The sequence below is a fragment of the Schistocerca nitens genome, chromosome 1 (assembly GCF_023898315.1).
Source record: "Schistocerca nitens isolate TAMUIC-IGC-003100 chromosome 1, iqSchNite1.1, whole genome shotgun sequence".
NCBI classification, from domain to species: domain Eukaryota; kingdom Metazoa; phylum Arthropoda; class Insecta; order Orthoptera; family Acrididae; genus Schistocerca; species Schistocerca nitens.
The window spans coordinates 203,362,936-203,507,114 of NC_064614.1; positions in this window are offsets into that span (position 1 = coordinate 203,362,936).

Sequence of the window (144,179 nt, forward strand, 5' to 3'; positions counted from 1 at the left end):
CGCCTAATGGAGATGCTCCATATTTCCGCATTGGTCGACTTAAACGAAACGTCACTCTCCCATTTAAAAGAGCAACGCTGATTGGCCGAATATTTCTGACACAAAGAGCCAGAGGAGTGAGGGAAGACAGCAAATGATATACCCTTGAAATTTTTCTAGAAAAAAGGGGCTGTTCCGTTGTCGCTCTTGGAGCGGGAACACGTAACGAGTGCGAGTGCACTCTTACGTGTTAAGCAAAGAGCAAGGAACAAAGTCTATCCTCAGTACTCAGTAGGAGAGCACCTCTGTCTTTAGCGAATCGGAGTGATACTCTATACTGCCACCCCCCATGAACCATGGACCTTGCCGTTGGTGGGTAGGCTTGGGTGCCTCAGCGATACAGATAGCCGTACCGTAGGTGCAACCACAACGGAGAGGTATCTGTTGAGAGGCCAGACAAACGCATGGTTCCTGAAGTGGGGCAGCAGCCTTTTCAGTAGTTGCAAGGGCAACAGTCTGGATGATTGACTGATCTGGCCTTGTAACACTAACCAAAACGGCCTTGCTGTGCTGGTACTGCGAACGGCTGAAAGCTAGGGAAAACTACGGCCGTAATTTTTCCCGAGGGCATGCAGCTTTACTGTATGATTAAATGATCATGGCGTCCTCTTGGGCAAAATATTCTGGAGGTAAAATAGTCCTCCATTCGGATCTCCGGGCGGGGACTACTCAAGAGGATGTCGTTATCAGGAGAAAGAAAAAAAAATGGTTCAAATGGCTCTGAGCACTATGGGACTTAACATCTGTGGTCATCAGTCCCCAAGAACTTAGAACTACTTAAACCTCACTAACCTAAGGACATCACACACATCCATGCCCGAGGCAGGATTCGAACCTGCGACCGTAGCGGCCACGCGGTTCCAAACTGAAGCGCTTAGAACCGCAGGGCACACCGGCCGGCAGAGAAAGAAAACTGGCGTTCTACGGATCGGAGTGTGGAATGTCAGATCCCTTAATCGGGCAGGTAGGTTAGAAAATTTAAAAGGGGTAATGGATAGGTTAAAGTTAGATATGGTGGGAATTAGTGAAGTTCGGTGGCAGGAAGAACAAGACTTTTGGTCAGTTGAATACAGGGTTATAAACACAAAATCAAATAGCGGTAATGCAGGAGTAGGTTTAATAATGAATAGGGAAATAGGAATGCGGGTAAGCTACTACAAATAGCATAGTGAATGCATTATTGTGGCCAAGATAGATACGAAGCCCACGCCTACTACAGTAGTACAAGCGAGAACCGATAGAGGTACTCAGGGTACCCTCCGCCACACATCGTCAGGTGGCTTGCGGAGTATGGATGTAGATGTAGATGTAGATGTAGAAGTTTATATGCCAACTACCTCTGCAGATGACGAAGAAATTGAAGAAATGTATGATCAAATAAAAGAAATTATTCAGATAGTAAAAATCTGGAATGAAGAGAAATTACCAGAAAATTGGACTACTGCTATAATACATCCATTACATAAGAAAGGAGAAAAATCAAATCCAGACAACTATAGAGGAATTTCCCTTTTGGACTGCACGTATAAGATCATGTCAAGAATACTATACAACCGCTGTAAAGATCAACTAGAACTGGAACTGGGAGAATATCAAGGAGGATTTAGATCCTGGAGAAGCTGCCCAGAACAGATAATCACCCTGAAGTTAGTTATGGATGTCTACAAAAGAAGGCAAAAACAACTAGTCATAACCTTTATAGATTTCAAAAAGGCGTATGATTGCATCCATAGATCTTCAATGATGAAAATATTAAGGAATTTTGGACTTCATCCTAAATTAATAAAAATGATACAGTTAACCTTAACAAACACCAAATCCAAAGTAAAATTTAGAGGAGAAATATCTGAACCATTTACGATTAAAACAGGGTTGAGACAGGGAGACTGTTTATCACCATTGCTATTCAATTGTGCTCTTGAATATGTAATGAGAGAATGGTACAAGGAAAATCCTATGAATATTAAAATTGGGACTAAGAAAGATAAAATAAACCTAAATTGCTTGGGATTTGCTGATGACCTAGCATTACTAGCTAATAATATTCAGGAAGCCACGAAACAAATAACAAGCTTACAAAACATAGCACAAAAATTAGGACTCCAAATATCATTTGAAAAGACTGAAATAATGGTAACGGATCCACTTGTAATAGATCACATCACTGTGAATAATAGGGAAATTAAAATAGTGAAACAATTTAAATACCTGGGTGAAATTATAACACATAAATTGGACGAGAAACCTGCATGGCGAGCAAGAACTAATAAAATGATAAAAGCTCAAAAACTAACGTGGTCTACGTACAATAAAAAATGTCTATCAATTAAAACAAAATTAAAACATTACAAGACGGTGGTTCAACTAGAGGTTACATGCGGAAGTGAAACTCTTTTTAAAGTCACCCAGAAAAACAGAATTGACAAAATTTTAAAAGTAGAGAGAAGAATTGCTAGAACATGCATAAATAAGAAATATCAAAAAGCTGGGCAATGGCGGATAGTTCCAAATGAAGTGGTATACAGAGAACTGGAGCCCATCACTGATACTATACGAAAGAAAAGGATCTCTTTTTGTGGTCACATTCTGAGGACACCAGAAACCAGATTATCAAGGAAAATTATTGAGAAACTCTGGAAGTTGAAACAACAAGGAGGATGGCTTAAGGAAATAAGAGAGGATATGGAAGAACTGGAAATAACCCTGGATGATTTGCAGAACAAAACGCCAAATTTAAAGAAGTTGAGGGACACAGAAATAAGATTTAAACCAAAAATTGACAAACGACATACAATGAAAAGGGTATTTACAGATGAGGAACGACGAAAAGCATCGGAACGAATGAAGAGATACTGGGCCACTCGGAAGGGGAAAATACCAAAGAAGAGGACCAGAAATGATTGACTGAAGTGGTCCAATGAGGCCGTAAAAGCAGAAGAAGAAGGAGGGTAACGAAAATTTAATAGTCATGGGTGACTGGAATTCGGTAGTAGGAAAAGGGAGAGAAGGAAACGTAGTAGGTGAATATGGATTGGGGCTAAGAAACGAAAGAGGAGGCCGCGTGGTAGAATTTTGCACAGAGCACAACTTAATCATAGCTAACACTTGGTTCAAGAATCATAAAAGAAGGCTGAATACATGGAAGAAGCCTGGAGATACTGACAGGTTTCAGATAGATTATATAATGGTAAGACAGAGATTTAGGAACCAGGTTTTAAATTGTAACACATTTCCGGGGGCAGATGTGGACTCTGACCACAATCTATTGGTTATGACCTGTAGATTAAAACTGAAGAAACTGCAAAAAGGTGGGAATTTAAGGAGATGGGACCTGGATAAACTGAAAGAACCAGAGGTTGTACAGAGTTTCAGAGAGAGCATAAGGGAACAATTGACAGGAATGGGGGAAAGATATACAGTAGAATAAGAATGGGTGGCTTTGAGGGATGAAGTAGTGAAGGCAGCAGAGGATCAAGTAGGTGAAAAGACGAGGGCTAGTAGAAATCCTTGGGTAACAGAAGACATATTGAATTTAATTGATGAAAGGAGGAAATATAAAAATGCAGTAAATTAAGCAGGCAAAAAGGAATACAAAGTCTCAAAAATGAGATCGACAGGAAGTGCAAAATGGGTAAGTAGGCATGGCTAGAGGACAAATGTAAGGATGTAGATGCTTATCTCACTAGGGGTAAGATAGATACTGCCTACAGGAAAATTAAAGAGACCTTTGGAGATTAGAGAACCACTTGCATGAACATCAAGAGCTCAGATGGAAACCCAGTTCTAAGCAAAGAAGGGAAGGCAGAAAGGTGGAAGGAGTATATAGACTTTCTATGCAAGGACGATGTTCTTGAGGACAGTATTATAGAAATGGAAGAGAATGTAGATGAAGATGAAATGGGAGATGTGATACTGCGTGAAGAGTCTGACAGAGCTCTGAAAGATCCAAGTCGAAACAAGGACCCGGGAGTAGACAGCATTCCATTAGAACTACTGACGGCCTTGGGAGAGCAAGTCCTGACAAAACTCTACCATCTGGTGAGCAAGATGTATGAGACAGGCGAAATACCCTCAGACTTCAAGAAGAATAGAATAATTCCAATCCCAAAGAAAGCAGGTGTTGACAGATGTGAAAATTACCAAACTATCAGTTTAATAAGTCACGGCTGCTGAATGTTAACACGAATTCTTAACAGGCGAATGGAAAAACTGGTAGAAGCCGACCTCGGGGAAGATCAGTTTGGATTCCGTAGAAATGTTGGAACAAGTGAGGCAATAATGACCCTACGACTTATCGAGAAAATAGATGAAGGAAAGGCTAACATACGTTTTTAGCATTTGTAGACTCAGAGGAAGCTTATGACACTGTTGACTGGAATGTTCTCTTTCAAATTCTGAAGGTGGCAGGGGTAAAATACAGGGAGCAAAAGGCTATTTGCAATTTGTACAGAAAGCAGATGGCAGTTATAAGAGTCGAGGGACATGAAAGGGAAGCAGTGGCTGGGAAGGGAGTGAGACAGGGTTGTAGCCTCTCCCCGATCTTATTCAATCTGTATATTGAGCAAGCAGTAAAGGAAATAAAAGAAAAATTCGGAGTAGGTATTAAAAACCATGGAGAAGAAAAAAAACTTTGAGGTTCGCCGATGACATTGTAATTCTGTCAGAGACAGCAAAGCCCGCATCTCGTGGTCGTGCGGTAGCGTTCTCGCTTCCCACGCCCGGGTTCCCGGGTTCGATTCCCGGCGGGGTCAGGGATTTTCTCTGCCTCGTGATGGCTGGGTGTTGTGTGCTGTCCTTAGGTTAGTTAGGTTTAAGTAGTTCTAAGTTCTAGGGGACTTATGACCACAGCAGTTGAGTCCCATAGTGCTCAGAGCCATTTTTTTAGAGACAGCAAAGGACTTGGAAGAGCAGTTGAACGGAATGGATAGTGTCTTGAAAGGAGGATATAAGATGAACATCAACAAAAGCAAAACGAGGATAATGGAATGTAGCCGAATTAAGTCGAGTGATTCTGAGGGAATTAGATTAGGAAACGAGACACTTAAAGTAGTAAAGGAGTTTTGCTATTTGGGGAGCAAAATAACTGATGATGGTCGAAGTAGATAGGATATGAAATGTAGACTGGCAATGGCAAGGAAAGCGTTTGTGAAGAAGAAAAATTTCTTAACATCGAGTATAGATTTATTTTTCAGGAAGTCATTTCTGAAAGTATTTGTATGGAGTGTAGCCATGTATGGATGTGAAACGTGGACGATAAATAGTTTAGACAGAAAGAGAATAGAAATTTTTGAAATGCGGCGCTACAGACGAATGCTGAAGAGTAGATGGGTAGATCACGTAACTAATGAGGAGGCATTGAATAGAATTGGGAAGAAGAGAAATTTGTGGCACAACTTGACTAGAAGACGGGATCGGTTGGTAGGACATGTTCTGAGGCATCAAGGGATCACCAATTTAGTATTGGAGGGCAGTGTGGAGGGTAAAAATCGTAGAGAGGGACCAAGAGATGAATACAATAAGCAAATTCATAAGGATGTAGGTTGCAGTAGGTACTGGGAGATGAAGAAGCTTGCGCAGGATAGAGTAGCATGGAGAGCTGCATCAAACCAGTCTCAGGACTGAAGACCACAACAACAACAACACTCTATACTGAGTTGCTCGCGATTAAGCGTTGTTCACTGTGTTGGCCGCCTCACTTATTGTGCTGTGTGAACACGGACAGAGTACCACTTAAATGCCTGCAAGCGAACATTGAGTGGCATCGCAGTGGACTGGTTATCTGACCAGTGTACCATGCCAATAGTTAGACTAGGGGCGGATAGGAGACCTTGACTTCATCAAGGCGTAGGGAGAGTTTGATTGGCGAAGGTCACTTCAGATAGAAAGAGAGAGTTGTGTTATTTGTCAGCAGCGAGTGACGCAGGTTGCAGTCATCGCAGGTCACGGTATTGTGCGCTACAGCGTAAGCGAGCCCCATCTGTCCTCCATAACAGTACACTGCATTACATTTCTAACACGACAGCCTTGACCGTACCTAGAAAAGTTATTCAAGTTGTGTAGGCACTGCTCTCAGCCATTCTGCCGAGTAAATAACATTCTTAAATAAAAGTGAGAAAAGAACCTTTCCATACTTTGTAAAATAATAGCATTCCTATCCATAAGAGGCAATCTACTGTTCCGAAAAGAACACGGAAATTTATTAATTTATAAGAAAAAGTTTCACTTGATTTCTCAGAATTTTTTTGCAGTACATAACATTTTTCGTTCGTTTAATGTTTTTCTTACATTAAGTAGCAATTCTCCAGTACCCAAATATTTCACTAGTTACGTAAGAATATAGAATATTTTTGTGTCTTTTCCTTAAAGCGGACGACTCCAGAAGACATTTGTTGCTGAAGGTTTTTCAAGCAGTTCTTGTTGGTACATTAGGAGCGTCTGTCTGACTTCTGTAGTAGTGTCAGGTGGAAATTGTTTCTTGCAGGTACCAAAGGGTACTTGTTGGATCAATCCATTGCACAACTTGACAAAATGAAACCCAAACACTCACATTACAATTAGGGAGATGGCTAATGAACTTAATTTAAGTTACAATGCAGTTCAGTCAATTTTAACTTAAGATCTGAACATGCATCGAGTGTCCGCAAAAATCATTTCAAAAGTGTTGGCAAGTGACCAGAGACAATACCAGCTTGAAGTGTTCAAGCACTAAGTAATCGGACTAAAAATGACCTAGATTTGATAAACAGGGTAATTTCAGGTGACGAATCGTGGGTATATGGATGTGTTGTTGTTGTGGTCTTCAGTCCTGAGACTGGTTTGATGCAGCTCTCCATGCTACTCTATCCTGTGCAAGCTTCTTCATCTCCCAGTACCTACTGCAACCTACATCCTTCTGAATCTGCTTAGTGTATTCATCTCTTGGTCTCCCTCTACGATTTTTACCCTCCACGCTGCCCTCCAATGCTAAATTTGTGATCCCTTGATGCCTCAAAACATGTCCTACCAACCGATCCCTTCTCCTAGTCAAGTTGTGCCACAAACTTCTCTTCTCCCCAATCCTATTCAATACCTCCTCATTAGTTACGTGATCTACCCACCTTATCTTCAGCATTCTTCTGTAGCACCACATTTCGAAAGCTTCTATTCTCTTCTTGTCCAAACTATTTGTCGTCCATGTTTCACTTCCATACATGGCTACACTCCATACAAAGACTTTCAGAAACGACTTCCTGACACTTAAATCTATACTCGATGATAACAAATTTCTCTTCTTCATAAACGATTTCCTTGCCATTGCCAGTCTACATTTTATATCCTCTCTACTTCGACCATCATCGGTTATTTTACTCCCTAAATAGCAAAACTCCTTTACTACTTTAAGTGTCTCATTTCCTAATCTAATCCCCTCAGCATCACCCGATTTAATTTGACTACATTCCATTATCCTCGTTTTGCTTTTGTTGATGTTCATCTTATATCCTCCCTTCAAGACACCATCCATTCCGTTCAACTGCTCTTCCAAGTCCTTTGCTGTCTCTGACAGAATTACAATGTCATCGGCGAACCTCAAAGTTTTTACTTCTTCTCCATGAATTTTAATACCTACTCCGAATTTTTCTTTTGTTTCCTTTACTGCTTGCTCAATATACAGATTGAATAAGATCGGGGAGAGGCTACAACCCTGTCTCACTCCTTTCCCAACCACTGCTTCCCTTTCATGCCCCTCGACTCTTATAACTGCCATCTGGTTTCTGTACAAATTGTAAATAGCCTTTCGCTCCTTGTATTTTACCCCTGCCACCTTCAGAATTTGAAAGAGAGTATTCCAGTTAACGTTGTCAAAAGCTTTCTCTAAGTCTACAAATGCTAGAAACGTAGGTTTGCCTTTTCTTAATCTTTCTTCTAAGATAAGTCGTAAGGTTAGTATTGCCTCACGTGTTCCAACATTTCTACGGAATCCAAACTGATCTTCCCTGAGGTCCGCTTCTACCAGTTTTTCCATTCGTCTGTAAAGAATTTGCGTTAGTATTTTGCAGCTGTGACTTATTAAACTGATAGTTCGGTAATTTTCACATCTGTCAACACCTGCTTTCTTTGGGATTGGAATTATTATATTCTTCTTCAAGTCTGTGGGTATTTCGCCTGTCTCATACATCTTGCTCACCAGATGGTAGAGTTTTGTCATGACTGACTCGCCCAAGGCCATGAGTAGTTCTAATGGAATGTTGTCTACTCCCGGGGCTTTGTTTCGACTCAGGTCTTTCAGTGATCTGTCAAACTCTTCACGCAGTATCTTATCTCCCATTTCATCTTCATCTACATCCTCTTTCATTTCCATAATATTGTCCTCAAGTACATCGCCCTTGTATAAACCCTCTATATACTCCTTCCACCTTTCTGCCTTCCCTTCTTTGCTTAGAACTGGGTTGCCATCTGAGCTCTTGATATTCATACAAGTGGTTCTCTTCTCTCCAAAGGTCTCTTTAATTTTCCTGTAGGCAGTATCTATCTTACCCCTAGTGAGACAAGCCTCTACATCTTTACATTTGTCCTCTAGCCATCCCTGCTTAGCCATTTTGCACTTCCTGTCGATCTCATTTTTGAGACGTTTGTATTCCTTTTTGCCTGCTTCATTTACTGCATTTTTATATTTTCTCCTTTCATCAATTAAATTCAATATTTCTTCTGTTACCAAAGGATTTCTGTTAGCCCTCGTCTTTTTACCTACTTGATCCTCTGCTGCCTTCACTACTTCATCCCTCAGAGCTACCCATTCTTCTTCTACTGTATTTCTTTCCCCCATTCCTGTCAATTGTTCCCTTATGCTCTCCCTGAAACTCTCTACAACCTCTGGTTCTTTCAGTTTATCCAGGTCCCTTCTCCTTAAATTCCCACCTTTTTGCAGTTTCTTCAGTTTCAATCTGCAGTTCATAACCAATAGATTGTGGTCAGAATCCACATCTGCCCCTGGAAATGTGTTACAATTTAAAACCTGGTTCCTAAATCTCTGTCTTACCATTATATAATCTATCTGATACCTTTTAGTATCTCCAGGATTCTTCCAGGTATACAACCTTCTTTTATGATTCTTGAACCAAGTGTTAGCTATGATTAAGTTATGCTCTGTGCAAAATTCTACAAGGCAGCTTCCTCTTTCATTTCTTCCCCCCAATCCATATTCACCTACTATGTTTCCTTCTCTCCCTTTGCCTACTGACGAATTCCAGTCACCCATGACTATTAAAATTTTCGTCTCCCTTCACTACCTGAATAATTTCTTTTATCTCGTCATACATTTCATCAATTGCTTCATCATCTGCAGAGCTAGTTGGCATATAAACTTGTACTACTGTAGTAGGCATGGGCTTTGTGTCTATCTTGACCACAATAATGCGTTCACTATGCTGTTTGTAGTAGCTAACCCGCACTCCTATTTTTTTATTCATTATTAAACCTACTCCTGCATTACCCCTATTTGATTTTGTATTTATAACCCTGTAATCACCTGACCAAAAGTCTTGTTCCTCCTGCCACCGAACTTCACTAATTCCCACTATATCTAACTTTAACCTATCCATTTCCCTTTTTAAATTTTCTAACCTACCTGCCCGATTAAGGGATCTGACATTCCACACTCCGATCCGTAGAATGCCAGTTTTCTTTCTCCTGATAACGACGTCCTCTTGAGTAGTCCCCGCCCGGAGATCCGAATGGGGGACTATTTTACCTCCGGAATATTTTACCCAAGAGGACGCCATCATTATTTAATCATAAAGTAAAGCTGCATTACGGCTGTAGTTTCCCCTTGCTTTCAGCCGTTCGCAGTACCAGCACAGCAAGGCCGTTTTGGTTAATGTTGCAAGGCCAGATGAGTCAATCATCCAGACGGATACGATGCTGAAAACAAAGTGCAGTCTTCGCAGTGGAAGACTCCAGGTTCACCACGGCAAAGTCGATCGCAATTGAAGATAATTTTGGTGATTTTTTTCGATTCTACCGGTATTGTGCATAATGAATTTACCCCTGGAGGACAGATAATTAGCCAGGAATACTAAAAATGTGTCCTTGAGCGTTTGCGCGAAAAGGTGCACAAGAAAAGGCCTGCATTGTGGAAAGACAGGAGTTGGGTGCTACACCGTGACAATGCTCCGGCTCATCGTGCCCACTCCATCGTTGAATTTTTGACCAAATTCAAAATTGCTGTGCTTCCACAACAGCCATATTCCCCTGAATTGGCCCCTGCGGACTTCTGTCTGTTTCCTAAACTGAAATTTTCACTGAAAGGGAAGCGATTTGACTCGATTGAAGACATTCAGGCAAATACGGAGAGCGTCCTTAACACACTTCAGGAAAAAAAATTTACAGGAATGTTTCCAAAAGTGGGAACACCGTTGGAGTCGGTGTGTTCAGTTAGAAGGGGACTATTTTGAAGGAGATGCATCACAGTAGCGTGTAAGTACCGCCATTGTGTACAATGGATGTAGGTCCATTCTAAAAACTTTCCAATCACACCTCGTATATATACATACGTTCTTCTGATCAAAAGGCGATTCTGATACCTGGAGTCCAACGTTTTTGTTAGTCATGTCTTTTACGTTCTTGTGGTGATATTTCCGTAGAAACTTTCATCCAACAACACTTATTTCTTTATATCTACCTTGGGAGTGAAATACCAGTTTCCATAGATACAGCTTTAAAAATTTACAGCGTAACGGAATATTTTCCTAAAAATTTTCATCCCCTATTTCAACTCCTTGGGGGCTGAATTCCCAAAAACTGTGAAACACATATTTATTTTATTTCTAACAGAGAAGCTAAATACAAATTTTCATAGATGTAGCTTTGAAAACGCATTCATAATGAAATAATTTCATAAAACTTTTAATCCCCTCGTTCACTCCCTTACGGGGTTGAATATCCAAAAAGACTGAAACATGTATCTTTTTTTATTTCTAACAGAGAAATCAAATAACAGTTTTCATAGTTTTACTTTAAAAACGCTTCACAAGCTCTTTAGTAAGGATTTATTTTCAAAAAAATCCCTTACTGATTGAATTTCCAAAAATTCTGAAACACGTATTTTTTACTTCTGACTGCGAAACCAAGTACAAATTTTTGTAGCTCTAGCTTTAACATTGCCTTGGTAGTGACATATTTTCAAAAAGCCTTTTCATCCTCTACCTCACCCTATTAGGAGCGGCATTTCGAACAATCCGTTTTGTGAACGATGCTTACAGTAAAAGATCCTCACCATCTTCAAATTTCAAGTTCCAATCTTTAGCAGTTTGGGCTTGGATATGATGAGTCAGTGAAACAGTGTGGCCCTATTTCATTCCCGTAGGGACTGAATTTCCAAAAACAGTGAAACACGTATGTTTTCATTTGTAACTGAGAAGCCGAATACCAATTTTTATAGATTTAGCTACAAAAATGCTTTCACAATAAAATATTTTCATAAAATATTTCGCCCCCTATTTCACTCCCTTAGGGGCTGAATTTCCAAAAGCACTGAAACATGTTTGTTTTTAATTTGCAACCGAGAGGCCAAATACCAATTTTCATAGACGTAGCTTTAAAAATACTTCAGTGGTTCCCTAATAAAGATTTTTTCAAAAAAATTTTCGCCAACTGTTTCACCCCCGTAGAGTATAAATTTACAAAAATGGTGAAACACGGATTTATTTGTCTTCGATCGAGAAACCAAATACCTATTTTCGTAGGTCTAGCTTCAAAATTGCCTTAATAGCGACAGATTAAAAAAAAAAACATTCCATCCTCTATCTCATTCCATTAGGGGTGGAATTTCGAAAAATAACTTCTTAAACGGTGCCTAGAGCATAAGATAAACACCTTCTCCAAATTTCAAGTTTCTGTCCTTAGCGGTTTGGCCTGGGCGATGATGTGTTTGTCAGTACAATGGGGTGTAGCCGGGATAAGTGCAGTTATTTTTATATGTGATCCCTTAACATGAACACACATCAGTGAATTGGTTGTTTTTCTTTGTGCCAATCAGTCTTTCCACAGACACGTCACAAACTCTAAGACGCGATGTTTTCTGCATGGTCGTAAGTGCACCACTAACGTAAGTGGACAACGCCCATCAGTATAGACTAACCGTTCAACACCTGACCTGCTGCTCCTAATAGCTGTAATTATTAGTCTGCAAATGAAGTAAATACTTACGTAATGTCGTTCAGTACACCATCTTCAGTCACCAGTAGAAATATCTGCACTTATACCCATTACACCATGTATGATGTGCCTTCTAATTTGACAGGTGACTAAAATATTTCTGGCGAAAGAGTTCACGGGTGAACAGCCGGGTTTTAGAATCGGCACGGGCACAATATTTCGGCAAGTGACCACGTTGCCATCATCAGGTGCGCCGACGAACTGACCACCGAGGTGCCGATGCTGGGCTTTTATCTCCGCCCCCCCCCCCCTCACCAGCAAGTGTTCCGAACTAGGTCCGCCCCCAGGCGTGGAGTATCCAGCATCCGTTCCGTTCTCGGTCCGCGCCTAGGGGCGTGTGCTAGCGGCGTCTTCTTAGTACATTTGCCTGTTCTCGAAGTTAGTTCGTGGTGGTTCGTCTTGTTTCTTCTTTTAATCAGATTCAAAGCCGGTTCCCAGGCCTTACTAAGGATGTAACTGCTCTCTATATTGATCGGCGGTTCCCGTACTCGAATCTCGATAGATTCTTTAATAACACAGTCCCATTATGGGACGTCTGTGTCAGAACCCTGGTCTGGTAGGAATTCTGTCTGTGTAATTCCGAGAGGCAATGTTCAGCAACAGTCGACTTGTTAGGCCGCTGCAGTCTGGTGTGCCGTTGATCTTCTTGGCAACCATCTTCGATAGTACGCACCGTTCGATCTATGAAGTCATGCCACATTCGCAGGGGATCTGGTAGCCTCCGGATCTCCGTAGTACTCGATCGTCCTTGACATTATCTAGCAGTACCTGTGTCTTAACTGATGGGCGGAAGACAGTTTTGACTTGATGTTTTTGAAGAATTCGACCCGTCTTTCCCGATAAATCGTCATATATAAAGTGTTGACATAATTTTACACAAAAGAACACATATAAAAGCATCACTGCACGGAATAAATGCTATGCCCCCATCCTGCTGAGGTTCCTCTTCTGTTTACTCCGGTTATACAACCGATGTGGGACGTAGAGCTCTCCGTATTTGCTTCTCTGTGTAGCCATTTTTTCAAAAAACCTATCTCAGATGATCTAGGTTAAGGCTGTCATTGTCATGCAGGGTACGGGCCCTGTGAATTAATGTTTTGAGGACGTTGTTCCTCTGCACTGGATGTTGGCAGCTGATTGCATGTAAGTAAAGGTCTGTGTGGGTCTCCTTACGGTACACGCTGTGACCCAATGTGCTGTCTGCTCTTCTTTCAGCCAGGACATCCAGAAAGGGGATGAAGTGAAACGAGACTCGTCCGACCAGGCAACATGTTTCCAGTTATCAACAGTCCAATGGTGATGGCCCAGCATAGAAATCTGCAGCAATTTGCGGAATTGGTGCATTTCTGTCACATTGAAACATTCTCTTCAGTCGTCTTGCAGGGTCTTTTTCCGGCCGCAGTGATGTCGGAGATTTGATGTTTTACCAGATTCCTGATATTCACGGCACACTCTTGAAATTGTAGTACAGGGAAATCCCCACTTCATCGCCACCTCGGAGATGCTGTGTCCCATCGCTCCTGCGCCGACTATAACACCACCTTCAGACCCACTTAAATCTTGATAGCCTCCCATGGTAGCAGCAGTAACCGATCTGACAACTGCGCCAGACACTTGTCTTATATAGGCGCTACCGACCGCAACGCCATGTACTGCCTGTTTACATATCTCTGTATTTCTTTGACGCTCCAGTGTATGACTTTTACGCACAAATGGGCGGAGGAGATTCACTACTGTTCAATTACACTATTGATGACACATCACTGGATACAGTAATTACCGTAAAATGCGCAGGAGTATCCGTCTGGAGCCACCCAAAGTGGAATGATCACGCGACATTAGTTCTGGGAAAAGCAGACGCTAGCCTGAGATTCGATGGGGAAAATCTAAGGGTACTGTAAATCATCCACGAAATAATTGGTCTACAAAGCATTTTGTCCACCGATTCTTGAATACTGTTCCTCAGTCTTGGGCCCTTACCTAGTAGGATTTATAGAAGAGCGACGCGTCTCGTCACGCAAATGTTTTAATCGGAGCGAGATCGTTACGGAGATTCTCAACAAACTCCAGTGGCTAGATCTAAGGAGAGGCGTTGTGTATCACAGAGAGATTTACGAGTGAAATTCCGAGAGAGTATGTTCCTGCAATAGTTTGGCAGCATATTCCTTCCTCCCTCTTACGTTTCGGGAAACGACCACGGAGAGAAAATCAGAGAAACTGGATCTCGTACGAACGCTTCCCGAAAATCACTCGCTTATGGAACAAGGAAGGGCTGAAAATACTGTATAGTGATATCAAAAGCTCCCTTCGCCTCACACCGTTAAGTGGCTTGTGTTGATAAGTGATATACCTGAGGACAGTACGTTTGGGGAACCGTTGTAACTAGTCACCTGAGCCCCTCCATGTTATTTCCACACTTTGTCCGTTGTGACGTAAACGACCTAATTTTAATGTGTCCTCGTAAAATCCAATCGTACCTGTACGTATACCTTATTCAAAAAGAATAGATAATGAATAAACACTGTCGTATATAGCATACGGTAAAGAAATCACTTGGTTTGGAATGCATTTTAATTGGGAATTTAAAAACTGAAAAAAATGATAAATTGTTCAAACGATCGGCTACTTTCGTACCCACACTGATTATAACAATAGCATCATTTGTTGAAGGAAGTAAAGACCATTAGATATTTAGAAAACTGTTCCATATTACAGATGAATTTTATCCCATGTGAATAAATAATTACTTTTCCACTGGCGTCATGTACGAGAAGAACAGGATGACGATATATGCGAAGATAGACGCAATTCCCACAAATAAATGCATATGGATGTGATGAATTTATTGATGAATGATCTATTCCTTCTTCCTATTTTCACATATTCTAAGATGATCTCAGTTAATAGTTGCAAATCCGATTTCAGATCAGTGACTGTTGATGTCACGGCAAATGGGAAAGTTTGAGTATCTCAATGTACTGCTGTCCATATTTCTCTCATGTGTGCTTATGGCAGCATATTTTATAGGTGCTGAAGCTAACTGGCCATGTTCTACAAATTTCTAAACAGCAACTTCAGGTCGACAGTAGAAAACCAAACAAAAGTGTTCCTTATGTAAAGATCATATCTTCGAAACTGGATAAACTAGAGCCTTGTATAGCACCCGTCGACTTCGACCTATGACTTCATCATAACCCACGAAACGCAACACAAACAAGAACTCAAACTGGTGACCATGATTTCAAAGTCACGCCTTCTCTGGACGCGAAAATGTAAACATTAATTACGGAATCCAATAATTTTTTAAGAATGATTATTGAACCTAACGGGATAGCGATGGAGAATAATAAAATACTAAAATATAAAAATCAAAACTAAAATATTAAAATATACAAATAGCAAAACAACCAGAAAAACACGATACGACGGTTGGTATCCAAGATGCAAAAACATTCTAAAATAATTGGTATCGAAAACATCATTGGATATACAGGGTGTTTCAAAAATGACCGGTATATTTGAAACGGTAATAGAAACTAAACGAGCAGCGATAGAAATACACCGTTTGTTGCAATATGCTTGGGACAACAGTACATTTTCAGGCGGACAAACTTTCGAAATTACAGTAGTTACAATTTTCAACAACATATGGCGCTGCAAGTGATGTGAAAGATATAGAAGACAATGCAGTCTGTGGGTGCGCCATTCTGTACGTCGTCTTTCTGCTGTAAGCGTGTGCTGTTCACAACGTGCAAGTGTGCTGTAGACAACATGGTTTATTCCTTAGAACAGAGGATTTTTCTGGTGTTGGAATTCCACCGCTTAGAACACAGTGTTGTTGCAACAAGACGAAGTTTTCAACGGAGGTTTAATGTAACCAAAGGACCGAAAAGCGATACAATAAAGGATCTGTTTGAAAAATTTCAACGGACTGGGAACGTGACGGATGAACGTGCTGGAAAGGTAGGGCGACCACGTACGGCAACCACAGAGGGCAACGCGCAGCTAGTGCAGCAGGTGATCCAACAGCGGCCTCGGGTTTCCGTTCGCCGTGTTGCAGCTGCGGTCCAAATGACGCCAACGTCCACGTATCGTCTCATGCGCCAGAGTTTACACCTCTATCCATACAAAATTCAAACGCGGCAACCCCTCAGCGCCGCTACCATTGCTGCACGAGAGACATTCGCTAACGATATAGTGCACAGGATTGATGACGGCGATATGCATGTGGGCAGCATTTGGTTTACTGACGAAGCTTATTTTTACCTGGACGGCTTCGTCAATAAACAGAACTGGCGCATATGGGGAACCGAAAAGCCCCCTGTTGCAGTCCCATCGTCCCCGCATCCTCAAAAAGTACTGGTCTGGGCCGCCATTTCTTCCAAAGGAATCATTGGCCCATTTTTCAGATCCGAAACGATTACTGCATCACGCTATCTGGACATTCTTCGTGAATTTGTGGCGGTACAAACTGCCTTAGACGACACTGCGAACACCTCGTGGTTTATGCAAGATGGTGCCCGGCCACATCGCACGGCCGACGTCTTTAATTTCCTGCATGAATATTTCGATGATCGTGTGATTGCTTTGGGCTATCCGAAACATACAGGAGGCGGCGTGGATTGGCCTCCCTATTCGCCAGACATGAACCCCTGTGACTTCTTTCTGTGGGGACACTTGAAAGACCAGGTGTACCGCCAGAATCCAGAAACAATTGAACAGCTGAAGCAGTACATCTCATCTGCATGTGAAGCCATTCCACCAGACACGTTGTCAAAGGTTTCGGGTAATGTCATTCAGAGACTACGCCATATTATTGCTACGCATGGTGGATATGTGGAAAATATCGTACTATAGAGTTTCCCAGACCGCAGCGCCATCTGTTGTTGAAAATTGTAACTACTGTAATTTCGAAAGTTTGTCTGCCTGAAAATGTACTGTTGTCCCAAGCATATTGCAACAAACGGTGTATTTCTATCGCTGCTCGTTTAGTTTTTATTGCCGTTACAAATATACCGGTCATTTTTGAAACACCCTGTAGCTCAGCTGAAAGGATCAGTAACAAGCTGAACCAATACAGCAACCAGCGGCAGGCAAGACACAAAACTTTTATTCATAAGTCATCATAACCGCATTCGGATTTAAAATTCGCATACCGATTGTTGCTCAAGGCTTTTTTGTTTCGGGTCCTGATGTGTGGTCTCTCAAATGACGTAGGATCGAAGATTCCAAGGACATTGACAGAATTATTGTTTCTTGTGTGAAGCTGGAGCAGGTGTTGTATAAGCACCCGTAATTAGCGTGTGGTCTCACAGAAAGTAGAATGGTAGGTATTATATCATTGTTACGTAAACTTCACATCTACAAATTATGTGCACGTATATTATATACACTACTGGTCATTAAAATTGCTACACCACGAAGAAGACTTGCTACAGACGCGAAATTTAACCGACAGGAAGAAGATGCTGTTATATGCAAATGATTAGCTTTTCAGAACATTCACACAAGGTTGGCGCCGGTGGCGACGCCTACAATGTGCTGACATGAGGAAAGTTTCCAACCGATTTCTCATACACAAACAGCAGTTGACCGGCGTAGCCTGGTGAAACGTTGTCGTGATGCCTCGTGTAAGGAGGAGAAATGCGTACCATCACGTTTCCGACTTTGAGAAACGTCGGATTGTAGCCTATCGCGATTGCGGTTTATCGTATCGCGACACTGCTGCTCGCGTTGGTCGAGATCCAGTGACTGTTAGCAGAATATGGAATCGGTGGGTTCAGGAGGGTAATATGGAACGCCGTGCTGGATCCCAACGGCCTCGTATCACTAGCAGTCGACATGACAGGCATCTTATCCGCATGGCTGTAACGGATCGTGCAGCCACGTCTCGATCCCTGAGTCAACAGATGGGGACGTTTGCAAGACAACAACCATCTGCACGAACAGTTCGACGACGTTTGCAGCAGCATGGACTATCAGCTCGGAGACGATTGCTGAGGATACCCTTGACGCTGCATCACAGAGAGGAGCGCCTGCGATGGTGTACTCAACGACGAACCTGGGTGCACGAATGGCAAAACGTCATTTTTTCGGATGAATCCAGGTTCTGTTTACAGCATCATGATGGTTGCATCCGTGTTTGGCGACATCGCGGAGAACGCACATTAGAAGCGTGTATTCGTCATCGCCATACTGGCGTATCACCAAGCGTGATGGTATGGGGTGCCATTGGTTACACGTCTCGGTCACCTCTTGTTCGCATTGACGCCACTTTGAACAGTGGACGTTACATTTCAGATGTGTTACGACCCGTGGCTCTAACCTTCATTCGATCCCTGCGAAACCCTACATTTCAGCAGGATAATGCACGAGCGCATGTTGCAGGTCCTGTACAGGCCTTTCTGGATACAGAAAATGTTCGACTGCTGCCCTGGCCAGCACATTCTCCAGATCTCTCACCAACTGAAAACGTCTGGTCAATGGTGGCCGAGCAACTGGCTCGTCACAATACGCCAGTCACTACTGTTGATGAACTGTGGTATCGTGTTGAAGCTGGGTGGGCAGCTGTACCTGTACATGCCATCCAAGCCCTGTTTGAGTCAATGCCCAGGCGTATCAAGGCAATTATTACGGCCAGAGGTGATTGTTCTGGGTACTGGTTTCTCAGGATCTATGCACCCAAATTGCGTGCAAATGTAATCACACGTCAGTTCTAGTGTAATATATTTGTCCAATGAATACCCGTTTATCATCTGCATTTCTTCTTGGTGTAGCAATTTTAATGGCCAGTAGTATACTAACTAAACATGACTTCGATACGCGCCGGTGGTACCATCTCTCGGACTTTGCACGGACTTTTCAAACGCCCCTCGTAGCTCAGCTGAAAGGATCAGTAACAAGCTGAACCAATACAGCAGCCACCGGCACGCAAGACACAAAACTTTTATTCATAAGTCATCATAACGGCTTTCAGATTTAAAATTCGCATACCGATTGTTGCTCAAGGCTTTTTTGTTTGAAGTCCTTCCTTATGTGTGGTCTCTCAAATGATGCAGGACCGTAGATTCCAAGGACATTCACAGGATTATTGTTTCTCATATGAAGTTGGAGCACATGTTGTATAGGCTTCCGTAATTAGCGTGTGGTCTCACAGAAAGTAGAATGGTATTATATCATTGTTACGTGAACGTCACATATACAAATTACGTGCACGTGTATCGTATATTCTAGAAAGCCACATTCGGATTATACGAAGACTGTGTAAGTTATAATCCTTGCACTAATATTATGACCCTTTTCTCAATTTGTCTATTACTGGCAACATAGTATTAAATGTAGTATGCCTTTTTTTGGAAACACTTCACAGTTCCTGGAATGTGTCTTCCATGTTGTCATAGGATCTCTCTCTAGACGGCCACTCGATACGTAAGGTCACTTTCTGCTTCCTTTCCTGATATAGCAGAGCCTGATATTTCATCGCAATTCGCGGAAAGGCCATTACCTAGCGAAGGACATGTTTGCGAAATCTGTAATGTAATACTGCACGTCATGGGCGGAACCCTTAGCGCCTACGAACCGCGTGCAAGTGCTGCAACGGTCTCGTTCGCTCGCAGATACATCGTAATAGCTAAAGTCAATTGCTGCTCTGATCTCTTCACATTTAAAAGGAGTGTTCTATAAATATCGCCATATTTAAGGCAGTACACTCCGCTTTAAACTATGCTAATGCTGTCTGAAATAAAGTTGTTAAAAATTGTGGCTATCATTTTTACATCGATACGCCTCACGAAAATTAGCCACATTTCCTTTTATGTTGTATATTCCATTAATCGGTCTCAAGTTGTTCTGTTTCGTCCCAGCATAGCTTGCGTCTTTAACGAAAGAATGTACGATCTAGAAAATAAAAGAAACATTAAAACGCTGCTGCACAAAGGAGATGGCATAGTGTTCATCTGAAATCTTAAGACTCTATCACGTTGATGATCAACCAGTGTTGCTACAGAAATTAGACAAAATAACTGACGTGGAACATTTGTTTCTGAAAAAAAATCGAATGATGATCTAATGTCGAAATATTCTTCCTCTTTGTGTGTATAAAAATTACAACAACCGTAGAGTGATAATGAAACGAAGAGTTCAAGAACTATCTTCAAGGAAACTGAGGTGGTGATATCTACAGTGCAAAACTGACAAAATACCCAGGAGCAAAATGTTAATCACATATTTGGAGAAGGTTGTTTGAAGATATCAGAATTAGTTGGACCTATTGCTGATTGAGTACGTGTTAAAATAACATTAGACAATACATACATGCAACCAATTAGTACGTCTTTCGCTTTCTCGATCGTTTATTTCCGTTATTTACTGTTACTCGATAGGCTACGAACAACGATAACGAACAGCAGCACGTAACGGAAGAGCCGCAGACGTCGTAAATACACTTTAGCCAATTGTTTCTTATTGCTTATAAAGATCTGAAGACTGGATAAAAGGTTATTATATAGTAAAAAATCTTCCGTGGTTGCATTCTCTGTTTCTTCTCTCTATCTCGACAACCAACATGTGCATCATAGTTATGCTTTAAATAGCCAACTATTTTACTTCTGTGTAAGTCCGCCCCTGTTCTAGGTAGTGTATAAAACTGCTTATTGGCTTGTTGCGGCAATTTTGTCATGCAATATGAGTTTCACCTTTATTTTTAAACGTATGTTCTTATTCTCAGTACTGTGCTAGTGAAATTTCGATAAACAGGAAGCAGAAGAAGATACAAATCCAGCAAACTAAACACACAATTACGTTATTATCAACTTCTGGAAAGGTGTAACTCTTACACCGAGAGTCTTCTATCCTCCAGATAAAGTTTTTGATTCAGATCTTTTCCGTCTTCATTCAAATACTTTCATATGTCAATATTTATCTCTTTCATACCAATGATGTTTTCGCACGTGCTACCTTTGCTCTGACGTCCTTCTCATTCTTTCCATTTCAAGTAATGAGACTTCTTCGACAGCAGATCTCTTCTATGGCATTCACGTTTTCTCCTCCAAACCAAGCGTTTTATTTTCTTTCTCATCTAGAGAATATTTAGTAGATTTAATCTTTGTTCATTTTCATTATGCATCTTTTAGTCGGCCAGAAGTCAAACGTTATAGGGATTCTTTCACGCTCTTTTCTTTTCATATCACTATGGCAACATCATCTGTGAAGCGTAAAATGTTATAAAATATTCCAGGTGGTTACGTAAGTATCTTTAGTCCAGTGCGTTTACTACAAGAAATGAAAGATAGCTGAAGAAAGCAAGGTGCCGTACAAAATAGGTCTGGCGAATATACTGTACTTTTGAAACACTTGCAGTTTCTTTCGTTGATTACAGGCATTCTCATATACTTCAAGAAGTTTGACTCATGAGATGGAAAAAAAAAAGTGATATACAAGAGTGCAGAGTATGAAGCCAACGGTTCACCGTTACAGGTTCGCTTTCTGGAAGAGGTCTCGAAGTGGCTTTTTTCCCGATCGTAAATGGACCAGGTTTGCTGTAGGTGTTCCATTAGATCGAAAATGTAAATAAGAAGTGCAATATCAAGTTTAATAGCGCCCGAGAGAGGCAGTGCAAGGGAATGACGAGTGACAGGTTCATCCCAGCCTGAGAGCTCGCGTCTCGCAATTTGCACCGCAATATCCCGCTGAGCATCACTTTTTGTTCGCTGGAGCTATTCTCTTTTTGTTCTTAATTTAACGTTTCATCGTCGCTGATGTCATCTTAGACGGATTCCGAGCGAATACAAGCTGAGAATAGGTCGTTCGTGCAACAGTTTGTAACAACCGCAGAGGAGCATCTAGTATCGCGGTCTACCCTACAGCTCGTTCTGTCTATCACCGCTAAGTGGTTTGAGTCATCGTCTCCACCTGCTTTTCCATCTCAGGGTACAAAATTTTTCAAAAACATTAATTCTATTACACAAGATTATATCTTAACACACAAATGATTGTAGAAACTTGGGATAAACTTTAACTTCCGTATAGAACCTATATGCTCGCCCTTGCGCCACTTGTAAATGCCAGTAGAGGGCGCTCTATTGTCGTTACCTCGCTCACTCGTTCGTTACCCATTAAGCGCCCAGCCGAGGTGATAATAACACAGCAATAAAAGTTTTCTTTCTTTTTTCTCCCCATTTCAAAAGGTGAAATTCACTCCAGCGTGATGTTTGTCCGCAGTACGGCAATGATGAACCTCCACATTACTTTAACAATGCATCGGCATTGGGACGTATGAATCTCGCATTGCATCATTAACCTTGAAGGATGCATGATCTCGCAGTACGTTATTTTCTTTTATGGAAAGCATTTTTATAGCCGTCAGCTGTACACTTTGAACTTTATTCTTCACCGTTTTCGGTTTTTACAAACAGCAACACTGACAGACTAAACAACAAAAAATGAAAAACGTATGTAGTAAAAAAAAAACGAAAAATATAAGAATTGTACTTTTGAACATCAAACTCACGTGAAACTTCCTGGCAGATTAAAACTGTGTGCCGAACCGAGACTCGAACTCGGGACCTATGCCTTTTGCGGGCAAGTTCTCTACCATCTGAGCTACCCAAGCACGACTCACGCCCCGTCCTCACAGCTTTACTTCCGCCGGTACCACGTCTCCTACTTTCAAAAGTTGACAGAATCTCTCCTGCGAACCTCGCAGAACTAGCACTCCAGGAAGAAAGGATATACTGTGAGGACGAGACGTGAATCGTGCTTGGGTAGCTCAGATGGTAGAGCACTTGCCCAGTCCGGCACACAGTTTTAATCTGCCAGGAAGTTTCATACCAGCGCACACTCCGCTGCAGAGTGAAAATTTCATTCTGTCATCAAACTCAGAATCATTACTAACAAAGTAGTAAATCCAAACGTGCGTGTGGGTAGAGCCGCCCGTCGGGTACATTAGGCGCCTGGTGCAAGTCCTCTTCGGCGCCTTGCGTATCGATGGGGATGAAATGATGCAAACAACACAACACCCAGTCCCGCCAGGAATCGAACCTGGGCTTCCCACAGGGCGTCCTGCAGCGCTGACCACGCAGCTATGGGGGCAGACTTACAAAGCATTATATCAGCTACATACTACTCATCAGCATACCAATCAAGACGATGTCTCACAGTGGTATGTAAAATGCGCGTAATTTAAACAGTGTCATAACCCATGCAGACAGGTTGCGTAAAGACTGCTGACAGTTAACAGGCGAATGTCATCAAACGCACATGTAAACTAAGATCTAATATCAAAGGGTAAATTGATATGATGATCTGTAATATAGTCAGTGGAAGTAGTCAGAGAGAACAACTGATAAAAGGCAAGTTCAATGTTGACAACAAGTTGTAGTTACTATCAACAAACAACTTACATTGAATACAGCACGAGGAAAACAAGCCTAGCACAGTAAACATGGCAACCAAATAAATCGTAAATCGTAAACCGGAGAAATTAACTCTTGTAAGATATGTATTCTTGGTATAAAAACAATGATACATAAAAGACGTTTGTAGATAGTAATTACAATCAACGATCTTGTCAGTCCAGTAAGGTAGTGGCATAATCCCATATTTAAGATGCAATATCCTCTCACTAACACAGCACAAGTAACATAGTCACAGAGAGGTTTACTGTCAGATCGCCATTAAACCCATAATCGAATCAATACGTAACATAATCATTAATAAACAATTTTTATCCTATAAACATCGAATATTACAGACAGTGAGGTTAGCCACTGCGTGTATAAGACTAAAAGCTTTCTGCAGTTGTAGAAACAAAACACATCAGAGAATTATATAAGATATCGACCTACAATAGAGGTCAAGACCGCTACGGTCGGAGGTTCGAATCCTGCCTCGTGCATGGATGTGTGTGATGTCCCTAGGTTAGTTAGGTTTAAGTAGTTTTAAGTTCTAGGGGACTGATGACTTCAGATGTTAAGTTCTATAGTGCTCAGAGCCATTTGAACCACTTAGTAGAGGTCAATAATGAAACATGAGTGCAACATAACTTATGCCTCGGGCTACACATGGCATAAAACTTATATCTTGGGCTATGTGTGCCATAAACATTAGGTGTGACTGATAATGAGGTCTTTTTGTCTTGTAGAAAAAAAGAGAATGTAAGAGCCTCCATCTAAGTGCATCCACTTCAAACAATTTTGAGTGAATCGTGTCTCCGCATAACAAGAGCAGTGAATGCAGTAACTCCAGATATGCTCCATAGGTATGGAAAGAGTTTGACTATCGTCTAGTTGTTTGTCGTGCCTGCGGTGGAAGATATATTGAACATTTGTGCCAAATAAGTTAAAACTTTTATCCTAAACGTAATTTTAAGATGTATCTCAAGGTTGTATGTGGATATATGTAAAACAAATACCCAGCTAAAATCATTTAGCAATCATTTTGGCAATAAAAACTTTGCGTTCATTTGTGTACGTTCAAATTCACCCAAGTTTTCATTCTAATTCGTGTAGCAAATATAGTATCCAAATTGGACGAATCTTGAAATACCATCCTATTCTTCTCACGCAGATGCACAATCTTGCTATAATGATCCATATTCCGTGACGTTATTATTTTTTAACTGAGGCATCCAGTACTCCATGACGTATGTTACACGACAAAAAGAATGAGTGATGCAGCATTGTTGGTTGGGAGACTCCGATGGGTTGTCCAGTCACCTGATCGGAAGTTGTTTTCGTTCTCCATTCACAATGGCCACTTTCTATCCACCGTATAAGAGTTGTGTCTTAGTTACATCAGTGGAGCTTACGAGATTGTAGTAGTGTATGTATAGTATGTGATGGTTGAGTTGTGTGATGATGAGAGAAGGGAGAGTGTGAAACCTGATGACAGTACCTAGTATACTCCTCTCAAACGGCATCATAGGGACGGCTAACACTAACAACCACATCAGACAGACGGATCACCATCAAGTGTCACATGTCCTCACCTAATGAGACAGTAGGGAGAGATTGAGACCTAGTGGTAGTCAAGGGAAGGCACGATTCGGTTGCGATTGTGGATGGGGCCATAATCAGTCACTATTGGTTGCCTTTTACAGTTACACACATTTATTTTTTTGTAAAACAGTAATTCTAGACTCAACAATAAATTGAAAGGGTACAGTACCGCCCGACATTGAAAATAGGTACGAAATACTTCATTATTTTTGTCAGAACAACACATTTTTTTTGTAAAGTAACTCTATTTCAATTAATACAGTGAAGCCGGATACCAGTGTGGGAAAGAATGACAATTTATTTATTTAATTGATCAGATGTGCACTCCCTCAAAATAAATCCCTACATCCAGTTTGGTGATATCTGTGAAATGAATGAATGTATGGTCGTCTGCTAACCACAGATAGTGAATGGGAATATATGATCATCTTTGAGTCGATCCTTTGGCTACCTTTGGTGAGACCAAAGAGATGAAAATTTTACCAGAGCTTTGAGCGCCTGAAATGTGGCTGATCAATAAGGTAGCAAGGTGCTTCTCCCACTTCGACAGAGGTGCGAGAGAACCGGAATACGGCCATGTTTCAGCACTCTGCCGCTGGACCTTCTGCTGTAAAGACCTGTTTTTTGTTGTGCTCCGTAATGAAAGAGTGGAGGCATGGTATGCATGTGGAATATTTAATAGTTAGAATTAATAATTTCTCTATCTCAGGAACTTTTGTGGGGAGAATTAAATGTCAGGCAGGTAATTTTAAGGGGATTGTAGTAAACCAACGGTCACAATGAAACCACGTGTAGTTATAAGTTGAGATACTTCCGTGTGCTTAATTTAAGCTGAATTACTAGCGTGTGTATAATAAGCTGAAATATTTAAGAAATAGCGTGTGTATCATAAGTTGAAATATTTAAGAAATATCATTCCGTGTGACGCTAGATTTAAACTCTGAGAGAGAATCAAGGTGAGTCGGCCGTCTATCCAGCAACGCCACTTGGCTTGCATTGCACAGGAAGACGTGCGTTTATCTCCAGAGTTCACAGTAGGAAAGTAGAATTACAAAGTGGGGCAGTGTCGTGTGAAACTGGGATCAATATTAACTGAAGTGGGAAAGCTGAAAGTGATAATGTTGTAACCATTCTTTGTGTAGTATTTCATATTGTTGTGTGGTGTATGTCATGTAATTTGGGTATGTGTGTTTAGCATGGGACAGTAGCTAGGTAGTTTCGAAAGATTTGTGGGTTATGCTTGTTCCTTCTGTATCGCTCGATCTGGAGGAAAGTTTCGTGAGGATGATTGTGAGAGTCGAAGTGTGAGGTATAATAAAAGATCCACCATCCTATCCAGAAAGTGCACTGTAGCCTTAAAATAAATTACGAGACCATAATATAGGGATTCACTAATGTAAAGCCATGCCCACTGGGCGGAATTTCTCATGTGATATTGTTGTAGGTTGTAGAATTTGTGTGTTTAGGAATAAATCAGATAGTGAAAAGAAAGAGATTGGTGGCCTTTTTCATTAAATTGTATGTTGTCATAATGTTCCGAATTTATATAAAAGCCGTTAAATAAAAGACAAAAAGTAAATGTGGTATTGCCAGTGCGTAGTGTACAGTCAGAGTTCTATAAATCACTGATAGTCAGATGCGTGTTTCCGTTGCGTATTATTCATACAGGAGAGTAATTTGTAACTAAATAGTAAGATACGAGAATTCATGTTACTCGATAAATTAAGGAAGATCCACTCGCTTGGCAAACCACTCATCTTGCAGGCCCGACTGCTTGATGCCACAGTATGAGAAAGGCAAGTGGGTGCCTCTCAAAATAACAAAATACCATACGTTATAAATGAAGGAATGAACAACTGTGTAAATAATAGTGTTTTCAATGCGTTACAATTTAGCAAATCACCATAAAATACAGATACAGATAATGTTAAAAAACAAAAACAAGCCACTGTGATCACGGCTGAAGGCCTTACACGCCAAGAATGGCAATAAATTAAGAATGTTTAGAACTCGCTGCAGTTACAACTTACAGGTATTAAGATATTAAAAGGTAAGTGGCCACAAATACAGCAGAAGGTATCAGACTCCAGTAATGGTAGTAAATAAGGTTTTAAGGTTTACTGCTAAAATACCAATGACAAATTATTTTTTTCAAAACAAATGACCACAATCACGGCTGAAGGCCTTACAAGCTAGGAACGGCAATTACATAAAAAATTTAGTAACCTGCTGTAAAACAGCAAATACAAGCAAAGGTTAATTAAAAGAAACAAGCAACTGACCACCAGAAGGGTGAAATAAGATGATGATAACCTTGTAACACAACCCTTACACTGCTAGATTTATTCCAGAAGGTGACCGGAAATATTAACTAGACATACATAACCTGTAATGTAGGCATTACAAGGTATGGTTATAAATAATACAATTATAAAACACAAGGACCAGTCACAGACGGTGCTCCAGGAATCGACCTCTGAGAAGGTCCGGCAATAAACACTTCCGCGAGCGATGAGATAGGCAGCCAAGAGTTGCATTCACTTTACAAGATGGTAGCTCAGACTAGCGGCAGTCTAACTAATGACTAATGATAATCTTGCTGAAGCTACCTAAAGTCCGATTAACCAAATGCAACAATGGAACAACACTACGTCCCCAGAATACAGTGTTTAGAGCGCCTGGAACGAGAAAGGAAACAGTACCAGATTTCCTTCCGATTCCACAAACTCGAAAATCTGAAGAAACAAGTCACAGTACAGAACATCAGACAAACTAACAGTAACTAAAACTCCACTCGATTTGCGTGCGAGGCAAAACCGAAATGTAACCAACCAGAACCAGCAACCACACGTCATTGCGGAAATAATCGCAAAGCGAGCCAAAACCAAGTACCAAATGAATGACATCAAATTCATTCGGCACACAGACACACACTGAACTCACTGTGACTACTCTGACGACAGTTGGCAGAATGAAACAAATCTCTTCACTGCTTTATTAATTCACAGTTGAGTAACCACACCGTCTTATCACTGAGCCAAGTGCTTTTAACGCTAAGCGGTACGAGATCCACCAAACTGCACATGACGGTGCGATTATAATCTGTCACAACATCACATATGTACTATGGGGCCCACACAGGTGACTGACTCTGCTCTACTTGGACTGCAATGCACTCATCTTAAAGCTTGCTAGATTCGTTTTACGGCGAGGTCGTGCACCCTCGTGACCACAGCCCTTCCATCCGGCAGTCCATGCGTGCCGCCACTGGTCTTGGCATGTTTCCGCACTGCACGGACCTGGCTCCTCCTGAGTCCCTAAGCGAACTGCGTCACTCACTCGACAGGAAAAACAACGACGTCGCCCCAGAGACAGGGCAACAGTTACTACGTATCGATAACCGCCGCTGCTGCCATTACCATACAGGCAACGCTTGCGAAACGAGTGGCGCCAGTCAAGACAAGAAGAAGACAAACAACCGCAACCATGCCAACTAAACGGTCTGGCCTCCAACAGAGGGTGGAAACCTAAACAGCACCAATGCGAACCGCAGCACGGCTCAGAGATTTCGATCATAATCAAGAATGTTCGGTCATATCTTGTGACAAGGAATTTTTCGATACGATTTGTGCTCCCGTTGCCGGCCAAAAACTGGTAGTGAAAATTTCTTCCAACGCCTGCATTGGATCCTCCTATCTCTGAGTCGAACGACACCAAGCTGTCTTCCATTAGAGACCTCGACTATATGAGAGGTCAAGATTACACTATATGCCCCCATTTAAATTCGGATGTTGTACAAGTGAAACTGTAAAACATACAACGAAAAATTTCTGGAGACTAGCAGCTAACACAACCTTACGATGTATTCCTAAGGATAGCAGTACACAAGCTTGCCGATACCATACGAACAACTGTTTATGTTGACATTACCACTGACATGAAACATGCTATAAACGGACACGGTTTGGAAGAGCCGATAAAAGTTAACCTTACCGTTGTTTACTGACTTACGGTGGCTTCAGCAAAGCAATATCTTTGCTATACGAAAATGCTGGCCGGAAGCATCACCACTATTTAAGTGCTGCTACCAGCACTAATGGTCCAAACCATTAATGACCTTCAATCCCGCGTCCGGCCATCCTAATTTAGGTTTTCCGTGATTTCCCTAAATCGCTCCAGGCAAATGCCGGGATGGTTTCTTTGAAAGGGCACGGCCGACTTCCCTCCCCGTCCTTCCCTAATCCGATGAGACCGATGACCTTGCTGTTCGGTCTCTTCCCCCAAACAACCCAACCCAACCATTAATGACCGTCTTCTTAATAACGCTTTGGGCCGGCCCCAGTGACTGAGTGGTTCTAGGCGCTTCAGTCTGGAACCGCGCTGCTGCTACGGTCGCAGGTTCGACTCCTGCCTCGGGCATGGATGTCTGTGACGTCCTTAGGTTGGGTAGGTTTAAGTAGTTCTTAGTCTAGGGGACTGATGACCTCAGATGTTAAGTCCCATAGTGCTTAGAGCCATTTGAACCATTTTTGAATAACGGGTTGTCCGCCTCTGGAACGCAATAAAGCAGCGATTCTGCGCGGGTGGTAGGTTTCGGGAGGTATTGGGCACCAGTTGTCTATGCCCGGCTCATACAATTCGCGCAAATACCGGCCAGTGGTTTGTCGGTGGGGGTTGGCACCAGGTGACGTTTCACATGTGTTCCATTGGGCTCAGATCAGTTGAATTTGGCAGTCAGGACATCAACATGGTGAGGAGCATCTCACCACTTAGCACTATTCTGGCCTTGTAAAAGGCACAGTTGTCCTGCTGGAAGATACCATTGACGTCGGGGAAGACATCAGATATGAAGGAATGCAACTGATCCGCAATAACATTCACGTAGTCCACAGTGTCATGAAGCCTTCGATTACCACCAGAGGTCCCATAGAAGCGCAGTTAAATGTCCCCTGTAGCACAACACTGCTCCTTCTGGCCAGTGGCCGTGGCATGATGCTTACTGCGAGCAGCCGTTTATGCGGACAACGACTTATTCACACAACCGTCGACCTGGTCTAACAAAATAACGTCGTTCATCCGACCGGGCGACACATTTCCATTCATCCACGGCCCAATCCCCATGATCCGGTGCCCACTACAATCATAACTGTCGATGGCGTCGGGTCAACAAGGGAACACATACGAGTAGGAGTCCTCTGCTGTGGACGCCCATGTTCACCATTGTCGTGCTGAAAGTCGTGCTCGGAAACACTTGCCCCTGCACCAGGGTCGCACTCATCCGCCAGATCTGCCACAGACACCGCCTATTCTAGATTACAGAGGGGGAAAACTTCTGACCGCCATGATAGACGTGGGCATCCAACACATTGTCTATTCGTCGTTAGACGGTGCTTCAGCCACTGTCCATAGACGCTCACGATAATAGCATGCGAAAGACCAAACAGACTCGCCGTTACCGAGATGCTCATTCCCAGGTGCCTTGCCGTAACAGCTTACCCTATGGTAAAGCTGCTTTTGTGAGAGCATATCCCAACTTGAAGCTCTTATCGCCGCTAGAGTCATTTCCCACTCGCCGCTGCCTTCGCTACCGGGTCACAAGCCCGCAACGTCACCAGGTGGCAATCAGTCTCGCGGTGAGAAGTGATCATAGTATTTAGATCGTAACTATACACTTAGAAGGCAGACGTCATGGGATAGCGATATGCACATATACACTCCTGGAAATTGAAATAAGAACACCGTGAATGCATTGTCCCAGGAAGGGGAAACTTTATTGACACATTCCTGGGGTCAGATACATCACATGATCACACTGACAGAACCACAGGCACATAGACACAGGCAACAGAGCATGCACAATGTCGACACTAGTACAGTGTATATCCACCTTTCGCAGCAATGCAGGCTGCTATTCTCCCATGGAGACGATCGTAGAGATGCTGGATGTAGTCCTGTGGAACGGCTTGCCATGCCATTTACACCTGGCGCCTCAGTTGGCCAGCGTTCGTGCTGGACGTGCAGACCGCGTGAGACGACGCTTCATCCAGTCCCAAACATGCTCAATGGGGGACAGATCCGGAGATCTTGCTGGCCAGGGTAGTTGACTTACACCTTCTAGAGCACGTTGGGTGGCACGGGATACATGCGGACGTGCATTGTCCTGTTGGAACAGCAAGTTCCCTTGCCGGTCTAGGAATGGTAGAACGATGGGTTCGATGACGGTTTGGATGTACCGTGCACTATTCAGTGTCCCCTCGACGATCACCAGTGGTGAACGGCCAGTGTAGGAGATCGCTCCCCACACCATGATGCCGGGTGTTGGCCCTGTGTGCCTCGGTCGTATGCAGTCCTGATTGTGGCGCTCACCTGCACGGCGCCAAACACGCATACGACCATCATTGGCACCAAGGCAGAAGCGACTCTCATCGCTGAAGACGACACGTCTCCATTCGTCCCTCTGTTCACGCCTGTCGCGACACCACTGGAGGCGGGCTGCACGATGTTGGGGCGTGAGCGGAAGACGGCCTAACGGTGTGCGGGACCGTAGCCCAGCTTTATGGAGACGGTTGCGAATGGTCCTCGCCGATACCCCAGGAGCAACAGTGTCCCTAATTTGCTGGGAAGTGGCGGTGCGGTCCCCTACGGCACTGCGTAGGATCCTACGGTTTTGGCGTGAATCCGTGCGTCGCTGCGGTCCGGTCCCAGGTCGACGGGCACGTGCACCTTCCGCCGACCACTGGCGACAACATCGATGTACTGTGGAGACCTCACGCCCCACGTGTTGAGCAATTCGGCGGTACGTCCACCCGGCCTCCCGCATGCCCACTATACGCCCTCGCTCAAAGTCCGTCAACTGCACACACGGTTCACGTCCACGCTGTCGCGGCATGCTACCAGTGTTAAAGACTGCGATGGAGCTCCGTATGCCACGGCAAACTGGCTGACACTGACGGCGGCGGTACACAAATGCTGCGCAGCTAGCGCCATTCGACGGCCAACACCGCGGTTCCTGGTGTGTCCGCTGTGCCGTGCGTGTGATCATTGCTTGTACAGCCCTCTCGCAGTGTCCGGAGCAAGTATGGTGGGTCTGACACACCGGTGTCAATGTGTTCTTTTTTCCATTTCCAGGAGTGTACATATGACGGTAGTATGGCTTACACGAGGTATAGAGGGCAGTGCATTGGCGAAACTATCACTTGTACTGAGGTGCTCCAAGTGAAAAGGTTTGCGACACGACAGTGGCCGCACGACGGGAAATGACGTACTATGAACGAGAAATGGTAATTGGAGCCAGATGAAAGAGACAGTCCATTTAGAAATCGTTAGGGAATTCAATATTCCGTGATCCACAGTGTCAAAAGAGTGCCGAGAATACCAAATGTCAGCCATTACCTCTCACAACGGACAACACAGTTGCCGACTGCATTCACTTAACGACCGAGTGCAGCGGTGTTTGCGTACAGTCTTCAGAGCTAACATACAAGCAGCATTGCGTTAAATAACCGCAGCAATCAATTAGACGTTAGTGTGCTATGGCAGAAGACGACCGACGCGAGTGCCTTTGCTAACAGCACGACGTCGCCTGCAGCGCCTCTCCTGAGCTCGTGGCCGTGTCGGTTGGACCCTAGACGACTGGAAAACCGTGGCCTGGTCGGGTGAATTCCGATTCCAGAAGTTAGGAGCTCATGGTAGGGTTCGAGTAAAGCCATAGACCCAAGTTGTCAAGAAAGCACTGTGCATGCTGGTGGTGGCTCCAAAAAGGCGTGGGCTATGTTTACACGGAATGAACTGGGTCCTCTCGTCCAACTGAATAGATCATTGAGTGGAAATAGTTACATTCGGCGATCATTTACAGCCATTGACGTCATGTTCCCAAAAATCAGTGTCATGTCACTGGGCCACAAGTGTTCCCAATTGGTTTGAAGAACATTCTGGATAAATGGATCCAATGATTTGGCCACCCAGACAGCCCGACATGAATCCCATCGAACATTTGTGGGACACAATCAGCCGCGCGTATCCCATGACTTTTGTCACCTCAATGTGTATGGTCTTCAGTCCGAAGAGGGGTTTGGTCCAACTCTCCGCGCTAATTCATCGTGTGGTTAATATCACACCAGTGACAGATCGGGGTTGAATCCGTGAGGCGAATTAACGCCAGTGGCCGTGTACACCGGCCAGTCTGAGTGTGGCTTTGAGGCGATTTTTTACGCTCGGTTAGGCAACTACTGGGCTTGTCCCCAACTTCCGCCTCCGCAAATAGGATATGCTAACAGATAAAATACGATTGCATATAGAACAAAGTCTACACGGTTTACATTGGCGCATAAGTTCGTGGCGCTTTCGTTTTGCATGTTGCTATTTCGGTTGCTCTGGGTTTATTTATCTATCGTCATTTTTTATTTGTAGTTCACTGTAGCTATTTGAGTTTACATATCATCATATGAGGATAGTGACTGGAGCTGTGGACGCTAGAAATTGAGTGCCAAGTGGAGAAATTTGAACATTTCCGACATATTCTTCCGTTTGAGATCAATAGAGGGGTGACAACAGCGGAAACAGCCAGAAAGAAAGTGATTTTCTTGTTTTAAGGAGTATCATTTTGACATTAATGACTCTACGTGATCAGGAACTGTCTTCGAGGTTTGATAAAGATCGTTTAAACGCACTAATCCACAATGATCCACGCCACTTTGCTCGAGAACTGGCAGATGTGATGAACGGTGATCATTCTACCATCGTGTGACTTTTTCATGCAGTGGGAAAGGTTCAAAAATTGGGCATATGGATACCGCTTGCTCTACACCAAAATCACAAACACCACCGGGTGGACGCATCTCTGCTTACTCGTCATCAATTTGTTCGTGAACAACACCGATCATTCCTATCCTGTCGTTACTGCTGACGATAAATGGTGTCATTATGCTAACGTAAAAAAAAAGAAATGAATGTTCGAGCTCAATCAAAGTGGTAGCTCGCCATACATAAGCCTGCGCGCTTCCATAAAAGATAACGCTACTCATGTGGTAGAAAAGCGACGGTGTGATGTACTCGAATTGCTTTCCCGTGAAGTAATCGTCAATGCTGACATTTATTGTGAACAACTGAAACGTTTTGCAGAACTGATGCAAGAACAACTACTGGCAAGGCTGCCTGAAGTGATGCTACATTACGATAACGCCCGCCCGCAATGTTCTAGATGGCAAAAGGCGCTATACAAGAGTTTGATTGGAAAGTCATTCTGCATCCACCTCATTCACCTGGTCCTGCGCCTTCAGATTTTCACCTTTTCCTCTTTCTATCGAACCACCTTCGAGGAACTTCCTTTCCGGAGGGAAATGCACCCCGAACATGGCTTGACGAGTTCTTCGCCTGAAAACTACTTGATTTCTACAGTCGCAGAATCGAAAAGTTACCCCAACGTTGGCAGACTGCTGTAAATAGTGACGGGGAATATATTATTGATGAACGTAGTCTCTTTGTTGAACTTAAGTCGAAACGCTACGAACTTATGCACCAAGCCAATGTTTCTTTTTCATAAATTTCAATACCTTTAGAAAAATCTCCTTGGTTTCCGTTACTGTTTGCTCAATGTACAGACCGAATAACATCGGGGAGAGGTTACAACCCCGTCTCACTCCCTTCTCAACAAATGAGTCCTTTTTATGTCCTTCGACTGTTATAACTGGTTTCTGTAAAACTCATAAATCGACTTCCACTCCGAGTATGTTATACTTGCTACCCTTAGAATTTACAGTAGTCCATTCTGCATTATCAAAATCTTTCTCTAAATATACGAATGATACAAACGTAGGTTTTCCTTCCTTCAGCCTATCTTCTAAGGTAATTCATAGGGTCAATGAAGCGTCGCACGGTCTTGCATTTCTCCGGAACCAAAACTGACCTTCCCCAAGATCGGCTTCAAGCAATTTTGCGATTCTTCGGTAAACAATTCGCCTCACTACTTTGCAATCATTACTTAGAAAACTGATATTCACATCTGTCAGGAACTAGCTAGGAAACTGTAGCTAAATGTTACACACCTGCAGAGGATCGACGCATGGTGCAGGGATTGCCAGTTTACTTAGATAAATGTAAAGCATAAACAGTCACAAAGACGCATTATTGTATGATTTCACACTTGCGCAACAATCTTGGGTTACAGCCACATCCATTTAATATCTGGGACTAAGCGTACGGAGCTATTTAAAGTGGACCGACAGAATAAAATTAATCGCAGTTGAAGCAGATGTCATAAAGATGTAAAACGTCCCCTCGGAAAAATTTAAAAATGACAGTGCTGGAAAACCTCTTACGTTATTTGATTTTCAAACAGCTGAGCAGAACTCAACGTACTCAGACATTTCTCTCTTTACTTATTCTGATCATCACTAAACTGACGCACAATATTTTTAGCGCAACGCAATCTGACTTTCAATTACCCTTACAAAAGAATGGCCCTGACTAACAATAACCTATACCCTTCATGAATCACTTACCTCACAAAAATCTTCGTTACTCGAACTACTGCAATACAGCGAGCGCCAATACTGCCAGCTAAATAAAAGATTCTAACTACTGAAGGCACTAACTACTGATAGGCATAGTCAGAAAATGAAAGATTTTGATAGAGAACAAACAATGTATTTACCTTAAAAATGTTCAAAAGTCATCGTATATGTATATCAGTTCATGATATCCAATATTACAAATTTTCTCTTTCTGCTGGACGCAGGTCCAGATCATCCGCTCTCAAAACTCCGCCATCTCTCTCCCCACATCCACCACTGCTGGCGGCTCACCTCGAACTGCGCAACGCTACGCGCTGTTAACAGCCAACTGCCCAACACTACAATAGCAAACAACAATGCAAACCAGCCACAGACTTCACACAGCACAGTCAGTGATTTTCACAAGAGCGCTACGTGGCGTTACCAACATAAAAACCTAAACAGCCTACTTACAGATGCATTGGAGGAATCCTCACGAGTTGTAGTCAGTCCACAAAGGAAGGTAACTTACTGAAACCTCGTTCGACCTAATACTGCTCGCCAGTCTGAAATCCATACCAGATGGGACTGATAGAGAGAAGATCCAAAGACGAGCAGCACGTTTCGTCACAGATCCATTTAGTAAACGCGAAAGCGACGCGTAGATGCTCGTCCAACTTCAGTGGCAGACTCTATACTAGAGGCGTCGCGTATCGCAGGGCGTGGTTCACTGTACAGATTCCGAATGCGTACATTCCTGGAAGGGTCTATCAGTATATTGCTCCCTCCTACGAATATCCCTCGAAAAGACAATGGAGGTAAAATTAGTGAGATTTAAGCTCGCACAGAGGCTTACCAAAAATTGATATCCCCCCGGTCAATTCGCAACTGGAACGGGAAACAGCGAAAGTGACTGTGGTATCCAAAGTACCTATTACCACACACCATAAGACGGCTGCAAGTGTAGTTATAGAAGTAGAAGATGGAGCAGTACGGGCTTCGTCTGCAGATGACGTAATGCGATATGCAATCTGCTAACTTCGCCTTGTGACGTAGAAAGCAATCTCATCGGCCACGTTCGTCTCCACGAAGCAAAAATGTCACGTGTCTGAGTGTGGCTTGTCGTCTGGGAATGCTGGGCAACGTGAAATTTTGCAATGTGACGTCACAAACATCGACCTGCTCCACGTCCACGTCCGCTTTCACGTCCCGTGTGAGGACAGCTAGTGCTAGGACTGGACCGGCGCGCCCCGCGCCCCAGCAGTACAGCAGAGGGGCCAGTGCTGGAGCTGCCGCGGCTTCGACTGCCAAGGCCGGCGCGGCCTCGTGGCGCGTCCCACGGCGGAGGGCCGTCCGCCCGACTCGCATTGTTTGCGACCGTAAGCCGCTTACCGATCCGTGGCCTGCCTACGGAACGCCGCTAATTTGAGGAGGCAGGGTCTCCTCTTATAGCGACTCCTCCTGCTGCCAACTGCATTCGTATCGACTCTCTTACCAGCCAAGCTACCGTCGCTGCCAATTTCTGATGCTACTTTATCCCTGCACATTATTCGGCAGAATAGCAAACACACGAAATGTATATTTAACTCACGATCACTACACGCAGGAGATGAGAAAATCAGGATAAACATGACTCACAATTGTAGACCCCTTTTGTATAGCACGGACTGCTGGCCATTAAAACTGCAACACCGTGAAGACGGGTAGCGACAGACGTCAAAATGAAATAAAGCGTGCTGCATGGTTAGATATCCAAAAGATTAGAATTTCAAAGCAATCACGCAAAACAGGGAGGAGTAACACCATTTACATTCAATATTCACTACTGGCCATTAAAATTGCTACACCAAGAAGAAATTCAGAGGAGAAACGGGTATTCATTGGACAAATATATTATACTAGAACTGACGTGTGATTACATTTGCACGCAATTTGGGTGCATAGATCCTGAGAAATCGGTGCCCAGAACAACCACCTATGGCCGTAATAACGGCCTTGATACGCCTGGGCATTGAGTCAAACAAAGCTTCGATGGCGTGTACAGGTACAGCTGCCCATGCAGCTTAAACACGATACCACAGTTCATCAAAAGTAGTGACTGGCGTATTGTGACGAGCCAGTTGCTCGGCCACCATTGACCAGAGGTTTTCAGTTGGTGAGAGATCTGGAGAACGTGTGGCCAGGCCAGCAGTCGAACATTTTCTGTATCCAGAAAGGCCCGTACAGAACCTGCAACACGCGGTCGTGCATTATCCTGCTGAAATGTAGGGTTTCGCAGGGATCGAATGAAGGGTAGAGCAACGGGTCGTAACACATCTGAAACGTAACGTCCACTGTTCAAAGTGCCGTCATTGCGAATAAGAAGTGACCGAGACGTGTAACCAATGGCACCCCATACCATCACGCCGGGTGATACGCCAATATGGCTATGACGAATACACGCTTCCAATGTGCGCTCACCGCCATGTCGCCAAACACGGATGCGACCATCACGATGCTGTAAACAGAACCTGGCTTCATCCGAAAAAATTACGTTTTGCCATTCGTGCACCCAGGTTCGTCGTTGATTACACCATCGCAGACGCTCCTGTCTGTGATGCAGCGTCAAGCGTAACCGCAGCCATGGTCTCCGAGCTGATAGTCCATGATGCTGCAAACGTCGTCGAACTGTTCGTGCAGATGGTTGTTGTCTTGCAAACTTCCCCATCTGTTGACTCAGGGATCGAGACGTGGCTGCACGATCCGTTACAGCCATGCGGATAAGATGGCTGTCATCTCGACTGCTAGTGATACGAGGCCGTTGGGTTCCAGCACGGCGTTCCGTATTACACTCCTGAACCCACCGATTCCATATTCTGCTAACTGTCATTGGGTCTCGACCAACGCGAGCAGTAATGTCGCGATACGATAAACTGCAATCGCAATAGGCTACAATCCGACCTTTATCAAAGTCGGAAACGTGATGGCACGCATTTCTTCGCCTTACACGTGGCATCACAACAACGTTTCACCAGGCAACGCCGGCCAACTGCTGTTTGTGTATGAGAAATCGGTTGGAAACTTTCCTCATGTCAGTACGTTGTAGGTGTCGCCACCGGCGCCAACCATGTGTGAATGCTCTGAAAAGCTAATCATTCGCATATCACAGCATCTTCCTGTCGGTTAAATTTCGCGTCTGTAGCACGTCGTCTTCGTGGTGTAGCAATTTTAATGGCCAGTAGTGTATAAGTAAAGATTACGCTGCGGCTTTCTCATTCAGAAGTTGTTTTTGTGTGTTCGTTGTTTCTTAAAATAACTTGAACACCTTTCATGTTGGTTTACGCCAGCGGCAGGCCTGTGGCCTTTCGAGATCGTGGTTTATCGTTCCTCTGTATTGCATCTCGCGTTATTTCGGACTCCATGACTGTCATCTGAATACGGAATCCATGGTTCTACAGGGCCGTACTCAACGCCATGCAGGATCTCTGTGGTCCCCTGTGACTATCGCCCGAGAGGACACATTATTTTTTTCGGTCTGTCATACAGGACCTTATAGCCTAGTCACGTGCATTTAATTAGGAACAGGGTTGTTTTGCAGGCATAAGAGTATCCGAATGGACAGTGGACAGTACGACGATGTCTGCAGTATCACAGACAGTTAGCAGGGTGACCACTGTTGCGGCTTCCATCGACGTGGTAGCAGAGAGGTGCGCCGAAAGCAGAGTGCCAAATAAAAACACTGGACACAGGAGCGGAACCACGTCGTCTTTTCAGACGAATCTCTGGTTTGTACAGCATCACGGTGGATGTTATCATGTGCGGTACTCTCCTGTGTCAACCTTTCCATCTTAGAGTAGCAACTGCAACCCATGACTTAAATTATTTCCTGGATGTATTCCAATCTCTGTCTTCCTACATAGTTTTTACCCCTCTACAGCTACATCTAATATCATGAAAGTTATTCCATGATGTCGTAACAGATGTCCTATCATCCTATCCCTTCTTCTTGTCAATGTTTTTCAAATATTTCTTTCCTCACCGACTATCCAGAAAACCTCTTCATACCTTACCTTACCAGTCCACCTAATTTTCAGCATTCTTCTGTAGCACCATATCTCAAATGCTTATTCTGTTCTATTCTGGTTTTCCCAGTCCATCTTTCACTACCATACAATGTTGTGCTCCATACACACGTTCTCAAAAATTTATTCCTCAAATTAAGACCTATGTTTGATACTAATAGATGTCTCATGGACAGGAATACCTTTTTGCCAGAACTAATTTCCTTTGTATATCCTCCTTGCACCGTCTGTAATGAGTTTACTGCCTATGTTGTAGTATTCCTTAACTTCGAACTACTCTGTGACACCCAGTTCTGAAGTTAAATTTCTAGCTGTTCTCGTTTCTCCTACTTCTCATTACTTTCGTCTTTCTTCGATTTACTCTCACTCCGTATTCTGTGCTCATTAGACTGCTCATTACATTCAACAGGTTCTATAATTCTCCTTCACTTACAGTGAAGATAGCAACGTCATCAGCGAATCTTGTCATTTATATCCTTTCACCTTGAATTTTAATCACACTCTTGAACCTTCCTTTTATTTCCGTCATTGCCTCTTCGATGTATAGATTGAACAGTAGGGGCGAAAGACCACATCCCTGTTTCAAATAACTCAGCCTTGGCAAAAATAAAATCGATAGAGTCTTTAGAGCCCAAACTAAATCTGCTTCTCAAACATGGAGACAGCTGAACACGTACAGGGGGAAAAAAAGGTGCTGTGTTCGGAAGAAAGGACATTCACGGAGAGCCAGTTCAAGGAGGAGGTGCCTAAACTCCATCAGAGCGTATCGCCAGGAGCCGGAGACGATCTACGATCCATCATACACACACAGACAATACAAATAATTTCTTTTGCAACGATTATTATTGCTTTGTCACTGGGCCGCACTTCATCAATCACACGTTTAACCGATTTATAAACTGCCACCTACATTACTACCAAGGTGTTGTTGCGGCTATTAACGATCAACCACTGAAACATTGTTCAGCTTGGCAGTGTAGTGCACAAGTTTCAGTTAACAAACTTTAAGAACTGGAATTTTATTCCTCATCCTCTCGACCCCTGTCATGATCATTATTAAAACCAAAAGCAGACGAAACATTTTTGTCTTCCGAGTCACAGTTTCTTGTACGATTTGGCGTGTTTTTCTTTTTTTTTAGCGTTATTTTTAACGACAGATGCAGCGGATCCCAATAATATTGTGATACGTATGTTTCGTGTTGAGGAAACCACATGCAATGGGAGTTCACACAACATTTTACCTATCCGAATCTACTGATGATCGTCTAAGAAAGAAGCGCGTTCCAATGTGAATAAAATGTCTTGTAATCATGGCTTTTTCATTCCCAAACGCATAAAAAAACATTCCTAAACCACGGGTCCGAAGTTCAGTAAATTCTCATATCCTATAGGTGCTCGACTTTCCTTCCTTTTTAAAGATAAACGGGCAGTTTTCGCTAACAACACGATGCACACTTTAAGATAAAATATTCTATGACGTCTCTATAAGCCAGGAGACGTTGAATACCAGTACGTCTCTCGTAAAGTTAGTAAACACTGAATGCGTAAACCTCGGCTGCAGAGCTCTCGGGGAAAGTACGCCACGAAGATGCACAGGACTGCTGTAGTGCCACATCAGATCCAAAATATTCCTCCTTGCTAATCCACTAAAACCACTGTGCAATAAAAGTTCAATATATTCTAGTTATTTCGACATCGTTGATTTTTCCAAGAGTAAATGGACCTGAGTTAAAGACTGGAACCGTTTCTTGTGTAGTAGCAAATCCTATGAAGCGCTTCGTAAATAAAAATTTAAAGTTTTGTCACTGATTTCATGGTGGTTACTTTTTTAGTTTGTATTGTTCACTGTTGAGCCAAAACGGTACCACCTGCTAAATAGTGTTGGTCCACATTTGCAGCGCTATACAGCAGCGCTTATGTGTAGCACGGTTCGATAAGTCCTTGGTAGGTCCTGGAGGTATGTGGCGCCACACGTTTGGTCACACAATTTCCTAAAATTACGGGCCGGTGGTTTGTGGGAGTGGAGCTGGTGCCCAATTGCGTCTCAGACGTCTTTCTTTATTCGTGTCAGAGGTACACTAAAATGAACACATATACAATACATACAAAGAAAACTGAACAATATTCACCCAGAATTGGGCAACTTTGATAGCATTGGGTACTGCAGACGTTAAGTCCTTCATGCTACAGCTGGTTGGACATGAGTTACATTCGAAGAGATGCCGGGTTGTCTGCAATTCACCGCATTCGCAGTGTTGTGTTGGCAGTTGGCAGTTGGAAGTTCCATTTAAGGAGATTGTCCCTCGACCTTGCGACTTCGGTCCGTAGTCTGTTCAAGGGCTTCCAGATGACCCAATTCTCCATGTGTCCAGGTGGCAGGGATTCTTGTGGTGTCATCCAGTTTGACAGGTATTGGCATCTCTCTTTCCACTTGGTGAGTCGGGTAGCCGCAGCTGATACTTCTAAGGGCTGTGAAGTTGTTAGGAAACTCTTCCTGCACTTCAGTCTTGGCTTGGCAGGTTGATGTCCAAAGAGTGGATGTGGGGTCACTGTATTGGATTTATGCCTCTCGATGTTAGCGGCAACCTCTCTTCTGATGTCACGTGGAGCAATTCCAGCGAGACCTGAACTTTGTCCGTGGGGGTTGGCCTTAGGCAGCTTGTAACAATCCTGCACCTGTTATTTAAGGCTACATTAACCTGCTTTGCATGTACTGAATTGTACCACACTGGGCTAGCATACTCTCCTGCAGAATAGTATAAGGCAAGAGCTGTTGTTCTTAATGTTTGTGGATGTGTAGCCCAGTTCGATCCCGCCAGTTTCCGGAGAAGGCAGTTTCTGGAGGATACTTTCTGCGTCAGCTTCAAACAATGTTCCTTGTATGTCAGTGTACGGTCGAGAGTGACACCCAAATACCTGGGTTGGGAACAATATTCTAGTGCAACTCCATTCCAGAATATTTCAAGTTTCCTGTCAGCTTGATCATGCAATGTAAGGTTCCTGTCAGCTTGTTTATGTTTCAGATGGAATGAACACACTTGCGTTTTCTTAGGATTAGGTGCGAGATGATTCTTTTCACAGTACGTACCAAATTGTTGTAGACTGTGTGTAAGCATTATCTCTACATCTTCAAACCGACTGCCCTGGGCAGCAAGAGCAAGGTCGTCAGCATATATGAAGCTTTTGCATCCTTGAGGCTGTGTGTTGATCGTTAGTGTACACATTAACTAAAAAAGGTGACAGTACACTTCCTTGAGGGACACCGTTATTTTGAGTTCTCAATGGAAGTCCACGAAAAAACGTCGATCTGTTGTAACCTCCCCCTCACTTATCGACCTTAATGACAGTGAAAAATTAAACCGCGTGTACCTAATGGAAATTTGGAAAAAGCAATCGTCACCGAAGTTAATCTGCCGGTAAAGAGGGAGGAAAGGGTTACAGCTAAATGAAAGGAAAAATGCAAATGAAACTGGTGGAAATTAATTTTGAAAAGGGGTAAAGTTAATAAAGAAAGTAAATGTGCGGCCGTTTCGTTAACAATTAACTAGCGGTAATTAGATATTTGAGATTTGGGGAAAATTACGGTCGCCAGTCCTATGGACAATTACTATAGTAACTGAAAAAAAAGGTTATTGCACATATAATTAGCACTAGAAGCGTGGCAACTGAAGGTTGACACGTGTAGTGTGAAAACTGAAAGTTTGTCAGAAGTAATAAATTTCGCTACACTCTGACTTAATTTAGTAAAAGAATTAATAAAACCGGAAAATTGAAAGTTAATTTAGTGACTGAAATTAATAGTGAGCTTTGTTTCTGAAGCACTACGAAATTCAATAAAATAAGGTTAGTCTTGGGCTACCTCAACAATCATTTCAAAAGCTACTTGAATCTACGCAATTTAGAAATAAGAGATTTAACTTTGAACTTGAATTTAATGATTCTGAACAATTAACAATAGTAAAATTTAGTACGTACTAAGCTGAGCTGTAGTCACAGGTAAGCTAAAATATGGTAACAAAACTCGCACTCATAATTTGTGCTTGTGTAATCTAAATATTGTAGCCAGCTGTGAATACTTTAACTGAACTTTGAAATTAAAGCAGTGAAATGGAATAATATTACTTTAATGCTGGCGTTTGAATTTCAACGACACTCGGGTTCATTCCTGAAAAGGAAGGGACCCTGCTTGGTAATGCAATTGGGACAATGAGCAACAAATGTTCATGCTAAGTTGCTGTAATTATAGTTACGAAAATGGAACAGTTTGAAAAGCTGAGGTCTGCCATACAGTTCTAAAACTTTACGTGCTTCCAGTCTTCCTTGTTGGTTGATTGAAGGTTTGAAGCCGTCGATCGAGGAGGTGGCGACAGTCACTCATTGTCGGCCGTCGCTGTTGCAGAAGCTGGATGTTGGCGCGCCTTCTTCTCGACATGGTCACCAGGCGAAACGGGCTCTTGATGTGCGCCAGCTAATGCTTCCCGTCCGCGACACCGTGTCAGAAACTATCATAGCAAGTCGAGCGCAATTACATGCTGCCCAACCCCGAAAGCGCGGCAACTCGCGGGAGCGTCACACACCTGCTCCACCGCCCTACCCCAGCCAGACTCCCCCTGACCGCGCTCCATGCGGCATAGTTAACACTACCAAAGATCCTAAACACTTTGGTTCTCCACACGACCTATCGATGTAATCGTTCGATAGCATAGTTTTCCCTAGGCCAGACCCAGCGTAAAAATACAAATAATATTTACAAAACAAACCAATTATGCATCGACATAAATGCATAAATATATACAGGGTGTTTCAAAAATGACCGGTATATTTGAAACGGCAATAAAAACTAAACGAGCAGCGATAGAAATACACCGTTTGTTGCAATATGCTTGGGACAACAGTACATTTTCAGGCGGACAAACTTTCGAAATTACAGTAGTTACAATTTTCAACAACAGATGGCGCTGCAAGTGATGTGAAAGATATAGAAGACAACGCAGTCTCTGGGTGCGCCATTCTGTACGTCGTCTTTCTGCTGTAAGCGTGTGCTGTTCACAACGTGCAAGTGTGCTGTAGACAACATGGTTTATTCCTTAGAACAGAGTATTTTTCTGGTGTTGGAATTCCACCGCTTAGAACACAGTGTTGTTGCAACAAGACGAAGTTTTCAACGGAGGTTTAATGTAACCAAAGGACCGAAAAGCGATACAATAAAGGATCTGTTTGAAAAATTTCAACGGACTGGGAACGTGACGGATGAACGTGCTGGAAAGGTAGGGCGACCGCGTACGGCAACCACAGAAGGCAACGCGCAGCTAGTGCAGCAGGTGATCCAACAGCGGCCTCGGGTTTCCGTTCGCCGTGTTGCAGCTGCGGTCCAAATGACGCCAACGTCCACGTATCGTCTCATGCGCCAGAGTTTACACCTCTATCCATACAAAATTCAAACGCGGCAACCCCTCAGCGCCGCTACCATTGCTGCACGAGAGACATTCGCTAACGATATAGTGCACAGGATTGATGACGGCGATATGCATGTGGGCAGCATTTGGTTTACTGACGAAGCTTATTTTTACCTGGACGCCTTCGTCAATAAACAGAACTGGCGCATATGGGGAACCGAAAAGCCTCATGTTGCAGTCCCATCGTCTCTACATCCTCAAAAAGTACTGGTCTGGGCCGCCATTTCTTCCAAAGGAATCATTGGCCCATTTTTCAGATCCGAAACGATTACTGCATCACGCTATCTGGACATTCTTCGTGAATTTGTGGCGGTACAAACTGCCTTAGACGACACTGCGAACACCTCGTGGTTTATGCAAGATGGTGCCCGGCCACATCGCACGGCCGACGTCTTTAATTTCCTGAATGAATATTTCGATGATCGTGTGATTGCTTTGGGCTATCCGAAACATACAGGAGGCGGCGTGGATTGGCCTCCCTATTCGCCAGACATGAACCCCTGTGACTTCTTTCTGTGGGGACACTTGAAAGACCAGGTGTACCGCCAGAATACAGAAACAATTGAACAGCTGAAGCAGTACATCTCATCTGCATGTGAAGCCATTCCGCCAGACACGTTGTCAAAGGTTTCGGGTAATTTCATTCAGAGACTACGCCATATTATTGCTACGCATGGTGGATATGTGGAAAATATCGTACTATAGAGTTTCCCAGACCGCAGCGCCATCTGTTGTTGAAAATTGTAACTACTGTAATTTCGAAAGTTTGTCTGCCTGAAAATGTACTGTTGTCCCAAGCATATTCTAACAAACGGTGTATTTCTATCGCTGCTCGTTTAGTTTTTATTGCCGTTTCAAATATACCGGTCATTTTTGAAACACCCTGTATATATAAATAGTAAAACAATTACAATACATAAAGACACAGAAACGTCATATCTTCAGGTAACAAAAGAAGGAAAAAAAATTATAGTACAATAGATGGAAACGGGATGGATATGCATTTCCGGCGTTACACTGTAGCAGTGTTGGAATTATCCTCGTCAGCGCCTAGTCGTTAGTCAGATTGTAGATTTTGTGCAGTAATACTCTGTGGTTCGCGGTGTCAAAGGCTGCCGAAAGGTCAACAAAAGCTACACCTGTTATCTTTCTCTGCTCAAAGCCATCTTCTATGAACTGAGAAAGACAAAGGATTTGTGAGGTGCAGTTCTTGCCTGGTCTAAAGCCAGCTTGCTGCGAGACGTATCTCATCAGGTTGAGATCAAGGAGATTTGTTAGTCAAGACTCAAGCGTGAGTTTAGTATCACTGTAGCACGTTTCTGGCCTTGATACAGGGGCAGGTATCCTGCTGGAAGATGCCATCACTGTCGAGAAAGAGATCAAGCTAAGAAATACAGATGGTTCGCAATAATGTTCGCGTAGTCCACAGCTGTCGTGGGGGCCTGCGATTACTACTGCAGATGCAGTATGCCTTTTGTATAAAATTTTTACCTTGTAAACTTATTATAAGGAACTAGGCAAAATTGATTTCCGCCTGTTTATCAAAAACATGTCCTCTTGAAAATACTTTGAGGTCTGGCCTGCTAACTGAGCGGATTTTTAAAGAGCCGCGGTATTTTGACCGTGCAAAGGTAGCATAATCATTAGTCTCTTAATTAGTGGCTGGAATGAATGGCTTGACGAGAAATCAACTGTCTCTTAATAAATTTTTGAATTTAACTTTTGAGTTAAAAGGCTTAAATTCTTCTTTAGGACGAGAAGACCCTATAGAGCTTAACATTTTATTTTTATATAGTTTTTTGTTTGTCTTTCTATATTTAATGATGATGTTTTGTTGAGGTGACATGAAGAATAAATAAACTCTTCATTATTATATCATTGATTTATGTTTGTTGTTTTGATCCATAATTTATGATCATAAGATTAAGTTACCTTAGGGATAACAGCGTAATTGTTTTTGAGAGCTCATAGCGACAAAGCAGATTGCGACCTCGATGTTGGATTAAGAAAAATTTTGGGTGCAGGAGCCCAGTCATTAGGTCTGTTCGACCTTTAAATTCTTACATGATCTGAGTTCAGACCGGCGTGAGCCAGGTCGGTTTCTATCCTAAGATTATTAATCCATATTAGTACGAAAGGACCATAGAAGCCTAGGTGACTCTCCCGCAGCGTAATACTGCCCACGGCGGCTTGCGTCCCTGGCGTGGTACGTGTTTCGAGCGGCGATTCGCCTGGAAGACGGCGTATCTAGACACGACCGTAGACCTTGTGATGTAAGATACGTGATTCATCCGTCATAGCGACACGTTTCCTTTGATCCATGGTCCAATGTCGACGATTCAGTTCCCATCGCAGACGTAATTGGCGATGTCGTTGGATCCACGTGAGAACAAGTGCGGGTCGTCTGCCGTTTAACAATGTGCGCCCAACGGTGTGCTCCGAAATACTAGTGACTGCACCAGCAGCCATAGAGTAAATATCTATGGAGTGAGCATTAACATGCGCAGAACAGATTTTGTGTTGTCAACATACATTGCCAGCCTGGTCACGTGTTCTCGGGACGTCGTGTGTGTGTCCGTATAGCGCCCTATATATTTAGAATGTCACTACATCCCTAGTACAGACGGATTCTTTTCGAACGTGTCGTGGATTATTTATATATGTTGCGCAGACATTTTAACACTATCCATTTGATACCGGGAATAAACCCGCTACGCAACTTTTAAGGGCAAGTGATATTACAGTCTGCTTCTTTGCGATAGGTGTCACACTTCAGATGCACTCGATTTTTGGCAGTTTTCGGTATGATACGGCACTTTGTAGTATTACAGAGCCTGACGTACATTTTTGCAGTGATAGTCTTGCAAAACGACTTGACAGTACGCTAGTACTTTTGCAAGTGTCCGAAAAACACCGAATTTGCCACAAATTAGCGATTATATCCTTGCTAATTCGTCCTTGTTTTCTGCTGTTTATCCTCTCGTTTTTGCGACCTAAAGCACAATTTTTCGTACTAGTGACACTTTGAAGTATTTATTTAACGCATTTTACGTACTTGCTCCCAGTTTATTAAATAAATAGTAGACTGAGTAATCTATATACATAATCGACAAGTCACTGATAAATGCATGAAGGATAGTATTCGCTGAAACAACTAGCCATTCCCTTTCCTGTTCCACTGGCAAATTTACGAGAGGAAGCGATTGTTTGTAAGCTTTTGTATGAGCCGTAATATCTATTATATAGAAATCGTAGAAAAATAGGTCTACAGAATCAAGCATTAATTATAATGAGTCTCGAAATTTTTAAACATATACAGTGTCTCTTACTAATATGATAACTATAATGAGAGCTACATGGTATGTACCAATGAAAAGTTACTATAATAATAATAATCGCGTGTGACGAGGGCCTCCCGTCGGGTAGACCGCTCGCCTGGTGCAAGTCTTTCGATTTGACGCCACTTCGGCGACTTGCACGTCGATGGGGATGAAATGCTGATGATTAGGACTTTTTTTTTTTTGTTTTTTACATTTAACCACATGCGAAACCCACCGCCTTGCTAACTAAGGTGGGTTGCTAGCTTACTGATTTCAGTATATATGCAGCAAGTCATGGTCTCTTAGCCGTTGCGGCCACTCGCAAATGGTTTGTTTGCGAGTGACTGCACCGTTTCCGTCCCTAGCCACGAGGAGGCGGACCAGATCTGCGCTATCACATGCTGCATGCGTGGTTTGGTGTTACATTTACAAAGTATTACCATGTTAATAACATTTAGTATAAGTATAAACCTAAATAAAATATAAAGAAGATAAGAACATGGTGAGTTAGAAAGGAACGATATCACTTTACACGAAAGAAAAAAAGAAAGAAAAGTTTTTACATGGTGATTTAAAAGGAAAAACGATATTACTTTACACGAAAAAAAAATATACATTTAGTGAGGGATGCCTATAGTTGGTTGCCCTTGTAGCTTAGAAGGTTAATTAAGAACAAGTAAAGCCAGCCGCGGTGGGGTCTAGCGGTTCTAGGCGCTCAGTCCGGAACCGCGCGACTGCTACGGTCGCAGGTTCGAATCCTGCCTCGGGCATGGATGTGTGTGCTGTCCTTAGGTTAGTTAGGTTTAAGTAGTCCTAAGTTCTAGGGGACTGATGACCACAGATGTTAAGTCCCATAGTGCTCAGAGCCATTTTTGAAGAACAAGTAAACATTTCTGACACAGACAGCTTCGTCTACTTCAATAAGGGGCACAGGCACTGCAGTATTATGATTGGTCTACATTGGTCTACATACACCCTTGTCTTATATAACACTGTTTTAAACATTTAAAATAATACTTAATAATGTACTCATACTGGTATTAACCAAAGCCTGTCACACTCTCTTACGACTGATAAAACTAATAACATGTGAACATAACGATGTATAAATTTTGAGATTGGTTATTGCAACTAGTTTCAAGCAATTAGTAATGTTTACACAAATTTACTGATAGCTATACAATTAGTCTTCTATAGGGTCCTGACCCCATATAGTTAAAACTGCATTAAAAAGATATAAAACACAAAAGGCTCTAAGCAGTACAATTGTATATAACACCCATAACAGCAGGCGCAGGCCCTTCAAATGTAGCTACTTTGGGATTATAGTTATTGCATACATTGTTTAAAGTATTTGCACTCCCTTCCTGTATTGGGGCATCACAAATTTAAACAAATTTACTGATAGTTATACAATTAGTCTTCTATGGGGTCCTGACCCCATCTAGTTAAAACTGCACTTAAAAGATATAAAACATAAAACGCTCTAAACAGTACAATTATATATAACACCCATAACAGCAGGCACAGGCCCTTCAAATGTAGCTACTTTGGGATTGTAGTTACTGTACGCATTATCTAAAGAATTTGCACTCCCTTCCTGATTATGACAACACAACACCCAGTCCCTGAGCGGAGAAAATCTCCCACCCAGCCGGGAATCGAACCCGGGCCCTTAGGATTGACAGTCCGTTGCGCTGACCACTCAGGTACCGTGGGCGGACTGAAAAGTTACTATCCCTCCTTTTACATATTTTTCTTTGCATCCGTAGCAACAACAGTATTTCACCATCGCCATTACACTATCAACAAACGGTGAAACCCAACAAAAACTCTTGATATTATAAACTTCAAACGCTGCAGAAAGCACACACGCACAGCGAAGTCCCGAAAACACGTGACAATCCTGGTTTAATGTTGACAACATGCGCAGAACGCAATGCTCACTCCAGAGATATTTACTCTATGCCAGCAGCATCACATCTGCTACAGATCGCCTCCTATCCTGATTTACATGGCGAACAAGCCTTTGAGCTCCACGTTCTGTGACGAGGCGTGTACGTCCGACACCTTGTCAGCTCTCGTGGTTTCATCATACTTCAACCATTCCCCACAGATGCTCACGGCAACAGCACGCCGACAGCCGACCAGCTTCGCCGTTTCCGAGATGATAGTGCCTAGACGCCGGGCCCTAAATATAGGCTCGTTGCCAGGGTCGCTTACCTCATTGGATTTCCCCATTTTCGGCTCGTATCAATATAATATACAGGGTAATTATAAATGAAGTTAAACTTTCAAAACGCTGTAGAAATAACACCACTGGTAAGAATGCCGTCAACTTGCAAAGGAATATAATCGGAGAAGGGGGAAAATGAATGGAAGAAGAAAAAAATAGTGAAAATTGTTCAATAGATGGTGTTACATGTGTCATAATACGTTGAAACGTCCCCTTAGAAAAATTTATGAATGACTGTGCTGATAAACCTCTTACAATATTTGATTTTCAAACAGCTGAGCAGAACTGAACGTACTCAGACATTTCGCTCTTTACCTATTCTGATCAACACTAAACTGACACACAATATTATATATATATATATATATATATATATATATATATATATATATATATATATATATATATATAAGTTCATGATATCCAATATTACAAATTTACTCTTTCTGGTGGACACACGTCCAGATCGTCCGCTCTTAAAATTCTGCCATTTCTCTCCCCACATCCACCACTGCTGGCCATTTGAACCATTTGAAGGCACACATTGCGCAACACATTCCGAACGTGATCCCGGAAACACTTCGATCAGTTGTGGAATACGCTGTTTCTCGATTTCAACTTGTTGCAGAGAACGGTGGACAGCATATTTTGCACATATTTTGCGCCAGTCACACGGAAATTAATAATCCGATTTGATTTTGATTGATTCTTTTTATGTGGTTTTTGGCCTCAGGACAATTAAAAACCAATGTAATTCATGCGTTTTATGCGGTTTTTGGCCTCAGGGCAATTAAAAACGGATTCTTCACAGCCAATGTGATATGACCTTGCCTTTAGTTACATAACTAAGTGTATCGCACCTGTACACCCATGCACACTGAGTAGTACAGTTTGTTTAACGTCAAACGTACACCTTAGGCGTTGTTGTATGATTTATTTGTCATTTGTAGTCGACCACTATTAAGTAATGATGCTTACGGCGCTACCTATTGCTACATTTTGTAACTATTTATTTTCCTTCTGCCACACGTTTTCCCCCTTCTTCGATAATATTCCGTTGCAATTTGACGTAATTCTGACAAGTGGTGTTATTTCTGCAGCGATTTGAAAGTTTAACTTTAATTATAATCACCCTGTACTCTCCTTGGCAACGGCCTAGCCGCAGTGGATACACCGGTCCCCGTCAGATCACCGAAGTTAATCGCTGACGGGCGTGGATGGGTGACCATCCGAGCCGCCATGTGCTGTTGCCATTTTTCGGGGTGCACTCAGCCTCGTGATGTAAATTGAGGAGCTACTCGACCGAATAGTAGCGGCTCCAGTCAAAGAAAACCATCGTAATGACTGGGAGAGCGGTGTGCTGACCACACGCCCCTCCTATCCGCATTCTCATCTGAGGATGACATGACGGTCGGATGGTCCCGATGGGCCACCTGTGGCCTGAAGACGGAGTGCTTTTGTACTTTCCTTACTGGGTCACGAGCCCGCAAGGCTACCAGTTGCTGTTTACTCTCGCTGTCGGCAGTGATATATGTTTTGGTTCATCAGCGTAAATCATGTTTCTATTTTGAAATGAGCGCATTGATCTGCTCTCTAAGTTATTTGAACGAACTTTAATAGTGATCAGTACAAATCGATATCTCATATGCAAGTACACGCGCCCCTGTTGTGCTTCATGATAGATCCGACGTACGCAACAAACGTGACTCATTTTAAGATGTGCGGCACCTGTATCTCAGTGCCAGGGAGTGCTGTTCTCGAGGTACTGCACGTCTGTCCTGTGTGAGCGAGTTCCGCCTCAGGCGTGTGAGAGTTGCGCTGGCAGGGACTGCAACGGCCGTGTTTAAATGGCCGCTCATTCTGTTCCCCGCCACGGACGGTTGGTCTGCTTCCTGTTCCCGCAGGTGCGAGGACGCTCTTCCTTTTCGAATGCGGTGTCACCTGCCTTGTGGGTGCGTTGAATGAACTAGTGGTGTTTCGCCAGCCCTTCTGTTTTATACTCCTACTTTGACAAAATTATTCTGCGGGAAGCAGTACGTTTTGTACTGATACGCACTGTTGTTGTTGTTGTGGGCTTCAGTCCTGAGGCTGGTTTGATGCAGCTCTCCATGCTACTCTGTCCTCTACATCTACATCTACATCTACATTCATACTCCGCAAGCCACCCAACGGTGTGTGGCGGAGGGCACTTTACGTGCCACTGTCATTATCTCCCTTTCCTGTTCCAGTCGCGTATGGTTCGCGGGAAGAACGACTGTCTGAAAGCCTCCGTGCGCGCTCTAATCTCTCTAATTTTACATTCGTGATCTCCTCGGGAGGTATAAGTAGGGGGAAGCAATATACTCGATACCTCATCCAGAAACGCACCCTCTCGAAACCTGGCGAGCAAGCTACACCGCGATGCAGAGCGCCTCTCTTGCAGAGTCTGCCACTTGAGTTTATTAAACATCTCCGTAACGCTATCACGGTTACCACATAACCCTGTGACGAAACGCGCCGCTCTTCTTTGGATCTTCTCTATCTCCTCTGTCAACCCGATCTGGTACGGATCCCACACTGATGAGCAATACTCAAGTATAGGTCGAACGAGTGTTTTGTAAGCCACCTCCTTTGTTGCTGGACTACATTTTCTAAGCACTCTCCCAATGAATCTCAACCTGGTACCCGCCTTACCAATAATTAATTTTATATGATCATTCCACTTCAAATCGTTCCGCACGCATACTCCCAGATATTTTACAGAAGTAACTGCTACCAGTGTTTGTTCCGCTATCATATAATCATACAATAAAGGATCCTTCTTTCTATGTATTCGCAATACATTACATTTGTCTATGTTAAGGGACAGTTGCCACTCCCTGCACCAAGTGCCTATCCGCTGCAGATCTTCCTGCATTTCGCTACAATTTTCTAATGCTGCAACTTCTCTGTATACTACAGCATCATCCGCGAAAAGCCGCATGGAACTTCCGACACTATCTACTAGGCCATTTATATATATTGTGAAAAGCAATGGTCCCATAACACTCCCCTATGGCACGCCAGAGGTTACCTTAACGTCTGTAGACGTCTCTCCATTGATAACAACATGCTGTGTTCTGTTTGCTAAAAAATCTTCAATCCAGCCACACAGCTGGTCTGATATTCCGTAGGCTCTTACTTTATCAGGCGACAGTGCGGAACTGTATCGAACGCCTTCCGGAAGTCAAAAAAAAATAGCATATACCTGGGAGCCTGTATCTAATATTTTCTGGGTCTCATGAACAAATAACGCGAGTTGGGTCTCACACGATCGCTGTTTCCGGAATCCATGTTGATTCCTACAGAGTAGATTCTGGGTTTCCAAAAACGACATGATACTCGAGCAAAAAACATGTTCTAAAATTCTACAACAGATCGACGTCAGAGATATAGGTCTATAGTTTTGCGCATCTGCTCGACGACCCTTCTTGAAGACTGGGACTACCTGTGCTCTTTTCCAATCATTTGGAACCCTCCGTTCCTCTAGAGACTTGCGGTACACGGCTGTTAGAAGGTGGGCAAGTTCTTTCGCGTACTCTGTGTAGAATCGAATTGGTATCCCATCAGGTCCAGTGGACTTTCCTCTGTTGAGTGATTCCAGTTGCTTTTCTATTCCTTGGACACTTATTTCGATGTCAGCCATTTTTTCGTTTGTGCGAGGATTTAGAGAAGGAACTGCAGTGCGGTCTTCCTCTGTGAAACAGCTTTGGAAAAAGGTGTTTAGTATTTCAGCTTTACGCGTGTCATCCTCTGTTTCAATGCCATCATCATCCCGGAGTGTCTGGATATGCTGTTTCGAGCCACTTACTGATTTAACGTAAGACCAGAACTTCCTAGGATAAGCTTCTTCATCTTCCAGTACCTACTGCAGCCTACATCCTTCTGAATCTGCTTGGTGTATTCATCTCTTTGTCTCCATCTACGATTTTTACCCTCCACGCTGCCCTCCAATGCTAAATTGCAGATCCTTTGATGCCGCAGAACATGTCCTACCAAGCGATCCCTTCTAGTCAAGTTGTGCCGAAAACTCCTCTTCTCCCCAATTCTATTCAGTACCTCCTCATTAGTTATGTGATCTACCCATCTAATCTTCAGCATTCTTCTGTAGCACCACATTCCGAAAGCTTCTATACTCTTCTTGTCCAACCTATTTATCGTCCATGTTTCAAAAATGGTTCAAATGGCCCTGAGCACTATGGGACTCAACTGCTGAGGTCATTAGTCCCCTAGAACTTAGAACTAGTTAAACCTAACTAACCTAAGGACATCACAAACATCCATGCCCGAGGCAGGATTCGAACCTGCGACCGTAGCGGTCTTGCGGTTCCAGACTGCAGCGCCTTTAACCGCACGGCCACTTCGGCCGGCTCGTCCATGTTTCACTTACATAGATGGCTACAGTCTATACAAATACTTTCAGAAACGACTTCCTGACATTTAAATCTATACTCGATGTTAACAAATTTTTCTTCTTCTGAAACGCTTTCCTTGCCATTGCCGGTCTACATTTTATATCCTCTCTACTTTGACCATCATCAGTTATTTTGCTCCCCAAATCACAAAACTCCTTTACTACTTTAAGTGTCTGATTTCCTAATCTAATTCCCTCGACGCACTACGATAGCAAAATTAGCACGAAGGTTCCTGTAAACGGTAGACGTGTCGTTTCCAATGGCGGGGAGATGCAGTTTAGACGAAAATTCTGCTGAAGTGCGGTAGTTCCTATCAACGTATGTTTGCACCTGTTGCTGCAGTCGACGGAATGATTTTCAAACTCGGCCAATCATGCGAGAAAATGCACACAATTGCATACAGTTGTGGCAAAACAACTCATGGTTCCATAATAAAAAACGTGCCTGTCCATTTTCTTCTTTTCAGTTCGCCAAGACTGTGCACCTCTAGTCACCATACTCCCCAGACTTTGCATCATGTGACCGCGCGACCACTACGGTCGCAGGTTCGAATCCTGCCTCGGGCATGGATGTGTGTGATGTCCTTAGGTTAGTTAGGTTTAAGTAGCTCTAAGTTCTAGGGGACTGATGACCTCAGATGTTGAGTCCCACAGTGCTCAGAGCCATTTGAACCTTGCATCTTTTTCTTGTTTTTAAAATAAAAATAAAAATTGTATTGAAAAGATACCATTTCTATACCACTGATGACTTTAAGGAATATTCTTCACAGACACAAGACCACATTGCAAATGCATCTTTCGAAAACCGCCTGGCAAAGTGGAAAAACCGTTAAGACAAGTCTGTATGTAAAGAAGGCGAGTAATTTGAATGCCACAAGGAGTAAATATCGGTAAGTTGAGTAAGAATATTATTTTTGTAAAAAAATCGGTTACTAAACAGATTTCTAATGACAAAGACAATACCTTAGTTTAACTGTGTAGGTTTCCGCGACCAGAGTCAGCTGACAAAAGTTTTCTGAGTATTTTACCGCGTCGTAATGTAAAACACTCTTCTGGAGAAACCAACGTTTCGGCCAGTGTCCTTCTGGGGCTACTAGACCATACTCAGAAAACTTTTATGTCAACTAACTCCTTAGTTCGATCACATTAAGTACCTGTCCACTCGTTAAACTGAGATAAAGCTGATTTACATAATCATCAAGTGTAAGACATAGATACACATAATTCACGTGTGGGACAAGGATAATAGCCCCTCCCACTGTATGGGCTCGGAGACTTCAACGCTTACATAGGAAACGAACTTTGACCAATGACATAGCTTTTCTAGGAACCTGCGTACAGTCTTTCAAACATACAACTGCTAATGAGTTCAGTTGGATTATGTAATATTATTTTAATGTTCGGGCGGAAATTCGAGATGACGAATGTTTCCTGTTGTGCTGTAACCAAGTAGTACGGAAGTCAACATAACAGCCGAAACCAATCATGATTAGCTGAATCAGTTCACAACTGTTACAAGAATAAATAATGATTGCCACTGTTTCAAGAATGTGTAATGCTTTAACATTTTTTTTTCGAACAAAGTGTCAACAACTTTCGTTCTACGTGAGATAATTCACTACGATATCCAGAAAATCCAAATGCAGACGTTTGTCAGTGCAGTAATCCATCGACCTTTCATAAAAACCCGACAGATCCTTTAACCCGTGATGGTCTATCTCAGCCATCCGACTGCCATTACGGCCAACTGACCATCGTGTGACATGTTTATTGCTTGGTGGACTTCCAAAAATTTTGTGTAGAGGTTTCATATGCTTTAACTAAAAACAGCTTGTCATCACTGAACCTGTGAGTCGCGTCGACGATTCCTATCCAAAATTCTTACTAGTAATTTGAAACCAGTGTCTTTCTATCAACATAAAAAATTACATTAGAGATAAACTCCAACAAAAACTCAATGCCTCATAAAAACAGTTCTGTGGCCATTCAGATAAGACGACGCTACGCGCCTGGTAGGATAACGAGGAGTCGTTTACTGCACACTGTTTTCCAGGGCTGTGACCATAACTCTTGGTTTTTATTGCAAAAAACTCAAGACGACTTTTACTAGCAGTCGAAGCAAATCGAACAGAACACTGCGGCAAATCGCACTGCAACACAAGACGCAAGTCCACTGACTACTAATATGATGTTAGCAGCTGCCCAGGATCTTCGTTGGATGCCGATACACCTTTTAGGGAATATTAGGTTTAGATTATGTGTAAGGATGCAGAGAAGTATATCACTAGGGGTAAGATAGATACTGCCTACAGGAAAATTAAAGAGACCATTGGAGAAAAGAGAACCACTTGCATGAATATCAAGAGCTCAGATGGAAACCCAGTTCTGAGCAAAGAAGGAAAAGCAGAAAGGTGGAAGCAGTATATAGACGGTCTATGCAAGGACGATGTTCTTGAGGACAGTATTATAGAAATGGAAGAGAATGTAGATGAAGATGAAATAGGAGATATGATACTACGTGAGGAGTTTGACAGAGCACTGAAAGACCTAAGTCGAAACAAGGCCTCGGGAGTAGACAACATTCCATTAGAACTACTGACATCCTTCGGAGAGTCAGTTCTGACGAAACTCTACCATCTGGTGAGCAAGATGTATGAGACAGGCGAAATACCCTCAGACTTCAAGAAGAATAGAATAATTCCAATCCCAAAGAAAGCAGGTGTTGACAGATGTGAAAATTACAGAACTATCAGTTTAATAAGTCACGGTTGCAAAATACTAACGCGAATTCTTTACAGACGAATGGAAAAACTCGTAGAAGCCGACCTCGGGGAAGATCTGTTTGGATCCCATAGAAATGCTGGAACACGTGAGGCAATACTGACCATACGACTTAACTTAGAAAATAGATTAAGGAAAGGCAAACCTACGTTTGTAGGATTTGAAGACTTAGAGAAAGCATTTGACAATATTGACGGGAATACTCTCTTTCAAATTCTGAAGGCGGCAGGGGTAAAATATGATGTGTCGGCAGCTGGGCCAACACCTTGTAGAATGAAGTGGCTGAAAGTGCACGCTAAACTAACGCAGACGGGCGTGAAGTACTGGAACATGAGACTTATTAATGAATAAGAAGAACAGTACGTAGCTGGAATAATATACTTAACTTTATTCTCTTGTTGGAATACATCTCTTGAATAGTAGTAAGCTATAAACACTGATACAAATGGCGCCTTGCTAGGTAGTAGCTATGGAATAATCTGAAGGCTATTCTATCAGTCTCTCGGCAATTGAGAGGAAGACTTGGTAGGTCTGGTCGCAAGCTATGTCGTCCGTACAACTGGGGCGAGGTCATGTCCGTGTCTTGTGACCTGCCATGTGGTGGCGCTAGGATTGCGATTACACAGTGGCGACACGCGGGTCCGACATGTACTACAGGACCGCGGCCGATTTAAGTTACCACCTAGCAAGTGTGGTGTCTAGCGGTGACACCACAAAATACAGGGAGCGAAAGGCTATTTACAATTTGTACAGAAACCATACGGCAGTCATAAGAGTTGAGGGGCATGAAAGGGAAGCAGTGGTTGGCAAGGGAGTGAGACACGGTTGTAACCTCTCCCCGATGTTATTCAATCTGCATATTGAGCAAGCAGTAAAGTTCACAAAAGAAAAATTCGGATTAGGTATTAAAATCCATGGAGAAGAAATAAAAACTTTGAGGTTCGCCGATGACATTGTAATTCTGTCAGAGACAGCAAAGGACCTGGAAGAGCAGCTGAATGGAATTGACAGTGTCTTGAAAGGAGGATATAAGATGAGCATCAACAAAATCAAAACGAGGATAATGGAATGTAGTCGAATTAAATCGGGTGTTGCTGAGGGTATTAGATTAGGAAATGAGACGCTTAAAGTAGTAAATGAGTTTTACTATCTGGGGAGAAAAATAACTGATGGTGGTCGAAGTAGAGAGGATATAAAATGTAGACTAGCAATGGCAAGGAAAGCGTTTCTGAAGAAGATAAATTTGTTAACGTCAAGTATAGATTGAAGTGTCAGGATGTCTTTTTTGAAAGTATTTGTATGAAGTGTAGCCATGTATGGAAGTGAAACGTGGGCGATATATAGTTTGGACAAAAAGAGAATAGAAGCTTTTGAAATGTGGTACTACTGAAGAATGCTGAAGATTATATTGGTAGATCACGTAACTAATGTGGAGGTATTGAATAGAATTGGGGAGAAGAGAAAATTGTGGCGCAACTTTACCAGAAAAGGGATCGGTTGGTAGGACCTGTTCTGAGGCATCATTGGATCACCAATTTAGTATTGGAGGGCAGCGCAGAGAGTAAAAATCATAGAGGGAGACCAAGAGATGAATACACTAACAAGATTCAGAAGGATGTAAGTTGCTGTAGGTACTGGGATATGAAGAAGCTTGAACAGGATAGAGTAGCATGGAGAGCTGCATCAAACCAGTCTCTGGACTGAAGACCACAACAACAACAACATCATCTGATTGTTGTTGTTGTTGTGGTCTTTAGTCCTGAGACTGGTTTGATGCAGCTCTCCATGCTACTCTATCCTGTGCAAGCTTCTTCATCTCCCAGTACCTACTGCAACCTGCATCCTTCTGAATCTGCTTAGTGTATTCATCTCTTGGTCTGCCTCTACGATTTTTACCCTCCACGCTGCCCTCCAATGCTAAATTTGTGATCCCTTGATGCCTCAGAACATGTCCTACCAACCGGTCCCTTCTTCTCGTCAAGTTGTGCCACAAACTCCACTTCTCCCCAATCCTATTCAATACCTCCTCATTAGTTATGTGATCTACCCATCTAATCTTCAGCATTATTCTGTAGCACCACATTTCGAAAGCTTCTATTCTCCTCCTGTCCGAACTATTTATCGTCCATGTTTCACTTCCATACATGGCTACACTCCATACAAATACTTTCAGAAACGACTTCCTGACACTTAAATCTATACTCGATGTTAACAAATTTTTCTTCTTCAGAAACGCTTTCCTTGCCATTGCCAGTCTACATTTTGTATCCTCTCTACTTCGACCATCTTCAGTTATTTTACTCCCTAAATAGCAAAACTCCTTTACTACTTTAAGTATCTCATTTCCTAATCTAATTCCGTCAGCATCACCCGATTTAATTTGACTACATTCCATTATCCTCGTTTTGCTTTTGTTGATGTTCATCTTATATCCTCCTTTCAAGACACTGTCCATTCCGTTCAACAGCTCTTCCAAGTCCTTTGCTGTCTCTGACAGAATTACAATGTCAGCGGCGAACCTCAAAGTTTTTACTTCTTCTCCATGAATTTTAATACCTACTCCGAATTTTTCTTTTGTTTCCTTTACTGCTTGCTCAATATAGAGATTGAATAACATCGGGGAGCGGCTACAACCCTGTCTCATTCCTTTCCCAACCACTGCTTCCCTTTCATGCCCCTCAACTCTTATAACTGCCATCTGGTTCCTGTACAAATTGTAAATAGCCTTTCGCTCCCTGTATTTTACCCCTGCCACCTTCAGAATTTGAAAGAGAGTATTCCAGTTAACATTGTCAAAAGCTTTCTCTAAGTCTACAAATGCTAGAAACGTAGGTTTGCCTTTTCTTAATCTTTCTTCTAAGATAAGTCGTAAGGTTAGTATTGCCTCACGTGTATCTGAATGTAAAGGGGCCCTACCATGCTCGAAGAACATACCCAATCTTTTAACCAAAGTAACCTCTTCCAATGATGGTGGAAGCTCATTTCCAAGAAAGTGTAGATAACGAGGCCTTGTAACGCTACGGGGCAACACAACAGGCCCAGTCAACTAATAGTCTACTTTATCACACCACAAATGTCCGAAGGAACATTGTATCCTACGTCTTCACAACACAGGTACTGCAGTTTCGTATTTATCGGCCGATTTCTGCAACTTACAAGGGAATAACATAAAGGGATGTACGAGTACAGGTATGACATGTGCAAGACGACATACCGAAGTTTGGGTCTGGCCGTGGGTCTTGCTTGGACAGCAGAAGCGGGGTAAGGTGATCGCTCGAGTAAAGCGGGAAATCAGGTTTCGAGTCCCGGTCCGACGCAAAGTTTAACTGGCGTTATTCCATTACACAACTCGAGGTGGTTCATATTCGCAAATGCGAATACATTTTTGTTTTGTTTTTCATAGCAGCTGTAGTCACTGCAGTGCTTGTTGCTTCGGACATTCGTGGAACGCTACATCGTACTTCTACAAAAAAAAAAAAAAAAAAAAAAAAAAAAAAAAAAAAAAAAAAGGCTCTGAGCACTATGGGACTCAACTTCTGAGGTCATCAGTCCCCTAGAACTTAGAACTAGTTAAACCTAACTAACCTAAGGACATCACACACATCCATGCCCGAGGCAGGATTCGAACCTGCAACCGTAGCGGACACGCGGTTCCAAACTGAAGCGCTTAGAACCGCACGGTACTTCTACACAACGCAGGCTTTGCAATTTCGTAATGCCAAGACAGTTCATCCAAGAAAGCCACAATGGATTTCCTTCTCCATTCAGATCGAAATGAGCTAAAGTTCCCACACTAATTAAATGGGAGAATGGCAAAGTAGAGAAGACATCTCTTCCTCACAGTACCACACCATATCCAACACTGGTAAGTTGCGAACAGTTGAGTATTAAATGTATTAAACGCCGTATTTCCCGCTCCCTGCATATTCGTGATAGCTGTACACAGTGCAATGTCTATGTAGGGAAACCTCTTTGTAAGAATGCTTCTGGAACTGGCATGTCGCAGAAAACTGCTGTTCAAAAATTGTTCAAATGGCTCTGAGCACTTTGGGACTTAACATCTGAAGCTATCAGTCCCCTAGAACTTAGAACTACTTAAACGTAACTAACCTAAGGACATCACACACATCCATGCCCGAGGCAGGATTCGAACCTGCGACCGTATCGGTCGCGTGATTCCAGACTGAAGCCACACCGGGCGGCGCTTGAGGTGGTATAAAGAGAGACGCCACTAGGCTGTGGATGACGGCAAACGAGTGATTTGCAGTGAACAGCCACGCTATACTCTGTGCTAATTCGACGTAAGGGTCTGAGATCAGCGAATGCCTGGAGAATGTCACCCACCACCGCCATCATGCGCAGTGCCAACAGTGAAGTACGGAAGAGGTGGTGCTCCGGTTTTTAGTGGTTGGGTGTGGTTCCATATTGCTGTCAACAAAACGCTAACTGCGGAAGGACACTTTGTCGTGTCACGTACGGTGTACAGTAGGGCAACAGTTCGGAGACGATGATTTTTTATAATAGCATGACAATTCCCCCTGTCATGAAGCATCTGTGAGCCAATGGTGCCTCGTCAGTCACATTCCTGAAATCAACTGGCCTGACCAGAGTCCCGAACTGAACCCAATGGAACCCATGTGGGACGAATTGGATCGTAGACTGTTTTGTATCCCGCCTGGAAGGCGGCGCGTAGGTCTGCTCCGGTATACTGAAAGGTTGGCCGAATGAAGGAAGTGAGGAGGAGCAGGAGAAGGTAAAACACGTCGGTACTGCTTGTCAAATTATAGATGTTTACTATAGGCAAAAACAAGTTGATAAACGGTTACACAAGTTTGCAATGAGGTGCGAAGTGTCCCGGCCGTCTGCTCTTGATCTGGAGTGGAGCTCGTAGAGCTCTCCCGCTCCGGCTAGAGTGCGCTGTCGTCGGTGTCCGTCGTAGTGCCAACCTAGCAGAGCGCACCTACGTTGTGGCATCGTAGCTATCGATACCACAGACTGCCCTGCAGACCACAGCATAGAAAACCGCTGTCTTCTTTGGTTTCGGCTCCTGAGGAAGAATCGGCTGCCATTCCACAACAGACATTCAAACACCTTATTGAAAGTGTCCTCAGCGGAGCTCAAGCCGCCATGAAGGCGAAGGATGAACACAGCCCATACTAAAGCGTCCGGATACTTTTGATCAGATGGTGTATATCGCTGCCGATTACAAGCGTTGTTACAGACTTGGACGAGTTTTTTTTTTTTTGTTTTAAACAGATGGCGAAAGAGAGTGTTACGAATACCTATATAGTAAACAGTTGACACACTCACAAAGCTGTTAACTTTGCAGAAAGCGCTAGACGACTACAATCTGCCTTCTTCTCGTCTCAAGGAGCGTGACTAATGTTTGATTCAGCCGTATTCCCTATTTCCTTCTCTTTCTCAAATTCGTTATACAGAATTTGTTTATCTATTTTTGTTTTATTTAGTTAAAGAAAAACCTCCATCTATTAGTCAACTGGCAAGAAGTTACCAACAGAGGACACATTTATGCAGAGTCCGTAGCTGTGCCACTCGACAAGAAGGTCGCCGGGTCGAATCTTAGTCACAGAAGTAACTTTCTTCGTCAGTAACTGCATGGCAGAAAGAATAGAGTGATTGAGAAAAGTTCCTAACCACCAAACATTCTGTCAGGGACCCGAGTTAAATTCTAAACCTCTTTGAAATAGACCCTAGAATGACGTTGTATGTGTCATTATTAGTGGTAATCCAGTCTGCATGAGGAACACTAAGTTTGATTCTCTGCACTGAGTTGCTCGGGAGGAGTATCGCAACAGGTGACATAATCTACATCAACATCTATACTCCGCAAGCCACCTAGGTAGTTGCGCTGATGAAGAGTTGGTCGATATGTATCTCGCGTATGCAATAATGTAATTATGATTCTTGCCCTTACTACTTTTGTTGATGTGAAAATGCCTTCAACACAGTGAAGAAGCCTGAAAAGATGTAATCATCAAAGCGTATAACACAAAGTAATGCAACTGTCCTCAGATGCAAATGCACTGTGATGCGGTTGTCATCGCTACGGGAACAGCTCAGCGTAGCGTCGTGGTGCTGTTTTTCCACTGCATTCTGTGAACCCACGCGCGAAGCCCATATCAGCTGGTTCTTCATCGGTAAGCCTATCCACACTGCTGTGTGTCACCGTTAACGCGCAGCTAACACCACCGGATAAACATACCCGAGACAGAACGTAGCCGCACGGAATGCAGCAGGCTCAAGGGCGAAGAGTAAAGTGGGGCATAACCGTTGTCAACAGCGGCTACCGTGAGTGAGTGGAACAAGTTTGTTTCCAAACAAGACACCAAGCGCGTTCCGTAGACAACTGCACTGTTGTCCAGCTATTCCCGGCGAAACACAAGTACGAAGATAAAGGAGGGTAAAAAAATCAAACTAAATGCAATTGCTCTGTAACGAGCCACCGGAGACCATCGGTTACTTCTACCAAAATACTAGAAAAATAATCCTGAATAACCTCCGAAATTTTGTTTGTGGCTTTCGGGTGCACCTAACAAGAGTTTTCCAAAACAACAGTTCAGATTTAAGAATCAATCAGTCATAATTAATGTTCTGGCTGATTTGTGTATATTATGGTCAAAAATGGTTCAAATGGCTCTGAGCACTATGGGACTTAACTTCTGAGGTCATCAGTCCCCTAGAACTTGGAACTACTTAAACCCAACTAAACTAAGGACATCACACACATCCATGCCCAAGGCAGGATTCGAACCTGCGAACGTTGCGGTCGCGCGGTTCCAGACTGTAGTGCCTAGAACCGCTCGGTCACCAGGGCCGGCATACTATGACCACCGACATACTGTCGATATAAACCCATCCAGGCGATAGCTGCGTCATAGGCCGAGGAATGACTGCTAGTCAGACACAAGCACGGTGCATGTAGTATCAGTGAGCGTGCTGTCCGTGTGTGTAATGAGGAAAGCGTGCAATCGGGGTTCGACTGAGGGCAGATTGTGATGGTCCAGAGACTGGAAACTGCACGACTTGTCGGGTGTTCGAAGAGTGCTGTGGTGAGTGTCTTCAACGCGTGGCGCAACCAAGATGAAACCATGTACGGACATCGTGGGGTTGGGCAGCCAACCCCATTACTGATGTTGGACGTCGTAGGCTGGGCAGACTGGTAAAACAGGACGGGCGGCGAACTGTGGCGGAACTAACATCGGACTTCAACTCTGGGCAGAGTAAAAGTGTGTCTGAACACACGTTGCACCGAACGCCCTTAATGATGGACAACCGTAGCCGACAATCCAGGCGTGTGCTGGTATTAACACCAAGACATAGGCTACTACGACTGAAATGGGCACGTGACCATCGGCACTGGACGTTGGCGAAGTGGCAGATCGTTGCACGGGCTGATGAATCCCGATACCTTCTTCATCATGCCGATGGGAGGACGCGAATCCGTAGTCTTCCAGGGTAACAGCTCCTTGACACCTGTACCGTTGGACGGAGACAAGCTGGCGGCTCCATGATGCTCTGGGGAACATTCATGTGGGCACAAATAGGTCCATGTAACTCGTGAAAGGCACCATGATGGCCAGGAAGTATCGTACACTGGTTGCAGACCACGTAGACCCCTTCATGACGTTCCTGTTTACCGACGGCAGCGGCATTTTTCCACAAGATAATGCGCCATTTAATAAGGCCAGGAGTGTGATGGAGTAATCCTAGGAACACAGTGGCGAGTCCCAATTGATGTGCTGCCCCCCCCCCCCCCTACCCCGAAGTCGGCAGATCTAAAGGTGGCCATATTATTCTGGCTGATCAGCCTACCCAGTAAGGAAAGCTGATGCTCTGATGTTGAGAAAGTATACAGTAGTGTTTTTGTAATGATAACTGCTGTACACTTCCTCAAGCGAAATGAAAATTTCCAAAGATGAACAAAACTGGTAGATGCCTTCCTAGTCATGAGAGCTAAACGTCGACTTCTGAAAATCGTGAAAGCCGCAACATTGTCAACGATCAGACTGTCTACTACGATGTTTACTTCCACTCGTTATTGTGCAGTTGTGTGACAGCTGCGTGATGGATAACCCGACGTGGTCAGTTTGCTGTTCACAGCCGCTGTCAGAGAAAAAAGTTACTGAAAGAAACCAGACGATGCGGCTCAGAGATGATCGTCGCTTTTCGGTTTGCAAATTTACACCGCCAGTGTCCCTTCTGTTTCCTAAAGCTCCGGTCAAAACCGCTCGCCCACTCATCTGACAGGCAGAGGGACGGTTTTTTTAGGGGGCCATTGTTTTCCGACTTCGCGCTCTCGTGCCCCGCTGCGGGACCCCAGGGCCCGGCGCTGAGGGACGCTGGCGCCCCTAGCGGCGGTGCTCGGAAACCGAGTCGTCAACAAACGCTCGGCGGCGATGCCCGGGCAGTCTGGACGCGGCGGGCACGAGGTCGGCACGGACGCGACGCGAACGCCGGAGTAGGCTGCTTCTGACCCCGCAGCCCGCTGCACTGAGCAAAGTGCGCGTCGACGAGCTCGCGGAAAAACAGTGCACCGGAAAAATTGTGGTCCTCCGTTTGCTTGCCGCTTTGTTTCGTTTCCATTTTGGATTTTATTATTTGTGCCTTGTGGAGCAACTCTCACGGAAGAGATGCGGTATTGGTAAGTTCACAGTTCACGTCTATTCCCAACGGAAGAAAACCAACCGTACGCTTATTCCTTCAACACACTCCCTCCGCCTCCAACGAGGTCATTGGTGGATTGCATTGTAGCCCTTACTGGCGAGAAACGTGTGTTTGTAAACACGGCCATTTGAATATAATAATGAGTTACTACTGAAACATTTTTCTTTCGATTATTTTTACAAACGTCCTGATGAAATGATGTATTGTCACAGCCTCGGATGGTATGACACAAAAATTTTATCCATTGTTTACGTCGCAGTGTAAACTGCCTCTGCTGTTCCTAAGCACACAACACTTGCGTGAAGTAATGTGTAATATGATAACATTTCATTGTATCGTGGGCTGCACCTTATTTTGTTTTTGCTTTTTCTAAGGCATTGTGGTTTAGCATCACTGAGCTCATAATTTACGAGTTGCGCTATTTTAAGCGCACAGATATCGCAATGAAACGGGACGTTGTTTGGTTGTGTTGAGGCAGATTTGGAGTGCAAAGCTGAAGATGTAACTACTGTGTATCGCCACGATCAAATTGGAGCCGAAAAGGTAATTTATTTAATTTACGATCACAGTTCCAATCAAGACTGTATTCACACACGTATCTGTGAAGTGCAAATTTGCAAGTAAGTAAAACTTAAGTTGCTCCGTTACCTCAATTCTTGACTGTTTACACCATCACAGTACGGTAAGTCAGGACACTCGAAAGGCCATGATGGCGTCCATGCTATAAACTTTGTTGCTGATAACAGCAGGAGCACTGAAAGAATGCTTGATCCAATTAGCCTGTCAAACTGGTTACAAAGTAAAAACACCCTACTGATATCATTCGGAACCATGCTGCGATCAGTTCATTGTCATCACTCGATGTCTAAGCGTGTGGGAACTACCCTACAAAAAAAGCAAATATTTGATAAGACAACTTATTATAAGATGACTACTTTCTTTAAAGTAGCGTGTCACTAGTAAATCTATATCAGGCACCATTGACGTTATCTCTTTAAGTGGCAGAAATGTAGTTATTGCTTCCTGAAGCAGCTTACGTGCAGAAGTTTCCAGTACGAAATGAATCCAGTCATTCTGCTCATAGATGTGATTCCCTGTGTATGGAAATTCAAATGAATTTAACTGGCGTGACGCTTTAGTTTTGTGTATACAAGCAACTATCTCAGTATTAATAATCAATGAACAACTGTGAAGGATATAGCAGAGGGTCTTTTTTTTATTGTGTCACATTTTAAAGTTAATTCCCATTCCATTCAAGAATTAATAGTAGAATCATGACTGCATCTGTTCAGTTGTTATTAGTCTGAATTTCCCTTCACAGCTAAGTACAGTGTTTGGGAAAACATGTGGATTCCACTCCGAAAACCGGTTTATGGAATTTCAAGTAGGTTTTCGCGAGGTATTTGGCGTCCTCCATCAAGCGTCTGCCAGTTCAGATTTGGCAGCATTTCTGTTCCACTCTCACGTGGGGCAGGCAGGCCGGTGACCGACCTTTCCTGTTGTATGCGCCCATAGTACTCCTTGTCAGTCCAGCCTCATGCGGACATAGCTCACATTCTAGTTATAAGCAGTCGAACTGCAGTGACACGAAGCCTGCCATATATCGTTACTTGCAGGTACTTGTATGACATAACTTGCCCAGTTGTGACTCGATATTCGTTTACTTATATGCTACTACTTTTTTACGTTGCTTGAAACGCACAGTTTAACTCCCTACATAAGAACTAGTTGTCAGGCTTTGTACCAGGCTTGTATTTTGTCTGTAACTCATCAGGTACGGCCAAAATTTAGTACGGAAAGGATGATTATATCAAACGCAATAACTTTGAGATTGCAAAGGACACTGTCAGCTATGTTATTAATGCGTAATATAAATTTTAATGGTCCTATCATAATTACTTGTCACACTCTCGAATTTACTTCAATGTTTGAGATGACTCTCAATCTAGTTTTCAGTCCATTCATAAACTTGTTTAATGTCAAAGTATTTTTCTTAGCATTAGTAGGTTCAGTATTGAAATGAAAGTGTAGTAGTTCGAAATAATGGGTATTTAGTAATAAAGCACATCTGGGCTTTATAAGGTAAACATCTTGTTACCAGGCAGAATGTCATCTTGTTCTTGACAGAGCACTATGAACTCTTAATACATTCTAGTATTCTCCTGAAAATAAGATGTCGGTGGAACAGAACAACAGTTCTGTGAATAATTTCTTCTGGTGTTATTGTACACAGGTATGACTTGCGCCCTTACCCGTTCGTCAGGAACATTTCCTTGTACAGTTAGGAAGGGCGCTAATCCAATTACAGGTACAATAACAGTTCTTGGGAACTTCTAGCTCCCTCGAAGTACCTTGTAACGACAACCGCCGTACTTCTATACACTGAAGAGCTAAAAAATTACGCCACCTGTTTGAGTGTTCGCCCATCTTTGGAACACAATACAGCAACACTTTTACTTGGTATGGATCAGTCAAGTTCTTGATAGGTTTCCGGAGGTATGTAGCAGCAAATGTCTACATACGAGTCACGAAATTCCCGTAGATTAAGGCCGGTGGTTTTGTGGGAGCAAAGCTGGTGCCCTATAGAGTCCCATATGAGTTCCATTGGTTTCAGATCAGATGAATTTGGTAGCCAAGAGTTCAACGTCGGTTTAGTATTATGCTTGTGAAACCACTGTGACTCGATTCTGGCCCAGTGACAAGAAACGTTATCCTGCTGGAAGATACTACCATCGTCAGGGAGTACATCAAGCATGTAGGAACGCGGATGGTCTGCAATAATGTTCATGTAGTGCACAGCAGTCATTGTGCATTCGATTACTACCACAGGCCCCACGGAAGCGCAGTTAAGTACCCGCATAGCATATAACTGGCACCACCACCGTGCAACCTCGGCGTCATGTGTGTTTCGGGCAGCCGTCCGCCTGGGTTACAACATACCCTGACACAATCATCGACCTGCCCCGTCCGACAAGTCGATACGTTTCCAGTGATCCAGTAATCAACCTTACAATCTCATGCCCACTGCAGTCATAATTGACGATGTCATTGGGTAGAATGGGAACACGTAGGGGTCGCTTGCAGCGGAGTCCCATGTACACAGGACGCTTCCAAACATCTGTGCCTGTACGAACATCGTTGTCTGTCGTCAGATCTGTCACAGATCGGTACCTATCCTGGTACACAGAGCGGGCTTCTACATTTTGTGATGAGGCATCGTGTTTTCGCCGTTCTTCAGCCACTTCCGATAGTAGCAAGAGAACAGTCGGCCAACTCCGTCTCTTGCTAGATGCTCGTTCCTAGACGACGAGTCATTACATCCTACCCTTTGTCAACGTCGCTTGTGTCAGTGGATTTCCCCCATCTGCGGTCCGTGTAGTCGCCAGACTGATTCTCCATTGATCTCCCTTCTGCTTAGTACCTCCCTTGTGGTGTCAACGTGCTCGCAAAGCGACTAGGCGGCATTCATCCTCGCAGTCGGCACTGACGATAATTGTTTTGGTTCAACAGTGGTCAAAAGTATCCGGGTACCTGGCTGAAAATAACTTAAAAGTTCGTGGCGCCCTCCATCGGTAATGCTGGAATTCAATATGGTGTTGGCCCACCCTTAGCCTCGATGACAGCTTCCACTCTCGCAGGTATACGTTCAATCAAGTGCTGGAAGATTTCTTGTGGAGTGGTGGCCCATTCTTCTCGGAGAGCTGCACTGAGGAGAGGTATCCATGTCGGTCGGTGAAGCCTGGCACGAAGTCGGCATTGCAAAACATCCCAGATGTCTTCTATAGGATTCAGATCAGGACTCTGTGCAGGTTAGTTCATTACAGGGATGTTATTGTCGTGTAAGCACCTTGCCACAGGCCGTGCATTATGAACAGGTGCTCGATCGTGTTGGAAGATGTAATTGCCATCCCAGAATTGCTCTTCAACAATGGCAAGCAAGAATGTGCTTAAAACATCAATGTAGGTAGGCCTGTGCTGTGATAGTGCCACGGAAAAAAAACAAGTGGTGCAAGCCCCCTCCATGAAAAACACGACCACACCATATTACCACCGCCTCCGAATTTTACTGTTGGCAGTACACACGCTGGCAGACGACGTCCACCGGCTATTCGCCATACCCACGCCCTGCCATCGGATCGCCACATTGTGTACCGTGATTCGTCACTCCACGCAACGTTTTTCCACTGTTCAGTCGTCCAATGTTTACGCTTCTTACACCAAGCGAGGTGTCGCTTGGTATTTACCGGTGTGATGTGTGGCTTATGAGCAGTCACTCAACCATGAAATCCAAGTTTTCCCACCTCCCGCCTAACTATCATAGTACTTGGAGTGGGTTCTGATGCAGTTTTGAACACCTGTGCGATGGTCTGGATAGATGTCTGCCTACTACACATTACGACCCTCTTCAACTATCGGCGATCTCTGTCAGTCAATAGACGAGGTCGGCCTGTACGCTTTTGTGCTGTACGTGTCTCTTCACGTTTCCACTTCACTAACACGTCGGAGACAGTGGACCTAGGGATGTTTATGAGTGTGGAAATCTCGCGCACAGACGTATGACACAAGTGACACCCAATCACCTGACCACGTTCGAAGTACGTGAGTTCCGCGGAGCGCTCCATTCTGCCCTCTCACGATGTCTAATGGCTACTGAGGTCGCTGATATGGAGCACCTGGTAGTAGGTGGCAGCACAATGCACCTAATATGAAACACGTATTTTGTTTTGTTGTTTTTTTTTTGTGGGGGGGGGGGGGGGGGCGGGGCCGGATACTTTTGATCTCACAGTGTAACACATGATACGGAAATCACTAAACGCTGATTTTTTCAATTACGATTCGGTTCGAAGGCTTTCACCCACCGTAGGATGATAATCTTTGCATTTAGCTCAGCAGCATTGCTCTCCAGAATCCAATGATGTCGAAATTTCGAGTTTGTTGGTTTCCCAGTACCAGTGCAGCTGAGCTAAACACGTAGACTGCCACATGATATTCGACACCGTTTGTTTCACAGGAGGAATAGAGCTGAATGAAACACTAACATGGTCACCCGAGGATGGAGCAAAGCCGTTGTTATTGAAGGAGTAAAATTTAATGTCTGATGACGCTGTGCTTTTTTATGCGTGTTAGAAACACACTGGGACGGGAAGCAGCCTATAAGATATGTTGCTTAATGTTTTGGCACGTAATATATTCCAGTATTTGGTAAAGTCCACAGCTGTTATTTGTCTTTCGTAGAATCTGCGCTTTTATAGCGTAAACAGATCGGTACATGTTTATTTGATGGACCACATTGGATACCCCAAATACTATCAATATATACAGGGTGACTCAACCTAAAACTTGCACCGCGAATATTGCGCAACTGGAAAGTGCTATTGACGTGCAGTTTTCACATAATGGATTGGTAGTCTGGGGCTCGTATTGTTAGCCAATAAACAGATTGTAATAATACTTAGAAAGTGTATTTTTTGTGCAAACATGCACTTATTTAAATGGAACAATACCTATTGACATGAACAACCTACAAGTGGGGTAAGTTAGAATGTCAGTGGCGTTTGTTGCAGGATTCTAGTGCGAGTAGTTTACGAGATGCCGTATTTTGAAAAGTTTCCACACCGACACTTGTGTCGTTCAACTATCGTAGTTGCTATGTTTGTTTACAGTGTGCTTGTCTGTTCCTTGAATGCTCTGGGATTTGCTAATCAGTTAGTGTGTGAGCCGGCCGCTGTGGCCGAGCGGTTCTAGGCGCTTCAGTCCGGAACCGCGCTGCTGCTACGGTAGCAGGTTCGAATCCAGCCTTAGGCATGGATGTGTGTGATGTCCTAAGGTTAGCTAGGTTTAAGTAGTTCTAAGTCTGATGACCTTGGATGTTAAGTCGCATAGTGCTTAGAGCCTTTCAGTTAGTGTGTGACTGTCCAACCAGTAGGTCATGAGTGGACGAGGCGGTTTACCAGCACAAAAAAATGTCGACATGCTCGTGGTGTGGAGAGGGTAGGAAGAATGCAATTCGTTATTGTACGATGTATGCGGCAAGTTATCCCAACACACTTTAACTATCTCGGCCGTTATTTATCAATCTCTTCGGCCAGTTGCGCGAAAGTGGTAGTGTAACACCCAGACAACGTAACAAAAGGTAACAAGTGACGACAGAAGAGGAGGAAATTAATGTTCTTGCTGCTGTTGCGGTTCATATGCTCTTTAACCTCCGCGCAGTCGCACTGGGAAGTGGCATGAATCGGGAAAGTGTTCTACAAATTCTCCATCGACATAGGTTCCATCGCTATCACATCTCTCTCCGTCAAGAGCTGCATGGAAACGATTACGAGAATCGTGTTAACTTCTGTACCTGGGTATTAAGACAGAATACTTTAGATGTATCATGTATCTTGTTTAGTGATGAAACCACATTTACCAATCATCGCTAGTAAACCGCTAAAACATGCGGTATTGGTCTGTTGAAAACCCTCGTTGGCTTTGTCAGGTGAAACGTCAGCGTCCATGGAGTGAAAACGTGTGGTATGGCATAGTGAACCATCAACTCATAGGCTCGTTTTTCGTAGACGGAACACTGAACAAGTATGGCAGCCTCCTAACAGAACATTTTTCAAGGATGTTAGAAAACTTTCCTCTACAAACTAGGAGGACCCTTTGTACTCAACATGGTGGCTGTCCAGGCCATAGTGCACGAACTAATACAGCATGTCTTTACGAATTGTTTCCAAACCGTTGCATTGGATGCAGCAGACCTGTACCTTGCCCTGCCCGTTCCCTGGATTTGACGCCTGTGGACTTCTTTTGTGTAGGATAAGCTGAGCGACGCTGGCTACAAGAATGTACCAGTTGTTATACACGACGATATCCTACGCGCCGTTACTGCGACCTGCTCAGACATCTCCGCTGGAATGCCAGCGCTTACGGAGCAGTCGTTCCATACCAGACTGGAAGCTGGTATTGCCGCTGTCAGTGGTCATTTCGAACACAACCGGTGATTGTTAATTGTCTCTTCGCTGGTCAGAATCCACATAACTAGTGCGTGTGTGTCGTGCTATCACTGGTATTGTACAAGTGTCTGTGTGGGAACTTTTCAAATGTATGTTTACACAAAAAATTCTAAGTATTGTTACAATCTGTTCACTGTCTACCAATCCATTATGTGAAAACTGCACGTCAATAGCACTTTCAGTTTCCACAATATTTGCGGTGCAACTTTAGGTGATTCGCCCTGTATTGTGTGGTTGACAGATGTAACAGATGTTGACAGATGAGAAAATTACCGAACTATCAGCTTAATAAGTCACGGCTGCAAAATACTAACACAAATTCTTTACAGACGAATGGAAAAATTGGTAGAAGCCGACCTCGGGGAAGATCAGTTGGGATTCCGTAGAAATGTTGGAACACTGACCCTACGACATACCTTAGAAGATAGATTAAGGAAAGGCAAACCTACGTTTCTAGCATTTGTAGATTTAGAGAAAGCTTTTGACAGTGTTGACTGGAATACTCTTTCAAATTCTGAAGGTGGCAGAGGTCAAATACAGGGAGAGAAAGGCTATTTACAATTTGTACAGAAACCAGATAGCAGTAATAAGAGTCGAGGGACATGAAAGGGAAGCAGTGGTTGGGAAGGGAGTGAGACAGGGTTGTAGCTTCTCCCCGATGTTACTCAATCTGCATATTGAGCAAGCAGTAAAGGAAACAAAAGAAGAATTCGGAGTAGGTATTAAAAAATCCATGGAGAAGAAATAAACACTTTGAGGTTCGCCGATGACATTGTAATTCTGTCAGAGACATCAAAGGACTTGGAAGAGCAGTTGAACGGAATGGACAGTGTCTTGAAAGGAGGATATAAGATGAACATCAACAAAACCAAAACGAGGGTAATGGAATGTAGTCGAATTAAGTCGGGTGATGCTGAGGGAATTAGATTAGGAAATGAGACACTTAAAGTAGTAAATGAGTTTTGTTATTTGGGGAGCAAAATAACTGATGATGGTCGAAGTAGAGAGGACATAAAATGTAGACCAGCAATGGCAAGGAAAGCTTTTGTGAAGGAGAGAAATTTGTTAACATAGAGTTCAGATTTAAGTGTCAGGAAGTCGTTTCTGAAAGTATTTGTATGGAGTATAGCCATATATGGAAGTGAAACATGGACGGTAAATAGTTTGGACAAGAAGAGAATAGAAGCTTTCGAAATGTGGTGCTACAGAAGAATGCTGAAGATTAGATGGGTAGATCACATAACTAATGAGGAGGTATTGAATAGAATTGGGGAGAAGAGGAGTTTGTGGCACAACTTGACTAGGAAGGGATCGGTTGGTAGGACATGTTCGGAGGCATCAAGGGATCAGCAATTTAGTATTGGAGGGCAGCGTGGAAGGTGAAAATCGCAGAGGGAGACCATGAGATGAATACACTAAGCAGATTCAGAAGGATGTAGGTTGCAGTAGGTACTGGGAGATGAAGCTTGCACAGGATAGAGCAGCATGGAGAGCTGCATCAAACCAGTCTAAGGACTGAAGACCACAACAACAACATCTTTTGCACAACCTGTGCTTCTCATCTATCTTTTATGGCACATACGAAAAGAATTTCGAGTGTTTACTTCCGAAAAAGGTGTAGGATTCGTGTAGCGTGACATTCAGAAGCTGTGTGAGACGACTGCGTGAATATGGAGGCCATATTTATTTCAGAGGCGTACCCGGCAGGTGCGATATCTCGAGAGATGGCGCCTGCTTGCGCTTTGCTCCTCACAACAGATAGCTGAGCCGCGTGCGCCGACTGGCGAGGAATCCCGGCCCAGGAGGATTATCTCGCGGCCGATCACCTGGCCCTGCAGACAATGGCGGGCAGTGTAAATCTCCATAGCGCAGCGGAGTCGCGGCTCGGCCACTGAAATGCCTGCCGCGTAAACTGCGGCCGTAAAACGCCGAGGACGGAACGGCGTTCCAGCAGAGCGTCAGTTTATAATGGAGCTGCGGCCGGCAGGGGCGGTGGACGTATTTAGCTTCTGTGACTGTTTAAGGGGCTCGTTCAAGTTTATCTGCTGTTGCGCTGTAGCCGATACGTGGGTGGCAAGTACCGTAACACGGTTTTAGAGACCGACGCATCAGTAACGGCGATAAACCGTTTATGAAATGTAACAGACACAGGAAACCTCTCGCTCTATTGAAGGACACTGTCATTCGTGCTCTCTCTCTCTCTCTCTCTCTCTCTCCCTCCCTCCCACCTCCCTCCCTCCCTCCCTCCCTCCCTCCCTCCCTCCCTCTTCCTTCACCCTCCTTTTTTTTGCTGTTATTGATCTGGTGTATCTAATAAAACATGTCCCACACGTGCATTACTTGCTCGCATTATGAATGCAACAGATGGAATAAAGAACAACCCTGTGGAATTGAAACGAGCAACAAAATCTGTTCATACACGTGCAGCTAAATGCATTGAACTCCGCAAAGACATTTTTGAACATTTATTATGAATGTATTGTGAAATTATATGTACACTCTAAAACTTCCTTAACACTGAGCTTTGTTTTCTTCCGGTTTAACATGAATTCACGTATGCTACGGTTTTAGTAAAAGCAGATCATCTGATACATTCATACAGTTTCAGTTAACGCTATTACCATCATTTTTCCAAAATTAAACTCTCTGCAACTTCTGTTGAAAACTTTATGAAATTGTCTGGAATTTAAAAATCCAATTGGGCCAAGTAGTGAATAAATTTAAAAAATTACGAAATTACGTCTGTGCTTCTCTGGAGGTTCTGGAAAACTACTGCAGATACAAGTCTGGGACGTGTTTCATTAGATTCACCAGATCAATAACAACAAAATAAATGGAAATCGTGCATTACTTTAACCTCGTACAGTTTTTCGATGGTTTCATATTAGCGAAGTTGCTAAATTTCATGCAAAATATTTTGTTAGCCGTAACTTCGTAACTAAACATTTGTGGACCTATGTTTACATGAACTTTATTCTTTAGTTTTACTTGTAGAATAATATATTACAATGTTTGCGTATCTTCGTGATGTGAAACACAAGTGATTTCTGGCGTCCCCAAGGTAGTGTTATAGGCCCTCTGTTGCTCCTTACCTATATAAACGATTAGGTGACAATCTAAGCACCCATCTTAGGTCCTCTGCAGATCATGTTGTCGTTTATCGTCTAATAAAGTCACCAGAAGATCATAACCAATTGCAAAACGATTTAGATTTTCGTTTTTCGTTGCGGCGGATATATATATATATATATATATATATATATATATATATATATATATATATATATATAGGGTGTTACAAAAAGGTACGGCCAAACTTTCAGGAAACATTCCTCACACACAAAGAAAGAAAATATGTTATGTGGACATGTGTCCGGAAACGCTTACTTTCCATGTTAGAGCTCATTTTATTACTTCTCTTCAAATCACATTAATCATGGAATGGAAACACACAGCAACAGAACGTACCAGCGTGACTTCAAACACTTTGTTACAGGAAATGTTCAAAATGTCCTCCGTTAGCGAGGATACATGCATCCACCCTCCGTCGCATGGAATCCCTGCTGCGCTGATGCAGCCCTGGAGAATGGCGTATTGTATCACAGCCGTCCACAATACGAGAACGAAAAGTCTCTACATTTGGTACCGGGGTTGCGTAGACAAGAGCTTTCAAATGCCCCCATAAATGAAAGTCAAGAGGGTTGAGGTCAGGAGAGCGTGGAGGCCATGGAATTGGTCCGCCTCTACCAATCCATCGGTCACCGAATCTGTTGTTGAGAAGCGTACGAACACTTCGACTGAAATGTGCAGGAGCTCCATCGTGCATGAACCACATGTTGTGTCGTACTTGTAAAGGCACATGTTCTAGCAGCACAGGTAGAGTATCCCGTATGAAATCATGGCGGTGAATCGAGGAAGTACAGTACATACTGACGAAACTAAAATGAGCTCTAACATGGAAATTAAGCGTTTCCGGACACATGTCCACATAACATCTTTTCTTTATTTGTGTGTGAGGAATGTTTCCAGAAAGTTTGGCCGTACCTTTTTGTAACACCCTGTATATACATAGTGCGAAAATTGGCAGTTAACCCGAAGTAAAGAAAAGTGTGAGGTCATCCACATGAGTGCTAAAAGGAATCCGTTAAATTTCAGTTACACGATAAATCAGTCAAATCTGAAGGCCGTAAATTCAGCTAAATACCTAGGAATTACAATTACGAACAACTTATATTTGAAAGAACAAACAGAAAATGTTGTGAGGAAGGCGAACTTAAGATTGCATTTCATCAGCAGAACACATAGAAGATGCATAAGATGTACTACAGAGACTGCCTACGCTACGCTTGTCCGTTAACAGAGTACATCGAGAAGGTTTCAAAGAAGAGCAGCACGTTTTGTATTGCCGCGAAATAGGGGAGAGAGTGTCACTGACATGATGCAGGATTTGGGGTGGACATCATTAAAACAAAGGCGTTTTTCGTTGCGGCGGAAGCTTCTCGTGAAATTTCTGTCACCAACTTTTTCCTCCGAATGCGAAAATATTTTGTTGACGCTGACATACAAAGGGAGAAACGATCATCATAATAAAATACGGGGAACTCGGAGCTCGCACGGAAAGATATAGGGGTTAATGTTTTCCGCACGCTTTTCGAAGTGGAATGACAGAGAATTATTGTTAAGGTGGTTCGAGGAACCCTCTGCCAGGCACTGAAGTGTGATTTGCAGGGTAACCATGTAGATGCAGATTATATATATGACGTTATTGCGAGCGCGGACATACGCACTAATAAATATACAGACAAGCTACGGCATCCTTTATTGGAAATCTGTGATACTACCTTTTCTGGGTTAGCAAAGGGTTGTTGTTGTTGTGGTCTTCAGTCCTGAGACTGGTTTGATGCAGCTCTCCATGCTACTCTATCCTGTGCAAGCTTCTTCATCTCCCAGTACCTACTGCAACCTACATCCTTCTGAATCTGTTTAGTGTATTCATCTCTTGGTCTCCCTCTACGATTTTTACCCTCCACGCTGCCCTCCAATGCTAAATTTGTGATCCCTTGATGCCTCAAAACATGTCCTACCAACCGATCCCTTCTTCTAGTCAAGTTGTGCCACAAACTTCTCTTCTCCCCAATCCTATTCAGTACCTCCTCATTAGTTACGTGATCTACCCACCTTATCTTCAGCATTCTTCTGTAGCACCACATTTCGAAAGCTTCTATTCTCTTCTTGTCCAAACTAGTTATCGTCCATGTTTCACTTCCATACATGGCTACACTCCATACAAATACTTTCAGAAACGACTTCCTGACACTTAAATCTATACTTGATGTTAACAAATTTCTCTTCTTGAGAAACGCTTTCCTTGCCATTGCCAGTCTACATTTTATATCCTCTCTACTTCGACCATCATCGGTTATTTTACTCCCTAAATAGCAAAACTCCTTTACTACTTTAAGTGTCTCATTTCCTAACCTAATTCCCTCAGCATCACCCGACTTAGTTCGACTACATTCCATTATCCTCGTTTTGCTTTTGTTGATGTTCATCTTATATCCTCCTTTCAAGACACTGTCCATTCCGTTCAACTGCTCTTCCAAGTCCTTTGCTGTCTCTGAGAGAATTACAATGTCATCGGCGAACCTCAAAGTTTTTACTTCTTCTCCATGGATTTTAATACCTACTCCGAATTTTTCTTTTGTTTCCTTTACTGCTTGCTCAATATACAGATTGAATAACATCGGGGAGAGGCTACAACCCTGTCTCACTCCTTTCCCAACCACTGCTTCCCTTTCATGCCCCTCGACTCTTATAACTGCCATCTGGTTTCTGTACAAATTGTAAATAGCCTTTCGCTCCCTGTATTTTACCCCTGCCACCTTCAGAATTTGAAAGAGAGTATTCCAGTTAACATTGTCAAAAGCTTTCTCTAAGTCAACAAATGCTAGAAACGTAGGTTTGCCTTTTCTTAATCTAGCTTCTAAGATAAGTCGTAAGGTCAGTATTGCCTCACGTGTTCCAACATTTCTACGGAATCCAAACTGATCTTCCCCGAGGTCCGCTCCTACCAGTTTTTCCATTCGTCTGTAAAGAATTCGCGTTAGTATTTTGCAGCTGTGACTTATTAAACTGATAGTCCGGTAATTTTCACATCTGTCAACACCTGCTTTCTTTGGGATTGGAATTATTATATTCTTCTTGAAGTCTGAGGGTATTTCGCCTGTCTCATACATCGTGCTCACCAGATGGTAGAGTTTTGTCATGACTGGCTCTCCCGAGGCCATCAGTAGTTCTAATGGAATGTTGTCTACTCCCGGGGCCTTGTTTCGACTCAGGTCTTTCAGTGCTCTGTCAAACTCTTCACGCAGTATCTTATCTCCCATTTCGTCTTCATCTACATCCTCTTGCATTTCCATAATATTGTCCTCATGTACATCGCCCTTGTATAAACCCTCTATATACTCCTTCCACCTTTCTGCCTTCCCTTCTTTGCTTAGAACTGGGTTGCCATCTGAGCTCTTGATATTCATACAAATGGTTCTCTTCTCTCCAAAGGTCTCTTTAATTTTCCTGTAGGCAGTATCTATCTTACCCCTAGTGAGACAAGCCTCTACATCCTTACATTTGTCCTCTAGCCATCCCTGCTTAGCCATTTTGCACTTCCTGTCGATCTCATTTTTGAGACGCTTGTATTCCTTTTTGCCTGCTTCATTTACTGCATTTTTATATTTTCTCCTTTCATCAATTAAATTCAATATTTCTTCTGTTACCCAAGGATTTCTATTAGCCCACGTCTTTTTACCTACTTGATCGTCTGCTGCCTTCACTACTTCATCCCTCAGAGCTACCCATTCTTCTTCTACTGTATTTCTTTCCCCCATTCCTGTCAATTGTTCCCTTATGCTCTCCCTCAAACTCTGTACAACCTCTGGTTCTTTCAGTTTATCCAGATCCCATCTCCTTAAATTACCACCTTTATGCAGTTTCTTCAGTTTCAATCTGCAGTTCATAACCAATAGATTGTGGTCAGAATCCACATCTGCCCCTGGAAATGTCTTACAATTTAAAACCTGGTTCCTAAATCTCTGTCTTACCATTATATAATCTATCTGATACCTTTTAGTATCTCCAGGATTCTTCCAGGTATACAACCTTCTTTTATGATTCTTGAACCAAGTGTTAGCTATGATTAAGTTGTGCTCTGTGCAAAATTCTACAAGGCGGCTTCCTCTTTCATTCCTTCCCCCCAATCCATATTCACCTACTATGTTTCCTTCTCTCCCTTTTCCTACTGACGAATTCCAGTCACCCATGACTATTAAATTTTCGTCTCCCTTCACTACCTGAATAATTTCTTTTATCTCGTCATACATTTCATCAATTTCTTCATCATTTGCAGAGCTAGTTGGCATATAAACTTGAACTACTGTAGTAGGCATGGGCTTTGTGTCTATCTTGGCCACAATAATGCGTTCACTATGCTGTTTGTAGTAGCTAACCCGCACTCCTATTTTTTTATTCATTATTAAACCTACTCCTGCATTACCCCTATTTGATTTTGTATTTATAACCCTGTAATCACCTGACCAAAAGTCTTGTTCCTCCTGCCACCGAACTTCACTAATTCCCACTATATCTAATTTTAACCTATCCATTTCTCTTTTTAAATTTTCTAACCTACCTGCCCGATTAAGGGATCTGACATTCCACGCTCCGATCCGTAGAACGCCAGTTTTCTTTCTCCTGATAACGACGTCCTCCTGAGTAGTCCCCGCCCGGAGATCCGAATGGGGGACTATTTTACCTCCGGAATATTTTACCCAAGAGGACGCCATCATCATTTTATCATACAGTAGAGCTGCATGTCCTCGGGAAAAATTACGGCTGTAGTTTCCCCTTGCTTTCAACCGTTCGCAGTACCAGCACAGCAAGGCCGTTTTGGTTAATGTTACAAGGCCAGATCAGTCAGTCATCCAGACTGTTGCCCCTGCAACTACTGAAAAGGCTGCTGCAAAGGGTAGAGGCGAGAAAAAAGTTCAATTCGCACCAGAACAAGCATACACATTAAGCAAGTTGTCTGATAATTTTATCTGCTGTGTGAACAAAAAGCCGGGCGGTCTAAGGCGCTGCAGTCATGGACTGTGCGGATGATCCAGGCGGAGGTTCGAGTTCTCCCTCGGGCTGGGTGTGTGTGTTTGTCTTTAGGATAATTTAGGTTAAGTAGTGTGTAAGCTTATGAACTGATGACGTTAGCAGTTAAGTCCCATAAGGTTTCACACACATTTGAACATTTTTTCTGAACAAAATAAGTTTAGGTTAGCTGCGGAAGACTATAAATAGACGCCATGAAGTATAGGCAGTAGTGAGCAAGCTGCATGTTATCTACGATATACAAAATAGTCACAACTGAGAAATCAAGCTCACGGAATAGTAATCGAGCTATATTTTTCACAGTACACGAAAGTAATAGGAGGCGCGTTCGATTTGCCTCTATGTTGAAGGATGATTCACTTGCAGACACCAAACAGGCTATTAACCAAATTGCAGCGTCTGCTAAGATACACTGTAAATCCAATGAAAATATTTAGTCCGACTGACACAACTGACTACAGGGTACAAGTTTCAAATTAATAGCAGCTGTGAAATTAAAATGTTAATTATTATTTCAGAACAAATATAAGAACGTTTTTACAATAGCTGATCTTCTCAATTCGTTCTCGACAAGGTACAATAGAACAGTAGTTGTAATTCATATGTTTTAAGAACAACTATAAGGCGCCTAAGTCACCTCAGAGATGATAACGAATGTGCAATCTATGCACTTCTCGTGAAACTGAAATAGTTTTAGTAACATTAAACGTTGGAAAGTTCTCGGGAGAATAAAATATTGTTGTATGAAACATTTCTAAAAGTTGAAACTTACTGTGGTAGGCTATTTCCGGGCTCTTTCTGATAACATTGTACTACTAGCTGATGTCCACCCATAGTGTACAACTAGAGTTTCTGTCGATATCGACGCAATTAGGATAAGACAACAAAGAAAGCTTCGGAAGAGACTGCTGTCTTTGTGATTCTGAGAGCTTATTCGGTCATATGATTGCAAGGCACTTCTTTCTTTTCGCACCTTCAGCACTACAAAGTGTAAGTACGGAGCGAGGTGTCAGAGTGGTAAAGGAACTGGACTCGCATTTGGGAATGGGCGACGTGAAATCCCAGTCGAACGATCTAGATTCAGGGTTTTCGTGGTTTTCCTATTCGGAGTAAGGTTAAGGCCATGGTGATCCACATGAAAAGACGCTACCTTTTTCATTCTCCATTTCTAGCTTGTATTCAGGCTCTAGTGACTTCGTAGTCGGCATGGTGTTAATCTCTAATGCTCCCTCATTTTGCGAAATGTACGCTGCTGGATATTGAAATCGCGCCTCCGTGAAGGCAGCAGGCAGCTCGCGTCGAACTGGAGTGAAATACGAGGGCAGTTCAATAAGTAATGCAACACATTTTTTTTTCTCGGCCAATTTTGGTTGAAAAAACCGGAAATTTCTTGTGGAATATTTTCAAACATTCCCGCTTCGTCTCGTATAGTTTCATTGACTTCCGACAGGTGGCAGCGCTGTACGGAGCTGTTAAAATGGCGTCTGTAACGGATGTGCGTTGCAAACAACGGGCAGTGATCTAGTTTCTTTTGGCGGAAAACCAGGGCATCTCAGATATTCATAGGCGCTTGCAGAATGTCTACGGTGATCTGGCAGTGGACAAAAGCACGGTGAGTCGTTGGGTAAAGCGTGTGTCATCATCGCCGCAAGGTCAAGCAAGACTGTCTGATCTCCCGCGTGCGGGCCGGCCGTGCACAGCTGTGACTCCTGCAATGGCGGAGCGTGCGAACACACTCGTTCGAGATGATCGACGGATCACCATCAAACAACTCAGTGCTCAACTTGACATCTCTGTTGGTAGTGCTGTCACAATTGTTCACCAGTTGGGATATTCAAAGGTTTGTTCCCGCTGGGCCCCTCGTTGTCTAACCGAACACCATAAAGAGCAAAGGAGAACCATCTGTGCGGAATTGCTTGCTCGTCATGTGGCTGAGGGTGACAATTTCTTGTCAAAGATTGTTACAGGCGATGAAACATGGGTTCATCACTTCGAACCTGAAACAAAACGGCAATCAATGGAGTGGCGCCACACCCACTCCCCTACCAAGAAAAAGTTTAAAGTCATACCCTCAGCCGGTAAAGTCATGGTTACAGTCTTCTGGGACGCTGAAGGGGTTATTCTGTTCGATGTCCTTCCCCATGGTCAAACGATCAACTCTGAAGTGTATTGTGATACTCTTCAGAAATTGAAGAAACGACTTCAGCGTGTTCGTAGGCACAAAAATCAGAACGAACTTCTCCTTCTTCATGACAACGCAGGACCTCACACAAGTCTTCGCACCCGAGAGGAGCTCACAAAACTTCAGTGGACTGTTCTTCCTCATGCACCCTACAGCCCCGATCTCGCACCGTCGGATTTCCATATGTTTGGCCCAATGAAGGACGCAACCCGTGGGACGTACTACGCGGATGATGAAGAAGTTATTGATGCAGTACGACGTTGGCTCCGACATCGACCAGTGGAATGGTACCGTGCAGGCATACAGGCCCTCATTTCAAGGTGGCGTAAGGCCATAGCATTGAATGGAGATTACGTTGAAAAATAGTGTTGTGTAGCTAAAAGATTGGGGAATAACCTGGTGTATTTCAATGCTGAATAAAACAACCATTGTTTCAGAAAAAAAATGTGTTGCATTACTTATTGAACTGCCCTCGTATACTACCAGGGGTGTTCAGTAAGTAATGCAACACATTTTTTTTTCCGAAAGCAGCTTGGTTTTATTCAGGATTCCAATACACCTCATTATCCCCCACTGTTTTGGCTACAAAACTCGGTATCTTTCAACATAATTTCCAATCAGTTCGACGGCCTTACGTCACCGTACTGGAAAGGCCTAGATGCCCGCATGTTACCACACTACTGGTCAACGTCGGAGCCAACGTCTTGTTGAATCAATAACCTACCCATCATCCACGTTACTGCTTCCCAGGGAGTGCACCCTTCATTGGGCCAAACAGATGCAAGAAGGAAGCAGCGAGACCCGGGCTGTAGGGTGGATGAGGAGGAACAGTTCAATCGAGTTTTGAGAGATCCTCACGCGTGCACAGACTTGTGAGACCTTGCGTTGTCACGGGGAAGCAAAAGTTCGTTGGCATTTTTGTGGCGACGGATAAGCTGAAAAGTTATTTCTTCAGTTTCTTGAGGGTGGCAGAATAGACTTCAGAGTTGAACGTTGTTTCATAAGGGAGGACATCTGACAGAATAGCCCCTTCAGAGTCCCAGAAGACTGTCGCGTGACTTTACCAGTTAAGAGTGCGGCCTTGAACTTTTTCTTCGGAGAAGAGATGGTGTGGCGCCACTACATGGATTGCCGTTTTGTTTCCGGTTCGAAATGATGAATCCATGTCTGTGACGAACTTCGACAAAAATTGCCACGATGAGCCTCGTAATACGCAAGCAATAACGCACAGATAGTCCTTCGTTGCTCTTTATGGAGTTCTGTTAGGCGGAGAGAAACCCAGCGGACACAAACTTTTGAGTACCTTATATGTTGGACAAGTGCGTCAGCGCTACGAACAGAGACGTCCAGCTGAGCAGCGAGGTGTTTGATTGTGATACGTCGATCACATCGAGTGAGTGTGTCCGCACGTCTGTGATACGTCGATCACATCGAGTGAGAGTGTCCGCACGTTCCACCATTGCAGGAGTCACAGCTGTGTGCGGCCGGCCGCACGCGGGAGATCGATGAGGTTTGCGCGACCTTGTAGATGACAGACGCCTCGCTCAGCGACTCGCCGTGCTTTTGTTCCCTGTCAGGCTTCCTTAGACATTCTGCAAGCGCCTATGAATATTTGCGATGCTCTGGTTTTTCGGTAGAAGAAACTCGTTGACAACTCTCTGCTTGGGACGCACCTCCGTTGCAGACGCCATTTTTAAGGCTACGTATTGCGCTGCCACCTATCGGAACTTCATGAAACTATAAAGGGCTGAAGTGGGAATATTCCACGACGTCCCACGATAAATTCTGCATTTTTTCAACCGAAACTGTCTGTGAAGAAAAATATTTTGCATTACTTACTGAACGCTCCTCGTACAAGTTTGGACATGCAAATTGTGCAATCGCACAACATAGTAAAAATAACGTCATCTACACTGTCTCATCAAAAGTATTCGGACATCTATAGCTGGACATTAATAGGGTGTGTGTCTACCCTTCGCCGTTATCACGTCTTGAACTCTGCTGCAGACAAAAAAAAATGGTTCAAATGGCTCTGAGCACTATGGGACTCAACTTCTGAGGTCATCAGTCCCCTAGAACTTAGAACTACTTAAACCTAACTAACCTAAGGACATCACACACATCCATGCCCGAGGCAGGAGTCGAACCTGCGACCGTAGCGGTCACGCGGTTCCAAACTCAAGTGCTTAGAACCGCACGGCCACACCGGCCGGCCTGCTGCAGACATTTTCAGCAGTGTGTCTGAATGTCTGTGCAGAGCCGAAACCGGTGAAGGTTGTTGGACGCTGGATGAGTTCAGGTTGGTACTCTGGGAAGGTCAGTTCGTTTCAGGAATGTTATCGTCTACAAACCATTGCCTCACAGGTACTGCTTTATGACAGGCTGCACTGTCATGCTGATACAATGAGTCGTCGTCTCCGAACTGTTATTCTACTGTACGCAGCGTTTTCTTAGGCGCGATACATGGAGCACATCATGACCACGAAAAAGTTCCCCACACCGTAACATCACCTCCTCTGTATTTCATTTTTGGCACCACATGTGACGAAAGATAGCGCTCTCCACGCGTTCATCAAAGCCAAACCCTTCCATCGGACTGTCACGAGGTGTAAAGTGATTCATCACTCCAAATCATTCGTTTGCAGTCATTAGTGTTGCTCATTACACCATCTCAAGCGCCACTTGGCATTCACTACAGAAATGCGTGCTCGACCATTGTACCCCATTGTTTTTAATTCCTAGCGCAGTGCTACTAAGTTAGATGAAGTGCTGATAGCACTTTGGAACTCACGAGTGATTCCTTCGCCTGGTATCATGTGATTATTTGCGAATACAATCACCCTAATGCTTCGGCGGTCCCTGTCCGTCAGTACTTCAGCTCTGACTGGTCTTGGTTTACCTGTGGTAGGTCCTTTGCATTTCCACTTCACAGTCACATCACCAAAATGTTCCTGGCGGATGTGTTGTGTGTGTGTATTGTGTATTGAACTGGGGACCTAGAAACGACGGAGAGGCTTCGTCCCGCCGTAGCGTGCAGTGGTCCACAACCCCACAACGGACCAAGCAGTCCACTCACCCCAACACCGCCCCACGCCAAACCCAGGGTTATTGTGCGCTTCGACCACGTGGACAACCCCTCCCCCCCCCCCCAACCCCTCCCGCGATCGAATGCAGCCCCAGATGTTTGCGTGGTAGAATAATTATGGTGTACGCGTACGTGGAGACAGTGTTTGTGGAGAAATCGCCGACATAGTGTAACTGAGGCGGAACAACGGGAACCAGCCCGCATTCACCGGGGATGTTGGAAAACCGCCTAAAAACCATCCATAGGCTGGCTGACACACCGGACCTTGACACAAATCAGCTGGGCGGATTCGTGCCAGGAGCCGGCACGCCTTCCCGCTCAGGGAGCAGCGCGTTAGACCGCGGCTAGCCGGACGGGCTGACGGATATGTTATTTTGGCGACATCCAATGACAAGTCGATGTCAGAAGTCAAAGACCTCTCCTGACCGATCGTGTCGCCTGTTCTTATTTCTCTTCTCTACAGCCAACACATTCTCACCGCCTCCTTCTGTACTGTGGGTCCCCCCCCCCCCCCCCCTCTTGATATCTAGTGCTCCATTCCGCATTACATAGGGCATCCGCATATTTTTGATCAGGTAGCGTACGTCATTGCAAACATTAGCATTGGTTTCTGCTTCCTTTGCATTTACATTGCTCTTCTGAAATTTTCTGTAGTTTCCTTCGTTGCATCTTGAACGTCCTCGTTGAACACCAGCAGCTATGAGCTCCAAACCTGCTTTATACCCCACTTATCACAAGTTTCATTTACGTCCTGCTTCGTTTACTTATTGTGACATGCTAACATTGGCTTATTGTTACTTTTGTGGTCTGTTAAGTTCCTCACTTTCTTTGTAAGAGCAGAGACTACTTTAATGTGAGATCTCTGTACAGGCTGCCGCCCCTCCCCCTCCCACTGTCAGGAGCTTTGCGAGGCCTCAGCTCGGAGGACGAAAACCGCAAAAGAGTGCACAGTGCCGGTGATTCCTACCCAGTGCGCTGCTCCGATCGTCTGACATTTAGAAGTCAAAGTAAGAGTGTTGGCTCACAGTGTTATTGTTCGGCTCTCGGGTGGCGAACCGCGTGTGATGGGCGGAGTGTCAAGAGGCCTTCACATTTGCAGTGAGAGGATTGCGTTCGCCGAGCGTCTCACCACCTAGACTCGCCCTCTTATGGAAGTACGCGAGTGTCGTGTCGTCCACGTAACTATATGACTGCGCTCAATCGTGGGCTCTCCCACCTCCCTCAAACCCCCTCCCCCATCCATCCCCCTCCTCCGTTTCTCTTCACCACTTAGTACTCTCTTCTCGTCTACACTACAGGCCATTAAAATTGCTACACTAAGAAGATGACGTGCAACAGACGCGAAATTTAACCGACAGAAAGAAGATGCTGTGATATGCAAATGATTAGCTTTTCAGAGCATTCACACAAGGTTGGCGCCGGTGGCGACACCTACAACGTGCTGACATGAGAAAAGTTTCCAACCGATTGCTCATGCACAAAGAGCAGTTGCCTGGCGTTGAATGGTGAAACGTTGTTGTGATGTCTCGTGTAAGGAGGAGAAATGCGTACCATCACGTTTCCGACTTTGAAAAAGGTCGGATTGTAGCCTTTCGCGATTGCGGTTTATCGTATCGCGACATTGCTGCTCGCGTTGGCCGAGATCCAATGACTGTTAGCAGAATATGAAATCGGTGGGTTCAGGAGGGTAATACGGAACGCCGTGCTGGATCCCAACGGGCCTCGTATCACTAGAAGTCGAGTTGACAGGCATCTTATCCGCATGGCTGTAACGGATCGTGCACCCACGTCTCGATCCCTGAGTCAACAGATGGGGACGCTTGCAAGGTGACAACCATCTGCACGAACAGTTCGACGACGTTTGCAGCATCATGGACTATCAGCTCGGAGACCGTGGCTGCGGTTACGCTTGACGCTGCATCACAGACAGGAGCGTCTGCGATGGTGTACTCAACGACGAACCTGGGTGCACGAATGGCAAAACGTAATTTTTTCGGATGAATCCAGGTTCTGTTTACAGCATCATGATGGTCGCATCCGTGTTTGGCGACATCGCTGTGAACGCACATTCGAAGCGTGTATTCGTCATCGCCATACTGGCGTATCACCCGGCGTGATGGTATGCGGTGTCATTGGTTACACGTCTCAGTCACTTCTTGTTCGCATTGACAGCACTTTGAACAGTGGTCGTTACATTTCAGATGTGTCACGACCCGTGAATCCACCCTTCATTCGATCCCTGCGAAACCCTACATTTCAGCAGGATAATGCACGACCACATGTTGCAGGTCCTGTACGGGCCTTTCTGGATACAGAAAATGTTCGACTGCTGCCCTGGCCAGCACATTCTCCAGATCTCTCACCAATTGAAAACGTCTGGCCAATGGTGGCCGAGCAACTGGCTCGTCACAATACGCCAGTCACTACTCTTGATGAGCTGTGGCATCGTGTTGAGGTGCATGGGCAGCTGTATCTGTACACGCCATCCAAGCTCTGTTTGACTCAATGCCCAGGCGTGTCAAGGCCGTTATTACGGCCAGAGGTGGTTGTTCTGGGTACTGATTTCTCAGGATCTATGCACCCAAATGGCGTGAAAATGTAATCACATGTCAGTTCTAGTATAATATATTTGTCCAATGAATACCCGTTTACCATCTGCATTTCTTCTTGGTGTAGCAATTTTAATGGCCAGTACTGAACGTAACAGCAATCCACGGTGTGTGTCATCCGAATTGGGGGCTGTATACTGCCTAACAAAAATGTGAAGCACCCAAAGGGGAGGAGATAGCGAAATAAAAACTCACGAATTGAGAGGAATGTAATGTTTTTCCAGTGATTACAAAATCGAAATTAAATTTATAAAGAACTTGGAAGTATGAGCCCACTTATCAGTATGACGTCGCACCCCGTCTGGCGTGGATGCATGTTCTGATTCTGTTGGCAAGGGTGTCATAAATCAACTGTATCCTCTTCTGAGGCAAGCTGCCCCACTACTGTTCCGATATGAGGGCACTAGCACCGTGACGGAGTTGTCTTCCGAGCTGGTCACACTCGTTCTCTCTTGTGCCAGATATGGGATCTTGCTGGCCGAGAGATTACATCAACATCACCCCCACAGTTCATAGAGACCTGATCCATGTGAGGACGAGCATTCTCCTATCGAAAAATGGCGCCATGAAGCTGTGCTATGAGGTGTAATACGACGTATGCTCAAAAAATTCCGGAACTTTCTCTACAAAATTGTTCCCTTTTGCTTATTGTGCACAGTTTCATTCGAAATACTCTCCTCCACAATTGATTTACCGCTACCAACGCCGTTTCCACTTCCGGAAGCAGTCTTGGCACACCCCTTGCTGTATCGCTCGAAGCACCGTGTGCGAATTTTCTTTTATCTCGTCTATCGTTGTAAATCTTCAACGGGGTTTTCAACTTTGGGAATAAAAAAGAAGTCCGCTGGGGCCAGGTCTGGAGAGGCGGACGAGGTAGTGATTTCGTTTTTCGTGCAACAGTCACGCACCAGCGTGGATGAATGTGCCGGTGCGTTATCGTGGTGCAAGAGCCACGAATTGTCTCGTCACATTTCAGGTCGTTTCCCTTTCACATTTTCTCGCAGGTTTCGCAATAGGTCCGGATAGTACCTTCGAGCAACAGTTTGTCCCTGTTGGACGAACTCATGATGAACTAGTCGTCGGTAGACGTCGAAGGGCGTCCTGAAGGAGAGTCATCTTTAACTTCCGTCCGGCCATTTTTAAACCGTGTGAACCATTCGTAACACCGAGTATGGCTTAATCACTCATCACCGTAGGTTTCCTGCATCATTTGGCGTGTCTCTAAAGGTTTTCAACAGTTTCACACAAAGTTTAATGCAGATGCGTTCCTCGCTGACTCTGCCACCTCGAAATTCGCGAACTGTGCGACACAACGTTGTACTTAATACAGCACTGAAAAATATCTAACAGACGTACAACAATGAACTTCCGACAGTTTCACATTAAACACAGGCGTGTGCAGGGATGTCAACTGCATTTCCCTGCAACACACCACTGGCGCAAAATTACAAAAGTTCTGGAATTTTTTGAACAGACCTCGTACATGAGGACGTCTGTGACACCAGTAGTAACACCGATGTGACTCTTCAAAACACTGAAAGAATGGGACACCTCACAAGCTCCCCACGACACTCACCAACTGTGGTCTCCAGGATACATGATTACTCTGCAATTCTCAATTAAATGCCCGGCAGCGTATTCATCGAACCACCTTCAAGGTATTTCTCTACTGTTCCATGCCCGAAAAGCGCGGGGGAAAACGAACTCCTAAATCATTTCGCGCGAGCTCTGATTTCTCCTTTGTTATTTTTATGATCATTTCTCTCTATCTAGTTGGGCGCCACCAAAATATTTTCACACTGTGAGGAGAAAGTTGGTGATTGAAATTTCATGAGAAGATTCTGCCACAACGAAAAACGCCTTTGTTTTAATGATTGCCATCCCAGTTCACATATCCGTGGCACTCTCACCCCTATTTCGTGATAATACAAAACGAGCTGTCCTTTGAACTTTTTCGATGACTCCCGTCAGTCCTTTCTGATGCAGATCCCACACCGCCCAACAACATTCTAGAAGAGGGCGGACAAGCGCAGTGTATGCAGTCTCTTCAGTAGACCTGCTGCATTTTGTAAGTTTCTACCTATAAATCGCAGTCTTTGTTTTCCTTTCCCCCAAGCATTATCTATGTAATCATTACAATTTAAGTTCTTCGTAACTGTAATCGTTAAATACGAGTGTTGTCCCGAAAGTGGTGCACCGCATTTTTTTCTTCAACAATTCTTTATTGAACATAATGAGAATTACACACAAGAAAAATGGTGTTTTATCTACGCACCCTATTTTTCCACGTAATCTCCATTCCATCCTATGGCCTTCGTCCAGCGCGAAGCAAGAGTGTGTATGCTCTGTCGGTAGGAATCCCTGTCCTGGTGGCGGAGCCAGTGCTTCACTGTGTGAATCACCTCCTCATCGTCCTCAAAATGTATTCCACGAATGGCATCCTTTAATGGCTAAAACAAGTGGAAGTCCGAGCGGGCTAGGACAGGGCGGTAGGGTGGATGGGTTAACACTGTCCAACCCTGTTTTGCGATATCTTCAGCAGTTGCATCCACACTTCCTTTGCTGATTGACAGATGCAGCGCCAACTGCCGAGTCGTAATGCGTCTGTCTTCGCGAATGACAACATCAGCTGCCTGCAGCATGTCAGGTGTGACAGCCGCTGCAAATCGTGGATCTCCGCCGAGTCGCCTTCTGATGACTTCATCCTCCGTGCCCAGCGACTAAATGCACTTCTGTCGAGAGCAGATTCCCCATAGACGTTTTACAAGCGTTTATGAATATTCCCCAAAGTTTCTTTGTCTGCAGTGAAAAATACAATGGCGGCACGTTGCTTGTAACGTACATCACCTACAGACGCCATTTTGAAACTGTCCTGCAGCTACACCATCTGTAGGAAGTGACGGGAACTTGGCGCGCTCACTCAGAAGACTTCAAATAACACGTAAGTAATGTTTCGCATTCGTAGCATTGTTTTCGGCTGAGAAAAAAGAATGCGGTGCATTACTTTCTGGGAACCCTCGTATGTACGAGGTGTGGCTAGAAAAAAACCGGACTAGAACTGGTGAAACAATAAAACGAATGCAATAAGGCTGAAAGTCGCGTGGCCTCTCACGTGACTCTCGCTCCGCCTACTGCTCGAGTTTCATCTGCCTCCTGCACTCAGTCTGCCCGTGGCGTCTGTTTTAAGTAGTTGACGTTTTGTCTGTGCATCGGAAAATGTTGAGTGTACAGAAAGAACAGCGTGTTAACATCAAATTTTGTTTCAAACTAGGAAAATCTGCAAGTGAAACGTTTGTAATGTTACAACAAGTGTACGGCGATGATTGTTTATCGCGAACACAAGTGTTTGAGTGGTTTAAACGATTTAAAGATGGCCGCGAAGACACCAGTGATGACACTCGCACTGGCAGACCATTGTCAGCAAAAACTGATGCAAACATTGAAAAAATCGGTAAACTTGTTCGACAAGATCGCCGTTTAACAATCAGAGCAGTGTCTGAGTTAACAGGAGTTGACAAGGAAAGTGTCGAACAAGTTTACCGATTTTTTCAATGTTTGCATCAGTTTTTGCTGACAATGGTCTGCCAGTGCGAGTGTCATCACTGGTGTCTTCGCGGCCATCTTTAAATCGTTTAAACCACTCAAACACTTGTGTTCGCGATAAACAATCATCGCCGTACACTTGTTGTAACATTACAAACGTTTCACTTGCAGATTTTCCTAGTTTGAAACAAAATTTGATGTTAACACGCTGTTCTTTCTGTACACTCAACATTTTCCGACGCACAGACAAAACGTCAACTACTTAAAACAGACGCCACGGGCAGACTGAGTGCAGGAGGCAGATGAAACTCGAGCAGTAGGCGGAGCGAGAGTCACGTGACAGGCCACGCGACTTTCAGCCTTATTGCATTCATTTTATTGTTTCACCAGTACTAGTCCGGTTTTTTTCTAGCCACACCTCGTAGTTAAATTTACAGCCATTAGATCTGTGTGATTCATCGTGTAGATAAAATTTAGCGGATTCCTTTCAGTATTCATGCGGATGATTTCACACTTTTATTTACAGTCAATTGCCACTTTTTACACCATACAGACATCTTATTTAAATCATTTAAGAATTGGTTTTTATTATCTGATGACTTTACATGGCGGCAAATGAGAGCATCATCTGCACAGTCTAAGTGGGCTGCTCAGATTGTCTCCTTGATCGCTTCTGTAGATGAGGAACAACCGAGGGTCTGTAACGCCTCCTAGGAGAACGCCAGATATTACTTCTCTATTACTTTATGACTTTCCTTCAGTTATTACGAACTGTGACCTTCCTGACAGGCAGTCACGAGTCAGTCGCACAACTGAGACGATATTCCATAGAAAGCAATTTGATTAAAAGTCACATGTGAGGAACAGTGTCAAAAGCCTTCCGGAAATCTAAAAATATCGAATGTGTACGCAGTTCACTTGCGGGCCTCTGGTCTTGCATTGGTACATTTTATGTTCTGAGTGTATAGAACGAGAGGACTCACTGTCCTCCCCTTACTTTCCATTCCATAATGAATAGATGGAAAATAAGTTTGTTACGTAAAAATATTCCGTATTATACAAGAAGCTACTCCGCAGTACTCCCCACTGCTTGGCAGCCCGAGATACACTTCCGTTCAGCACGGTGTCTCCTGGCTACATGGCGCATCCGCACTCATCAGCAGCTCGCCAGTACGTGCGTGCACAAAGGATTTCTCAAGTCCAGTTTCGCGCACCCGAAGTTGCAATATTCCAGACAATGGGCAGGTTACTGGACAATGTGATCTGTCCAGTTTGCGAGATGCCACTAGATGGCACTTTGAGTGGCAAAGTGCGTAATGGAACTCAATAGAATGAATTTGACACCCCTGTCGATAGCAGTCATTACATCCTGAGGATAAAGATCTAGCTGTGTTTCACAAAAACGATATTTTCTGAATCCAATTCGACGTTAGTGATATGGGTCTGTAATTCAGCCGGGTTCCCGGGTTCGATTCCCGGCGGGGTCCGGGATTTTCTCTGCCTCGTGATGACTGTGTGTTGTGTGATGTCCTTAGGTTAGTTAGGTTTAAGTAGTTCTAAGTTCTAGGGAACTGATGACCATAGATGTTAAGTCCCATAGTGCTCAGAGCCATTTGAACCTTTTTGAACCTGTAATTCAGTGCACTACTCCTGTTTCCTCTCTTGGGTATTGGTGTGACTTGTGCAACTCTTCAGTCTTTGGGTACGGATCATTCTACGAGCGAGCGGTGGTGTATGATTGCTAAGTACGGAACTATTGTATCAACATACGCTAAAAGGAACCTGACTGGTATACCTTCTAGACCGTATACCTTGCCTTCATTAAATAATTTAAGCTGCTTCGGTGCACCGAGGATATCTATTTCTAAGTTGCTCGTGTTGGCAGTTGTTCTTAATTCGAATTCTGGAATATTTACTTCGTCTTCTTTTGTGGAGGAATCTCTGAACACAGTCCGACGCTGTTCATCAGTAGTCGGTGCTTCCCGGTCTCGGACCCACTCCATACGCAACAGTGCAAGTTGTGGTGTTAACTGCGGCCTACACTTGGCACACCGAGCGAGGTGGGGCAGTGGTTAGACACTGGACTCGCATTCGGGAGGACGACGGTTCAATCCCGCGTCCGGCCATCCTGATTTAGGTTTTCCGTGATTTCCCTAAATCAATCCAGGCAAATGCCGGGATGGTTCCTCTGAAAGGGCACGGCCGACTTCCTTCCCCATCCTTCCCTAATCCGATGAGACCGATGACCACGCTGTCTGGTCTCCTTCCCCAAAACCAACCAACCAACCAACACTTGGTACAGTAATTCCCCTTCCGGCTGTTGCTAGTCTCTGATAGATGGTGCCAGATGACGAAGAATATTGCAGGAAGTCCATTTCTTGTTCTACGATGGCAGGCGCAGATATGTATGGTCGTGTGACTAGAGCCTCCCATCGGGTAGACCGTTCGCCGGGTGCAAGTCTTTTGAGGTGATGCCACTTCGGCGACTTGCGCGTCGATGGGGATGAAATGATGATGAATAGGACAACACGGACAACACAACACCCAGTCCCTGAGCGGAGAAAATCTCCGACCAACCAGGGAATCGAACCCGGGCCCCAAGGATTGACATTCTGTCACGCTGACCACTCAGCTACCGGGGGCGGACATGTGAATCGTTAATGACGTACCTGGTGTAAAAAAATGGCCACTCTTACTTGTGGTGGTCGACCGGACCTTTGGCAAGTATCCCTGCCTTTATGTTCGCTTGCAGTCCAGCATCGGGTCACTGTTACATCCCAGTGCCCCACAAATCTGGATGTTACACGATTCGAGCAGCCGACCAAATGGAGCCGCACAATGAGGCCCATTTCGAACATTTTTAGGTGCTGATAACACTGTCTCACAGGAGTACGTACCATATGCTTGCCCTTCACAGTGATCACTCAACATTTGACGCTTTTCACTCCCCTTACATACTCTAACAATCCTGGTAGAAACACTACACACAAAGAACATTAATGCAGTCCGGTGGCTGTTCCATCTGTCAAAGAGAATTGCAACTCGAATCATTTACATACCCGCCGATTGTGTGTACGTGTACGAAGTTACGCTGAAATCCAACCATGTCTTCTAGGTGCTTCACTTTGTTTTGTGAAGCAGTATATGTTATTTAACTGAAAAAAGGACAAAATAGCAGGAACAAAATACAGGGAGCAATACGGTATCTACGACTTGTACAGTAATACAGAAACCAGATAGCAGTTACAAAATAAAAACATGAAACAGTAGTAGAAAAGTGATTTGAGTCAGGGTTACAACCTGTCCCCGATGTTGTTAAATCTGTACACTGGGCAAACAGTGAAGAAAGCTGGAAGGACATACCCACCATTCTAGCCAAAGGAGCCGCTTCCAATAACGCTGGAAGTTCGTTTTCAAGAAACATTTTATAACGGAGCCCTGTAAGAGAATGAGGTAACACAACAGGCCCAGTTAATCGATTGTCTACTACACATCATCACAGACATACAGGTTAGAGTCCTTGAAAATGTTTCTCCAGAAAAGCATGTGTGTTTTCATAGGATCAGCGATGTGAGTTGCTAGTGTTATAGATGCCGTCACGAATGGAAGTTGTTTCATCCGTAAACGGTATTAATCGGATTACTCGGTGATTTTCAATTAACCAACGACAAAATACCTAGCGTCTCCTCCTTAAAGATGTCGAATCGGCTGAAAAGGATGATAGAGGTCGTGGATACTTAATGTATTCTCTATGCTCAAATGTGGATCACCGATACATGTAGAAGTTCCGAGTGTGCTTGTTGAAGGACTACGCTCTACTAACTGGATAATGTCTCCTACTTCATCCACACACTGTTGATTTGCACGTTCAAATGAGATAAGACTGCTAGGCACTGTAAATGTCTCAGAGAGTTTAATGAAAATAAGAAACTAGTTCTATCTGCTGTACTCTCCATAAGCAGCAGCAATGTTTCCATTACAAAACCTGTACACGGAATGTTTTATTCAAATTGGTCTACGCTATCACCTCTCAATATATTTACTATTCCTCAAATGAAACTATGTGGCTCCAGCGAACTTTTCATGTCTCCATCATCTGTGGTGTATATATGTAGGCTGGCATGACGAATGAAAATTTGTACGACCCGAAAGTAACAGCTCAGCAGGCACATGCGCTAATCACTATGCTATGCTGGCACAGTGGCTATGCGTAACTGTGCGGACTACACTAGCATGTCTCCCTCCTCAATACAAATTCCCATTCAGCCTCAGCCCACTGGTATCTCCCCCCCCCCCCCCCCCCCCACAATAACTTGAACATCATTACAGAGGATCTCCAATTGTATTGGAAAAGCACCTTATTTGATTAGAACAGTGGTTTCCAACTTTTCTTACACCAATACCCGTGAGTGCAATCAGACATCAGCTCGTAACCCCGCGCTCCCCGTCCCTGCCGACTGTTGCCTCTCCCCGCCCTACCCCACATTATCACCACCTTTAGCACCTAACCAAACTGTAGCATGAAAGACATTTATTTTTAAAATGATGAAGAATAATGAAATTTAGTTTGTGTGGGTGTGTGGGTGTCTGTGTATGAGAGAGAGAGAGAGAGAGAGAGAGAGAGAGTTTGTGTTGGGGGGAGGGGGGGGGTGTTAGAATGAATGGCGAAGGAATTCGTGCTGCATCGCAAGTGCTACCCACAACCACAACTCCTCAGATAGGAAGAAAGCTAACTATCCACTGTGAGGATAGACATTTGTTACAAAACATACTTCCCCGGCATTAGTCTTCTTTACACCTCTCCATTGCGCCACTTGGTTGACCTGCACACTGCAAACCCATTCCAAATCAACCAAGTTAAAACGTGTACACTATATTTACTGTTCGTAAATCACTTGATTGCTACACTCCTTACTTCTGAACTGCCAGAAATTGGAAGACTTCAGGCTGTTGATGTTTTGTGTCTGACAACAGCCGCTAATAGTAATAATAATAACAATACTGTGTAAAGACTAGTAGTCGTTGTGCAGCCGCGCGGGATTAGCCGAGCGGTCTCAGGCGCTGCAGTCATGGACTGTGCGGCTGGTCCCGGTGGAGGTTCGAGTCCTCCCTCGGGCATGGGTGTGTGTGTTTGTCCTTAGGATAATTTAGGTTAAGTAGTGTGTAAGCTTAGGGACTGATGACCTTAGCAGTTAAGTACCATAAGATTTCACACACATTTGAACAGTCCTTGTGCAGTTACTGCTGAGTCATGCTGTCAGTTAATTCATTTACATGCTTCGAAGCGAGTAACGAAGCAATTTCTGGGCTGCTGCAGGTACTATCTACAACTTGATATTTTCGTGAGATATTTAGCATTTGTTACGTATATGCCACACTTTTATCATCATCGATGTACGAAATCACAACATACGTGTGTAGTGCGTGGACTATGTGAGGAACCTGTAACCTCCAGCACAGTAATGCTACCAATTAAGAAAAAGTGAGCTAATTATTGACAACTTGTACAATCAGTATTAGAGTCTTACAAAACTGTGATGATAATAATAATGATCTTTTGAAAATAATTTAGTTTCGTGACTGAAACAGAATCGAATCTTTTAGTTGTTACCCCTCAAGGGATAATAACCACTAGGTTGGGAACCACTAGATTAGAAGCAAGTACGCCTGGTTTGAGGCAAGCTACCCCGTTCCATTCGATGCTGAGGTGCTATCCCACTGCAGCTGGAGAGCTGTAGCAGAGCTGTTAGAGTTTTGGGGGAATACCAGTGGACTGAGGTGTGAATGGGAATTTGGACTGAGGAGGGAGGCGTGGTAGCTTAGGCCGTGTAGTTGTTCAAAGCCGCTGTGCCAGGGTGGTGTAGCGGTGAGCTCATCTGCCTAGTGAGCGGGAGACCCGGGTTCGAATCCCAACCTTTGTACAAATTTTCATTCATCGCTTCAGTCTACATCTATATATCGTTTACTATTCACCCTGGAACGCTGTGTATGCACTCAGGTGTGGGTTCATTAAAAGAAACGGAAGAGCGGCACAACGATGTTATGCTCAGCTGGTGCCTCAGTGACGCTAGATACATCATAGTGCTTCTGTATCAATACAGGTGTTACATTATCCTTTGTTTTGTGTTAAAGATTTTGGTGATTGCGTATTACAAGTAGTCGTAAAACTACGGTAGGCTACCGTAGACTATAATAAGTAAGCGTAGGTTAACGGTAGTTTTTTCTAGTAGCTTTGGTGATTTAAGGTCACACCCACGTTACCTGTACGTTAGATGTGTTGCATACCTGTCGGGCGTTACCTCATAACGGTCGTTTCTGGATATCCCTAAAAATAGGAAACAGTGAACAGTCTAGAAACTGAGTAAGGATATATAAAGGGTCTCTGTAATCTACGGAATATTTTTGTTATACATCCTGTAGTTATCCTTCTGTCTGCCAGCCGGAGTGGCCGAGCGGTTCTAGGCGCTACAGTCTGGAACCGCGCGACCGCTACGGTCGCAGGTTCGAATCCTCCTTCGGGCATGGATGTGTGTGATGTCCTTAGGTTAGTTAGGTTTAAGTAGTTCTAAGTTCTGAAGCGCCTAGAACCGCTCGGCCACCGCGGTCGGCACGGCGTAACAGCCGATAAATCATAACTATGTTATTGCTCTGTAAGAGCCGCTGGAAACCACGAGATCCTGATATCAAAATATCCAGAAAATATCCCTGAAAAACCTCCGAAAGTTTGTCAGTGGAGTTCGGGTAACGCTACACACCGTTAACAATAAACTGCTACTTCTTCGTTGGAATTACTCTCTGTGACTGGTTTTTACGCTTACATTCACAACACACATTATTTTGGACATGCGGGGAGTGGATAAAAACAACGAAACACCAAAAGCACAACACATTACCATGCCCATTATGGTGTAGAAAACCCGTTAGCATTCAAAACAGCTTCCAGTCGCCTCTCGTTGATTAAAACAGGGTTTGTATGGAAATCAAGGGGATCTCATAATATTGCCGGCCGTAGTGGCCGTGCGGTTCTAGGCTCTACAGTCTGGAGCCGAGCGACCGCTACTGTCGCAGGTTCGAATCCTGCCTCGGGCATGGATGTTCGTGATGTCCTTAGGTTGGTTAGGTTTAATTAGTTCTAAGCTCTAGGCGACTGATGACCTCAGAAGTTAAGTCGCATAGTGCTCAGAGCCATTTGAACCATTTCTCATACTATAGAGATGCATAGCTATGACATATCCTTCTCTCCAAAGTAGGCGACAAAGGCTCAAGAATAATGAGATCTGGCGATTGTCGTGACCAGCGGAGGTACGACAACCCATCCTCGTCCTCGCAGAATCAGTTCTGGACGAAGCGAGCTGTGAGAACAGGGGCCCTGCCCGCCCGGTTGGCCGTGCGGTCGAACGCACGGCCTTCCGGGCGGGAAGGAGCGCCTGGTCCCCGGCACGAATACGCCCGGCGGACTTGTGTCGAGGTCCAGTGAGCCGGCCAGTCTGTGGATGGTTTTTAGGCGGTTTTCCATCTGCCTCGGCGAATGCGGGCTGGTTCCCCTTATTCCGCCTCAGATACGCTATGTCGGCGATTGCTGCGCGTACACCACCTTTACTCTACCACGCAAACATAGGGGTTACACATGTCTGGTGTTAGACGTTCCCTGGGGGGGGGGGGGGCTGGAGGGGGTCCACCGGAGGCCGAACCGCACAATAACCCTGAAAGAGCGTTGCGGTGTGGGGTTGTGGACACTGCGGCTGCGGTGGGGACGGGGCCTCTCCGTCGTCTCCGGTTAACATACAATACAATACAATACAGGGGCCCTCGTCTTGGAATGCAGCATCACCATTTCGGAACAAATATTATACCATCATCCAAAATGGTAAAATACTCCTTGGCAGTAATGTGACCTCGCAGAGTACCCACGAGCGCCGTGGAATAAATCGATATGGCTGACCAAACCATCACTGAACGACGTCATGTTTCACTTTGGGGAAGTAAACTCGGCCATATGTTAGAAACAGTGTGAATCAAGACTCATTCGACCAAATGACATTCTTCCCGTGCTCGACAGTTCAGGTTTTACGGCTTCGGCACCACCTTTTCCTGTTTCGACCATTTTCATCACAGATGAGTGGTCCTAGAATTGCACCACGCCCTGTAGTTTCCTGCTTATGGAACTTCCTTCCCGTTCTTTTGGAGCTGACAGGGTTCGCGAGTGCGATATTCAGTTCTGGAGTGACTCTTGCAGCTATGGTCCTCTTATTTTTCGTCACAATCCTCTTCAATGACGGTCATCACTCAGCACACTCTTTGGCCTGCGTTGTGACTTAGCGCATAATACTTTTACATAAGTATTTTATACGATGCCTCTTGAAGCAGCAAACACCTTGGCTCCTTTCGTCACGGAAGCACTCGCCATATGAGTACCAACAATTTACCTACGTTAGAATTCACTTGGCTCCGACGTAATGCAGTCACAACTACACTCTACACTTCTCTGACTATCTAGCATATTGCACAGGTGTCGTTAAGTGTTCAAACGCAACAGCGCAACCTGCAGGCACGGCTAGCGTCTGCGTTTATATTCAAGCATGCGTTTCTCGCGATGTTCCCATATTTACACTACTGGCCATTAAAATTGCTACACCAAGAAGAAATGCAGATGATAAACGGGTATTCATTTGACAAAAATATTATACTAGAACTGACATATGATTACATTTTCACGCAATTTGGGTGCATAGATCCTGAGAAATCAGTACTCAGAACAACCACCTCTGGCCGTAATAACGGCCTTGATACGCCGGGGCATTGAGTAAACAGAGCTTGGATGGCGTGTACAGATACAGCTGCCCATGCAGCTTCAACACGATACCACAGTTCATCAAGAGTAGTGACTGGCGTATTGTGACGAGCCAGTTGCTCGGCCAACATTGACCATACGTTTTCAGTTGGTGAGAGATCTGGAGAATGTGCTGGCCAGGGCAGCAGTCGAACATTTTCTGTATCCAGAAACGCCCGTACGCGACCTACAACATGCGGTCGTGCATTATCCTGCTGAAATGTAGGTTTTCGCAGGGATCGAATGAAGGGTAGGGCCACGGGTCGTAACACATCTGAAATGTAACGTCCACTGTTGAAAGTGCCGTCAATGCGAACAAGAGGTGACCGAGACCATCACGCCGGGTGATACGCCAGTATGGCGATGACGAATAGACGCTTCCAATGTGCGTTCACCGCGATGTCGCCAAACACGGATGCGACCATCATGATACTGTAAACGGAACCTGGATTCAACCGAAAAAATGACGTTTTGCCATTCGTGCACCCAGGTTCGTCGTTGAGTACACCATCGCAGGCGCTCCTGTCTGTGATGCAGCGTCAAGGGTAACCGCAGCCGTGATCTCCGAGTTGATAGTCCATGCTGCTGCAAGCGTCGTCGAACAGTTCGTGCAGACGGTTGTTGTCTTGCAAACGTCCCCATCTGTTGACTCAGGGATCGAGACGCGGCTGCACGATCCGTTACAGCCATGCGGATAAGATGCCTGTCATCTCGACTGCTAGTGATACGAGGCCGTTGGGATCCAGCACGGCGTTCCGTATTACCCTCCTGAACCCACCGATTCCATATTGTGCTAACAGTCATTGCATCTCGACCAACGCGAGCAGCAATGTCGCGATACGATAAACCGCAATCGCGATAGGCTACAATCCGACCTTTATCAAAGTCGGAAACGTAATGGTACGCATTTCTCCTCCTTACACGAGGCATCACAACAACATTTCACCAGGCAACGCCGGTCAACTGCTCTTTGTGTATGAGAAATCGGTTGGAAACTTTCCTCATGTCAGCACGTTGTAGGTGTCGCCACCGGCGCCAACCTTGTGTGAATGCTCTGAAAAGCTAATCATTTGCATATCACAGCACCTTCTTTCTCTCGGTTAAATTTCGCGTCTGTAGCACGTCATCTTCGTGGTGTAGCAATTTTAATGGCTAGTAGTCTATGTCCAACCCTTGCACATATCAACTGTAACTGACTGTGACACATGCTGGAGGTTATATGGTTGGGCTACACTTGAATTTGTTAGATAATACCTCACTATGATACCAGCGATGTCAATCTGTTGACAGATGGTATGCCACGGATAAGACGAAGACACAGCTAGTTGACCTACATGCTGGAACTGGACCACGGAAATAAATCGCCGGCGTACAAACCGTTGTTGCACAATTTCTCAACAAAACACAGTATACAGTGTCACTGACCTCACATGGGACCTCTCACACAGAACGTCCAAGTGCCTTTATGAAAGAAAAGAAAACAAGTTGTCACCTTGGTTGAACTGCTGCTGGCTCTGGCTACGTGCCGGGCATTCAACCGCGATTATAAGCGCAGTAAGGCCCCTGGAACCAGTCGGCGGCAGGAAGTGCTGTGGAGAGTGAGGCATGGTGGCAGCCCGCGGGGTCAAAACGCACGGAGGCGGGGGGCGCGCGTGCGTCTGTTCTGGTCGCACAGCCGCGTCGTCTGCATACCAGATGAGGCAGCCGCAGGGCCCACGGCTGCAACACGCGCCCAAGCGCCTCCTCTGGTTCGACGCGGACGTGCTGCTTCGTCTTGCACTGACCAAACAAATCTTACTGATACGATGAAACCATGTGATTGACGTGCCTCGTACCGTCAAATGAGGTGACGTTGACCGATTATCTGTTCTGTGATGATGATGATGATGATGATCGTATGGCATTGCTGGCCGGGAGGCCCCACGCGGGCGTCAATAATGATGAAGAACACACAACACCCGGTCATCACGAGGTAGAGAAAATCCCTGACCCCGTCGGGAATCGAACCCGGGACCCCGTGCGCAGGAAGCGAGAACGCTACCGCAAGACCACTAGCTGTGGACTGGTATCTGGTAATTGTGGGTTGTTTCCAACTGTAGGTTAACTTTAATTGTTCTGAAACATCGTGACTAACTGAAAAATAAATCTGGCATAATAATTAAATTTTAATATTAATTTCAGAGTAACATACACAGGGAATTTAAGCGCAAGAAAAAAACGGGCCACTTCGATGACTTGCACGTCCCTGATCTACCCCAGTTATCCAGCTGGATAAAGGGGACATACACTTTAAAGTGGATACCGAACCACACTTTGTTTCTGGAGACTCCTTACATCACTGAGAGCTGAAAGCTAGCTTAGAACGAACACTAAAAAAATCAGTCGTCCGACTGAGATTCGATCCAGCAATCTCGCAGTTTACACCAGGCATGCATTTTACTGTTAAAACACCATGCGTAACCTCTGCTCGCTAACTTCAATGCTAAATAACTCGGAATTTTTTTATTGATAATTATTTCTCAACTCAACCTCCTCTGCAACACCCTTATAAGCTCTTCAGACTGTTTCTGGCCACCCCATATAAATGATCTTGTGTATAACGCCAGAAGCTCCGTGGAGTTGTTTGCAGATAGTAGAGATGTCTGTAAGATGGTAGCAACGCCAGTAGACTGTCTCGAATTGCAGAAAGACCTGTAGACGTTTGATGATTGGTGCAGCTACTGGCAGTTGACCCCAGACGTAAATAAGTGCAACGAACTGTGCATAAACTGGGAAAGAGATCCATCACGGTTCGAGTAAGCTATTGGAAAGAAATTACTGCAAACAGTAACAACCGTAAAATAACTAGTAGTAAATATGCAGAGCAACCTAAAGTGGAATGATCACATAAAATGGAGCGTACGAAAAGCAGATACCAGCCTGAGATTCATTAGAAGGATGATAAGGGAAAGTAATTCATCCCCAAACAAGTGGTTTACAAAACTCCTGCTTGACCGATTTTTGAAGACTTCTCAACAGCCTTATCAAGTTGGATTAATAGGAGCGATAGAGAAGATCCGAGGAAGAGTAGCACGTTTCGTCTCGTTTAGTCGGTGCGAGACCGTTACGGTGGTGCTCAGCAAACTCCAGTGGCAAACGATACGAGAGAGGTATTGTGTTTGAGGGAGAGGTTTACCACTGAATCTCCGAGAGCATATCTTCCGTGAAGAGTTGGACAACATATTACTTCCCCCCGCATACACTGCGCGAAATGCCCACAACGAGAAAATCAGAGAAATTAATACGAAGGTTTACCGAAAATCACATTTGCCGCGCGGATGGAAAGGTAAGGGGGGAAGTACCCTCCACCACACACCTTAAGGTGCGTGCGCAGTGTCTATCCTAAGGGTCGTCAAGCGCATTTTCTCTGGTGTTTGAGCAGATATTTGCAGTTTCGTTTTCGTATTGTGTAACCGAGCGGGGTAGCGCAGTGGTTAGCGCACTGGACTCGCATTCGGAAGGAACACGGTTCAAATCCGCGTCCGGCCATCCTGATTTAAGTATCTCCGTGATTTTCCTGCATCGCTTAATGCCAGGATGGTTTCTTCGAAAGGGCACGGCCGCTTTCCTTCTCCATCTTTCGCTAATCCAAGCTTGTGCTCCGTCTCCAATGACCTCGTTGTCGACGAGACGTTAAACACTACTCTCCTCTTTCGTATTCTGTAGCTGGAGTCAGCCCTGACGAACAGCGCTCATCACGTCTTACGCGACGTCCGATGTCAACGGAAACCGCCGGTTTGTTTGGCTTTAGAAACAAAGTTATTTTTAAACATATTATCTAGGCAGATGTATCCCCAAATTTCATCACTGTGCATTAATTATTTTTTGATGTTGCGATATTTTTCCGTCGGTGTATGTACAAAACTCTTCTGACCAGACTAACATTTGTAACGTATTGAGGGCACTGCACAGACGCCGTTCGTGGCCAAAAACAGCAGCGCAACCTGCAGGCTTGGCCAGCAGCTGCATTTATGTTCAAGCACGCATTTGTCGCAGTGTTTCCACATTTTTGTCCAATCACTGTACGACCAACATTAAAATGTAATTTCTGAATGAGAAACATGCTGTGCAATCTTTCCTTATGTACGGAATTTGGACGCCATTACTTTTACCTGCTTTGTGCGGTTGCGCTGAAATGCTAATCATTTGCATATCCAAGCATGTAGTACGCCTCATGCGACTTTGGCGTCTGTACCTGCTGTATTCATGGTGCTGCAATGTTAATGGCCAACGCTGTAGTTGTAGCAGTAGCACCCATGCGAAAGTCAGCATGTAGAAGGGTTAGCGTACCATTTTATTGAGATGGCAATGCTAAATTTCTGATCGCGAAACTTTTGTTGATTACTCAGGCTTAAATAATTAACTTTGCAAGGTCACAGGTTAACGTACGCTCACTGCAAATGTGAAATGCTGGTATATTAACAACCAGTGTAACTACGGGAATGTTGAATGCAAGCATCCAAACGTGCATGTTAATACTGTTCGTGGACGGCGCTGTAGTTGTACGATGATGTCCCATATGTGCTCGACTGGAGACAGATCTACTGATCGAGCAGGCCAACGCAACATGTCGACACTCTGTAGAGCATGTTGGGTTACAACAGTGGTATGTTGGCAAGCGTTATCCTGTTGGAAAACACCCCATGGAATGCTGTTCATGAATAGCAGCTCAACAGGTCTAATCACCAGTTTGACGTACAAGTTTGCAGTCAGGGTATGTGGGATATCAACAAGAGTGATCCTCCTTTCATACTCCAGTTGTGGTCTCAGTGTGTCTGGCACGCAGACAGGTTGGTGGCCTCCTTCTAACCAACTCACGGCCATCACTGTCACCGAGACAGAACCAGCTTTCATCCGAAAACACAACAGATCTCCACGCTGCCGTCCAATGAGCTCAGGCTTGACATACTGAAGTCGCAAATGGCCGTGGTTTGGGGTCAGTGAATGCACGCTACAGGGCTTGTGGCTCGGAGCTGGCCTTGTAGCAACTGATTGACAACAGTTCGTTGTGTCACTGTGGTGCCATTTACTGCTCAAATTGCTGCTGCAGATGCAGTACGATGCGCTAGAGCCACACACCGAACACGATGGCCTCCCATCTCGGCAGTGTTGCGTGGCCGTCTGGAGTAATGCCTTCTTGCGACCGTATGTTCTCGTGACAATCGCAGCCAGAAATCATGTACAGTGGCTACATTCCTGCCATGGCTTTCTGCAATATCCCAGAAGGAACACCCAGGGCCGGCCGAAGTGGCCGTGCGGTTAACGGCGCTGCAGTCTGGAACCGCAAGACCGCTACGGTCGCAGGTTCGAATCCTGCCTCGGGCATGGATGTTTGTGATGTCCTTAGGTTAGTTAGGTTTAACTAGTTCTAAGTTCTAGGGGACTAATGACCTCAGCAGTTGAGTCCCATAGTGCTCAGAGCCATTTGAACCATTTTTTTTGGAACACCCAGCTTCTCGTAGCCCTACTACACGAAGTTGTTCAAACTCAGTGAGGTGTTGATAATGGTGTCTTCGTGCCTTAAAGGTATTCTTGACTAGCATCAACTCACCACGTCGTCTCAAAAGTAACTAACGCTCACGAACGTTACAGCGCCTATTTAAAGCATCTAGCGCCAATCTTACCGAACTGGCAATTACTTCGAACAGGTATCAGCTTTCAGATGTAGAAAGACGCCTAGCAATTTTCATTTATGTCGTACAAGCCTTCTTGGTGTTACGTTTTTTTTTTTTTTCCATCACTGATCACTGTAGTTGTGAGTGCATTATGTCTGAGCTAAGTGAATTCGAACGTGGACAAATTCTTAGTGCTTCAATGGTGGGTTCCTCTGTAACCAAGATAGCCAAAGTGTTTGGTGGGCCAGCAGTTGCAGGAAGTGTTGGGAGTGAGTACCAGGTCACCAGCATTGTGAAGCCTAGTGCAGGGTTGTCTCAGATGATTGACAGCGTAGGGGAGTTATGTAGGAATTTTACGAAAGAGGATTAGGTAGTGATAGTGGGTGGAGCACGGAATAGTCTTGGTAGGGACGGGGAATATGGTGTAGGTGGTGACCTGAAAAAGATAGCTACTCAAACTGGTGGCACTAATATGCATTTCGTGCAGCCGTTTCAGCGTCATGATCGGCCTCGTCTTGATGCGATTGTTGAGCGAGTTGACAAGGGGCTGGAGAAGGCACTGTTGACAGAGGACATGGGTCACATTTCAGTGGTGCCTGTAGAGTCTACCAGTAGATCGGGTTTCACTGCGCGTGGCCTGCACCTCAATAGGTGTCAGGATGTATCAGTGTTCGGTAGCGGCATTATCTTGGGCTGTCGGGACTGCAGTTTATCGTTCTGCGATAACAATGCTCGCAGTGGTCGCGACCCCACGGCTGTCGTGCGAATGTGGAACCGATGGGGTAAGGAGTGCCATACTTACAAGGGAACCTCCCCATCGCACCCCCCTCAGATTTAGTTATAAGTTGGCACAATGGATAGGCCTTGAAAAACTTAACACAGATCAATCGAGAAAACAGGAAGAAGTTCCGTGGAAGTATGAAAAAAATAAGCAAAATATACAAACTGATTAGTCCATGCGCAAGATAGGCAACATCAAGGATAATATGAGTTCAGGAGCGCCGTGGTCCCGTGGTTAGCGTGAGCAGCTGCGGAACGAGAGGTCCTTGGTTCAAGTCTTCCCTCGAGTGAAAAGTTAAGTTTTTTTATTTTCAGACAATTATTATCTGTCCGTCCGTCAGTCCGATGCGATCACCTTTTTGGGAGTGATTATCATATCCACAAGAAAACCTAAGCCCGCATCTCGTGGTCGTGCGGTAGCGTTCTCGCTTCCCACGCCCGGGTTCCCGGGTTCGATTCCCGGCGGGGTCAGGGATTTTCTCTGCCTCGTGACGGCTGGGTGTTGTGTGATGTCCTTAGGTTAGTTAGGTTTAAGTAGTTTAAAGTTCTAGGGGACTGATGACCATAGATGTTAAGTCCCATAGTGCTCAGAGCCATTTGAACCATTTTTGAAGAAAACCTAAATCGAGCAAGGTAGAAGTATCTGTTTACCCATTCGCCAAGTGTACAAGTTAGGTGGGTCGACAACATATTCCTGTCACGTGACGCACATGCCATCACCAGTGTCAAAAAATGGCTCTGAGCACTATGGGACTTAACATCTGAGGTCATCAGTCCCCTAGAACTTAGAACTACTTAAACCTAACTAACCTAAGGACATCACACACATCCATGCCCGAGGCAGGATTCGAACCTGCGACCGCAGCGGTCGCGCGGTTCCAGACTGAAGCGCCTAGAACCGCTCGGCCACACTGGCCGGCATCACCAGTGTCGTATAGAATATATTAGACGTGTTTTCCTGTGGAGGACTCGGTTGACCTGTGACCTTGCGATCAAATGGAGAGGCACGTCCTTTCGTCTACTAATCGCACGGTTTTGCGGTGAGGTCGCAAAACACAGACACTAAACTTATTACAGTGAATAGAGACGTCAATGAACGAACGGACAGGTAATAATTGTCTGAAAGTAAAAACTTAAACTTTTCACAGGAGGGAAAACTTGAACCAAGGACCTCTCGTTCCGCAGCTCTATTTGTATATTTTGCATATTTTTTTCATACTTCCACACAATTTCTTCCTGTTTTCTCGATTGATCTGTGTTCAGTTTTTCAAGGCCTATCCACTGTGCCAACTTATAACTAAATCTGAGGGGGGTGCGATGGGGAGGTTCCCTTGTTAGCGCCATGCAGGATCTGAACGGCCCATCGCGACTTTGTGATATGAACGAGATGTCTTAACAACTGCACCGCATTCGCCTTTGTGTATGAATATTTGTTCTATGCAGTTGCATACGTTTGAAGCCCGCCAATAGTACGACTTCTTTTGTTTCTTATCTATGTGACATTAGAGATGTTACGTTTTTAATGTCTTTTTTACGTAAGAAAAAAACAGAACGAGAAAACTTCAGTCTGCTTGTTTCTTATGATAATTTATTTTACGATAATCTTCAGTGCCACAAACTGCGAGTGTCCGTACACGTTTTTCATTGACTGTGTGTCTAAACGACATGGCAGATACGCGTGAATGTCTCTCTTCGCAGGTTTTATTCGACATTTTTAATGTAAAAAAAAAGCATAAGGGCTTGCTGAAACATTTGAATTGGCGAAGCGGCGGCCGTTCTAGCGAGTTACAGCACGTCCATTAGCATTAATTTGCATGTTTAATCAGCTATTACTCATCGCATGGTAGACGGTTCACACAGCTGCTGGGAGTTCCCACCAGTAGCCGGCGGAAAACTGCAAACAGTTCACTCCACAACTTGTACCGTCGGGAGTTGCAACACGAAATTACGGTTTGTTATAAGCCTCACACGTGCCAAAGCTTGGATTCTTCTAGCAAACACACACAATTAATGTTAATACTGCCATTAAATAATAAAATCCAATGAAAGTCAATTCCAAAGATAGCAGTTTCGCTCACAATATATATGACAGTTTTATATGCGGTTACGTGTTATAAACAAGGAAACGATTGTGTGTCGTGCGAAGGCACGTTCTGTTCGTTGTTGTTGTTGTGGTCTTCAGTCCTGAGACTGGTTTGATGCAGCTCTCGATGCTACCCTATCCTGTGCAATTTTCTTCATCTCCCAGTACTTTCTACAACCTACATCCATCTGAATCTGCTTAGTGTATTCATCTCTTGGTCTCCGTCTACGACTTTTACCCTCCACGCTACCCTCCAATGCTAAATTGCAGATCCCTTGATGCCGCAGAACATGTCCTACCAAGCGATCCCTTCTAGTCAAATTGTGCCGCAAACTCCTCTTCTCCCCAATTCTATTCAGTACCTCATTATTAATACCCTCAGACTTCAAGAAGAATATAATAATCCCAATCCCAAAGAAAGCAGGTGTTGACAGATGTGAAAATTACCGAACTATCAATTTAATAAGTCACAGCTGCAAAATACTAACGCGAATTCTTTACAGACGAATGGAAAAACTGATAGAAGCTGACCTCGGGGAAGATCTGTTTGGATTCCGTAGAAATGTTGGAACACGTGAGGCAGTACTGACCCTACGACTTATCTTAGAAGAAAGATTAAGGAAAGGCAAACCTACATTTCTAGCATTTGTAGACTTAGAGAAAGCTTTTGACAATGTTGACTGGAATACTCTGTTTCAAATTCTAAAGGTGGCAGGGGTAAAATACAGAGAGCGAAAGACTATTTACAGTTTGTACAGAAAGCAGATGGCAGTTATAAGAGTCGAGGGACACGAAAGGGAAGCAGTGGTTGGGAAAGGAGTAAGACAGGGTTGTAGCCTATCCCCGATGTTATTCAATCTGTATATTGAGCAAGCAATAAAGGAAACAAAAGAAAAGTTCGGAGTAGGTATTAACATCCATGGAGAAGAAATAAAAACTTTGAGGATCGCTGATGACATTGTAATTCTGTCAGAGACAGCAAAGGACTTGGAAGAGCAGTTGAACGGAATGGACAGTGTCTTGAAAGGAGGATATAAGATGAACATCAACAAAAGCAAAACGAGGATAATGGAATGTAATCGAATTAAGGCAGGTGACGCTGAGGGAATTAGATTAGGAAATGAGACACTTAAAGTAGTAAGGGAGTTTTGCTATTTGGGGAGCAAAATAACTGATGATGGTCGAAGTAGAGAGGATATAAAATGTAGACTGGCAATGGCAAGGAAAGCGTTTCTGAAGGAGAAAAATTTGTTAACATCGAGTATAAATTTAAATGTCAGGAAGTCGTTTCTGAAAGTATTTGTATGGAGTGTAGCCATGTATGGAAGTGAAATGTGGACGATAAATAGCTTAGACTCCATACAAATACTTTCAAAAACGACTTCCTGACACTTAAATCTATACCCGATGTTAACAAATTTCTCTTCTTCAGAAACGATTTCCTTGCCATTGCCAGTCTACATTTTATATCCTCTGTACTTCGGCCATCATCAGTTATTTTGCTCCCCAAATAGCAAAACTCCTTTACTACTTTAAGTGTCTCATTTCCTAATCTAATTCCCTCAGCATCACCCGACTTAATTCGACTACATTCCATTATCCTCGTTTTGCTTTTGTTGATGTTCATCTTATATCCTCCTTTCAAGACACTGTCCATTCCGTTCAACTGCTCTTCCAAGTCCTTTGCTGTCTCTGATAGAATTACAACGTCATCGGTGAACCTCAAAGTTTTTATTTCTTCTCCATGGATTTTAATACCTACTCCGAATTTTTCTTTTGTTTCCTTTACTGCTTGCTCAATATACAGGTTGAATAACATCGGGGAGAGGCAATAACCCTGTCTCACTCCCTTCCCAATCACTGCTTCCCTTTCATGCCCCTCGACTCTTATAACTGCCATCTGGTTTCTGTACAAATTGTAAATAGCCTTTCGCTCCCTGTATTTTACCCCTGCCACCTTTAGAATTGAAAGAGAGTGTTCGTACATTCCATTTTATTTCTTCTTTTGCACTGTCTACTTCTCTCCCGTTATCTTATCCATTATTGTATATTTTATAAGTTTGGTTTTCGTCGATGGATTACTGATGAAACATTGTCAGCATCGGAAAATATGGCAGAGATTTCCGACCCTGGGTTCACTGATGCGATCATATCGACATTCGTCTGATTCTCTGAAGTAAACTAAAACACACAAATTCGAGCCTGCTTTTACTGCCTGTTTATGGCGAATTTTAATCAACTGTTGTTCCAGAGTGGCTGTTTTCTTAGTCGTTATGGTTCGTGGTTCAAGCGCACAGAAGAGATACACGCACAGAAGGTTACACGCTAGTGATTTCAGAAAGTAAGCTACACATGTCGTCCCACACTGTGACCATTGCGCAATAAGAATGATACAGTGTCAGAACAGAGTACTCCAATGTTGAGGTAAAGGGAAGAGCGCAACTCTTGTGGGCAGACCATGTAAATTGCACACACTTTCAGACCGTAATTCTGACGATGTATAGATAAAATGTAATGTCCCGTCTCCCCACAGAGAAATGGTGCAAATAGTTTCACCAAGGCATCATAGACCATGGGCGTCCGCAAGAGTTGGGGAGGCAAGACTAAAGGTGCCATCTCTATATACAGAAGGCAATATCCCGACTGACTGACTCATCATGCCCCAGCCCAAGCCGCTAAAACTTAAAATTTGGAGAGGATGTGTATATTACAATGTACGCAGCGTTTAACAAGGGATTTTTCGACATTCTGCTCCTTTAGGGGATGAAAGGTGTTTTGAAAATATGTCGCCATTAAGGCAATTTTGAAGCTAGACCTACGAAAATTGGTATTTGGTTTCTTTGTCAGAAATAGATATATATGTGTTTCGACATTTTTGGAAATTCAGTCGCTATGGGGCTGAAATAGTGGGTGAAAGTTTTTGGAAATAAATAATTATTAAAAATAGTACTACTAAAGTAGTTTCAAAGCTACATATATGCAAACTGGTATTTGATTTCTCGGTTACAAATAAAAAAAAAACTTGTTTCAATGTCTTTGGAAATTCAACCACTAAGGGGATGAAATAGGGGACGAATTGTTTTATGAAATATCATTATAAAAGCAGTTTTAAAGCTAAAACTATGAAATTTGGTATTTGCCTTCTCGGTTGGAAATGAAAAAAAATACATGTTTAACAGTTTTTGAAAATTCAAGCCCTAACGGGGTGAAATAGAGCCAGACTGTTTCACTGACATTTCATCGCCGATCCAAACTGCTAAGGATAGAAACTTGAAATTTGGAGATGGTGTGGATCTTATGCTGTAGGCAGTGTTTAAGAAGGGATTGTTTGAAGATCCTCTCCTAAGGGGGTGAAATAGGGGATGAAACCCTTTTTGAAAATATGTCGTCGTTACGGTAATTTTGAAACTAGAACGACGAAACTCGGTATTTGGTTTCTCAGTCAAAAATGAAAAGCACGTGTTTCAGCATTTTCGGAAATTCAGTCACTGAGGCGATAAAGTAGGGAATGAAAATATTTAAGAAGTTATTTCGATATTATTAAAAGAATTTGAAGCTAAATCTACGAAAATTGGTATTTCTCTTTCCGTTTAAATATAAAAAAGAAATTGTGTTTGAGGTTGAAATTTTCTATGGAAATATCACCACAAGAATGCATAAGGCATTATTGACAGAAACATTGGACTCCGACTACCAGAATCGCATTTTGGTCAGAAGTACATTCAGAAAAGCCAACGGCCTTGCCGCAGTGGTAACATCGGTTACCGTCGGATCATCGAAGTTACGCGCTGTCGGGCTGGGCTAGCACTTGGATGGGTGACCATCCGGTCTGCCGAGCGCTGTTGACAAAAGGGGTGCACTCCGCCCTTGTCAGGCAAACTGAGGAGCCACTTGATTGAGAAGTAGCGGCTCCGGTCTCGTAAACTGTCATACGGCCGGGAGAGCGGTGTGCTGACCACATGGCCCTCCATATCCGCATCCAGTGGCGTCTGAGGGCTGAGGATGACACGGCGGCCCGTCGGTACCGTTGGGCCTTCCAAGGGCTGTTCGGGCGGAGGGAGAGAGAGAGAGAGAGAGAGAGAGAGAGAGAGAGAGAGAGAATTCGGAACACCATGTGTCCATGGCCTTAATTAGTGTGGAAAGTTTAGAATGTGCTGCAGTATGTCAACAACATAAAAATTCGATTAAAGGAAAAAAAAAGATCTGTGCACACTTAGAGTCTACAAGAGTGAAGCTGCGGGCGCTAGGCTAGTTTACATAAATGAGTTGGTCAGTTTCGAGACGTGTCGTGCCGCAAGAACAAAACTTTTACGAGTGATGTAGAGGAATAATCAGAAGTCGCTTCTCAAAGTGTGTGAGAATTCGGCTTTGAACAGAAACTCTGTACTCCAGATTCTATGGGTGGTGAAGGGGTGGGGGGCGGCCGGGCACCTGTTGCTCCTCGGGCTGACAGGGAAGGAAGGCCATCGACATCCAACACAGAGAACAATGTCCAGGCAATCGAAGAAGAACATCGGGGGGAGTGGGGGAGAGACGTTTTCCTACAATGGGTACGTCCACACGGCGGTTCTCGGATAGCTCAGTGACCAAGGAGCGGATTCTATCGTCGAGGAATTGAACGTTTGGTAGAACTTTTCGGACTGTTGTTTAAGAAAACTTGGTGACTTTGTTAAAAAATGGCTTCATATATCTGTGTCAGTTTGCAGCGTAATGCAGCATTCAATAGTCGTTACTTGGCCCTGCGATAATGTTTAAATAAAAATTTTATTGTTATTTCAGAACGATCTATTACAGCGATTCTACAGATTGTGTCATCAGAAATTGCTACATGAAATTAATGCCTATTATGTATCCTACATAGCAAGGGCAGCAAATCAGGGCTTTTTTTAAACATACGTAGACAACTGAATGCTCATACTGTCATAAAGTACGTAATTACGAAACGATACGACGAATGTCGTCGGTCTGTAGAAAGTGTCTTGAGGAAGAAACTGAGGCTAGGGGCCCATTTATGGAAATGTCACCTAAAAACTATACAGAGCGTCGGCGGTATGGGACCAGCGCCTGCCGCTTGGCCACCACGTCGGCAGTAAATGTGAATTCGTACCCTCTGTAGAGCTGTTGTGACAGATGTTCACGCTTTCGACGCCATGTGACATCCTCAATGCTGTCAGTCACATTGCCGAGAGTTTCGCTTACGATCCGTCTGACTGTCACGCGTATGAAAGTAAGATTTACAGAAGATTAGTCCGTGAAGACGTCTAAATATCAAAGAGTTACAGTTTCTGTAGGGATACGGCTATAGGTTTCCGTCTTCGTGACTACCCGCAATCACCCAGATACGGTGAGCGACGAACAGATGCCGTTATCAGGAAACAACCGAGGGGATGCAACAACCACAATATTTTTGATTCTCCTTCGCTGTTAGTCTGTGCTTTCAGTATTTACCAATGACAACAGTCCACCAACAGAAGCTTGAAGATTTTTACCCAGTAACTCCACTCCAGTGGTTCATGGTGTGGGTTCCTGTAGTCATGTCCTAGTTCATGAACCACGGGGAACGTATGAGTGGCCAAGCAAGTGGTCCCGACAGTCGGGATACCAGTTACTTTGGAATAAGGCTGGGCATCTCGGACATATTCTGAGTCCTGGTCACCTTTGTGCTCATACGGCAAAGACTACCAAATCCACCGGTTAGTCCCTCAGCCGTTAGGGGTAAAACCCAATGGGACTCGGGGCAAGTAAGGCTAGCAACCTGCTTCCCTGGTACTTTAAATATGATGCTGGCAACAATCAGAGCAAAATGCCTCGGACCTTTGGAGGTGACGGAGTCCCACCTCTAACTGACAAACCAGGGACTCCTAAGATACGACTTGGCAAACAAATGGTAATGAGATGGGGAGCTATTAATATCAATGGGGGCTACTCTGGGAAGAAGGTAGAGCTGACAGAGGCTGCAAGTAAGATGGGGCTGGACGTTGTAGCTGTTAGTGACATTCGGATAAGGGGTGAGAAAGAAGAGGAAGTGGGAGAATACAAGGTCTACTTGTCAGGAGTCAAAGCAGGAATAGCACAATGGGGTGTAGGGCTTTACATCAGGAAAGAAATGGAACCCAGCGTAGTTGCAATAAGGTATGTAAACGAACGACTGATGTGGATAGATTTGACAGTGTCTAGCAAGAAAATTAGGATTGTGTCAGTATATTCGCATTGTGAAGGGACTGATCAAGATAAGATGGATAGTTTTTATGAGACACTCAGTGATGTAGTTGTTAGAGTAAAGGACAAGGACAGTGTGCTGCTCATGGGTGATTTTAACGCCAGGATTGGAAATCGAACAGAAGGGTATGAAAAGGTTATGGGTAAATTTGGAGAGGATATGGAGGCCAACAGGAACGGGAAGCAACTCTTGGATTTCTGTGCCAGTATGGGCTTAGTAATCACAAACTCCTTTTTTAAACATAAAAACATTCACCGGTATACTTGGGAAAGCAGGGGAACCAGATCTGTCATTGACTATATAATAACAGATCAGGAATTCAGGAAGGCTGTGAGGGACACACGTGTATTCAGGGGATTCTTTGATGACACTGATCATTATTTAATCTGTAGTGAAATTGGGATTGGGAGGCCGAAAGTGCAGGAGGTCAGGTCCATATGTAGGAGGATAAGAGTGGAGAAACTTCAGGATAAGGAAATCAGGCACAAATACATAACAGCGATCTCAGAAAGGTACCAGTTAGTTGAATGTAGTCAATTACAGTCATTGGAAAAGGAATGGACAAGGTACAGGGATACAGTACTAGAAGTGGCTAAAGAATGTCTTGGAACAGTAGTGTGTAGAAGTAGGAGGAAGAAAACAGCTTGGTGGAATGACACAGTCAAGGCAGCCTGTAAAAGGAAAAAGAAGGCGTATAAAAATGGCTACATACTAGAACTCAGGTAGACAGAGAAAGTTATGTTGAAGAAAGAAACAAAGCCAAACAGATAATTGCAGCATCCAAGAAGAAATCTTGGGAAGACTTTGGAAACAGGTTGGAGACATTGGGTCAAGCTGCTGGAAAACCATTCTGGAGTGTAATTAGCAGTCTTCGAAAGGGAGGTAAGAAGGAAATGACAAGTATTTTGGACAGGTCAGGAAAACTGCTGGTGAATCCTGTGGATGCCTTGGGCAGATGGAGGGAATATTTTGAAGAGTTGCTCAATGTAGGTGAAAATACGATCAGTAATGTTTCAGATTTCGAGGTAGACTGGGATAGGAATGATGATGGAAATAGGATCACGTTTGAGGAAGTGGAGAAAATGGTCAATAGATTGCAGGGCAATAAAGCAGCTGGGGTGGATGAAATTAAGTCGGAACTCATCAAATACAGTGGAATGTCAGGTCTTAAATGGCTACACAGGATAATTGAAATGGCCTGGGAGTTGGGACAGGTTCCATCAGACTGGACAAAAGCAGTAATCACACCAATCTTTAAACATGGAAACACAAAAGATTGTAACAACTACAGAGGTATCTCTTTAATCAGCATTGTGGGTAAAATCTTCTCAGGTAGTGTTGAAAGGAAAGTGCGAGTATTGGTTGAGGAGCAATTGGATGAAAATCAGTGTGGGTTTAGGCCTCTTAGAGGTTGTCAGGACCAGATCTTTAGCTTAAGACAAATAATAGAGAAGTGTTATGAGTGGAACAGGGAATTGTATCTATGCTTTATAGATCTAGAAAAGGCATATGACCGGGTTCCTAGGAGGAAGTTATTGTCTGTTCTACGAGATTATGGAATAGGAGGCAAACTTTTGCAAGCAATTAAAGGTCTTTACGTGGATAGTCAGGCAGCAGTTAGAGTTGACGGTAAACTGAGTTCATGGTTCAGAGTAGTTTCAGGGGTAAGACAAGGCTGCAACCTGTCTCCACTGTTGTTCATATTATTTATGGATCATATGTTGAAAACAATAGACTGGCTGGGTGAGATCAAGATATGTGAATACAAAATAAGCAGTCTTGCATATGCGGATGACTTAGTTGTGATGGCAGATTCGATTGAAAGTTTGCAGAGTAATATTTCAGAGCTAGATCAGAAATGTAAGGACTATGGTATGAAGATTAGCATCTCCAAAACGAAAGTAATGTCAGTGGGAAAGAAATATAAACGGATTGAGTGCCAAATAGGAGGAACAAAGTTAGAACAGGTGGACGGTTTCAAGTACTTAGGATGCATATTCTCACAGGATGGCAACATAGTGAAAGAACTGGAAGCGAGGTGTAGCAAGGCTAATGCAGTGAGCGCTCAGCTACGATCTACTCTCTTCTGCAAGAAGGAAGTCAGTACCAAGACTAAGTTATCTGTGCACCGTTCAATCTTTCGACCAACTTTGTTGTATGGGAGCGAAAGCTGGGTGGATTCAGGTTACCTTATCAATAAGGTTGAGGTTACGGATATGAAAGTAGCTAGGATGATTGCAGGTACTAGTAGATGGGAACAATGGCAGGAGGGTGTCCACAATGAGGAAATCAAAGAAAATCTGGGAATGAACTCTATAGATGTAGCAGTCAGGGCGAACAGGCTTAGATGGTGGGGTCATGTTACACGCATGGGAGAAGCAAGGTTACCCAAGAGACTCATGGGTTCAGCAGTAGAGGGTAGGAGGAATCGGGGTAGACCAAGGAGAAGGTACCTGCATTCGGTTAAGAACGATTTTGAAGTAATAGGTTTAACATCAGAAGAGGCACCAATGTTAGCACTGAGTAGGGGATCATGGAGGAATTTTATAAGGGGGGCTATGCTCCAGACTGAACGCTGAAAGGCATAATCAGTCTTAAATGATGATGATGATGATGATGATGATGATGATGATGATGAACTCCACTTGTCCGAAAAAGCGCGGCAAAATAGCCGTTTACAGTGAACGCGACACTGTCTTTCGAAAGTGTTTATCCATCCATGGTCACTAGTGCAACCTGAAGAACATCCCAGTAGCAGGATCGAAACATCGCGCAGTAAAAAATTTGAAGAGGAACATGAAGTAGCCTAATGGATGAGAAGATATAAACAACACATGAGAATGTTCTTTCCAACAACAGCGACCGTGACAGCGTCTGTTGTCCTCGAATTCAAGTACTCACCGCACTCCCATGAAACAGTGGCACATGAAAATTCCGGTACCCGAACGACTTCGGAATGTGCATGTGCCACGCGTCTTGCTCATCCTGCAATGGCCGTAGATCTGACGATCTCCCAACCGGGTGAGAGGCCGGACTATTCCATTCGTCGTCTCTGTCCACTACGGTAGCTATCTCTGTTTTAATTACTCATGAGGGTATATACGCCTATATTCTTCCAAAACCTCTACTGAAGCAGCTATTCCCCGTTACAGCTTTTTTCTGAATGTGGCTCTAAGTCTTTGTAGACAGTTTGTAGTTAGTTATCACAATAATTCATTATTGAATTGTAAACAGCCTCCGAGGGACCCCGCTTACTACATAAGATATTAGATTGATTTTAAAAGCTTTTATTTCCGGTTCACCTATCCCAGTTGAGGTCTTACGTGATTTCCTCAAGGACATTTTACGCTAATGCAGGTTTTTACAGCTTCCTTCTTCGGTGTTTTCCAAATGATTTTATGCTGTATAACCACTTCGTCGTCAACGAGACATTGATACCTTTACTGACATATGCAACGAGTAGCAGTATGTAGCATGTTTTCGATTCTACTTCTCTTGCAAATACACTTTACTATGAAAAATTCTTGTTTTTAGTTTTAACAGTGCCTTTTCTGAAAACCAATTTTATCACCAGCAAAAGACGAAACATAACCTGTCTTGCATAGGTCTGCTGCTGTGAAAAGGCGTCTGTGTTCTACACTGACACCAGGGATGTAACAGCACAATTCTCCACCTGAAGATGATGGTGTAAACCATAGAAACACACAGTGGGAAAACAAGTAACTGACGCAGTAAAATATTTTATTTATATTTATGAACGGTGGCAAGCCTCATGATTCCGTCCTTTATGGACGAAATACTCACACACAGTTTTATTATTCTCCCCCATCACAGTAGCAGACTCTAATTAATAGTGCTCATAACATCACTCTACCGTCAATATTATATTCCCAATGATGAAAGAGAATTCCATGAAGCAGTGCAAAACTCCGACGAGCAATGGTTCGCTGGGATGGAACTTGCAAAGCCTCGCGAGTAAAGGCGTCCTTACTTGTTCCCCCATAGAACTTCGTCACAGTATGAATGCATATGAAGAATGACTCTGTTCGTTTCAAGTACAATAACATTCAGCAATGCCACAGACAAACACGCGTTAAAAACATCACCGTCAATATCATCGTCGTCATTAGTCGGCTTCATTTTGTGGTGTATCTGAAGGTGATAAGACATTCCCACCACTTGGTGTTTAACAAGTATGGCTGGAGCATGTTTTCGCCCTTAATTGCATAGTGCTTTATATCTGCAACATGGATTGTAAAATTGTTTTGAGCGCCTCTAGTGGGAATTAAGTGCAGGAACCAAAGTTTCACAGCTGCAGCTAAGTTCCTATAGAGTATCTCTGCTAATAGGCATTACTGGTTGGCTACACTGCGGACTTCCTGTAACCTCTGTGAATGAGTGCAGGTTTGTGAGTAGTGGGTTACGGTGTGGGATTTGTTCAAAGTACACTCCTGGAAATGGAAAAAAGAACACATTGACACCGGTGTGTCAGACCCACCATACTTGCTCCGGACACTGCGAGAGGGCTGTACAAGCAATGATCACACGCACGGCACAGCGGACACACCAGGAACCGCGGTGTTGGCCGTCGAATGGCGCTAGCTGCGCAGCATTTGTGCACCGCCGCCGTCAGTGTCAGCCAGTTTGCCGTGGCATACGGAGCTCCGTCGCAGTCTTTAACACTGGTAGCATGCCGCGACAGCGTGGACGTGAACCGTATGTGCAGTTGACGGACTTTGAGCGAGGGCGTATAGTGGGCATGCGGGAGGCCGGGTGGACGTACCGCCGAATTGCTCAACACGTGGGGCGTGAGGTCTCCACAGTACATCGATGTTGTCGCCAGTGGTCGGCGGAAGGTGCACGTGCCCGTCGACCTGGGACCGGACCGCAGCGACGCACGGATGCACGCCAAGACCGTAGGATCCTACGCAGTGCCGTAGGGGACCACACCGCCACTTCCCAGCAAATTAGGGACACTGCTGCTCCTGGGGTATCGGCGAGGACCATTCGCAACCGTCTCCATGAAGCTGGGCTACGGTCCCGCACACCGTTAGGCCGTCTTCTGCTCACGCCCCAACATCGTGGAGTCCGCCTCCAGTGGTGTCGCGACAGGCGTGAATGGAGGGACGAATGGAGACGTGTCGTCTTCAGCGGTGAGAGTCGCTTCTGCCTTGGTGCCAATGATGGTCGTATGCGTGTTTGGCGCCGTGCAGGTGAGCGCCACAATCAGGACTGCATACGACCGAGGCACACAGGGCCAACACCCGGCATCATGGTGTGGGGAGCGATCTCCTACACTGGCCGTACACCACTGGTGATCGTCGGGGGGACACTGAATAGTGCACGGTACATCCAAACCGTCATCGAACCCATCGTTCTACCATTCCTAGACCGGCAAGGGAACTTGCTGTTCCAACAGGACAATGCACGTCCGCATGTATCCCGTGCCACCCAACGTGCTCTAGAAGGTGTAAGTCAACTACCCTGGCCAGCAAGATCTCCGGATCTGTCCCCCATTGAGCATGTTTGGGACTGGATGAAGCGTCGTCTCACGCGGTCTGCACGTCCAGCACGAACGCTGGTCCAACTGAGGCGCCAGGTGGAAATGGCATGGCAAGCCGTTCCACAGGACTACATCCAGCATCTCTACGATCGTCTCCATGGGAGAATAGCAGCCTGCATTGCTGCGAAAGGTGGATATACACTGTACTAGTGCCGACATCGTGCATGCTCTGTTGCCTGTGTCTATGTGCCTGTGGTTCTGTCAGTGTGATCGTGTGATGTATCTGACCCCAGGAATGTGTCAATAAAGTTTCCCCTTCCTGGGACAATGTATTCACGGTGTTCTTATTTCAATTTCCAGGAGTGTATTTTCATTGGGGGAATGCAGTGGGGAAGCCAGTGGGCATTCTAGCGAGATCCTCTCCTGGGAATACAGAATCTGTAATAGAAATAAGTTGACAGAGGAGCAGGAACGTAAGATTTGTGCTCTTCAGTGCAGTTATAACACGCAAAGGAGGAATTAGATAGGTTGAGGTGGGTCAAGGGTGCTGGGTAATGGGAACTGGCAGTTGGCAAGAAGGAGCTAGGAGGAGGAGGTATTGAGACAGTTATGTTTTGCGAATATGCAGTAGATTTGACCAACTGTCAGAGTTGAGTAGTGGAGAGGAGCCTCTTGTAGCTGTAGGTGTAGGGAACATGCAGCAGTCCTCAGCAGTTAGGAGACCCAGATCAGTTGCAAAGTCTAACAGAAAGAAGAAGGCTCTGCTGCAAGGGAGTTCGCACTGTAGAGATGTGGGCCAGCAGTTGCAGGAAGTGTCGGGAAGTGAGTACCAGGTCACAGTGAAAGGTGGCTACACTGAGCCACAGCGACAGAGATCGCTAGAGAGCATTGTTCCGCCGCCTCCACGGGAAGTGATTATTGAGATGTCGTAGTAGTCAGTGCTTGTCCAGGACTCGTAGTAGTCAGTTCGTGTTCGGATGTGCTAGTAGAGAGTGCTTGCTGAGATGTGATACTGAAAAGTTCTTGTTGAGATGTGGTAATAGCGAGTCGGTGTGGAGATACATTGTAATTATGAGAGTGATTTTGGTCAATATATGAAGGTACGAAACTTGATTTATTTTTCATTATTTCCATGTTTTAAATAATGCGTCATTACAGGTTCAGTCAACAAAGCATCTGGCTTGTGTTCTTGGATTAGAGTGCAATTCTGGTTTTCTTGAGTAATTATGGTATTTCTATTTTCTTTAATTAATTCAGTATAAATGATATTTAAAATTTCTTGTGTTGTTGAAGAAGAACCGTGCCAGATGCGTACGTTGAGTCATACTTCCACACACAGAACAGTTACACTTGTGCTTTGGTTTCGTAGGTTTTATAGTTGCTGGGGACTTAATTAATTAATTGTGTTAATGAAAATTTCCATTTCATTCTTTGTTATTGTTCTATGCAGTCAGATAGCGTAATAATACTAGTCAGGGCCAACCGTTACGAGACTTCGTAACCGAACAGATAGCTACTAAAGCAAAAATTAAAATTATTTTCATTAAAATTTAATTGAGCCCCCATGCACGTGGCGACCGTTGCTTCGGATCGTCCCTTGGAATTCTTCTGATTGTGTAGACAGTAGTATTGTTGTAGCAATTGGTAGTTTAGTAATTGTAGTCTATATTGCATGTGTAGATTTGGTAATTAGCATTCTTCTAATGGTATTTATCAAAATTTAATTTTTATTGCCTTGTATACGCGTTTGACGATTTAGTGCAATTATTTCAATTGTTCGTTAATCGTGTTTGAGGGAAACATTTCGAGTGAATGGTATTGTTGGAGATAAAGTGTCATTGTGTGCAATTTTCATATAGTGACGAGTTTTGTATATTTTGTAAATGATTACGCGATCAATGAAAAAGGCAAAAATGATGGATAGTCAGAATGACGAAATTGTTGACATGGCGAACTCGCCAACACAAGAGAACAGTATGTTGAATAATGAAGTGGAAAATAATTTAATAAGTCGGGAAAATAGTCCGGAACCATTTCAAAATTTTTCTCAATCAGAAAATTCACAGAATACGAGATTAACGATAGAAGATTCTGAAATAGTATCGAACACAGATAGCTTTACAGCTATGACGAAAGAAGTTGGTTTCGCGGGAAATGTTAGGGGCGAAAAGAATTTTGAACCATTTAATACGGAGCAGTTGATGAGTGCAATATTAAATTTGGGATCACAAATAGGAACTTTGGCAACACGGTTAGACTCACAAGGATCTGAATTGAAAACAGAAATAGGAACAATTAAAACAGAGATGGGAACAATGGAAACACGGTTAGATTCACGAATAGGGACATGTTTCAAAAATATGAAAGATGAGTTAAAGAAAGAAATCAGAGAAGAAGTACAACCGATTTTGAATTCTCACAATAATAGATTAATTGCAGTAGAGATTAGGCAAAAGGAACAGGATAGAGAACAGGAAGAAAGAGATCGCGTGATAGTACAAAAATTTTCAGAGTTAAATTTACAACGTGCACACGATAAGGAAGAAATATTTGAGAGAATCGAGGAATCCGTACCAAATGACAGAATAAATAATCTAACACAACAATATGAACAGTTAACTACCAAATGTGTCAACACTGAAACCCGAGTCGCGACACTTACGGAAGACGTAAATAAACAGAAAGAAAAAATAGGTGACTTATCGGAAAGAGTTGAGGAGATTTCAGATAAATTGACAAATCTTAGTTTACATGGGGACAGAGATTCAGATGATACAGCACCATTGCCATTTGCAGAAACCGAAGAGTATCAGAACATAAATAAGCATGTTGAAAATCAGGGAAAATTTAATGAACGCGTGAAAAGGGAATTTGAGGCATTAAAAAAGCAAGTCAAACAAATTGAAGGCGAAATCGTAGGAAAAGACGGCAAAAGAAATTTAGAATCACAGATACCAGAGGGCTTTGAAGAAAGTAATTTGTTTCATTTACGGGATGTAACAAGAGAGCGCCAGGCGCGGGAACTTGACAATAATCGACATTGGGACTGGGACAGACGCGGTAGGTCTTTGTCGCCGCGAGGCGGAAGCTTTGACTGTAAACACTTCTTGACTGTTCGGAAATTTAAGATCTTTTGCAATTCTAGGAATGACATACGTCCATGTTCATGGTTGGATCGATTTACGTGCGCACTTCCGCCAGATTTGCCACTGAGTCACAAACTGGAATTTATGTGCAGCTATTAATGTCCTCAGGGGATTCACTATACTAAGTGAATATGTGCCGTAGCGCTCACAGGGCCCCGAGCTGTAGTGGTGCTATTTCCCTTTTAGTTTTCTGCACCGCTGCCTACTATTTCACTATTCTTTGCATCTATAAAAAACAATTCTTCTACTATCCATGTACCTAGACAGTAGGTAAACAATAACCGGATTTGACTGTTTTACCCAAAAGTGACTTTGGAAATTACCGTTTGGACTTACTGTATCTTCAGCAGCATTCATTCGTAGTTTAAATGAAATTTTACCTGTTTATCTTCGTGACAATATTACTTCTTATGTTGACGACATTCTTATTGCTAAACGTTCTTGGAGTGAGCATAACAAAATTTTGGATTCATTATTACGTATTTTTGCACGAGTTGGCATGACAGTGAACTTGGAAAAATCAGAATTTGGTCGTTCTCAGGTGAAATTTCTCGGTCACATTATTTCTACAGAAGGTATTCTTCCTGATCCAGAGAAACTAGACGCTATTCGTAATTATGCTGTCCAACCACAAAACGTGATGTTCGTAGTTTCCTTGGTGTCTGTAATTTTCTTAGACGCTTTGTTAGATTGGACAATTTGGCCACACCTCGTTTATGTGAACTATCTGGAAAAAATTCTAATTGGTGTTGGGATGAGGAAGCTCAGTCAGAATTTGAACAACTTCGTGATGCTTTAGTTGCTGCTCCACTTCTTTCACATCCGGATTTATCTAAAGATTTTTGTTTGGCGACGGACTCATCATACAAAGGCCTAGGTGCACATTTATTTCAAGAGATAGAAGAAAACGGCGTTGTAGTACAGAAGACTATTGCATTTGGAAGTCGTGTTCTCTCTAAATCCGAAAAGAATTATTCGATTACGGAACTTGAAGCTTTGGCTGTTGTATGGGCTTTCACAAAATTTCGCACATTTTTGTTTGGCAGACATACTAAGGTTTACACCGATCATCGAGCTCTGGAATTTCTTATGTCAACAAAATTAACTCACGGCAGATTGTCACGATGGGCGTTGTATCTACAGGAATTTGATTTTAGCATTGTTTACATACAGGGATTTTCAAATATTGTTGCTGATGCTTTATCACGTGCACCTATGGGTTTGAAACAAAGAGCTGAAGAGGACTGCAAAGAAAACCATTATTGTTTGATGTATATTCAAGGTGTTGCGTTTGAGAACTTTATTTCGTCTTCGCTCCAGGACATCGCTAAGGAGCAAAACAAGGATCCAATCTGGAAGGACATTAAGGAGAAGTGGAGGAGAAAGGAAAGCGTAGCGATTAGACAGCATTATTTAGTTCGCAATGATATTCTTTTTAAACGAAAATCGGTCGAAAACTCTGTTTGGTTAGTTTGTATTCCTGATGAGTGGGTCAATAAATTGATTTGGTACACACATTTCAGTTATGCGCACTTTGGTCCCAGAAAATGCTTTCATAAATTACGGGAAAATTGCTACTTCAATAATATGGAAAAACGTATTCGATCTGTTCTTGCCAAATGCAAATTATGTCAGCAGGCTAAGCCGCCAACTGTTTCTCACAGAGCACCGTTGTTTCCTATCATTCCAGCGAAATTAAAGGACATGGCTGCAGTCGATTTGTTCGGTCCAGTGGTTCGTTCTACTAATGGTTTTGCGTACATTTTCGTAGCAGTGGAATTGACATCAAAATATGTGTGTTTTACACCTTTACGCAAGGCAACAGCTCGTTCAGTATCTAATGCTTTCATCAAACATTTTCTTAAAGAAGTTGGTCATGTTGATAAGGTTATATCAGATAATGGATCACAGTTTCGCTCTAAAATTTGGCTTCGTACTCTACGGCGTCGGAAAATTAAACCAATCTTCATTTCACTTTTTCACCCTCAGTCTAATGCTTCAGAGAGATGGATGAAGGAAATCAATAAATTGTGCCGTCTTTATTGTCATCAGAATCACAGAACTTGGGATCAGTATCTTCATATTTTTCAAAACATTCTGAATGAACTTCCTAATGACTCAACTTCTTTACCGCCTCTATTGATATTAAAAAATAAAGTACCAACAAATCGCATTTCTGAAATCGTTCCTTTTCCGCCTTCACGGAAACTGCGGCATTCTGAAGTTGTCAACCTGGCTCTACGAAATATTGCGTCCGCGGCTGCAAGAAGAGAGAAATCAGCTAAACGTCCTGGTCGTTTAAAAATCTTGTCAGTTGGTCAGAAGGTGTTAATTAAATCTCATCGTTTGTCTCATAAAGGAAAAGGCTTATGTCGCAAATTTTTTCTGCTTTATAACGGTCCATATAGAGTTCGCAAAATTATTCATGATAACACTGTTGAAGTAGAAACTCTTAAATCTCGACGATCTAAAGGAATACATCATATATCGAACGTAAAAATTTTTGTGGAATGACATACTTTAGAGAAACTAACAGCTACATGTAAACATGCGGAGAATACAAGGATACCGCGCCGTGTTCCGGCGGCGGCGCGTACTCAAAGCAACAACAGTCAGTCTGCGCGCCGCACGAGGCAGTCGTTGACCGCAAACAATGAATTCCTACGTCACGCGCCTACAGCTGATCGAGCGCTCAGTGCGAATGCACTGACAGACGTAAATAAATACACAGTTTAATTTCTCCGAATAAATTCTGTATAAAGCTATAAGGACTTCATAAATTATGTTATTAACGTTCAGTATTTTTCAGGATACGGTTGTATAAAGTATTTAAGACCTTCAGGTAAATTCTGTGCGTGTCCGACGTTAAGACGACTTGCTTTGGAGAAAATTTTCAGGAAGAAGGTCATTTCGAAGAAGAAAGTAATAGACAAAAAAAAGGGTAACTATTAATTGAGTTTATTTTTCAGGTAACATAATTCCACTTAGGTACGTACTTTAGACGTAATTTGCTGCTTGCGATTACGTGATTCATACTTTGTGCTAATTTCATGTTCTATGAATTTACTAGTGAAGCGACGTGCTTGCGCACATTAACTCATTTCTAAAATGATTGACTAATGAACAGGGTTGTTATTTGTATATATTATGCATCGCTTGGCTGCTATGCTTTTTCACTGATGTCATATTTTTTAATTATGTGCCTGCTGTGCTTATTTATTTAAATTATAATTGTCACCTGATTAATTGTGCTGATGTGGTTAGATATGTAAGTTATACTTTGTGATTTATCTGCTTGCGCCTTCATGGGTACTTATTAAGATTACATATGAACATTTATTTGCTTATGTCGATGTGATGCTAATGACCTGTTTATTGTGTAAGGCATGTTTGCTGCTGTGCGTATGGATTGCATATTTACACGTTTCTGTTTTGTTGTCATAACTACTCTTCAATTTAGAATATAGAAATGCTGATATACTGTGTACGTACATAGAGTTTAGGTCACACTATTGTATTAATTATAGATTGTTCGCTTGGCCGAGCCTCGTTGTAAGAATTGTGCTGCATCCACTTGTTGACATTCTGTTCTCTACTGGTATATTTACTCGGTATTGCATGTTTTGCTTACGCTCAGTGCCTTATATTTTTAAGATAAGAAAATGAACTGCTATAATTCGACGAACGACATTAGTAAAAGAAAGTCATAGAAGTCACATGAGCTGAGGTTTTATGGAAGCTGTATAAATTTATGCTAATAGGAAGGAAGCTAACGACATGACAGACCAAAACTAGGTTTAGACCATTGACAGTATTACACTGCATTTTTCGTGAGCAATTGAAATAGGAAGTGACACTTGACACAAAAAATACTCCACATGTTTGCTTCTGCTATGATTCTTGAAGTGGTGTACACACTGTGAAATATTATGATCATTCACACTCCGTAATCGTACTTAATTACTGAGAGTTATTCGAACTAAGTCTGTTAGAGGTCATGTATGCATTTCTTTTATTTAATGATGGACAAGGAACCAAAATGTATCTTGTAATTTATAATGAGTAGAAAATTTGGGTCAGATGGATTACACAGAGGTTGTGTGTTGACACTGTGTCTTCGGATTGTATGGGATGATGAATTGAAGTTGCACTAGGATTTTGTCTGTACTTGTTCGAGGAGACTGACTAGAGGAAAGAGTTGTTATGGAAGTGAAATGATATTGGTGCTGAGGTTTATATGTATCGACGTATTATTGAGGTATTGAGATTAGGTGAAGTAGATGATTATTGGAGTTTTCGTGGACAAGAGGTAAGGTAAATGAGGTATTATTGAAATATTGAGATTATGTAATGCTGATGATTATTGGAGTTTGGTGGATAAGAGGTGAAGTAATTGAGGAGCATATTTTTTTTGTTGGTCTATATGGAACAAGGAGGATGAAGGTGGCAGACTAGAACACTCAAGTACAAAGAAGATTGTCTACACACACACTTTGTTAAATCAATAAGCAGTATATACTTTTTTTTGGGAGAGGAAGCATTTGCATATCTTGGTACACTGACAGTTGTTCAGCAACCGTACATTTTGATCTGGCTTGGAAAACATTGGTCTTGACATGATGACTATGACGTTGACTTAACTATTATTGACTGTTATACATTGCTGCCACTACTACTTAATACACATGATGAACATAAAATTTTGACAGAATTGCATTTACACAGTTAACACTATTCAATTACACAGTAGCACTAATGTGGATGAAAGATGAGTGAGTGTGTTTTGTGTTTTCCTTTTATAATCCCAAAGAAGTGATCCCAACCTATCTCCTAAATATTATTTCACTTGTTTGTTGTGGCTTGCACTGACACCCATAAATATTATAGGTTAACTGTTATTGTGTACTGTAATAGTTAATGTGACAATTACCTGATATCATTTGTGTGTTTATTATGATTTGTATGTTTAGTGTAAGAGCATTGATAATAATTTGTTAAAGAAATTGTATGTGCATTCAAACTATTGTTCATGACTGAACTGTCTCAGTAGTTATGGTGAATAGTATGGACTGTTACTTGCACTTTTTCTACAATGCTGGTGCCACAAGGACATGTTTAATTTCTGCTGATGAACTGTGTGATCAGTGATTGTAAAAAAAATTATGGACTGTTACTTGTACTTTTTCTACAATATTGGTGCCACTAGGACATGTTTAATTTCTGCTTATAAACTCTGATGAACAGTGTGATCAGTGACAGTGTATTTTATGGAACTGCTTCTGCTGAGAAATGTGACTTGTTGCTGTGTGTACCTGCTCAGCTTTGCTGGTGCCACTAATGGACTGCTTCTACTGAAATGGTGTTAGCTGTTGGTGTCTGCACCTACTCAACATTGCGGGTGCCACTGATGGACTGCTTCTACCGAAATGATGTCACCTGTTGATGTCTGCACCTACTCAACATTGCTGGGTGCCACTGATGGACTGCTTCTACTGAAAAGATGTCACCTGTTGATGTCTGCACCTGCTCAACATTGCTGGGTGCCACTGATGGATTGCTTCTACTGAAATGAAGTCACCTGTTGCTGTGTGCACCTGATCAACATTGCTGGTGCCAATAATGGACTGCTTCTACTGAAATGGTGTTACTTGTTGGTGTCTGCACCTACTCAACATTGCTGGGTGCCACTGATGGATTGCTTCTACTGAAATGAAGTCACCTGTTGCTGTATGCACCTGATCAACATTGCGGGTGCCACTGATGGACTGCTTCTATTGAAAAAATGTTACTTATTGGTTTTTGCACCTGTTGACCATTGCTGGGTGCTACTGCTGGAACTGTCAACTGCTTATTCTTGGGCTATGGAAAGCGTTTATGTGAATATTTGTATAAACTGATTTTTTGTGTATTACTGTTTGTGGAAAGCTATGAGACTCTTACCTGCACATATTCGTCATTGCTGACGCTATTGATTGAATTGTTTAACCACATAATACTTGTGTAAACTATTATGTAAAGTCACATGTATGAAAGAATTTGTATTGCTTACTGTATTCTATATAATAGGTTATTGAAAGGTCAGTGCAAAGCCAAAATTTTATCTAGTTATATAATATTTACGTATTAATATTATCTTTTATTTTTGTCTATATTTTTTTGACGAATTTGGTGGTATCTTCACCACCAATGCTGGCAAAAATACCATCAAATTCTAGCCGTGGAGGAAGGGCATATGAAAGGTGGCTACACTGAGCCACAGCGACAGAGATCGCTAGAGAGCATTGTTCCGCCGCCTCCACGGGAAGTGATTATTGAGATGTCGTAGTAGTCAGTGCTTGTCCAGGACTCGTAGTAGTCAGTTCGTGTTCGGATGTGCTAGTAGAGAGTGCTTGCTGAGATGTGATACTGAAAAGTTCTTGTTGAGATGTGGTAATAGCGAGTCGGTGTGGAGATACATTGTAATTATGAGAGTGATTTTGGTCAATATATGAAGGTACGAAACTTGATTTATTTTTCATTATTTCCATGTTTTAAATAATGCGTCATTACAGGTTCAGTCAACAAAGCATCTGGCTTGTGTTCTTGGATTAGAGTGCAATTCTGGTTTTCTTGAGTAATTATGGTATTTCTATTTTCTTTAATTAATTCAGTATAAATGATATTTAAAATTTCTTGTGTTGTTGAAGAAGAACCGTGCCAGATGCGTACGTTGAGTCATACTTCCACACACAGAACAGTTACACTTGTGCTTTGGTTTCGTAGGTTTTATAGTTGCTGGGGACTTAATTAATTAATTGTGTTAATGAAAATTTCCATTTCATTCTTTGTTATTGTTCTATGCAGTCAGATAGCGTAATAATACTAGTCAGGGCCAACCGTTACGAGACTTCGTAACCGAACAGATAGCTACTAAAGCAAAAATTAAAATTATTTTCATTAAAATTTAATTGAGCCCCCATGCAACAGGCATTGTGAAGCCTAGTGCAGGGTTGGCTCAGGTGACTGACAGCGTAGGGGAGTTACGAAGCAATTTTACGGAGGATCAGGTAGTGACAGTGGGTGGCGCAGGGAACAGCCTTGATAGTGACGGGGAATATGATGTTGGTGGTGACCTGGTAAAGATAGCTACTCAGACTGGTGGCACTAATGTGCATTTCGTGCAGTTGTTTCAGCGCCATGATCGGCCTCATGTTGATGCGGCTGTTATGCGCGTTAACACGGGGCTGGGAAGGGCGCTGATTGCAGAGGGCATGGGTCACATTTCAGTGGTGCCACCTGAGTCTGTCAGTAGATCGGGATTCACTAGGCATGGCCTGCACCCCAGTAGGTATGGGAAGGGGAGGCTGGCAGAGCTTAAAGGTAACAGTGTAGTGGGTGGTGGTTGTGGGATCACTCATGGAAAAATTCCTGTAGTAGTTGGTGTTAGAGCTGCACCTTTTTTAGACTGAAGTCAGCTGATAGGTGTACCTGCTTAAAGGGAGTCCCTCTAACTAAGGAATCACCTTCAGAGGACGTCCCGTTGCCAAATAGAGAAGGAATTTGCATATTTCATCAAAATGTAAGAGGTATTACAGGTAAACTTAGAGAACTGCTTAGAGACGTTGAGGGAGACGTTGACTCTGAAATTATTGATATAGCGGAGCACCACTTAAATAATTTGACAATTCAGAGGCTTCCTTTACCAGGATACAGATTAGCCGGCTGTTTTTCAAGGAGTTCCTTGCGGAGTGGGGGAGTGGCCTTGTACGTAAAAAACAGTATTCCATTTGAGTTCATAGACGTATCACGGCACCGCACTGAACAGATTTTTGAGTGTTGTGCAGATGCAGTTGAATTTAGTGAAACTAAACTTCTAATTGTTGTTGTTTATAGGTTCCCTAACTCTGACTTCAGAGCTTTTGTGCTCACGCTAGAGAGGGTTCTCGATTCACTTTATAGGAAGTACAAGAAATTAGTTATATGTGGTGGCTTTTATGTTAATTTTGTATAGGATTGTGCAAGAAAAAGGATGTTGGTAGATCTCCTATATCCATGTGATCTGATGCAGGCTGTGTTTTTTCCAGCTAGGGTGCAGGGGAACAGTAGCACAGCTACAGACAATATATTTATTCATTCTTCATTACTAGATGGACATTCTGTTAGTGAAAGGGTGAATGGCCTTTCAGACCATGATGCGCAAATTTTAACACTCAAAGGCTTTTGTACTCAAATAAATGTCACATTTAATTACAAACTATGTAGGAAAGTTAATCCAGCGGCAATAGAGAGCTTTTTAAACTTCGTCAAGAAACAAGAGTGGAAGGATGTTTATAAACAGATCACAAATATAATGCCTTCTTTAACGCATTTGTCATGCTCTTTGAGAGTTGCTTTCCATTAGAACGCTCTAAACGGGGTACTAGCATTAAAAGGCATCCTGGGTGGCTGACTAGTGGGATAAGGATATCTTGTAGAACAAAGCGGGAATTATATCAAAATGTAAGAAGTATCTACAATCAAGCTGCAGTAGCCCATTACTAAAAGTACTGTAAGGTGCTTAAAAATGTTATTAGGAAGGCAAAGAGTATGTGGTACGCAAATAGAATAGCTAATTCACAGGATAAAACTAAAACCATATGGTTAGTTGTGAAGGAAGTGTCTGGTTAACAGCACAAGGTCGACGATATAAAGCCAGTTCGCAGTAAAATATTTCTGTTACTGATAAATCAGATATATGTACAGTATTTAACAATAATTTTCTGAGCATTGCTGGTGAATGAAATAAAAATTTAGTTTCTACAGGGAATAATATAACTCTCTCGGCAAATGCCGTTCTGAGACTGATGTCTGAAATGCTCCTCTGCGATACAGACAAGGGGGAGATTGAGTCAATAATTAAATCACGGATATGATGGAGTGGCTAGCAGAATATCAAAGTACTGTGCTGCACATGTTAGCCCTGTATTTAGCTATATATGTAATTTTTCCTTTAGGAATGCTCAGTTTGTGAACGATTACAGTACTCAGTAGTACAATCGCTTTATAAAAAGGGAGAAAGGGATAATGCAGACAATTTTAGACTTATTTCTATGCCATCAGTGTTTGCTAAAGTTATTGAAAGGGCTGTGTATGTAAGGATAATTGATCATTTTATATCACACAATTTGCTATCAAATGTACAGTTCGGCTGTAGAAGTCGTTCAAGAACTGAAAATGCTATATTCTCTTTTCTCTGTGAGGTACTGGAGGGGTTAAACAAGAGGTTTCACGCTACGCGTATTTTTTGATTTAACTAAGACGGTTGATTGTGTTGATCACAAAATATTGTTCCAGAAGTTGGACCATTACGGAATACAGGGAGTAACTCACAATTGGTTCATCTCTTACTTTAGCAACAGACAGCAAAAGGTCATTATGCACAGTGTTGAAAATGGCTTGATGTGAGGTCTGAGTGGGATACGGTCAAGTGGAGGTGGGGACGGGGGGGGGGGGGGGGAGTGCCTCTGGGATCAGTGTTAGGGCCAGTCCTGTTCCTTATTTATATAAATGATATGCCTTCTAGTATTACGGGTAACTCTAAAATATTTCTGTTTGCTGATGACACTAGCTTGGTAGTAAAGGATGTTGTGTGTAGCATTGGCTCGGTTTCAAATAGTGCACTTCATGACATAAGTTCTTGGCTTGTAGAAAATAAACTAATGCTAAATCACAGTAACGCTCAGTTTTTACAGTTTCTAACACGCTATTCAACTAAACCTGACGTTTTAATTTCGTAGAAAGGGCATATGATTCGTGAAACAGAGCACTTCAAATTTCTAGGTGTTCATATAGATAGTAAAAGCTCACTTTCAGGATGCTGTTCAGAGACTTAATGCTGCCATTTTTACTATTCGAACGGTATCTGAAGTGAGAATTGTTCGACACGAAAATTAGTCTACTTTCCTTATTTTCATTGGCTTATGTCATATGGTGTTATATTTTAGGGTAACTCTTCCCATTCTAAAAGGATGTTTTTGGCTTAGAAACGGGTGGTCGGGTAATAACTGGTGTAAGTTCACGAAGCTCTTGTCGACTCGTGTTCACGAGGCCGTTTTTTTTTTTTTTTTTGACATTGGCCTCTCAATATATATATATTCTTTGCTGTCATTTCTTGTTAACAATATTAGCTTATTCCCAAGAATTAGCAGCTTTCATTCAGTTAATACCCGGCATAGGTCTGCTGCTGTGAAAAGCATTTAGATCGGACTTCCTTAACTCTTGTGCAGAAAGGTATGCAGTATACTGCTGCATCCATTTTCAATAAACTACCATAAGAATTCAAAAATCTTAGCAGTTATCCACGCGCTTTCAAATCGAAACTGAAGAGTTTCCTCATGGGTCACTCCTTCTAATCTGCCGAGGATTTCCTTGAAAAATTAAGCTGATTCTTGTTGTATTGTTGATTGCATTTACTTAAAATTACGGCTTGACTTTTTTCGGGTTCGTAAACATTTTATTTTATCTGTTATTAATTTTATGTTGGAATTTCATGTACTGACACGCTCCATGACCTTAGTCATGTGCTCTTCAATTTGGTCCTACCGAACTTGACGTGTAAATAAATAAATTGAAAAGAAAGTCGGTAGTATGAATATGGTTAGTTTGATATTTTTTTTGCTTTATTAAGAGCCGGTTTACGAAAATGGAAAAAATCACACAAACTAAAGCAAGTATGTATAACTATATTCAACAAAAGTAACTGTGCAAATTGTTCGACTTCGGATTTTACATGACAGTTTGTGTGTATTGCACATGTACAACATTGTGTGAATACTGACACACAACCCCGATGAGGTTATTTGACTTGTTACTATTTCTGCATAAATCTTCCCTTTCAATGGTCTATTCTTTATATTAGATGTTATTTTTAGGGTAATACAGCTACTATGGTAGATAATTATTATTACTTAACATTGAGTTTTTGATTATGGATCGAATACCCAACCACCGTGGTTTTTGAAGAAACATGCTGCTGCAGAGGATATAAGGCAGCTATTAGATTTACGTTCTGGGAGTTGTAAAGAGCTCAGTGATTGATGGTTGCAGTGATGACGATTCTACACCACATTCAAATTAATTACATTACTACACCCTTTTTGGAAGTGATTTCTCAGCATAAGATAAAATAGAAACTGCAGAGTTATTGCATTTTTATGCAAGTACGTACCTCAAAGAGAATTGAGAATGAACATGTTTCTCATTATGCTAAGCCACTAACGTGTCACCACAGCAACAACACCATTGACTGTTATCACAAGCAGTCACACAAGAATAGTGAATATAAAAGTGTTAAAGCAACTGAGAAACCAAAATAGGTATGAAAATGAAAGAAGCTCTCCGTTGCTGAGGAACAAAAGAAATTTAGAAGAAACTTAGATTATTCTGATGAAATAAAACGATTTCAGGCTCTCTTACCATTTACTTTATCTTTATATTAGAAATTCTTCGATTTTTTTTTATAGGGAAGTGCTACTGAGGAAGAAATATTCCGTGCACCCCTTCAATCAGAAACAGTTCAGGGTTGAGGTGGAATGATGTATTTGTAACATAACTGGACAAAAGATGGGTAGACCAAGCAATATAATTCAGCAAGAATTAGACCACTGCCCCAAGCGGAATGCCAAAAGAAATCGATGCAAGCATCCTGGATGTCTTGAGTGCGCATCCGTTACTTGCACAAAAGCACCTTTGTTTCTACAAAGACATGAATTGATAGAGTAATTTCCACAAGTAGTTGGATAATTTCTTTTTGTACTCTTACTGTCCCCCCATGAACCATGGACCTTGCCGTTGGTGGTAAGGCTTGCGTGCCTCAGCGATACAGATAGCCATAACGTAGGTGCAACCACAACGGAGGGGTATCTGTTGAGAGGCCAGACAAGCATGTGGTTCCTGAAGAGGGGCAGTAGCGTTCTCAGTAGTTGCAGGGGCAACAGTCTGGATGACTGACTGATCTGGCCTTTTAACACTAACCAAGACGGCCTTGCAGTGCTGGTACTGCGAACGGCTGAAAGCAAGGGGAAACTACCGCCGTAATTTTTCCCGAGGGCGTGCTTCTTTACTGTATGGTTAAATGATGATGGCGTCCTCTTGGGTAAAATATTCCGGAGGTAAAATAGTTCCCCATTCGGATCTCCGGGCGGGACTACTCGGAGGAAGTCGTTACCAGGAGAAAGTTCTAAGTATCCAGAAGGATGTCGGTTGCAGTAGGTACTGGGACATGAAGAAGCTTGCGCAGGATAGAGTAGCGTGGAGAGCTGCATCAAACCAGTCTCTGGACTGAAGACCACAACAACAACAACAACGACGACGACGACGACAACTCTTACTGTTACTAGAGCCCTGAAGGCACTGATCATCTTGAAGTGTCTTTGCCACCGATCCTGGGGAGCGGACGCGGCGCATGTGCTCCAGTTTTATAGGGCATTCTTGCGATTTCGGTTGGACTATGGGTGCATGGTGTACGGGTCAGCGAGACCTTCCTGCCTGCAGATCACTGACGCTATACATCGTGAGGAGATCAGGCTGCCCAAGGGCGCTTGCAGCACCAGCCCCATACCCAGTCTCTGTGTTGAGGCTGGTGAATCGCCACTCACCATCCGGCGGCAACTCCTCGTGGTGCGTCAGCCGTGTCAGTTCTTCGCTACTCCGACCTCCTCAGCAAACCACACTGTTGCTATGGAACGCCTCTTTGCCCATCGTCCACGAGCAACGAGGTCGTTTGGGCTCCGCGCGAAACGTGTGCTGGAGCCCCTTGGTGTGGGGCTCAAAATTCAGGATATTAACCGTCTGCCGCCCTACTTACTGCAGATGCCTAGACTGATTTTAGATTTAGGGGAGCACAGGTGAGGTTGCACTCCTGCAAATGTTTTTAACATGTTATTCTATGACATTTTAACTGAGAACCACAACTATGTGGCCGTATTTACGGACGTGTCTAAACAGAGGGACTGCGTTGGTTGCTCTGTTGTTTTCGGGGATCGTGTCCTCAAGTTTCGACTGCCTCCAGATTTGGCTGTCTTCGATGCGAAATTATACCCGATCTTGCGAGCACTTTAGCAGATGCGACGTGTTACGAGTGATAAAGTCCTTGTCTGTTCCGGTTTCCTGAGTGTCCTTCTATCTCTCCAGAGCATTTAACCAGCAGCTACAGTCGTTCAGATTATCCAGGAAGCCCTCCTCGGACTGTGCGGCTGGTCCCGGCGGAGGTTCGAGCCCTCCCTCGGGCATGGTTGTGTGTGTTTGTCCTTAGGATAATTTAGGCTCAGTAGTGTGTAAGCTTAGGGGCTAATAACCTTAGCAGTTAAGTCCCATAAGATTTCACATACATTTGAACATTTGAACAAGCCCTGCTCCAGCCACAAAGGCTGGGGAAGGAGATGTCTTTCCGCTGGGTGCCAGGAGACATGGGTATTGCAGAGAACGAAAGGGCGCAGTTTAGTGTACCCTCCCCCTCCGTGCTGTTGTCTCGCTGTTGAGGTACAGGGTCACGCCTCGACGGAATGAAGAATGGCTGGCAGTGACAGACAATAAGCTGAGTCCAGAAAAGTCTAGAACGCGGCCGTGGCGTAGGGGCGTACCTCCTTCCAGCGACGCCGGCGGGACGAGGTCGTTCTTATACGTTTTCACATAGGCTCCAGCCCTATAAAGCATGGCTTCTTGCTCCAGCGAAAGGACCTTCCAGTGTGCGGTGCTCGTGGCAAACAGATCACTGTGCACTACATTCTATTAGACTGCGTTTGAGTTTCAGATCAGAGAGCAGCGGCAGATTTGCCGACACATCTGCCCTCTACTTAAAGTGAGGTTCAAACGACTGTGGTGAGAGTTTTAAGTTTTGTGATATGTCCAAATTGTTTCTTAAAATTTTGGGGAGGGGTTCTTAATGCGTTAACAGAGTGCCTGGCTCACCCATATTTTTTGCAGGTGGCCAGCCAGTCATATTTCCCTGTGCCGTACGTTAGCTCCTCTTCCGTCTGACTTCTGTTTTAATCCCAGGTATAGCACCTTTTGCTCTTTCTCCGTTGTCTTGAGGCGTGTGAGATGGAGTGATTGTATGGGTCATATCGAATGTCGGTTTCCTCTTCACTGTATGATAAAAATATTTAGCTATTTTATCCGAATTCGTTTCCTTTAAAATGTGAAAGGGCGCTGATAACCTCTCCGTTGAGCGCCCATAAGCTCCACACACACACACACACACACACACACACACACACACACACACACACACTACTGTTACTAGAACATTGATCAAAGTTCAGACACAATGTTGCCATATCAGGTTACATAATATGTATCATAGCTGCGGATTCTGCTTAGTATCTGTTCTTTCGGACATGTGCGAAGAACAGGCACCATGCATTCATATGCAAATTGTGTTAATTAAATACTCATGAAAATGTCAGAATGATGGTAGAGTAAGTATATGAACTGATTTTAATAAATTCTTAGGAACAAAAATAAAAGAACTGAAGCTTTTTTTGTATTGTATGGCTCAGACTTCAAGAAGAATATAATAATTCCAATCACAAAGAAAGCGGGTTTTGACAGGTGTGAAAATTACCGAACTATCAGTTTAATAAGTCACAGCCGCAAAATACTAACATGAATTCTTTACAGACGAATGGAAAAACTGGTAGAAGCCGACCTCGGGGAAGATCAGTTTGGATTCCGTAGAAATTTTGGAACACCTGAGGCAATACTGACCCTACCACTTATCTTAGAAAATAGATTAAGGAGAGGCAAACCTACGTTTCTGGCATTTGTAGACTTAGAGAAAGCCTTTGACAAGGTTGACTGGAATACTCTCTTTCAAATTCTGAAGGTGGCAGGGGTAAAATACAGGGAGCGAAAGGCTATTTACAATTTGTACAGAAAACAGATGGCAGTTATAAGAGTCGAGGGACATGAAAGGGAAGCAGTGGTTGGGAAGGGAGTGAGACAGGGTTGTAGCCTATCCCCGATATTATTCAATCTGCATATTGAGGAAGCAGTAAAGCATACAAAAGAAAAATTCGGAGTAGGTATTAAAATCCATGCAGAAGAAATAGTACTTTGAGGTTCGCCGATGACATTGTAATTCTGTCAGAGACAGCAAAGGACCTGGAAGAGGAGCTGAACGGAATGGATAGTGTCTTGAAAGGAGGATATAAGATGAACATCAACAAAAGCAAAACGGGGATAATGGAATGTAGTCGAATTAAATCGGCTGATGATGGGGAATTAGATTAGGAAATGAGACGCTTAAAGTAGTAAAGGAGTTTCGTTATTTGGGGAGCAAAATAACTGATGATGGTCGAAGTAGAGAGGACATAAAATGTAGACCAGCAATGGCAAGGAAAGCGTTTCTGAAGAAGAGAATTTTGTTAACATCGAGTATATATTTAAGTGTCAGGAAGTCGTTTCTGAAAGTATTTGTATGGAGCGTAGCCATGTATGGAAGTGAAACGTGGACGATAAATAGTTTAGACAAGAAGAGCATAGAAGCTTTCGAAATGTGGTGCTACAGAAGAATGCTGAAGATTAGATGCGTAGATCACACTAATTTGGAGGTATTGAACGGAATTGGGGAAAAGAGAAATTTGTTGCACAACTTGACTAGAAAAAGGGATCGGTTGGTAGGACATGTTCTGAGGCATCAAGGGATCACCAATTTAGTATTGGAGGGTAGCGCGGAGGGTAATGATCGTAGAGGGAGACGAAGAGATGAATACACTAAACAGATTCAGAAGGATGTAGGTTGCTGTAGGTACTGGGAGATGAAGAAGTACTGGGAGATGAAGAAGCTTGCACAGGATAGAGTAGCATGGAGAGCTGCATCAAACCAGCCTCTGGACTGAAGACCACAACAACAACATTGTATGACTACATGTAACATCTAGGAAAGTGCTTATTTTAGAAAAGTAACAATACACGTATTTTTCTGTATTTTTCCCCTAGCTATGGACTAGTTAAAGACTTCAGCATTAATTTCTTAAGGAAAAAAAATAAAAACTGATACATTGAAGGTATAGGAGCATCTCCCGCAACACCCATTTCATCACAGTTGTTGAAATATTGTGCAAAAGCAATGGACCATCGACCCTGGTGGACATTCGGAAGGGAGGCAGACGCCGATTACACCTGACCCCTGTACGGAGTCGCTGCGCCACGTCAGAGGAGAGACTCGCTGTTGTCTCCTCGGCGCTGCGGGGTGCGGCTGTTTGGCGGCGGCGCAAGGGACTGCGTTGTGTCGTAGACGCCGATCGCCGCGTTTACGAGAGATTTCCGTCGGCGCTCCTCCTGACCGAGCGACACGCGTCATGAAACAGCCAGATAGCGTGCGCGGTGCCTTTTAAGGACGAGAGTATCTGCCGGCGAATGGAATCTGTAATAAAAAGGAGTTAAACGACGTATCTCCTCACACCTCAATCACACTGGTCCATTGTCGACTGCACTGCTGGCCATTAAAAATGCCTCACCACGAAGGCGGTATGCAGCAAACATCAAACTGGCATGAACTGAACTCTGTTACGTGCTTGGATACGGAAACGATAAGCATTTCAGCAGAACCGCTCAAGGTGGGTAGGAGTAACGCCGTATACGTTCCGAAAATAAGCACAGTTTACGCAGCCGATTTCTTATTCAGAAATCACATTTGAATGTTGTTTGTTTGTGAGAATGTTGTGTAATGCCTATGGACAGGAAAATTTCGCGAAAACGATAATGCGAAAAATAACGCGAAACGCGGTTTTTAACGAAATAACACGAAATCGGCGAATTTTACGAAATATCGTGGAATTTTTCATTTTCGCGTATAAATGTGTAATATATATGAGGGCGACAGTTTACCAATATTCGTACGGTTATTGAACACTGAAATTGCGTTTTGCCTTTTTTTTTCTAAAGTCAGATGTTCATTTATAATATTAAAATGATAGTTCATTTCCCGCATAACGAACCATGGTGTCACGTCGAAAGTAGTACCAAATTTGCCAAAAACTAACACTGAAATTGAAAAAAAAACGTTTAAATTGGCAAAAAAACCTAATTTGGTAAAAAGCAACACCGAAATTGGAAAAAACTAGCACCGAATTTGGCAAAAATAACGCTGAATTTGGTGCTAATAAAACAGAATTTGTCAAAAAACAAAAATAAATTTGGCCAAAATGACACCAAATTTGGCAAAAAATAACGTTGAATTTGGCAAAAAATAGTGCCGAATTTAACAAAAAAATAACGCGGAATTTGTTTTTTTAAAACACCGAATTTGGTAAAAAATAACGGTGAATTGGCGAAAATAATACTGAATTTGGCAAAAAATAAAACCGAATTTGGGAAGAAAAAAACCGAATTTGGCAAAAAAGCTTCGAATTTGTTAAAAAACGTAAAAATCGGGAAGAAACAAAAAAGTTCGAAAAAACACCAAGATACGCAATAAGTAGCAGCAAAACTGAAAGGAAATAGCGCCAAAATTGGAGAATACTGACACCGAAACTGGAAAAAAATAACATGGAAAAGGAAAACATGTCACTGAAATACAACAAAATGGCACTGAATGAGACAAAAATAGCACTGTTCGTGCCAAAAATAACCACCTGAATCAGAAAAAAATAAAACTGAATATGGCTGTAAAATAAAACAATTTTTTCCATCTCTAGTAAGGCCTGGTGTGAGATGGAGGCGGTGACAGGATCGAAGCCTATCGAGATTGCAGTTTACCGTTCCGCGATGTTACTGATCGCTTTGGTCGGTATCCTACGACTTTAATTCGATAACGGAATCGATGTGTTCAAGAGGGCCATACGCAGCATCACGCTGGTTCTCTGCGGCGCTAAGCGACTAGCGCTCGACAGGACATATTTGTTTGCTCAGTGTGCGGGATCGTACGGCCATTCATGGATTTCATCTTCCCAAACAACCCTGGAATCTTTATGGATGACAATACACAATGTCACCGGGGCGTAGTTGTTCGCGGTTGCTTTGAAGAACATTCTGAACAGTTCGAACAAATGGTTTGGCCACCCAGATCGCCCGACGTGAATCCCGTTGAACATTCATGGAACTTAATCGAGAGGTGAGTTCGTGCACAAAATCTTGCACCGGCAACACTTTCGCAATTATGGACGGTTATAGAGGCAGTATGGCTCATTGTGTCTGCTGGAAACTACCACCGACTTGTTGAGTCTATGCCATGTTGTATCGCTGCACTACGGTGCGTAAAAAGAGGTCCGACATGATGCTAGGAGGCATCCTATGACTTTTGTCAACTAAGTGTACATTTCTTCAATTCATGGTGGTCCACATTTTTCAACAGGACCTATATTTACATACGAGGGTCACTCCAAAAGAAATGCACATTATTTTTGTAAAAATACAATTTTCATTCTGCATGTGTGAAAGTTTTACAGTGTGTAGATACATCCTTCCCGCTTGTTTTCAAACTTAGTTCAATCTGTTCCCGTGAGTGGCGCCGTCACAGTATGTCTTCAAGATGGCTGCTACACTTGACGTTCGTCAGAAGCAACGAGCTGTCATAGAATTCCTGTGCTGTGAAAACGAGACAGTGGGAAATATCCACAAGAGGTTGAAAAAGGTGTATGGTGATGCTGCTGTCGATCGCGGTACAGTTAGTCGGTGGACAAGCAGGTTACGTGATGAAAGCGGGCACGGCAATATTGAGGATTGTCCTCGCAGCGGCAGGCC